This window comes from Rhamphochromis sp. 'chilingali' (genome assembly GCF_963969265.1).
Source record: "Rhamphochromis sp. 'chilingali' genome assembly, chromosome: 11".
Lineage (NCBI taxonomy): Eukaryota > Metazoa > Chordata > Actinopteri > Cichliformes > Cichlidae > Rhamphochromis > Rhamphochromis sp. 'chilingali'.
The window spans coordinates 36,030,492-36,174,670 of record NC_137938.1 but is presented as its reverse complement, the minus strand read 5'-3'; the positions used below and the strand labels follow the sequence as shown (position 1 = coordinate 36,174,670).

General features: G+C 40.4%; 6 protein-coding genes and 1 long non-coding RNA gene across 7 annotated transcripts in view; all 7 read right to left on the bottom strand.

Annotated features, from left to right (window-relative positions):
- Positions 1–13,847: 13,847 nt before the first annotated feature.
- On the bottom strand, positions 13,848–18,756 carry LOC308405672 (putative ferric-chelate reductase 1). The gene is made up of 5 exons (XM_080896374.1): positions 18,670–18,756; positions 18,007–18,065; positions 17,752–17,889; positions 16,169–16,200; positions 13,848–16,083 (listed from the first exon to the last, which is right to left on the bottom strand). Exons 1-5 carry the CDS (start codon positions 18,729–18,731, stop codon positions 15,994–15,996), a joined length of 381 nt encoding a protein of 126 aa, XP_080752500.1. The 5' UTR covers positions 18,732–18,756; the 3' UTR covers positions 13,848–15,993.
- Positions 18,757–34,272: 15,516 nt separating this feature from the next.
- On the bottom strand, positions 34,273–40,408 carry LOC308405255 (putative ferric-chelate reductase 1). The gene is made up of 8 exons (XM_080895760.1): positions 40,287–40,408; positions 39,481–39,596; positions 39,120–39,206; positions 37,495–37,586; positions 36,832–36,890; positions 36,317–36,454; positions 34,734–34,765; positions 34,273–34,648 (listed from the first exon to the last, which is right to left on the bottom strand). The coding sequence occupies exons 1-8, from the start codon at positions 40,375–40,377 to the stop codon at positions 34,559–34,561; spliced, it is 705 nt and encodes a 234-aa protein (XP_080751886.1). The 5' UTR covers positions 40,378–40,408; the 3' UTR covers positions 34,273–34,558.
- Positions 40,409–58,869: 18,461 nt separating this feature from the next.
- Positions 58,870–66,051, bottom strand: LOC308406062 (putative ferric-chelate reductase 1). The gene is made up of 9 exons (XM_080896864.1): positions 65,930–66,051; positions 65,124–65,239; positions 64,768–64,854; positions 63,129–63,234; positions 61,879–62,098; positions 61,168–61,247; positions 60,913–61,050; positions 59,331–59,362; positions 58,870–59,245 (listed from the first exon to the last, which is right to left on the bottom strand). The coding sequence occupies exons 1-9, from the start codon at positions 66,018–66,020 to the stop codon at positions 59,156–59,158; spliced, it is 960 nt and encodes a 319-aa protein (XP_080752990.1). The 5' UTR covers positions 66,021–66,051; the 3' UTR covers positions 58,870–59,155.
- A 12,122-nt stretch (positions 66,052–78,173) lies between these two features.
- LOC308406148 (putative ferric-chelate reductase 1) lies at positions 78,174–81,935 on the bottom strand. The gene is made up of 5 exons (XM_080897017.1): positions 81,849–81,935; positions 81,186–81,244; positions 80,671–80,808; positions 79,696–79,727; positions 78,174–79,610 (listed from the first exon to the last, which is right to left on the bottom strand). The coding sequence occupies exons 1-5, from the start codon at positions 81,908–81,910 to the stop codon at positions 79,521–79,523; spliced, it is 381 nt and encodes a 126-aa protein (XP_080753143.1). The 5' UTR covers positions 81,911–81,935; the 3' UTR covers positions 78,174–79,520.
- Positions 81,936–105,805: 23,870 nt separating this feature from the next.
- LOC308406147 (putative ferric-chelate reductase 1) lies at positions 105,806–112,991 on the bottom strand. The gene is made up of 8 exons (XM_080897016.1): positions 112,870–112,991; positions 112,064–112,179; positions 111,708–111,794; positions 110,083–110,174; positions 108,108–108,166; positions 107,853–107,990; positions 106,267–106,298; positions 105,806–106,181 (listed from the first exon to the last, which is right to left on the bottom strand). Exons 1-8 carry the CDS (start codon positions 112,958–112,960, stop codon positions 106,092–106,094), a joined length of 705 nt encoding a protein of 234 aa, XP_080753142.1. The 5' UTR covers positions 112,961–112,991; the 3' UTR covers positions 105,806–106,091.
- A 13,265-nt stretch (positions 112,992–126,256) lies between these two features.
- Positions 126,257–128,873, bottom strand: LOC308405965. Its single transcript, XR_013973424.1, has 4 exons — positions 128,815–128,873; positions 128,300–128,437; positions 126,718–126,749; positions 126,257–126,632 (listed from the first exon to the last, which is right to left on the bottom strand). It is a non-coding gene; the product is annotated as an uncharacterized lncRNA (long non-coding RNA).
- Positions 128,874–143,529: 14,656 nt separating this feature from the next.
- Positions 143,530–144,179, bottom strand: part of LOC308406146 (putative ferric-chelate reductase 1) — a 13,939-nt gene continuing 13,289 nt past the window's right edge. Inside the window, exons 14-15 of the mRNA XM_080897015.1 lie at positions 143,827–143,858; positions 143,530–143,741 (exon numbers count right to left, since the gene is read on the bottom strand). Coding sequence (XP_080753141.1) covers positions 143,652–143,741; positions 143,827–143,858 — 122 coding nt within the window. The 3' untranslated portion in view covers positions 143,530–143,651. The remainder of the gene's footprint in view (positions 143,742–143,826; positions 143,859–144,179) is intronic.

The window sequence follows — 144,179 nt, the reverse complement described above, 5'->3', positions numbered from 1 at the left end:
CTAAGCACAAGCAGAACATGATGGCTGGGGGGGAAACACACGTGACAGAAGGAATGGGTCACAAGGGAAAAACATGGAAACGAGACGGGAGAAAAGGACATTACTGAAATACATGAAGGGCCAGGGCTGGGACAGCCAACCAGTCACAGACAAAGAGCCACATCATACACCTGGGCACACATGAACATCACCCATCCCTTCCTCTGTCCTGCGTTCAGTTTAGGGTATCGAACTCAGGACCCTAGCCTCATCAGGCCGGGGTCTTTGTGTGGAGTCTGGATGTTCTCTCGAGCTTCCTCCCACAGTCTAGGGACATGCAGTTAGTGGGGGTCTTCTCGCCCCGTTCACATTCACACAGAGATGAATTGAAGATCACCTTGTGGTTAGTGCCTTCTATTCGATGTACAGACTGAATAATAACACCTTCTAATTAGTTCTGTCTCCTATTGGTGCTCTTCTACGAGTGATCAGTGCTTGATGGCTTACTAAGCTTAACTTTTTTCCACAACATTGATAACAAACACACACAGAACAACAACAACATATGTTATCTAAAAAAAACTTGATTGGACCAAAGTTTTGATGTTCATCCTACATGTTTATTGAGATTGTCTAATGTCTGCGACGGTATCTTCTCCCACGTCTGCGGACACCCGAGGCCTTGTGGGGTCTCTTGTGTCTGCGAACGGGGCGAGAAGACCTCGCATGTCTGCGTCTATACCTGCGTCGTGGCATTGTCCAAAACGGCGGTACCTGCTCCACGTCACGGGTTCTATTTATGGACTCACCTGGCAACTTTAGTGATGTCACTGCTGATGTTGTCACTGTTGGTGTGACCTCATGACTCATTCATGCCATCTGAACTGTGGTGTAATTATGAGGTCACAGGGGGACGTGAATTTATTCACAAAGTTGATAGAGAGTTTGGGTCATAACTCAAAGACGCAATGATGCAGTCAAATCATTTGGAATTAAATATCTCTGTCAGTGCGCCCCAGGGTGGCTGTGGCTACAATGTAGCTGCCATCACCAGTGTGTGAATGGGTGGATGATTGGATGTGTAAAGTGCTTTGGGGTCCTTAGGGACTAGTAAAGCGCTATGCAAATACAGGCCATTTACCATCTGTAAATTACAAGATTTAGAGTGTTCTGACATCACAGTCATCTTTCTGACATTGACATCCAGTCTCTCTGTTGTGATGTCAAAAATCAATGCCAGATTCATCTCTCTGTTGTGTGATGTCAAATATTAATGCCAGATTCGTCTCTCTGTTGTGATGTCAAATATTAATGCCAGATTCGTCTCTCTGTTGTGATGTCAGATATCAATGCCAGATTCGTCTCTCTGTTGTGATGTCAGATATCAATGCCAGATTCGTCTCTCTGTTGTGATGTCAGATATCAATGCCAGATTCGTCTCTCTGTTGTGATGTCAAATATTAATGCCAGATTCGTCTCTCTGTTGTGATGTCAGATATCAATGCCAGATTCGTCTCTCTGTTGTGATGTCAAATATTAATGCCAGATTCATCTCTCTGTTGTGATGTCAGATATCAATGCCAGATTCGTCTCTCTGTTGTGATGTCAAATATTAATGCCAAATTCGTCTCTCTGTTGTGATGTCAGATATTAATGCCAGATTCGTCTCTCTGTTGTGATGTCAAATATTAATGCCAGATTCGTCTCTCTGTTGTGATGTCAGATATCAATGCCAGATTCGTCTCTCTGTTGAACAGTATCCGGGTTTACACCAGCCCACCAGATTTCTTATTTGTGTTGCCCTGTAGTAATCCTGTAGGCAAGGGATGCCTAATCCTCCTTTATCTTTGGGAAGCTGAAGTGTTTTGAACTTAACTCTTGGCTTTTTACCCGCCCATATAAATCTTGAGAGGGTCCTATCCCACTCTACAAAGTATCTATCAGGGTTTTCTATAGAAACAGACTGGAATAAGTTTAATATCTTTGGGAGCATATTCATTTTTATCTTGTCCACTCTAGAAGAAATGCTTAGATAGACCATCTGCTAATATTTAGCATGATATCTTTTTTAAGTAGGGGGTAGTTGATTTCTTCCAAGCTAGTTATATCCATTGATAAGTTTATGCCCAGATATTTGATAGTTCTTTTGTCCCAGCTTAGTTTGTATTTGTTGAGCAGATTCTGGGGAGGGCTATAAAAGCTACTAAGAACTTGTGTTTTTTGTATATTCAATTTATATCCCGAGTATAGCCCATACTCCTTTAACACTGACATGAGCTCCATAAGTGATTCGGTAGGTTTTGATAAGTAAACCAAAATGTCATCTGCAACCAGAATCAGAATCAGAAACTTTATTGTCATTGTCACGAGAACAACGAAATGAAGAATGGTCCCCGATCATTGCATCATCCCTAGCAATATCAAAATATAAATAAAACAATAAAATTCAATAAATAAAATAGATAGAATACTTAAAATACTAATAAGATATAACAGTAAAACATTCACATACATTCCCACACACATGCTTCAGACCGTGCATAGATTAACACAAGAGTGGCGTGATGGACATTTTTTTGTAGTATTCAGATGTGTTATTGCAGTTGGATAACAGCTGTGTTTGAGTCTATTAGTCCTTGCTCTGATTGCCCTGTACCGTCTGCCTGAGGGCAACAGTTCGAACAGGGAGTGGCCAGGATGTGAGGTGTCTTTTATGATGTTTTGGGCCTTTTTAAAACAGTGGGCGTTGTGTAGAACTTCCAGTGTGGGGAGAGGGCAGCCAGTGATCTTTTGGGCGGTGTTAATGATCCCTTGGAGTGCTTTCCTCTGAGCCCCTGTGCAGCTAGTGTACCAGATGCATATGCAGTAAGTTAGAACACTCTCAATGGTGGCTCTGTAGAAGGACACCAGCAGTCTCTGTGTGATGTTATTCCTCCTGAGAATTCTCAGGAAGTACAGTCTCTGTTGGGCCTTTTTCAGCAGCTCGGAGGTGTTCACACTCCAGGAAAGGTTCTCCTCTATATTGACTCCCAGGAAGCGGAAGCTTGCCACCCTTTCTACACAGTCCCCATTTATGAATAGTGGTTGGATCTCTGCCTTTTTCCTTCTGAAGTCTATTATGAGTTCTTTGGTTTTTGAAGTGTTGAGGAGGAGGTTATTGGCCTTACACCATGACGTCAGCTGCTCCACCTCGTCTCTGTACATAGACTCGTCTCCCTTGGAAATGAGCCCCACCACTGTGGTGTCATCTGCAAATTTCACAAAGATGTTGCTGTGGTGGCGAGGAGTGCAGTCGTGTGTGTAGAGAGAGTAGAGCAGTGGACTGAGCACACAGCCCTGGGGTGAGCCAGTGCTGAGACTCAGGGCTGAGGATGTGTGATGGCCAACTCTGACTCTCTGTCTACGGCCCGAGAGGAAGCTATTGATCCACATGCAGGTGCTGTCTGGAAGCCCCAGGTCTTGTAGCTTGGCCACCAGTTTGTGTGGAAGGATGGTGTTAAAAGCTGAGCAGTAATCCACGAAGAGCATCCGCACATAGCTACCATGCTCTTCCAGGTGAGTTAATGCAGCATGGAGTGCTGTGGCTACAGCGTCTTCCGTGGATCGGTTTGCTCTGTAGGCAAACTGGTGTGGATCCAGGCTGCGGGGCAGGGCTGCTGTGATGTGTCTGCGGACCAGCTTCTCAAAGCATTTCATTACCACTGGGGTGAGTGCCACCGGTCTGTAGTCATTCAGGCCGGTGATGTGGGGCTTCTTAGGCAAGGGGACTATGGTGGAGGACTTCAGGCAGAGTGGGACAGTCGCCTGTGCGAGGGATTTGTTGAAAATCCTGGTGAAGATCCCAGCCAGCTGTCCTGCACAATCCCTCAATATTCGACCTGGCACACCATCAGGACCCGCCGCCTTCCTCGGGTTAACAGCCTGCAGCATGCGCCTCACCTCGTGCTCTTCCAGGGTGAGGGTGGTGCTGCTATGGGTGGCGTGTTGCTGCTGTGGCTCCAATGCCTCCGGTACCCTGGTCTCAAAGCGGGCAAAGAAGATATTCAGCTCCTCTGCCAGCTCCAGGTCACCGTCCGCAGCTCCGAGATTGATCTTATAGTTGGTTAGGTGCTGGATGCCTTGCCACACCTGCCGGCTGGTATTACTCTTCAAAAACAAGGCCAATTTCTGCTCACTTCCAGTGATATTAATCCCTTTTATGTTACCATTCTGCCTAATCCTTTCAGCCAATGGCTCTATAAAAATAGCAAATAAGAGTGGACTCAGTGGGCATCCTTGTCTTGTGGACCTTTCAAGCTTGAAAGCATCTGAAAGTTCACCGTTAATCTTTACTTTTGCAGTTGGGCTATTATACAAGGCCCTCAATATAGTGATGATGGACCCATTAAACCCATGGATTTTTTTTTAAAATATGAAAAAAATTTAACTTTTTCCTTCCGTCATACTTCAGAAATATAATAGATTAATTTTTTGAACATTTTAAAACATTTAAGTTTGCTCGTTGTATTTATAAGATCCTACATTGACGTGCTGCACAATCATTGGTCAGTCATGTTAAAATCCATTATCAGTGGAAAACAAACCTGATCCTCTACTAGAGGCGATTGTGCAATACCTTTTAGACATAACACTCAGCAAACAGTTATTATTAGTTAAAGTCAGTGAGATTTGGAGTGATACATGACACATGACGGAATAAGACACGCAGACTTAGCATGACGAGCCGACGAGGAACACGTACACTGTGAATACATACAGAAGGAAAAGGGGACAGGAGATAAGACATGGACATAACTAAGCACAAACAGAACATGATGGCTGGGGGGGAAACACACGTGACAGAAGGAATGGGTCACAAGGGAAAAACATGTAAACGAGACGGGAGAAAAGGACATTACTGAAATACATGAAGGGCCAGGGCTGGGACAGCCAACCAGTCACAGACAAAGAGCCACATCATACACCTGGGCGCACATGAACATCACCCATCCCTTCCTCTGTCCTGCGTTCAGTTTAGGGTATCGAACTCAGGACCCTAGCCTCATCAGGCCGGGGTCTTTGTGTGGAGTCTGGATGTTCTCTCGAGCTTCCTCCCACAGTCTAGGGACATGCAGTTAGTGGGGGTCTTCTCGCCCCGTTCACATTCACACAGAGATGAATTGAAGATCACCTTGTGGTTAGTGCCTTCTATTCGATGTACAGACTGAATAATAACACCTTCTAATTAGTTCTGTCTCCTATTGGTGCTCTTCTACGAGTGATCAGTGCTTGATGGCTTACTAAGCTTAACTTTTTTCCACAACATTGATAACAAACACACACAGAACAACAACAACATATGTTATCTAAAAAAAACTTGATTGGACCAAAGTTTTGATGTTCATCCTACATGTTTATTGAGATTGTCTAATGTCTGCGACGGTATCTTCTCCCACGTCTGCGGACACCCGAGGCCTTGTGGGGTCTCTTGTGTCTGCGAACGGGGCGAGAAGACCTCGCATGTCTGCGTCTATACCTGCGTCGTGGCATTGTCCAAAACGGCGGTACCTGCTCCACGTCACGGGTTCTATTTATGGACTCACCTGGCAACTTTAGTGATGTCACTGCTGATGTTGTCACTGTTGGTGTGACCTCATGACTCATTCATGCCATCTGAACTGTGGTGTAATTATGAGGTCACAGGGGGACGTGAATTTATTCACAAAGTTGATAGAGAGTTTGGGTCATAACTCAAAGACGCAATGATGCAGTCAAATCATTTGGAATTAAATATCTCTGTCAGTGCGCCCCAGGGTGGCTGTGGCTACAATGTAGCTGCCATCACCAGTGTGTGAATGGGTGGATGACTGGATGTGTAAAGTGCTTTGGGGTCCTTAGGGACTAGTAAAGCGCTATGCAAATACAGGCCATTTACCATCTGTAAATTACAAGATTTAGAGGGTTCTGACATCACAGTCATCTTTCTGACATTGACATCCAGTCTCTCTGTTGTGATGTCAAATGTCAATGCCAGATTCGTCTCTCTGTTGTGATATCAAATGTCAATGCCAGATTCGTCTCTCTGTTGTGATGTCAGATATCAATGCCAGATTCATCTCTCTGTTGTGATGTCAAATATCAATGCCAGATTCGTCTCTCTGTTGTGATGTCAGATATCAATGCCAGATTCGTCTCTCTGTTGTGATGTCAGATATCAATGCCAGATTCATCTCTCTGTTGTGATGTCAAATATCAATGCCAGATTCGTCTCTCTGTTGTGATGTCAAATATCAATGCCAGATTCGTCTCTCTGTTGTGATGTCAGATATCAATGCCAGATTCATCTCTCTGTTGTGATGTCAAATATTAATGCCAGATTCGTCTCTCTGTTGTGATGTCAGATATTAATGCCAGATTCTTCTCTCTGTTGTGATGTCAGATATCAATGCCAGATTCGTCTCTCTGTTGTGATGTCAGATATTAATGCCAGATTCGTCTCTCTGTTGTGATGTCAGATATCAATGCCAGATTCGTCTCTCTGTTGTGATGTCAGATATCAATGCCAGATTCGTCTCTCTGTTGTGATGTCAGATATTAATGCCAGATTCGTCTCTCTGTTGTGTCAGATATTAATGCCAGATTCGTCTCTCTGTTGTGATGTCAGATATCAATGCCAGATTCGTCTCTCTGTTGTGATGTCAGATATTAATGCCAGATTCGTCTCTCTGTTGTGATGTCAGATATTAATGCCAGATTCGTCTCTCTGTTGTGATGTCAAATATTAATGGCAGATTCGTCTCTCTGTTGTGATGTCAAATATTAATGCCAGATTCGTCTCTCTGTTGTGATGTCAGATATCAATGCCAGATTCGTCTCTCTGTTGTGATGTCAGATATTAATGCCAGATTCGTCTCTCTGTTGTGATGTCAGATATCAATGCCAGATTCGTCTCTCTGTTGTGATGTCAGATATTAATGCCAGATTCGTCTCTCTGTTGTGATGTCAGATATCAATGCCAGATTCGTCTCTCTGTTGTGATGTCAAATATTAATGCCAGATTCGTCTCTCTGTTGTGATGTCAGATATCAATGCCAGATTCGTCTCTCTGTTGAACAGTATCCGGGTTTACACCAGCCCACCAGATTTCTTATTTGTGTTGCCCTGTAGTAATCCTGTAGGCAAGGGATGCCTAATCCTCCTTTATCTTTGGGAAGCTGAAGTGTTTTGAACTTAACTCTTGGCTTTTTACCCGCCCATATAAATCTTGAGAGGGTCCTATCCCACTCTACAAAGTATCTATCAGGGTTTTCTATAGAAACAGACTGGAATAAGTTTAATATCTTTGGGAGCATATTCATTTTTATGATGTCCACTCTAGAAGAAATGCTTAGATAGACCATCTGCTAATATTTAGCATGATATCTTTTTTAAGTAGGGGGTAGTTGATTTCTTCCAAGCTAGTTATATCCATTGATAAGTTTATGCCCAGATATTTGATAGTTCTTTTGTCCCAGCTTAGTTTGTATTTGTTGAGCAGATTCTGGGGAGGGCTATAAAAGCTACTAAGAACTTGTGTTTTTTGTATATTCAATTTATATCCCGAGTATAGCCCATACTCCTTTAACACTGACATGAGCTCCATAAGTGATTCGGTAGGTTTTGATAAGTAAACCAAAATGTCATCTGCAAACAAGGCCAATTTCTGCTCACTTCCAGTGATATTAATCCCTTTTATGTTACCATTCTGCCTAATCCTTTCAGCCAATGGCTCTATAAAAATAGCAAATAAGAGTGGACTCAGTGGGCATCCTTGTCTTGTGGACCTTTCAAGCTTGAAAGCATCTGAAAGTTCACCGTTAATCTTTACTTTTTCAGTTGGGCTATTATACAAGGCCCTCAATATAGTGATGATGGACCCATTAAACCCATGGATTTTTTTTTAAAATATGAAAAAAATGTAACTTTTTCCTTCCGTCATACTTCAGAAATATAATACATTAATTTTTTGAACATTTTAAAACATTTAAGTTTGCTCGTTGTATTTATAAAATCCTACATTGACGTGCTCCACAATCATTGGTCAGTCATGTTAAAATCCATTATCAGTGGAAAACAAACCTGATCCTCTACTAGAGGCGATTGTGCAATACCTTTTAGACATAACACTCAGCAAACAGTTATTATTAGTTAAAGTCAGTGAGATTTGGAGTGATACATGACACATGACGGAATAAGACACGCAGACTTAGCATGACGAGCCGACGAGGAACACGTACACTGTGAATACATACAGAGGGAAAAGGGGACAGGAGATAAGACATGGACATAACTAAGCACAAACAGAACATGATGGCTGGGGGGGGAAACACACGTGACCAATAATAGTAGACCTGTGCTACATTTGTCCAGCTAGGCAACACATATTTCTGCATAAGAGATACATGAGACACCCTTTAAATAAGCAAATTTCATGTTTAAAACATGGAAATGCAGCCAAAATGGACCATACAATGGCCTCAGTGAACACATCAGCACATAAGTAGAGATAAGGAAACTCAATCACATTAGATATTAATATTACTATGAGTAAATTATATATATTATATATTCTGTTATATGGTTTAAAGAATACAATGTGATAATCACACAGGAGAACGCTGTTTCCAGTTATACAAATTTATTTTATTTCACTATTAAAGAAACCAATTATGTAAATAAAAGCTCACCACAAGAACATCTCCCAACCCAGTCTTACAAAGTTGCAGTTACAATAAAAAATGGGTAGGGAACATGAACTGTTGGTGAGCTAAAAAACAATCCTGGTGCTGATGCTTGTCATTGAACGTTTTGGACAGAGCTCTTGATTGAAATGCCTACCGTTGTGTGTAGGCATTTCGGTCCAGATGTTATGGAGTTCAGTTCAGCTAAGATGTATTTCTAAAGCACCGGATGGCAAAAATAGCCGCTTCTCGGCTGTTTATATTGTAAGGTAAAGACCATACAATATAAGAGAGAAAACCCCCCAACAATCAGATGATCCCCTGTGAGCAAACCCTTGATGACAGTGTCTGTGAAGGTTATCAGTCATCAAGGCCATAGTAGTCTAAGGAGCTTGGAAAGAAAAGCGCCTGGACTTCTTTAAGTTAAAGAAGTCCAGGCGCTTTTCTCCAAGCTCCTTAGACTTGGTGACGGTGGGAAAGAAAAACTCCCTTTTAACAGGAAGAAACTTTCGGCAGAACCAGGCTCAGTGAGGGGCGGCCATCTGCCTCGACCGGTTGGGGGGGGGGGGCACAGCTGTTATAACCCCTGACGCAGCATAGCTTCTAATTCTGAAAGATACGTAGATACCTTAAACCTGCACTCTATGCAGGACACCAAGCGATGACACGACTTGCAGTACTATAGGAGTCTATGCAGAAACAGTTTTCTCTCTTGAATCTCTGTAATTTTTTTGCTACTGAGTGTCTGGGTGCAGTCACTCATTTTGGGCCAATTAAATCAAATGAACTTCCATTGTCTAAGTTATAGCCCTATTGAACCTGCGTTAACCAGGTTTAATAGGGAGGGCCAAAGTCGTAGTTGTGCTAAATTTCCTCGAATTCTCCTCGGAGATTTTCGAGTAGCTTCCTTTGTTCTTGAAAGTTCTTTTCCATTTGTCTCATCGCTTCCCGTCCATTCCACATCTTTTTGGTAAGGTCACTAACCGTATTTTCTAAGGCCTTATTTTGTTGTTTGAGTATGTCAACTTGGACATCGTAGTTGTTTATCAGATTGTTATGTTCTTCCTGTGAAACTTTGGGAGTCTGAGCTTGGGTTTGCAACGCCATGTCTTCTGTTTTCAAGGCTTCCTGTGAATCATACAGATTTTTCTTGACCTCTTCAAGCTCTCTTTTCATTTCCTCAAATTCATGGCACAACAACTCCTTTTCTCTGTTGGTCACTTCAAAATCATGTTGGGAGTCTTTCTCAGTGGCTTTGGAGATCCGTGATTCTCCTTTCACACCCTCATCGTGTGGTTTCAGTTCTTTTTGAGAATCACCACTCCTTTTGGAAAGCTCCTGGAGGTCCTGTTCAAGAAGTTCGTTATGCCGCCTCAATATGTCAATTTCATGTGCAAAGCATTGGCGTTCCAGGGTCTGTCTGAGCTGTTCACTGTCCGTTGTTTTGTTTTCCTCATTCATGATCCTTTTTCTTTCTTCACTCTCTTGTAACTCTTTAAAGGCTGTGTTTGCCTGATGGAGCTCAGTTTTAACAGCCTGTATTTCCTGTTGCATGTCATCTTTTTCCTTTTCAAAGTCCCTTTTCAGCTCACACATGCGTTTTACCGTCACATCATTTTCCTCTCTTAAAGACTGGTTGTCCTTTTCCATGTCTCCCACTTTTATAACCAAGCCTGTCTTGCTGCTTTGCAACTCTCTGATTTCTGCTTCCATTTCCTGCATCACCTCTTTCTGTTGCTGGATCTCTTTGGTTTTGGAGCTGTTTAAATCCTTTAGAATTTGGTTCCAATATTCCAGCTCTTGAATTTTGAAGTGAATTGTTTCATTCTCTAGTTGCAGGTCTCTTTTCCTCTTGTTTTTAGAGAACCCACTTCGTTTGAAGAGAACTTCAATGTTTTTTTGGAGAATCTTGTTCTCATTTATGAGCTCTCTTTTTTGCTCCTTAAGGTCGGCGTTCTCGACTTTAAGGTCACGTATGGTAGAGTTTTGTTGTTTGAGAGTTTTATTCTCATTTTTCAGCTCTTTGATTTGCTGTTTAAGTTTTTCGTTCTCGGCTCTCATGTTGCATACAACAGGATTTGACAGACTCATATTTCAAATTGAAGTTGATGCTAAATCTCTGTACCAACTAAAAGATTTTTTAAAAATACCGTCAACTGTGTCAGAAACGCAAGTTTCCAGTAGTTTCCTGCCTAGTGAATTCTTCCACTCTCTTTGAAAGACTGACAAGAGTGAGAACCTCTCCCCTATTTATAGGTTTTCGTGTGCTGATGTCATAAAGAAGACCAGAGATCAAAGGGATTCTGGTGAAACGTCACTGTGTCTGGTCTGGGCAGTTCTGAATTGAATAATAACAAAATGACGGGGGGCGTGTCTGGTAGCCATGTGAAGACGTGTTGTACAGGGCTCCTCAATGGACTAACTTGTTTCATAATTCCATTGCTCCAAAACTAACGAACTTTTAACAACAGTACGATAACACGCCCGTGTGCTGCTCTGAGGCACTTTTTACATCTTCAAGGCTACGGTGTACGACATATGAGCAAAACTAGATCGGGGAAAGAGCAGGCCGCAAAAGCCTCGGACCTGTCACGGTTGTTAAAGAGTGGACTCAGGCGCGGAGCTCAGAAATAATGACAGTGCATTTATTTACAGTGCAGCAAGGTGACAACAGTTCAAATGTGCAACAATGGTGATAGTGCGTCCCTCCTTCCGTGTAAGCCCGTGCGTGGTAGTGAGTGCCCGTCTCTCCTCCAAGTGCTTCCTTAGTGTCCGTAAATCCTCCGTCAATCCCTGGGTGAACACACACACACACGACAGCAGAATGAGTACGAAGATCAGACAGCACTTCAATAACGTTAGCGACTCAAAAACACTACCAGGCTTAGTGCAATACTCCAGCGCTGTCTGTCGCTCAGCCACACCATTAAGTAGCCCTGCTACTAGTTGATTGGCAGCAGCTGGTGGATTGACTGCAGGTGCGGCAGCTCCGGGCGACAGCACTTCCGGGTCGGAGGTAGCCTGTTGCTAGGTTACCTCCTAGCACATCACAGCGGAGCCGGAGGGGAAGACAGGGCGATAGGAGAGACATTTTCACACTGTGGTATCGCAAGATATAAGTGGTTATATAAATATATGAGTATACATAATAGTTATTATTCATAGATACCTACATCCTAAGTTCCTGTTATTCTTCTGAAAGAAACAGAATGAATGTGTTGTTACAATGGTAATGCCAGGAGAGGCAGTATTAGTTCTGTGTTACATTAATGTGTAAGGAAGTGGAAGAAGTGTGTGTCCTGTAGGAGGCAGTAGAAAATGGATGCTCATGTTCTGTACATGCCCTGAAAGTAAGGTTCAGTAAACCAGTGCAACGATACTCCGGTGTAAGGCTCAGTTATTGTATTTTTATTTTTTGAAGATGCAACACACACGCACACAGATATACACACACTGGCAGGTCGACCGGTCAGGGCGCCGTCAGATCCTGACAGGACCATGCTGAGGACAGACCGGAGGCACCACCCCATGACATGAGTGAGATTATGAGAGCTATTGCTAGCTCTGAAAAGACGATATTGGACCGTATCGATTCAAGCACGAAAGATTTATTATTCCAGAGGTTGGGACATATTTTTTCTGCACCTGCATTTTGGTACCTGAATGCAGAGGCGGAGCCAGACATTTGAAACACCCGGGGCTTAGCCCTAAAGGGTAGTATGCATGTGGGATTTTTTTTTTTTGGGGGGGGTGGGGTTAGAAATGACTGAAAGATTAATAGGCTCTGTTTTGAGTTTTGTTCAAAAAAGAATGACTTCATATAGGGAAATATATATATCACACATGCAGGACACCTTAAACTAGTTTTTTAATTAAGCAGCAAGACAGAACGAAGTCGGGGCTGTATCAAGACACAGGGACTAAACCCCAATTCAACCAGACCCAGAACTGATCCAGAATTAAAACAGGACTACAACAGTTCAAAATCAGGACTACTGAGGACTTAACCAAGACAGAACCAGAATCAGAACTAGATGATAGTAGCACTAAAAATCATCATAGACCTGCACTACACTTATTTTTTTTAAATCTACCAAAGTACAATATTTAGATTGAGAAAAGTTTATATAATTATTTTGGCCTTGTTGTGCAAACAAGCCTGCAGAACTTAATAAATACAGAATTTGAAAAATAGCAAACCTAAAAAGAAACACTAGGTACGAGATACATGAGTACCTATGATACGGTGATACTTTTGGCAAACGACCATTTGACAAACATGTGTGTCTCACCTGCTCTTGTTCATCTGTTCTGTCCTCATTCTCCTCTCTCTCTGTTCCTCTCTCTCTCTCTTTGTGCTGACAATCATAAAATATACAGTTGAAACCAGATATTTACAAACTCTTCAGATCAAAACAAACACTTTTTTAATTGTAACATCAAATCAGACTAAATGTTTATTTTTTTAGATTGATAAATATAAAAAACATATTTGTTAACTTTAAGAGTAAAGAGAGAAACTATCTGTATTTCTTAATTGTAAATGGCACCAAAGTGTATTCAAACTGAGCCACACTTATGGAGCTCCACAGTTCTTTTCCTGGTGTTTTGGTTGACATCTCTTGATTTTCCCATGTCACAGAAACAGGCTGTGTTTTGCCTTATATGCATCCACAGCTGTGCCACCAGTTTACTCACATGGACTCTACTAACCTATCAGAAGCTTCTTCAGCTCAGAATGGAATCGTCTGGAGTTTTCTTATTAATTAACAAACTTAGTGTATATGTACTCCTAAATTTGATGAAAGTGATAATAAATAGACAGATCTCTCTCTCTTTATTCTGACATTTAACTAATTCAAAAGATATTTCAATATTTATCTAAAACAAAAGTTTACTCTAAATTGATGTTGTACAGTAAAAATGTTTTATGTTTTCTCCATAAAGTGTATGTAAATATCTGGTTACAAATGTAAATATCCTGCTGTGTACTGAAATCCCTCTTGTTTTGCATAGAAATATACTGAACAACATACAAAGCACAATATATAAAATAACAGAGCCAGCCATACTAAGGAGAGCTCTCCTTAGTATGGCTGGCTCTGTTTCTCCAACAGCGCACTAACAGGTAGCAGCTGCCCCACCCCCTCGCTCAGTCGCTTAGTGACTGAGCTCGGATCATACCAATATCAGGGGGGATTCACGCACAGTCGTAAATTCCCACAGTGTGCACTATGTGCTTCGAATATTGTGTGTACTTTTTGTTTTATACAGTTGTCAGCCAGGCATCTAACTATGAAAAAATTACACTCCAAAAGACCCCGGGCTTCTGACAAAACAACCCGGGCTTAAGCCCAGTAAGCCACCCCCACGCTCCGCCCCTGCCTGAATGGCAAGCTCGCAAAGTCATCTGCTCTTCGTTTTATAAGCTGGAATGTTAAAGGTATAAATAATCCGGTTAAACGCACAAGGGCTTTGACTCATTTAAAATCATTGAGATCCGATGTTGTATATCTGCAGGAAACACACCTCCGATCAAGTGAACAAATTCAACTAATTAAACTGTTTCTCTGCTTGTCTGCATTGCCACAAATTGTTCTATTTGGTGATGTATCATAGAACTGTACTATATAGTGTATGTAAGTTTCTGTGTTTGCTAGTAACTACCATCAACCTAAGGTCTCAGCTAATTTATCTTTGCAGAGATGTTCATTTGATTGTAACAGCAGTAGGAAAGAGCAGTAACAAGAGTAGGACAGCTAAGCTAATTATGGCTAAACATTTGGAATTTAGTGAAAGCAAAAATTGACCTTGCAAAGATGGATAGGTTTATTTAGAAAGTCAGCTATTTACATTTAGTGTTCGTCCCAAGTAGGAGATTTTGAATTGAGTCTAAATTGACCGCAAATTTACTTACATCAAAACTTACAAATTTACATCAAAACTTCTGAAGATGCAGGTCTCTGTGCAGCGGCTGAAGTCTGTGGTGTAGAGGGTGAAGAGGAAGGGGGAGAGGATGGTCCCTTATGGTGCTCCTGTGTTGCTGATTACCTTGTCAGACACACAATGTGGAAGACGCACATATTGTGGTCTTCCTGTCAGGTAATCAACAATCCAGGACACTAGAGAAGCATCCCCCTGCATCGCTGTTAGCTTATCACCAAGCACTGGAAAAGTAAAAAAAACATGAACCTCACAGTGCTCGCCGGCTGGTCCGGGTGGATGTAGACACGATTGAGCAGATAGATGATGGCGTCCTGTGAGACGGGGCTGGTAAGCAAATTGAATGGGATCCTGATGTGGTCTGACAATGGGTGAGATCTGGTCCAGGATGAGCCTTTCCAGGGTCTTCATGATGTGGGAGGTCAGTGTCACAGGCCTGTAATCCTGGGGGCCACTGGGACGTGGCGTCTTTGGTACAGGGACGAGGCTTGATGTCTTCCACAGCACTGGGACCCTCTTCAGACTCAGCATGAACAGTTTATGGAAGACTCCACAAAGCTGGGGGGCACAGGCCTTGAGGGGACTCACTCCATCTGGTCCAGCAGACTTGCCTGAGTGGAGTTTCTTCATTTGCATCTGAACCTGGTAAGCATTTAACACTACTACACTGACATACATAATTTTCAATTTAATGAAGTTAAAAATTTGTTGTCTTATTGTCAGTTGTTATTGACAGCAAGATTATTAGAAATATATGAAAAAATGTACATTAAATGGGAAGTTCAGGAGCTGAATCAATGACAGTTTTTTTTTTTCAAATGAAAGTGACAAAGGTGCAGATTCATACATAGATGCTGTCATATTAACAGATGTTAATGTGTGAAAAGGGCTTTAACCCTCCCATTATGATGTGGGTCGAGTTGACCTGATTTAAAAATGTAAAAGGAAAAATTGTTAAAAGTACTTTTTAATACAAAATTGCTGTTTGGCTTAAAAAATGTAACCAGCTTGTAAAATGAAACTGGTTTACCTGGCAGCCAGAGTGGAGGCTAAAGGCGACTGAAACTACTTCTTTCTTTGCAACTGTGAGACATATTATACACACACACACACACACACACACGACAGTAATGCTTGGCCCAGTGAAAATGAATGCTGATTGAAAGTACACCTTAATTATCAACTAAAAGCAAAAGAGAAAAAAAACATAAGTAATATTTTTTAAAGACATTACTGAGAAACTTTCCAGGATTCGCCAACTGATGCATCAGTGGGTCTGAATTTCCAGTGCAGTCTCTCATCAAGTATGTTAAAATTGATGATAAAATTCAACAAAACTACAGGGAAACACTCTGGAAGATTCTGCTGCTGCTCATTTTTCTCCAATTCCAACCAGAAGTGCCACCAAAAAGCAAAGGTTTCCCAGAAGGTACACAGCGATCAGGCAACTGTCACCTTTGACCTGACAAAAAAAGTAAAATTATATTAGAAATACTCCATCTTGTGGCAATCAGTGATTGCTTGCTTTTATATTTCTTTCAGCTTACCAATGCTGATTCCATTTGATCAGCAGTATCATCTGAAACCCAGAGCAAAGAACAGTGAAATATTGCAGGGCACATTAACTGAAGTGAACTAAAGCAGTCAGCTATGTTTTTAATCATTTTATTTATACAGGTTGAGTTATGATATTAGTTTTAAGCTTTAACAGAAGAAGAACAATTTGAAATCAATTTAAATAAAATTGAGTCGAGTTGAGTAGTTGTGGTGATTGAAAAAAAAACAAAAAAACAACAACTTTCAGAACGATAACAATGTGCTGGAAGCTCTATGTAAACATTTAGCATGTCAAGTTGCCATTGGTCATGGAAAGTGTGTGCGGCACGGGGGGGTAAAACATTTTTTAAAAATCACCAAACATTAACCAGTTTTTGTAGACACAAAGAGGTTGTGATCATATTTTTTTTAAATAATTTGTGTGACTGAGCCACACATTGAGCCACAGCATTGTCAAACTACACGTGTCCAAAATTGGATAGTCTCAGTTGAGACAATTCAATGCAAGTTCTCTCTGATAACATTAGGTTGGTGGTGCATGAGCTGAGCCTTCGTGTATAGTATTCCCAGAGTATTTTCATGCATTTAATAAATCGAAAGATAAAGATTCCTTTGTCGCTGTACTTCAGCACAGTTAAAGTGTAACAGCTTTTGTTCCAGCAGACTACCATTGAGACATTCTTACGCGTTTTCACTCATCAATTCATAAATACCAATATTGTCAGGGTCCTGGGACTGGGCGACCCAGGATCCCTGAGCAGTCATGTATTATATTATTATTATTATTATTGCTGTGTATTTTGGTGTTGCTCCCCCTTCCCTGTGCTTGTGTATATGTGTGTGTGGGTGGCTGAGCACTTGTTTATAGGCGGCGTCAGGCCTGGAGGGTGTGGCCCTGCAAGGGGACTGGCCACACCCGAAGCCACACACCTGCTGCTGATCAGGCCTCGTCGGGGGAGCTACTTAAGAGAGTCTTGGAGCTCCCACCGACGCGGGATCATTGCTTGGGACTCCACGTTAGTTACCCAGTTTAGGTTTTGGGCGTGTAGTGTATGCCTGCCATTGTTCAGTGTCCTGACTGCTGCCGCTATTGTTTCCCGCAGGAGGAGCGTGGAAGGCTTAAGGAGCAGCGAGCACCGGGAGTGCAGACACGGGAGCAGAGAGCACTTGGAGGACACGACACGGGAGTCTGGGGAGAAACACGGGGATTTATTGTTGTTTGATATCACCCTCTGTAAATAAACACTGTCTATACATAGAGCACCGCGCCTGGGTCCTCCTTCCCCACTCCTTCCACGGTGTGCCATGCCGTACCGTGACAAATATTTGATGCTGCTGTGTTATACACAGAAAATCTTGTGATACAGTGCTGTTTATTTTACCCATCCAACCACATTCTGAGGTGTACAGGGGTTATACTCTTCGCTCAGTCAGCTAAATGCTGCTGAACTGATCAGGTGGCTCTTCACCGTGCAAATGGACTGTTGGGTCTAGATTGGTTTTTGTCATTAAAGTGTATATGGGTAGTGATGATTTTTTCCTTCATCACTGAAATGCAAAAAAAAAGGCTTACCTCTGTGTTTAACTACCCAATCATGGACCTCCAAAATGATGATGAAGAGAACTTCCCAGGCAAAGAAGCCACCCATCACTTTCAATAGCCACCCATCATCACTGTCAATCCTGTCCAGGCCTGTAAATATGGCTGCCACTGTGTGACACAAAGAAGCAGGCATTTTAAGACGAGCAGCATGGGTGACAGTGTGTCTGCTATTGAAAATGTTAGCATATATGCAAGATGGTAGAATGAAGTAAAACACAAGCTTACCAGCTATAGATTTTATTACCACCGCATTTAAAAAATGTGTCCAGTTGAACAGATACCTCCTATCAAAGAAAAGAGAAGAACTATAAAATCATCAGCTTCTGAAGTTCTTGTCTAAGATTTCTCCTGCATCCAATTTATGAAAACAAGTATCATTACTGAACATACAATTTTACTAAATCTATATTTCACTTAAAAAATATTTCATTTACTGAGTCTGGCCTCCAAAGCTACAACCAGGCTATATTTATTAAAAGTACCATTATTACTAAGAGGAAGGAATAACTTTCACGAGTCATGTGCAAATTAGTTTCCTACTTGGTGTTTCAGTGTGAAAGTGTGCTCTGATAAAGCACATGCAGGCTACACTTTGCAAAAGTTTGAAATTTTAAAAACTTTTATGGCTGAAGTATGAATACAACTCTTAGGGTTATCAAATAACTTTATAACCTCACTTTGCCGCGTGAGCAGTGCATTTAGTCATTAAGCATGTACTGCCCCATTCCTTTGGTTTATCGTGTTTTCAAAATTTGTTAAATAATTGTAGAGAAAAAAAAAGTGAGGCCATTTTTAATTTTTTTTTTAATAATATTTGAACAGAGTATTCTTAAATGTGTATAGGCATGATATAGTATATTAATTAAACACACACAGATGGATACATACAGGTGATGTTGTGGTCCGCAGCGCAGCAAGGCCCCGATAGGCTGGATGAGTGAGAGGATCATAACCAGGCACCCCAACACTGGATGTGCTCCCTGGATACCAAACACATTAACAGTGCTAATCATGGGGCATAAATATCAGTCTGAGAGCTGAAACACACAACTAAAGAGTGCTTAATGAATATCAAGAGAAAAGAAAAAAAAAAACACTTTGAAGGGGTATATTAATCTTGCCTGTGGATGCAACTTGCAGACTGGAGGAGATAAGACATGGACATAACTAAGCACAAGCAGAACATGATGGCTGGGGGGGAAACACACGTGACAGAAGGAATGGGTCACAAGGGAAAAACATGGAAACGAGACGGGAGAAAAGGACATTACTGAAATACATGAAGGGCCAGGGCTGGGACAGCCAACCAGTCACAGACAAAGAGCCACATCATACACCTGGGCACACATGAACATCACCCATCCCTTCCTCTGTCCTGCGTTCAGTTTAGGGTATCGAACTCAGGACCCTAGCCTCATCAGGCCGGGGTCTTTGTGTGGAGTCTGGATGTTCTCTCGAGCTTCCTCCCACAGTCTAGGGACATGCAGTTAGTGGGGGTCTTCTCGCCCCGTTCACATTCACACAGAGATGAATTGAAGATCACCTTGTGGTTAGTGCCTTCTATTCGATGTACAGACTGAATAATAACACCTTCTAATTAGTTCTGTCTCCTATTGGTGCTCTTCTACGAGTGATCAGTGCTTGATGGCTTACTAAGCTTAACTTTTTTCCACAACATTGATAACAAACACACACAAAACAACAACAACATATGTTATCTAAAAAAAACTTGATTGGACCAAAGTTTTGATGTTCATCCTACATGTTTATTGAGATTGTCTAATGTCTGCGACGGTATCTTCTCCCACGTCTGCGGACACCCGAGGCCTTGTGGGGTCTCTTGTGTCTGCGAACGGGGCGAGAAGACCTCGCATGTCTGCGTCTATACCTGCGTCGTGGCATTGTCCAAAACGGCGGTACCTGCTCCACGTCACGGGTTCTATTTATGGACTCACCTGGCAACTTTAGTGATGTCACTGCTGATGTTGTCACTGTTGGTGTGACCTCATGACTCATTCATGCCATCTGAACTGTGGTGTAATTATGAGGTCACAGGGGGACGTGAATTTATTCACAAAGTTGATAGAGAGTTTGGGTCATAACTCAAAGACGCAATGATGCAGTCAAATCATTTGGAATTAAATATCTCTGTCAGTGCGCCCCAGGGTGGCTGTGGCTACAATGTAGCTGCCATCACCAGTGTGTGAATGGGTGGATGACTGGATGTGTAAAGTGCTTTGGGGTCCTTAGGGACTAGTAAAGCGCTATGCAAATACAGGCCATTTACCATCTGTAAATGCCAGATTCATCTCTCTGTTGTGATGTCAAATATCAATGCCAGATTCATCTCTCTGTTGTGATGTCAAATATTAATGCCACATTCGTCTCTCTGTTGTGATGTCAGATATCAATGCCAGATTCGTCTCTCTGTTGTGATGTCAAATATCAATGCCAGATTCGTCTCTCTGTTGTGATGTCAGATATCAATGCCAGATTCGTCTCTCTGTTGTGATGTCAAATATCAATGCCAGATTCGTCTCTCTGTTGTGATGTCAAATATCAATGCCAGATTCGTCTCTCTGTTGTGATGTCAAATATTAATGCCACATTCGTCTCTCTGTTGTGATGTCAGATATCAATGCCAGATTCGTCTCTCTGTTGTGATGTCAAATATTAATGCCAGATTCGTCTCTCTGTTGTGATGTCAAATATCAATGCCAGATTCGTCTCTCTGTTGTGATGTCAAATATCAATGCCAGATTCGTCTCTCTGTTGTGATGTCAGATATCAATGCCAGATTCGTCTCTCTGTTGTGATGTCAGATATCAATGCCAGATTCGTCTCTCTGTTGTGATGTCAAATATCAATGCCAGATTCGTCTCTCTGTTGTGATGTCAAATATCAATGCCAGATTCGTCTCTCTGTTGTGATGTCAAATATTAATGCCACATTCGTCTCTCTGTTGTGATGTCAGATATCAATGCCAGATTCGTCTCTCTGTTGTGATGTCAAATATTAATGCCAGATTCGTCTCTCTGTTGTGATGTCAAATATCAATGCCAGATTCGTCTCTCTGTTGTGATGTCAAATATCAATGCCAGATTCGTCTCTCTGTTGTGATGTCAAATATTAATGCCAGATTCGTCTCTCTGTTGTGATGTCAGATATTAATGCCAGATTCGTCTCTCTGTTGTGATGTCAAATATTAATGCCAGATTCGTCTCTCTGTTGTGATGTCAGATATCAATGCCAGATTCGTCTCTCTGTTGTGATGTCAAATATTAATGCCAGATTCGTCTCTCTGTTGTGATGTCAGATATCAATGCCAGATTCATCTCTCTGTTGTGATGTCAGATATTAATGCCAGATTCGTCTCTCTGTTGTGATGTCAAATATTAATGCCAGATTCGTCTCTCTGTTGTGATGTCAAATATCAATGCCAGATTCGTCTCTCTGTTGTGATGTCAAATATCAATGCCAGATTCATCTCTCTGTTGTGATGTCAGATATTAATGCCAGATTCGTCTCTCTGTTGTGATGTCAAATATCAATGCCAGATTCATCTCTCTGTTGTGATGTCAGATATTAATGCCAGATTCGTCTCTCTGTTGTGATGTCAAATATCAATGCCAGATTCATCTCTCTGTTGTGATGTCAAATATCAATGCCAAATTCGTCTCTCTGTTGTGATGTCAAATATCAATGCCAGATTCGTCTCTCTGTTGTGATGTGAGATATCAATGCCAGATTCGTCTCTCTGTTGTGATGTCAGATATTAATGCCAGATTCGTCTCTCTGTTGTGATGTCAAATATTAATGCCAGATTCGTCTCTCTGTTGTGATGTCAAATATCAATGCCAAATTCGTCTCTCTGTTGTGATGTCAAATATCAATGCCAGATTCGTCTCTCTGTTGTGATGTGAGATATCAATGCCAGATTCGTCTCTCTGTTGTGATGTCAGATATTAATGCCAGATTCGTCTCTCTGTTGTGATGTCAAATATTAATGCCAGATTCGTCTCTCTGTTGTGATGTCAAATATTAATGCCAGATTCGTCTCTCTGTTGTGATGTCAAATATCAATGCCAAATTCGTCTCTCTGTTGTGATGTGAGATATCAATGCCAAATTCGTCTCTCTGTTGTGATGTCAAATATCAATGCCAGATTCGTCTCTCTGTTGTGATGTCAAATATCAATGCCAGATTCGTCTCTCTGTTGTGATGTGAGATATCAATGCCAAATTCGTCTCTCTGTTGTGATGTCATATATTAATGCCAGATTCGTCTCTCTGTTGTGATGTCAAATATCAATGCCAGATTCGTCTCTCTGTTGTGATGTGAGATATCAATGCCAGATTCGTCTCTCTGTTGTGATGTCAAATATCAATGCCAGATTCGTCTCTCTGTAGTGATGTCAAATATTAATGCCAGATTCGTCTCTCTGTTGTGATGTCAAATATTAATGCCAGATTCGTCTCTCTGTTGTGATGTCAAATATCAATGCCAAATTCGTCTCTCTGTTGTGATGTGAGATATCAATGCCAGATTCGTCTCTCTGTTGTGATGTCAAATATTAATGAAAGATTCGTGTCTCTGTTGTGATGTCAAATATTAATGCCAGATTCGTCTCTCTGTTGTGATGTCAGATATCAATGCCAGATTCGTCTCTCTGTTGTGATGTCAGATATCAATGCCAGATTCGTCTCTCTGTTGTGATGTCAATATTAATGCCAGATTCGTCTCTCTGTTGTGATGTCAAATATCAATGAAAGATTCGTGTCTCTGTTGTGATGTCAAATATTAATGCCAGATTCGTCTCTCTGTTGTGATGTCAAATATTAATGCCAGATTCGTCTCTCTGTTGTGATGTCAAATATCAATGCCAGATTCGTCTCTCTGTTGTGATGTCAAATATTAATGCCAGATTCGTCTCTCTGTTGTGATGTCAAATATTAATGCCAGATTCGTCTCTCTGTTGTGATGTCAAATATTAATGCCAGATTCGTCTCTCTGTTGTGATGTCAAATATCAATGCCAGATTCGTCTCTCTGTTGTGATGTCAAATATTAATGCCAGATTCGTCTCTCTGTTGTGATGTCAAATATTAATGAAAGATTCGTGTCTCTGTTGTGATGTCAAATATTAATGCCAAATTCGTCTCTCTGTTGTGATGTCAAATATTAATGCCAGATTCGTCTCTCTGTTGTGATGTCAAATATTAATGCCAGATTCGTCTCTCTGTTGTGATGTCAAATATTAATGAAAGATTCGTGTCTCTGTTGTGATGTCAAATATTAATGCCAAATTCGTCTCTCTGTTGTGATGTCAAATATCAATGCCAAATTCATCTCTCTGTTGTGATGTCAAATATTAATGAAAGATTCGTCTCTCTGTTGTGATGTCAGATATTAATGCCAGATTCGTCTCTCTGTTGTGATGTCAAATATTAATGCCAGATTCGTCTCTCTGTTGTGATGTCAGATATTAATGCCAGATTCGTCTCTCTGTTGTGATGTCAGATATTAATGCCAGATTCGTCTCTCTGTTGAACAGTATCCGGGTTTACACCAGCCCACCAGATTTCTTATTTGTGTTGCCCTGTAGTAATCCTGTAGGCAAGGGATGCCTAATCCTCCTTTATCTTTGGGAAGCTGAAGTGTTTTGAACTTAACTCTTGGCTTCTTACCCGCCCATATAAATCTTGAGAGGGTCCTATCCCACTCTACAAAGTATCTATCAGGGTTTTCTATAGAAACAGACTGGAATAAGTTTAATATCTTTGGGAGCATATTCATTTTTATGATGTCCACTCTAGAAGAAATGCTTAGATAGACCATCTGCTAATATTTAGCATGATATCTTTTTTAAGTAGGGGGTAGTTGATTTCTTCCAAGCTAGTTATATCCATTGATAAGTTTATGCCCAGATATTTGATAGTTCTTTTGTCCCAGCTTAGTTTGTATTTGTTGAGCAGATTCTGGGGAGGGCTATAAAAGCTACTAAGAACTTGTGTTTTTTGTATATTCAATTTATATCCCGAGTATAGCCCATACTCCTTTAACACTGACATGAGCTCCATAAGTGATTCGGTAGGTTTTGATAAGTAAACCAAAATGTCATCTGCAAACAAGGCCAATTTCTGCTCACTTCCAGTGATATTAATCCCTTTTATGTTACCATTCTGCCTAATCCTTTCAGCCAATGGCTCTATAAAAATAGCAAATAAGAGTGGACTCAGTGGGCATCCTTGTCTTGTGGACCTTTCAAGCTTGAAAGCATCTGAAAGTTCACCGTTAATCTTTACTTTTGCAGTTGGGCTATTATACAAGGCCCTCAATATAGTGATGATGGACCCATTAAACCCATGGATTTTTTTTTAAAATATGAAAAAAATGTAACTTTTTCCTTCCTTCATACTTCAGAAATATAATATATTAATATTTTGAACATTTTAAAACATTAAAGTTTGCTCGTTGTATTTATAAGATCCTACATTGACGTGCTCCACAATCATTGGTCAGTCATGTTAAAATCCATTATCAGTGGAAAACAAACCTGATCCTCTACTAGAGGCAATTGTGCAATACCTTTTAGACATAACACTCAGCAAACAGTTATTATTAGTTAAAGTCAGTGAGATTTGGAGTGATACATGACACATGACGGAATAAGACACGCAGACTTAGCATGACGAGCCGACGAGGAACATGTACACTGTGAATACATACAGAGGGAAAAGGGGACAGGAGATAAGACATGGACATAACTAAGCACAAGCAGAACATGATGGCTGGGGGGGAAACACACGTGACAGAAGGAATGGGTCACAAGGGAAAAACATGTAAACGAGACGGGAGAAAAGGACATTACTGAAATACATGAAGGGCCAGGGCTGGGACAGCCAACCAGTCACAGACAAAGAGCCACATCATACACCTGGGCACACATGAACATCACCCATCCCTTCCTCTGTCCTGCGTTCAGTTTAGGGTATCGAACTCAGGACCCTAGCCTCATCAGGCCGGGGTCTTTGTGTGGAGTCTGGATGTTCTCTCGAGCTTCCTCCCACAGTCTAGGGACATGCAGTTAGTGGGGGTCTTCTCGCCCCGTTCACATTCACACAGAGATGAATTGAAGATCACCTTGTGGTTAGTGCCTTCTATTCGATGTACAGACTGAATAATAACACCTTCTAATTAGTTCTGTCTCCTATTGGTGCTCTTCTACGAGTGATCAGTGCTTGATGGCTTACTAAGCTTAACTTTTTTCCACAACATTGATAACAAACACACACAGAACAACAACAACATATGTTATCTAAAAAAAACTTGATTGGACCAAAGTTTTGATGTTCATCCTACATGTTTATTGAGATTGTCTAATGTCTGCGACGGTATCTTCTCCCACGTCTGCGGACACCCGAGGCCTTGTGGGGTCTCTTGTGTCTGCGAACGGGGCGAGAAGACCTCGCATGTCTGCGTCTATACCTGCGTCGTGGCATTGTCCAAAACGGCGGTACCTGCTCCACGTCACGGGTTCTATTTATGGACTCACCTGGCAACTTTAGTGATGTCACTGCTGATGTTGTCACTGTTGGTGTGACCTCATGACTCATTCATGCCATCTGAACTGTGGTGTAATTATGAGGTCACAGGGGGACGTGAATTTATTCACAAAGTTGATAGAGAGTTTGGGTCATAACTCAAAGACGCAATGATGCAGTCAAATCATTTGGAATTAAATATCTCTGTCAGTGCGCCCCAGGGTGGCTGTGGCTACAATGTAGCTGCCATCACCAGTGTGTGAATGGGTGGATGACTGGATGTGTAAAGTGCTTTGGGGTCCTTAGGGACTAGTAAAGCGCTATGCAAATACAGGCCATTTACCATCTGTAAATTACAAGATTTAGAGGGTTCTGACATCACAGTCATCTTTCTGACATTGACATCCAGTCTCTCTGTTGTGATATCAAATGTCAATGCCAGATTCGTCTCTCTGTTGTGATGTCAGATATCAATGCCAGATTCGTCTCTCTGTTGTGATGTCAGATATTAATGCCAGATTCGTCTCTCTGTTGTGATGTCAGATATCAATGCCAGATTCGTCTCTCTGTTGTGATGTCAAATATCAATGCCAGATTCGTCTCTCTGTTGTGATGTCAAATATCAATGCCAGATTCGTCTCTCTGTTGTGATGTCAGATATTAATGCCAGATTCGTCTCTCTGTTGTGATGTCAGATATTAATGCCAGATTCGTCTCTCTGTTGTGATGTCAAATATCAATGCCAGATTCGTCTCTCTGTTGTGATGTCAGATATTAATGCCAGATTCGTCTCTCTGTTGTGATGTCAGATATCAATGCCAGATTCGTCTCTCTGTTGTGATGTCAAATATCAATGCCAGATTCGTCTCTCTGTTGTGATGTCAGATATTAATGCCAGATTCATCTCTCTGTTGTGATGTCAGATATTAATGCCAGATTCGTCTCTCTGTTGTGATGTCAAATATCAATGCCAGATTCGTCTCTCTGTTGTGATGTCAGATATTAATGCCCGATTCGTCTCTCTGTTGTGATGTCAAATATCAATGCCAGATTCGTCTCTCTGTTGTGATGTCAGATATTAATGCCAGATTCGTCTCTCTGTTGTGATGTCAGATATTAATGCCAGATTCGTCTCTCTGTTGTGATGTCAGATATCAATGCCAGATTCGTCTCTCTGTTGTGATGTCAGATATCAATGCCAGATTCGTCTCTCTGTTGTGATGTCAGATATCAATGCCAGATTCGTCTCTCTGTTGTGATGTCAAATATCAATGCCCGATTCGTCTCTCTGTTGTGATGTCAGATATCAATGCCAGATTCGTCTCTCTGTTGTGATGTCAGATATTAATGCCAGAGTTGTCTCTCTGTTGTGATGTCAGATATCAATGCCAGATTCGTGTCTCTGTTGAACAGTATCCGGGTTTACACCAGCCCACCAGATTTCTTATTTGTGTTGCCCTGTAGTAATCCTGTAGGCAAGGGATGCTTAATCCTCCTTTATCTTTGGGAAGCTGAAGTGTTTTGAACTTAACTCTTGGCTTTTTACCCGCCCATATAAATCTTGAGAGGGTCCTATCCCACTCTACAAAGTATCTATCAGGGTTTTCTATAGAAACAGACTGGAATAAGTTTAATATCTTTGGGAGCATATTCATTTTTATGATGTCCACTCTAGAAGAAATGCTTAGATAGACCATCTGCTAATATTTAGCATGATATCTTTTTTAAGTAGGGGGTAGTTGATTTCTTCCAAGCTAGTTATATCCATTGATAAGTTTATGCCCAGATATTTGATAGTTCTTTTGTCCCAGCTTAGTTTGTATTTGTTGAGCAGATTCTGGGGAGGGCTATAAAAGCTACTAAGAACTTGTGTTTTTTGTATATTCAATTTATATCCCGAGTATAGCCCATACTCCTTTAACACTGACATGAGCTCCATAAGTGATTCGGTAGGTTTTGATAAGTAAACCAAAATGTCATCTGCAAACAAGGCCAATTTCTGCTCACTTCCAGTGATATTAATCCCTTTTATGTTACCATTCTGCCTAATCCTTTCAGCCAATGGCTCTATAAAAATAGCAAATAAGAGTGGACTCAGTGGGCATCCTTGTCTTGTGGACCTTTCAAGCTTGAAAGCATCTGAAAGTTCACCGTTAATCTTTACTTTTTCAGTTGGGCTATTATACAAGGCCCTCAATATAGTGATGATGGACCCATTAAACCCATGGATTTTTTTTTAAAATATGAAAAAAATTTAACTTTTTCCTTCCGTCATACTTCAGAAAAATAATACATTAATTTTTTGAACATTTTAAAACATTTAAGTTTGCTCGTTGTATTTATAAGATCCTACATTGACGTGCTCCACAATCATTGGTCAGTCATGTTAAAATCCATTATCAGTGGAAAACAAACCTGATCCTCTACTAGAGGCGATTGTGCAATACCTTTTAGACATAACACTCAGCAAACAGTTATTATTAGTTAAAGTCAGTGAGATTTGGAGTGATACATGACACATGACGGAATAAGACACGCAGACTTAGCATGACGAACCGACGAGGAACACGTACACTGTGAATACATACAGAGGGAAAAGGGGACAGGAGATAAGACATGGACATAACTAAGCACAAACAGAACATGATGGCTGGGGGGGAAAACACACGTGACCAATAATAGTAGACCTGTGCTACATTTGTCCAGCTAGGCAACACATATTTCTGCATAAGAGATACATGAGACACCCTTTAAATAAGCAAATTTCATGTTTAAAACATGGAAATGCAGCCAAAATGGACCATACAATGGCCTCAGTGAACACATCAGCACATAAGTAGAGATAAGGAAACTCAATCACATTAGATATTAATATTACTATGAGTAAATTATATATATTATATATTCTGTTATATGGTTTAAAGAATACAATGTGATAATCACACAGGAGAACGCTGTTTCCAGTTATACAAATTTATTTTATTTCACTATTAAAGAAACCAATTATGTAAATAAAAGCTCACCACAAGAACATCTCCCAACCCAGTCTTACAAAGTTGCAGTTACAATAAAAAATGGGTAGGGAACATGAACTGTTGGTGAGCTAAAAAACAATCCTGGTGCTGATGCTTGTCATTGAACGTTTTGGACAGAGCTCTTGATTGAAATGCCTACCGTTGTGTGTAGGCATTTCGGTCCAGATGTTATGGAGTTCAGTTCAGCTAAGATGTATTTCTAAAGCACCGGATGGCAAAAATAGCCGCTTCTCGGCTGTTTATATTGTAAGGTAAAGACCATACAATATAAGAGAGAAAACCCCCCAACAATCAGATGATCCCCTGTGAGCAAACCCTTGATGACAGTGTCTGTGAAGGTTATCAGTCATCAAGGCCATAGTAGTCTAAGGAGCTTGGAAAGAAAAGCGCCTGGACTTCTTTAAGTTAAAGAAGTCCAGGCGCTTTTCTCCAAGCTCCTTAGACTTGGTGACGGTGGGAAAGAAAAACTCCCTTTTAACAGGAAGAAACTTTCGGCAGAACCAGGCTCAGTGAGGGGCGGCCATCTGCCTCGACCGGTTGGGGGGGGGGCACAGCTGTTATAACCCCTGACGCAGCATAGCTTCTAATTCTGAAAGATACGTAGATACCTTAAACCTGCACTCTATGCAGGACACCAAGCGATGACACGACTTGCAGTACTATAGGAGTCTATGCAGAAACAGTTTTCTCTCTTGAATCTCTGTAATTTTTTTGCTACTGAGTGTCTGGGTGCAGTCACTCATTTTGGGCCAATTAAATCAAATGAACTTCCATTGTCTAAGTTATAGCCCTATTGAACCTGCGTTAACCAGCTTTAATAGGGAGGGCCAAAGTCGTAGTTGTGCTAAATTTCCTCGAATTCTCCTCGGAGATTTTCGAGTAGCTTCCTTTGTTCTTGAAAGTTCTTTTCCATTTGTCTCATCGCTTCCCGTCCATTCCACATCTTTTTGGTAAGGTCACTAACCGTATTTTCCAAGGCCTTATTTTGTTGTTTGAGTATGTCAACTTGGACATCGTAGTTGTTTATCAGATTGTTATGTTCTTCCTGTGAAACTTTGGGAGTCTGAGCTTGGGTTTGCAACGCCATGTCTTCTGTTTTCAAGGCTTCCTGTGAATCATACAGATTTTTCTTGACCTCTTCAAGCTCTCTTTTCATTTCCTCAAATTCATGGCACAACAACTCCTTTTCTCTGTTGGTCACTTCAAAATCATGTTCGGAGTCTTTCTCAGTGGCTTTGGAGATCCGTGATTCTCCTTTCACACCCTCATCGTGTGGTTTCAGTTCTTTTTGAGAATCACCACTCCTTTTGGAAAGCTCCTGGAGGTCCTGTTCAAGAAGTTCGTTATGCCGCCTCAATATGTCAATTTCATGTGCAAAGCATTGGCGTTCCAGGGTCTGTCTGAGCTGTTCACTGTCCGTTGTTTTGTTTTCCTCATTCATGATCCTTTTTCTTTCTTCACTCTCTTGTAACTCTTTAAAGGCTGTGTTTGCCTGATGGAGCTCAGTTTTAACAGCCTGTATTTCCTGTTGCATGTCATCTTTTTCCTTTTCAAAGTCCCTTTTCAGCTCACACATGCGTTTTACCGTCACATCATTTTCCTCTCTTAAAGACTGGTTGTCCTTTTCCATGTCTCCCACTTTTATAACCAAGCCTGTCTTGCTGCTTTGCAACTCTCTGATTTCTGCTTCCATTTCCTGCATCACCTCTTTCTGTTGCTGGATCTCTTTGGTTTTGGAGCTGTTTAAATCCTTTAGAATTTGGTTCCAATATTCCAGCTCTTGAATTTTGAAGTGAATTGTTTCATTCTCTAGTTGCAGGTCTCTTTTCCTCTTGTTTTTAGAGAACCCACTTCGTTTGAAGAGAACTTCAATGTTTTTTTGGAGAATCTTGTTCTCATTTATGAGCTCTCTTTTTTGCTCCTTAAGGTCGGCGTTCTCCACTTTAAGGTCACGTATGGTAGAGTTTTGTTGTTTGAGAGTTTTATTCTCATTTTTCAGCTCTTTGATTTGCTGTTTAAGTTTTTCGTTCTCGGCTCTCATGTTGCATACAACAGGATTTGACAGACTCATATTTCAAATTGAAGTTGATGCTAAATCTCTGTACCAACTAAAAGATTTTTTAAAAATACCGTCAACTGTGTCAGAAACGCAAGTTTCCAGTAGTTTCCTGCCTAGTGAATTCTTCCACTCTCTTTGAAAGACTGACAAGAGTGAGAACCTCTCCCCTATTTATAGGTTTTCGTGTGCTGATGTCATAAAGAAGACCAGAGATCAAAGGGATTCTGGTGAAACGTCACTGTGTCTGGTCTGGGCAGTTCTGAATTGAATAATAACAAAATGACGGGGGGCGTGTCTGGTAGCCATGTGAAGACGTGTTGTACAGGGCTCCTCAATGGACTAACTTGTTTCATAATTCCATTGCTCCAAAACTAACGAACTTTTAACAACAGTACGATAACACGCCCGTGTGCTGCTCTGAGGCACTTTTTACATCTTCAAGGCTACGGTGTACGAAATATGAGCAAAACTAGATCGGGGAAAGAGCAGGCCGCAAAAGCCTCGGACCTGTCACGGTTGTTAAAGAGTGGACTCAGGCGCGGAGCTCAGAAATAATGACAGTGCATTTATTTACAGTGCAGCAATGTGACAACAGCTCAAATGTGCAACAATGGTGATAGTGCGTCCCTCCTTCCGTGTAAGCCCGTGCGTGGTAGTGAGTAGGGGTGGGTTTTTATAATCGATTCATTGATTAAGATCGATTATGGCTTGGATAACGTAAAATCGATTAATTAAAATCCTGAATCGATTTTTTTAATATAAATTTATTTTGCCCGAAATGCCAGAATCTCTGGTGACATCTCACAAAATTTCAAGAACCACCAAACAGCTAAGACAGTAAATGAGAGCAGGAACACGGATTCTGCACAAAGACTTAAACACACAGCACGACCCGCGGATCAGAATCATTTAGATGTCGCCTTTCTCACCCGACGGCACGGACACGGTCGGGGCTGAAAGCCGACAGCTCACTGATTCTGATCTGTCGGCGGGTCCGCGCTTTGTGTTCACGCCCTTTATGCGCTGATTCTAAAGCTGTTAGTTTGATCTCTTTCCAAACAATATTGACCGAACCAGCAGCAAAAGAAGATTCACATAAACATCGTCATGAATTCACTCTGACTTTTACTGTTTTGCTTCCACCGCGATGCACAGCTCTCTCTCTCTGTCTCTCTGTCTCTCTCTCTCGCCCTCTCTCTCTCTCTGTCTCTCTCTCTGTCTCTCTCTCTCTCTGTCTCTCTCTCGCCCTCTCTCTCTCTCTCTGTGTACTTCAAGAACAGTTTCCCTTTCTTCATTATTCGCTTGCTTGTTATGCACAAGTCTACCGTTGTTTACAGCGCTGTCGGCCGCTGTTTTTTTCCCTTTTACATTCTTCCGAAAAGAAAACCTCATTTCTGCTGTTCAATACTGAACAAATTTAAACTTTTTAAAATTATTCAAAATGCAAAACGCTTAACCGTGTCTCTAATAAAACCTCTGTAACTTCAGAGGTAATGTTCATATGTTGATTAATGGTTTTCTTTCGTTTTTGATGTACTGCAGAATATTTTTATAAAATCCCAGGCCAGGAAAACCACCTTCATGTTTTTCTGTGTTTTATCTTCAGCTACTTTGACACAAAGGCATCTGCTGTGATGCTTACACCTTTGATAAAGTCTTGCGTGTGTCAGCTTCCTTTTTATTGATACAAAAATATGTAAATGTACTGATCTGAATTATAATATTTCTGACTGTCAAAATTTCCCAGATTTAAATCGAATCAAATCGAATTAAATCGAATCGTGGATCGAATCGATTCGGGACCTTGTGAATCGGAATTGAATCGATTCTAGAAATCAGTGACGATACCCAGCCCTAGTAGTGAGTGCCCGTCTCTCCTCCAAGTGCTTCCTTAGTGTCCGTAAATCCTCCGTCAATCCCTGGGTGAACACACACACACACACACACACACACACACACACACACACACACACACACACACACACACACACACACACACACACAGGCAGGTCGACCGGTCAGGGCGCCGTCAGATCCTGACAGGACCATGCTGAAGACAGACCGGAGGCACCACCCCATGACATGAGTGAGATTATGAGAGCTATTGCTAGCTCTGAAAAGACGATATTGGACCGTATCGATTCAAGCACGAAAGATTTATTATTCCAGAGGTTGGGACATATTTTTTCTGCACCTGCATTTTGGTACCTGAATGGCAAGCTCGCAAAGTCATCTGCTCTTCGTTTTATAAGCTGGAATGTTAAAGGTATAAATAATCCGGTTAAACGCACAAGGGCTTTGACTCATTTAAAATCATTGAGATCCGATGTTGTATATCTGCAGGAAACACACCTCCGATCAAGTGAACAAATTCAACTAATTAAACTGTTTCTCTGCTTGTCTGCATTGCCACAAATTGTTCTATTTGGTGATGTATCATAGAACTGTACTATATAGTGTATGTAAGTTTCTGTGTTTGCTAGTAACTACCATCAACCTAAGGTCTCAGCTAATTTATCTTTGCAGAGATGTTCATTTGATTGTAACAGCAGTAGGAAAGAGCAGTAACAAGAGTAGGACAGCTAAGCTAATTATGGCTAAACATTTGGAATTTAGTGAAAGCAAAAATTGACCTTGCAAAGATGGATAGGTTTATTTAGAAAGTCAGCTATTTACATTTAGTGTTCGTCCCAAGTAGGAGATTTTGAATTGAGTCTAAATTGACCGCAAATTTACTTACATCAAAACTTACAAATTTACATCAAAACTTCTGAAGATGCAGGTCTCTGTGCAGCGGCTGAAGTCTGTGGTGTAGAGGGTGAAGAGGAAGGGGGAGAGGATGGTCCCTTATGGTGCTCCTGTGTTGCTGATTACCTTGTCAGACACACAATGTGGAAGACGCACATATTGTGGTCTTCCTGTCAGGTAATCAACAATCCAGGACACTAGAGAAGCATCCCCCTGCATCGCTGTTAGCTTATCACCAAGCACTGGAAAAGTAAAAAAAAAACATGAACCTCACAGTGCTCGCCGGCTGGTCCGGGTGGATGTAGACACGATTGAGCAGATAGATGATGGCGTCCTGTGAGACGGGGCTGGTAAGCAAATTGAATGGGATCCTGATGTGGTCTGACAATGGGTGAGATCTGGTCCAGGATGAGCCTTTCCAGGGTCTTCATGATGTGGGAGGTCAGTGTCACAGGCCTGTAATCCTGGGGGCCACTGGGACGTGGCGTCTTTGGTACAGGGACGAGGCTTGATGTCTTCCACAGCACTGGGACCCTCTTCAGACTCAGCATGAACAGTTTATGGAAGACTCCACAAAGCTGGGGGGCACAGGCCTTGAGGGGACTCACTCCATCTGGTCCAGCAGACTTGCCTGAGTGGAGTTTCTTCATTTGCATCTGAACCTGGTAAGCATTTAACACTACTACACTGACATACATAATTTTCAATTTAATGAAGTTAAAAATTTGTTGTCTTATTGTCAGTTGTTATTGACAGCAAGATTATTAGAAATATATGAAAAAATGTACATTAAATGGGAAGTTCAGGAGCTGAATCAATGACAGTTTTTTTTTTTCAAATGAAAGTGACAAAGGTGCAGATTCATACATAGATGCTGTCATATTAACAGATGTTAATGTGTGAAAAGGGCTTTAACCCTCCCATTATGATGTGGGTCGAGTTGACCTGATTTAAAAATGTAAAAGGAAAAATTGTTAAAAGTACTTTTTAATACAAAATTGCTGTTTGGCTTAAAAAATGTAACCAGCTTGTAAAATGAAACTGGTTTACCTGGCAGCCAGAGTGGAGGCTAAAGGCGACTGAAACTACTTCTTTCTTTGCAACTGTGAGACATATTATACACACACACACACACACACACACGACAGTAATGCTTGGCCCAGTGAAATTGAATGCTGATTGAAAGTACACCTTAATTATCAACTAAAAGCAAAAGAGAAAAAAAACATAAGTAATATTTTTTAAAGACATTACTGAGAAACTTTCCAGGATTCGCCAACTGATGCATCAGTGGGTCTGAATTTCCAGTGCAGTCTCTCATCAAGTATGTTAAAATTGATGATAAAATTCAACAAAACTACAGGGAAACACTCTGGAAGATTCTGCTGCTGCTCATTTTTCTCCAATTCCAACCAGAAGTGCCACCAAAAAGCAAAGGTTTCCCAGAAGGTACACAGCGATCAGGCAACTGTCACCTTTGACCTGACAAAAAAAGTAAAATTATATTAGAAATACTCCATCTTGTGGCAATCAGTGATTGCTTGCTTTTATATTTCTTTCAGCTTACCAATGCTGATTCCATTTGATCAGCAGTATCATCTGAAACCCAGAGCAAAGAACAGTGAAATATTGCAGGGCACATTAACTGAAGTGAACTAAAGCAGTCAGCTATGTTTTTAATCATTTTATTTATACAGGTTGAGTTCTGATATTAGTTTTAAGCTTTAACAGAAGAAGAACAATTTGAAATCAATTTAAATAAAATTGAGTCGAGTTGAGTAGTTGTGGTGATTGAAAAAAAAACAAAAAAACAACAACTTTCAGAACGATAACAATGTGCTGGAAGCTCTATGTAAACATTTAGCATGTCAAGTTGCCATTGGTCATGGAAAGTGTGTGCGGCACGGGGGGGTAAAACATTTTTTAAAAATCACCAAACATTAACCAGTTTTTGTAGACACAAAGAGGTTGTGATCATATTTTTTTTTAATAATTTGTGTGACTGAGCCACACATTGAGCCACAGCATTGTCAAACTACACGTGTCCAAAATTGGATAGTCTCAGTTGAGACAATTCAATGCAAGTTCTCTCTGATAACATTAGGTTGGTGGTGCATGAGCTGAGCCTTCGTGTATAGTATTCCCAGAGTATTTTCATGCATTTAATAAATCGAAAGATAAAGATTCCTTTGTCGCTGTACTTCAGCACAGTTAAAGTGTAACAGCTTTTGTTCCAGCAGACTACCATTGAGACATTCTTACGCGTTTTCACTCATCAATTCATAAATACCAATATTGTCAGGGTCCTGGGACTGGGCGACCCAGGATCCCTGAGCAGTCATGTATTATATTATTATTATTATTATTGCTGTGTATTTTGGTGTTGCTCCCCCTTCCCTGTGCTTGTGTATATGTGTGTGTGGGTGGCTGAGCACTTGTTTATAGGCGGCGTCAGGCCTGGAGGGTGTGGCCCTGCAAGGGGACTGGCCACACCCGAAGCCACACACCTGCTGCTGATCAGGCCTCGTCGGGGGAGCTACTTAAGAGAGTCTTGGAGCTCCCACCGACGCGGGATCATTGCTTGGGACTCCACGTTAGTTACCCAGTTTAGGTTTTGGTCGTGTAGTGTATGCCTGCCATTGTTCAGTGTCCTGACTGCTGCCGCTATTGTTTCCCGCAGGAGGAGCGTGGAAGGCTTAAGGAGCAGCGAGCACCGGGAGTGCAGACACGGGAGCAGAGAGCACTTGGAGGACACGACACGGGAGTCTGGGGAGAAACACGGGGATTTATTGTTGTTTGATATCACCCTCTGTAAATAAACACTGTCTATACGTAGAGCACCGCGCCTGGGTCCTCCTTCCCCACTCCTTCCACGGTGTGCCATGCCGTACCGTGACAAATATTTGATGCTGCTGTGTTATACACAGAAAATCTTGTGATACAGTGCTGTTTATTTTACCCATCCAACCACATTCTGAGGTGTACAGGGGTTATACTCTTCGCTCAGTCAGCTAAATGCTGCTGAACTGATCAGGTGGCTCTTCACCGTGCAAATGGACTGTTGGGTCTAGATTGGTTTTTGTCATTAAAGTGTATATGGGTAGTGATGATTTTTTCCTTCATCACTGAAATGCAAAAAAAAAGGCTTACCTCTGTGTTTAACTACCCAATCATGGACCTCCAAAATGATGATGAAGAGAACTTCCCAGGCAAAGAAGCCACCCATCACTTTCAATAGCCACCCATCATCACTGTCAATCCTGTCCAGGCCTGTAAATATGGCTGCCACTGTGTGACACAAAGAAGCAGGCATTTTAAGACGAGCAGCATGGGTGACAGTGTGTCTGCTATTGAAAATGTTAGCATATCCTGTACATAGCTTGTACTCACTACAGCCTGTACATACTTGTAGTTATAGAATATTCACAACATACTTCATACCGTGTACATTATAACATAATAGACCCATTTCTGTAATATACTTACATATCTATATTATTGCTAATATATATTGTAATATATCTATATCACTAAGCACTTCTGGATGGATGCAAACTGCATTTCGTTGCCCTGTACCTGTGCATGTGCAATGACAATAAAGTTGAATTCTATTCTATTCTATTCATATATGCAAGATGGTAGAATGAAGTAAAACACAAGCTTACCAGCTATAGATTTTATTACCACCGCATTTAAAAAATGTGTCCAGTTGAACAGATACCTCCTATCAAAGAAAAGAGAAGAACTATAAAATCATCAGCTTCTGAAGTTCTTGTCTAAGATTTCTCCTGCATCCAATTTATGAAAACAAGTATCATTACTGAACATACAATTTTACTAAATCTATATTTCACTTAAAAAATATTTCATTTACTGAGTCTGGCCTCCAAAGCTACAACCAGGCTATATTTATTAAAAGTACCATTATTACTAAGAGGAAGGAATAACTTTCACGAGTCATGTGCAAATTAGTTTCCTACTTGGTGTTTCAGTGTGAAAGTGTGCTCTGATAAAGCACATGCAGGCTACACTTTGCAAAAGTTTGAAATTTTAAAAACTTTTATGGCTGAAGTATGAATACAACTCTTAGGGTTATCAAATAACTTTATAACCTCACTTTGCCGAGTGAGCAGTGCATTTAGTCATTAAGCATGTACTGCCCCATTCCTTTGGTTTATCGTGTTTTCAAAATTTGTTAAATAATTGTAGAGAAAAAAAAAGTGAGGCCATTTTTAATTTTTTTTTAAATAATATTTGAACAGAGTATTCTTAAATGTGTATAGGCATGATATAGTATATTAATTAAACACACACAGATGGATACATACAGGTGATGTTGTGGTCCGCAGCGCAGCAAGGCCCCGATAGGCTGGATGAGTGAGAGGATCATAACCAGGCACCCCAACACTGGATGTGCTCCCTGGATACCAAACACATTAACAGTGCTAATCATGGGGCATAAATATCAGTCTGAGAGCTGAAACACACAACTAAAGAGTGCTTAATGAATATCAAGAGAAAAGAAAAAAAAACACTTTGAAGGGGTATATTAATCTTGCCTGTGGATGCAACTTGCAGACTGGAGGAGCTGAGGATTGATCTATGGACCTTCTGTTTGATAGATGACTTGCTCTACTACCCAAGTGAAGGTAAAGCCTCCACAAATAACCCCAGAGTGAAAAGTACGAGTACCTTTGAGAGTACCATGAGAACTTAATCATTTCTAGATGTACCTCCCATGAGGGGCACTTCTGCTCCACTTGCCTTTTGTCTTAATGACTTGCAATATTGGCTTATAAATATGCACCAACTTTTTGTCATCTCCATAGTTTGCATTTTGTCCTTTAGGTTTTACATGGTGTCGCTATTCTCTTCTACAATCACATCACAACCAAAAGCTGGAGATGATCGTCCTCCTTCAGTCTGGTTTTGCCAGAGGGTCCTACTGTTACACGGGAGTTGTTTCTGCACACCAAAGCCAAGGGTTGGAGGGGTCCATACCTGGTTGGTATGGTTATCGCATTCATATTAAGTTGAATTATATTAAACTCCCTTGGCTCATCCTTCTAATGTAAAGCACCATGAGATGACTGTTTTATAAAAAACTAAAGTGAAACTAACTGGATGCAGCCCACAGATTCCATTTATCCCTCAAATTATTTCTTGAACCTGTTCATATGTGGATTGGTTGTCAAAAGGCATAATGTTTCTGCATCACTACTACAACTGGTGGAAGCAAGCTTTTGGTGATAGTGGGAAGGAAATATTCCCTTCTTTTCTGTTAGAAACCTCCAGCAGAACCAGGCTCAGGTGATGCAGCCATCTGCTGCAACTGGTTGGAGGTGATGGGGAGACACGACAGGCAAAATGTTATGGACGAGAGCCAGAGAGTAACTAAGGATTAAATGCAAAGTGGTGTATAAACACACTCTTTGCACTTTCTAAGCAACAGGTCTTGCATAGGTGTTTGGACTATTTAAAAAAATGAATGGCTGATCATTTTCTTCAAACAGAAAACAAAGTCCTTGTTTGTGCCTAATGTAATTAAAACTCTTGATGTCCACGCAATATCAACTAAATCTTCAATGAGGAACGTTTGGAGTTCTTTTTAACTTAACTATTTTGATTGTGAAGCACTTTGCAGAAATGATCTTGAAAAGTGCTATATAAATACATTTGTACTTAAATATAGGGTTTAAAAACTGGGATTAAATGAAATCTAAATGTTGCAACATAATTTGGAGGGTATTTGCATTCATATAAACAACAATTTGTATTCAACAATTACCCCCAATTCTGTGTGAACAACACATAAAATTTAGTTGGAATAAATAAGAAAATAAATATTATTACAGAGAAACACGGTTTTATCATTTGATTGTCGCTGTAATGAATAGTACAAAACCATAACTTAACTAAGATTCTTAGAATCTAGCAGAGTCAGTGTACTAACCCCAGACCAGTCCTGAGAATGAACGAACACAAGGATGAAAGCAATGATTGTGGCTGCTACCGTCAGACACATTGCTCCAACATGGACCTGGAGGAACACAAAGAATACAGCATGATACTGTGGCAGCTAAACCAATACATTTGTCCAGATAACATTAGGCTTGGACCAAGCTGTCTTACAAGTCTATTATATCTTGGATTGGATTGGATATCTGAAATTACTTATGAAGTTAATATTTTTAGTCATGAAATTTATTCTGGAAACACACCAAGTTTAAGTTATTTTCAAGCCTAGTTTAGTTTACAAAAACTTTGGTTCCACATTGAAAAGATAATACATGGTTTTGTCTATGATGTCTCACCATAAACCAGAGATCTTTGTCGCACATTTTTTTTCCCTTGGCCATTTTTTTTAGATATCGGGCAACCATCATGCCGAGTGATCCTGTGGTCATCCAGGCAATCAGCATGAGTGATCCTGAAACACAGTTAAATATTGAAATTCTCTCCACTTCTCTTTGTTTTAGGAGTTAAGATGAATTTCTTCCCCTGGAGTAAACATGTGGTCTGTCAACTGACTAAAAATTTAGAGCAGAAACATTTGACAGTAGTCGTCAAATTCTGGATTTAAACTAATGAGTCAACAGAGCAAAGGTAATATAGACAGTGAGCAGCCAAACAGCAACCTTGGGCCAAGAAACTGAGTCCATTGCCATAATTACAGGTATACCATTAGCAGAAAAGCGGCACAGAAATGTTTTTCACATCTTCAAAATTCTATTAGTTTTCAAACATCTGAAGATTGTTATAAATTATTGTTTTGCATATCCTTGTCTCATGAAAAAGGACAGTTATTGTTAAGAGACCACCCATCTAATGTGTCCAACCTCATCCACTGTTTTGGTTCCTTGTTTGTGTAACTTGTGTCTGTGAAACATGTGCAGTTCAATTTAAAGGACTGCAAGTCTACTCAGTATTATAGATTAAACACTTTAATCGTGCTAAAAGTACAAATGAAATGACCTTCCTGGTAGCATTTATCTTCCAAGGACTTTCAAATCATTTAGCTGTGAACAGCTTAGCAAAAAATGACAAAGGACTTTGCTGAGATTATTTTGGACTAAAAAACATTTTTATTTTACACGTATCACTTTGTGCAAGGTCTTACCATGAGCTTTGATGATATCAGGAACATCATCTTTGCCAACAACAAGGGGATTATTAATATTGATCCTTTTATTGCTGGTGAAGGTACCCATATGGATTCTTATTGATCCTGTAGGAAAGATATATCAAAGTTTACAGACACTTGTATATGTGTATGCATGTGTGAGTGTCACACAGGATAACATTTAACCATACCAACATTTAAATTTGTGATGTCAAATATCATTGCCAGATTCGTCTCTCTGTTGTGATGTCAGATATCAATGCCAGATTCATCTCTCTGTTGTGATGTCAGATATTAATGCCAGATTCGTGTCTCTGTTGAACAGTATCCGGGTTTACACCAGCCCACCAGATTTCTTATTTGTGTTGCCCTGTAGTAATCCTGTAGGCAAGGGATGCCTAATCCTCCTTTATCTTTGGGAAGCTGAAGTGTTTTGAACTTAACTCTTGGCTTTTTACCCGCCCATATAAATCTTGAGAGGGTCCTATCCCACTCTACAAAGTATCTATCAGGGTTTTCTATAGAAACAGACTGGAATAAGTTTAATATCTTTGGGAGCATATTCATTTTTATGATGTCCACTCTAGAAGAAATGCTTAGATAGACCATCTGCTAATATTTAGCATGATATCTTTTTTAAGTAGGGGGTAGTTGATTTCTTCCAAGCTAGTTATATCCATTGATAAGTTTATGCCCAGATATTTGATAGTTCTTTTGTCCCAGCTTAGTTTGTATTTGTTGAGCAGATTCTGGGGAGGGCTATAAAAGCTACTAAGAACTTGTGTTTTTTGTATATTCAATTTATATCCCGAGTATAGCCCATACTCCTTTAACACTGACATGAGCTCCATAAGTGATTCGGTAGGTTTTGATAAGTAAACCAAAATGTCATCTGCAAACAAGGCCAATTTCTGCTTACTTCCAGTGATATTAATCCCTTTTATGTTACCATTCTGCCTAATCCTTTCAGCCAATGGCTCTATAAAAATAGCAAATAAGAGTGGACTCAGTGGGCATCCTTGTCTTGTGGACCTTTCAAGCTTGAAAGCATCTGAAAGTTCACCGTTAATCTTTACTTTTGCAGTTGGGCTATTATACAAGGCCCTCAATATAGTGATGATGGACCCATTAAACCCATGGATTTTTTTTTAAAATATGAAAAAAATGTAACTTTTTCCTTCCGTCATACTTCAGAAATATAATATATTAATATTTTGAACATTTTAAAACATTTAAGTTTGCTCGTTGTATTTATAAGATCCTACATTGACGTGCTCCACAATCATTGGTCAGTCATGTTAAAATCCATTATCAGTGGAAAACAAACCTGATCCTCTACTAGAGGCGATTGTGCAATACCTTTTAGACATAACACTCAGCAAACAGTTATTATTAGTTAAAGTCAGTGAGATTTGGAGTGATACATGACACATGACGGAATAAGACACGCAGACTTAGCATGACGAGCCGACGAGGAACACGTACACTGTGAATACATACAGAGGGAAAAGGGGACAGGAGATAAGACATGGACATAACTAAACACAAACAGAACATGATGGCTGGGGGGGAAACACACGTGACAGAAGGAATGGGTCACAAGGGAAAAACATGTAAACGAGACGGGAGAAAAGGACATTACTGAAATACATGAAGGGCCAGGGCTGGGACAGCCAACCAGTCACAGACAAAGAGCCACATCATACACCTGGGCACACATGAACATCACCCATCCCTTCCTCTGTCCTGCGTTCAGTTTAGGGTATCGAACTCAGGACCCTAGCCTCATCAGGCCGGGGTCTTTGTGTGGAGTCTGGATGTTCTCTCGAGCTTCCTCCCACAGTCTAGGGACATGCAGTTAGTGGGGGTCTTCTCGCCCCGTTCACATTCACACAGAGATGAATTGAGGATCACCTTGTGGTTAGTGCCTTCTATTCGATGTACAGACTGAATAATAACACCTTCTAATTAGTTCTGTCTCCTATTGGTGCTCTTCTACGAGTGATCAGTGCTTGATGGCTTACTAAGCTTAACTTTTTTCCACAACATTGATAACAAACACACACAGAACAACAACAACATATGTTATCTAAAAAAAACTTGATTGGACCAAAGTTTTGATGTTCATCCTACATGTTTATTGAGATTGTCTAATGTCTGCGACGGTATCTTCTCCCACGCCTGCGGACACCCGAGGCCTTGTGGGGTCTCTTGTGTCTGCGAACGGGGCGAGAAGACTTCGCATGTCTGCGTCTATACCTGCGTCGTGGCATTGTCCAAAACGGCGGTACCTGCTCCACGTCACGGGTTCTATTTATGGACTCACCTGGCAACTTTAGTGATGTCACTGCTGATGTTGTCACTGTTGGTGTGACCTCATGACTCATTCATGCCATCTGAACTGTGGTGTAATTATGAGGTCACAGGGGGACGTGAATTTATTCACAAAGTTGATAGAGAGTTTGGGTCATAACTCAAAGACGCAATGATGCAGTCAAATCATTTGGAATTAAATATCTCTGTCAGTGCGCCCCAGGGTGGCTGTGGCTACAATGTAGCTGCCATCACCAGTGTGTGAATGGGTGGATGACTGGATGTGTAAAGTGCTTTGGGGTCCTTAGGGACTAGTAAAGCGCTATGCAAATACAGGCCATTTACCATCTGTAAATTACAAGATTTAGAGGGTTCTGACATCACAGTCATCTTTCTGACATTGACATCCAGTCTCTCTGTTGTGATGTCAAATATCAATGCCAGATTCGTCTCTCTGTTGTGATGTCAGATATCAATGCCAGATTCGTGTCTCTGTTGTGATGTCAGATATCAATGCCAGATTCGTGTCTCTGTTGTGATGTCAGATATCAATGCCAGATTCGTCTCTCTGTTGTGATGTCAGATATCAATGCCAGATTCGTCTCTCTGTTGTGATGTCAGATATCAATGCCAGATTCGTCTCTCTGTTGTGATGTCAAATATCAATGCCAGATTCGTCTCTCTGTTGTGATGTCAGATATCAATGCCAAATTCGTCTCTCTGTTGTGATGTCAGATATTAATGCCAGATTCGTCTCTCTGTTGTGATGTCAGATATTAATGCCAGATTCGTCTCTCTGTTGTGATGTCAGATATCAATGCCAGATTCGTCTCTCTGTTGTGATGTCAAATATCAATGCCAGATTCGTCTCTCTGTTGTGATGTCAGATATCAATGCCAGATTCGTCTCTCTGTTGTGATGTCAGATATTAATGCCAGATTCGTCTCTCTGTTGTGATGTCAGATATCAATGCCAGATTCGTCTCTCTGTTGTGATGTCAAATATCAATGCCAGATTCGTCTCTCTGTTGTGATGTCAGATATTAATGCCAGATTCGTCTCTCTGTTGTGATGTCAGATATTAATGCCAGATTCGTCTCTCTGTTGTGATGTCAGATATTAATGCCAGATTCGTCTCTCTGTTGTGATGTCAGATATTAATGCCAGATTCGTCTCTCTGTTGTGATGTCAGATATCAATGCCAGATTCGTCTCTCTGTTGTGATGTCAAATATCAATGCCAGATTCGTCTCTCTGTTGTGATGTCAGATATCAATGCCAAATTCGTCTCTCTGTTGTGATGTCAGATATTAATGCCAGATTCGTCTCTCTGTTGTGATGTCAAATATCAATGCCAGATTCGTCTCTCTGTTGTGATGTCAGATATCAATGCCAAATTCGTCTCTCTGTTGTGATGTCAGATATTAATGCCAGATTCGTGTCTCTGTTGTGATGTCAAATATTAATGCCAAATTCGTCTCTCTGTTGTGATGTCAAATATCAATGCCAGATTCGTCTCTCTGTTGTGATGTCAGATATTAATGCCAGATTCGTCTCTCTGTTGTGATGTCAGATATCAATGCCAGATTCGTCTCTCTGTTGTGATGTCAGATATCAATGCCAGATTCGTCTCTCTGTTGTGATGTCAGATATCAATGCCAGATTCTTCTCTCTGTTGTGATGTCAGATATCAATGCCAGATTCGTCTCTCTGTTGTGATGTCAGATATCAATGCCAAATTCGTCTCTCTGTTGTGATGTCAAATATTAATGCCAGATTCGTCTCTCTGTTGTGATGTCAGATATCAATGCCAAATTCGTCTCTCTGTTGTGATGTCAAATATTAATGCCAGATTCGCCTCTCTGTTGTGATGTCAGATATTAATGCCAGATTCGTCTCTCTGTTGTGATGTCAAATATCAATGCCAAATTCGTCTCTCTGTTGTGATGTCAAATATTAATGCCAGATTCGTCTCTCTGTTGTGATGTCAAATATCAATGCCAAATTCGTCTCTCTGTTGTGATGTCAAATATTAATGCCAGATTCGTCTCTCTGTTGTGATGTCAGATATCAATGCCAGATTCGTCTCTCTGTTGTGATGTCAAATATTAATGCCAGATTCGTCTCTCTGTTGTGATGTCAGATATCAATGCCAGATTCGTCTCTCTGTTGTGATGTCAAATATTAATGCCAGATTCGTCTCTCTGTTGTGATGTCAGATATCAATGCCAGATTCGTCTCTCTGTTGTGATGTCAGATATCAATGCCAGATTCGTGTCTCTGTTGTGATGTCAGATATTAATGCCAGATTCGTCTCTCTGTTGTGATGTCAGATATCAATGCCAGATTCGTGTCTCTGTTGTGATGTCAGATATTAATGCCAGATTCGTCTCTCTGTTGTGATGTCAGATATCAATGCCAGATTCGTCTCTCTGTTGTGATGTCAAATATCAATGCCAGATTCATCTCTCTGTTGTGATGTCAGATATTAATGCCAGATTCGTCTCTCTGTTGTGATGTCAAATATTAATGCCAGATTCGTCTCTCTGTTGTGATGTCAAATATCAATGCCAGATTCGTCTCTCTGTTGTGATGTCAGATATCAATGCCAGATTCGTCTCTCTGTTGTGATGTCAGATATCAATGCCAGATTCGTCTCTCTGTTGTGATGTCAGATATTAATGCCAGATTCGTCTCTCTGTTGTGATGTCAAATATTAATGCCAGATTCGTCTCTCTGTTGTGATGTCAGATATTAATGCCAAATTCGTCTCTCTGTTGTGATGTCAGATATTAATGCCAAATTCGTCTCTCTGTTGTGATGTCAAATATCAATGCCAGATTCGTCTCTCTGTTGAACAGTATCCGGGTTTACACCAGCCCACCAGATTTCTTATTTGTGTTGCCCTGTAGTAATCCTGTAGGCAAGGGATGCCTAATCCTCCTTTATCTTTGGGAAGCTGAAGTGTTTTGAACTTAACTCTTGGCTTTTTACCCGCCCATATAAATCTTGAGAGGGTCCTATCCCACTCTACAAAGTATCTATCAGGGTTTTCTATAGAAACAGACTGGAATAAGTACAATATCTTTGGGAGCATATTCATTTTTATGATGTCCACTCTAGAAGAAATGCTTAGATAGACCATCTGCTAATATTTAGCATGATATCTTTTTTAAGTAGGGGGTAATTGATTTCTTCCAAGCTAGTTATATCCATTGATAAGTTTATGCCCAGATATTTGATAGTTCTTTTGTCCCAGCTTAGTTTGTATTTGTTGAGCAGATTCTGGGGAGGGCTATAAAAGCTACTAAGAACTTGTGTTTTTTGTATATTCAATTTATATCCCGAGTATAGCCCATACTCCTTTAACACTGACATGAGCTCCATAAGTGATTCATTCGTCTCTCTGTTGTGATGTCAGATATTAATGCCAGATTCGTCTCTCTGTTGTGATGTCAGATATCAATGCCAGATTCGTCTCTCTGTTGTGATGTCAGATATCAATGCCAGATTCGTCTCTCTGTTGTGATGTCAAATATTAATGCCAGATTCGTCTCTCTGTTGTGATGTCAGATATTAATGCCAGATTCGTCTCTCTGTTGTGATGTCAGATATCAATGCCAGATTCGTCTCTCTGTTGTGATGTCAGATATTAATGCCAGATTCGTCTCTCTGTTGTGATGTCAGATATTAATGCCAGATTCGTCTCTCTGTTGTGATGTCAGATATCAATGCCAGATTCGTCTCTCTGTTGTGATGTCAGATATCAATGCCAGATTCGTCTCTCTGTTGTGATGTCAGATATCAATGCCAGATTCGTCTCTCTGTTGTGATGTCAGAAATTAATGCCAGATTCGTCTCTCTGTTGTGATGTCAGATATCAATGCCAGATTCGTCTCTCTGTTGTGATGTCAAATATTAATGCCAGATTCGTCTCTCTGTTGTGATGTCAAATATTAATGCCAGATTCGTCTCTCTGTTGTGATGTCAAATATTAATGCCAGATTCGTCTCTCTGTTGTGATGTCAAATATTAATGCCAGATTCGTCTCTCTGTTGTGATGTCAGATATCAATGCCAGATTGTCTCTCTGTTGTGATGTCAAATATTAATGCCAGATTCGTCTCTCTGTTGTGATGTCAAATATTAATGCCAGATTCGTGTCTCTGTTGTGATGTCAAATATTAATGCCAGATTCGTCTCTCTGTTGTGATGTCAGATATCAATGCCAGATTGTCTCTCTGTTGTGATGTCAAATATTAATGCCAGATTCGTCTCTCTGTTGTGATGTCAGATATCAATGCCAGATTGTCTCTCTGTTGTGATGTCAAATATTAATGCCAGATTCGTCTCTTTGTTGTGATGTCAGATATTAATGCCAGATTCGTCTCTTTGTTGTGATGTCAGATATTAATGCCAGATTCGTCTCTCTGTTGTGATGTCAGATATCAATGCCAGATTGTCTCTCTGTTGTGATGTCAAATATTAATGCCAGATTCGTCTCTCTGTTGTGATGTCAGATATCAATGCCAGATTGTCTCTCTGTTGTGATGTCAAATATTAATGCCAGATTCGTCTCTCTGTTGTGATGTCAGATATTAATGCCAGATTCATCTCTCTGTTGTGATGTCAGATATCAATGCCAGATTCGTCTCTCTGTTGTGATGTCAGATATCAATGCCAGATTCGTCTCTCTGTTGTGATGTCAGATATCAATGCCAAATTCGTCTCTCTTTTGTGATGTCAGATATTAATGCCAGATTCATCTCTCTGTTGTGATCTCAAATATCAATGCCAGATTCGTCTCTCTGTTGTGATGTCAGATATCAATGCCAGATTCGTCTCTCTGTTGTGATGTCAGATATCAATGCCAGATTCGTCTCTCTGTTGTGATGTCAGATATCAATGCCAAATTCGTCTCTCTTTTGTGATGTCAGATATTAATGCCAGATTCATCTCTCTGTTGTGATCTCAAATATCAATGCCAGATTCGTCTCTCTGTTGTGATGTCAGATATCAATGCCAGATTCGTCTCTCTGTTGTGATGTCAGATATCAATGCCAGATTCGTCTCTCTGTTGTGATGTCAAATATTAATGCCAAATTCGTCTCTCTGTTGTGATGTCAGAAATTAATGCCAGATTCGTCTCTCTGTTGTGATGTCAGATATCAATGCCAGATTCGTCTCTCTGTTGTGATGTCAGATATCAATGCCAGATTCGTCTCTCTGTTGTGATGTCAGATATCAATGCCAGATTCGTCTCTCTGTTGTGATGTCAAATATTAATGCCAGATTCGTCTCTCTGTTGTGATGTCAGAAATTAATGCCAGATTCGTCTCTCTGTTGTGATGTCAGATATCAATGCCAGATTCGTCTCTCTGTTGTGATGTCAGATATCAATGCCAAATTCGTCTCTCTGTTGTGATGTCAGATATTAATGCCAAATTCGTCTCTCTGTTGTGATGTCAAATATTAATGCCAGATTCGCTTCTCTGTTGTGATGTCAGATATTAATGCCAGATTCGTCTCTCTGTTGTGATGTCAGATATTAATGCCAGATTCGTCTCTCTGTTGTGATGTCAAATATCAATGCCAAATTCGTCTCTCTGTTGTGATGTCAAATATTAATGCCAGATTCGTGTCTCTGTTGAACAGTATCCGGGTTTACACCAGCCCACCAGATTTCTTATTTGTGTTGCCCTGTAGTAATCCTGTAGGCAAGGGATGCCTAATCCTCCTTTATCTTTGGGAAGCTGAAGTGTTTTGAACTTAAATCTTGGCTTTTTACCCGCCCATATAAATCTTGAGAGGGTCCTATCCCACTCTACAAAGTATCTATCAGGGTTTTCTATAGAAACAGACTGGAATAAGTACAATATCTTTGGGAGCATATTCATTTTTATGATGTCCACTCTAGAAGAAATGCTTAGATAGACCATCTGCTAATATTTAGCATGATATCTTTTTTAAGTAGGGGGTAGTTGATTTCTTCCAAGCTAGTTATATCCATTGATAAGTTTATGCCCAGATATTTGATAGTTCTTTTGTCCCAGCTTAGTTTGTATTTGTTGAGCAGATTCTGGGGAGGGCTATAAAAGCTACTAAGAACTTGTGTTTTTTGTATATTCAATTTATATCCCGAGTATAGCCCATACTCCTTTAACACTGACATGAGCTCCATAAGTGATTCGGTAGGTTTTGATAAGTAAACCAAAATGTCATCTGCAAACAAGGCCAATTTCTGCTCACTTCCAGTGATATTAATCCCTTTTATGTTACCATTCTGCCTAATCCTTTCAGCCAATGGCTCTATAAAAATAGCAAATAAGAGTGGACTCAGTGGGCATCCTTGTCTTGTGGACCTTTCAAGCTTGAAAGCATCTGAAAGTTCACGGTTAATCTTTACTTTTGCAGTTGGGCTATTATACAAGGCCCTCAATATAGTGATGATGGACCCATTAAACCCATGGATTTTTTTTTAAAATATGAAAAAAAATTTAACTTTTTCCTTCCGTCATACTTCAGAAATATAATACATTAATTTTTTGAACATTTTAAAACATTTAAGTTTGCTCGTTGTATTTATAAGATCCTACATTGACGTGCTCCACAATCATTGGTCAGTCATGTTAAAATCCATTATCAGTGGAAAACAAACCTGATCCTCTACTAGAGGCGATTGTGCAATACCTTTTAGACATAACACTCAGCAAACAGTTATTATTAGTTAAAGTCAGTGAGATTTGGAGTGATACATGACACATGACGGAATAAGACACGCAGACTTAGCATGACGAGCCGACGAGGAACACGTACACTGTGAATACATACAGAGGGAAAAGGGGACAGGAGATAAGACATGGACATAACTAAGCACAAACAGAACATGATGGCTGGGGGGGAAACACACGTGACAGAAGGAATGGGTCACAAGGGAAAAACATGTAAACGAGACGGGAGAAAAGGACATTACTGAAATACATGAAGGGCCAGGGCTGGGACAGCCAACCAGTCACAGACAAAGAGCCACATCATACACCTGGGCGCACATGAACATCACCCATCCCTTCCTCTGTCCTGCGTTCAGTTTAGGGTATCGAACTCAGGACCCTAGCCTCATCAGGCCGGGGTCTTTGTGTGGAGTCTGGATGTTCTCTCGAGCTTCCTCCCACAGTCTAGGGACATGCAGTTAGTGGGGGTCTTCTCGCCCCGTTCACATTCACACAGAGATGAATTGAAGATCACCTTGTGGTTAGTGCCTTCTATTCGATGTACAGACTGAATAATAACACCTTCTAATTAGTTCTGTCTCCTATTGGTGCTCTTCTACGAGTGATCAGTGCTTGATGGCTTACTAAGCTTAACTTTTTTCCACAACATTGATAACAAACACACACAGAACAACAACAACATATGTTATCTAAAAAAAACTTGATTGGACCAAAGTTTTGATGTTCATCCTACATGTTTATTGAGATTGTCTAATGTCTGCGACGGTATCTTCTCCCACGTCTGCGGACACCCGAGGCCTTGTGGGGTCTCTTGTGTCTGCGAACGGGGCGAGAAGACCTCGCATGTCTGCGTCTATACCTGCGTCGTGGCATTGTCCAAAACGGCGGTACCTGCTCCACGTCACGGGTTCTATTTATGGACTCACCTGGCAACTTTAGTGATGTCACTGCTGATGTTGTCACTGTTGGTGTGACCTCATGACTCATTCATGCCATCTGAACTGTGGTGTAATTATGAGGTCACAGGGGGACGTGAATTTATTCACAAAGTTGATAGAGAGTTTGGGTCATAACTCAAAGACGCAATGATGCAGTCAAATCATTTGGAATTAAATATCTCTGTCAGTGCGCCCCAGGGTGGCTGTGGCTACAATGTAGCTGCCATCACCAGTGTGTGAATGGGTGGATGACTGGATGTGTAAAGTGCTTTGGGGTCCTTAGGGACTAGTAAAGCGCTATGCAAATACAGGCCATTTACCATCTGTAAATTACAAGATTTAGAGGGTTCTGACATCACAGTCATCTTTCTGACATTGACATCCAGTCTCTCTGTTGTGATATCAAATGTCAATGCCAGATTCGTCTCTCTGTTGTGATGTCAGATATTAATGCCAGATTCGTCTCTCTGTTGTGATGTCAGATATCAATGCCAGATTCGTCTCTCTGTTGTGATGTCAGATATTAATGCCAGATTCGTCTCTCTGTTGTGATGTCAGATATTAATGCCAGATTCGTCTCTCTGTTGTGATGTCAGATATCAATGCCAGATTCGTCTCTCTGTTGTGATATCAAATGTCAATGCCAGATTCGTCTCTCTGTTGTGATGTCAGATATTAATGCCAGATTCGTCTCTCTGTTGTGATGTCAGATATCAATGCCAGATTCGTCTCTCTGTTGTGATGTCAGATATTAATGCCAGATTCGTCTCTCTGTTGTGATGTCAAATATTAATGCCAGATTCGTCTCTCTGTTGTGATGTCAGATATCAATGCCAGATTCGTCTCTCTGTTGTGATGTCAGATATTAATGCCAGATTCGTCTCTCTGTTGTGATGTCAGATATCAATGCCAGATTCGTCTCTCTGTTGTGATGTCAGATATTAATGCCAGATTCGTCTCTCTGTTGTGATGTCAGATATCAATGCCAGATTCGTCTCTCTGTTGTGATGTCAGATATTAATGCCAGATTCGTCTCTCTGTTGTGATGTCAGATATCAATGCCAGATTCGTCTCTCTGTTGTGATGTCAGATATTAATGCCAGAGTTGTCTCTCTGTTGTGATGTCAGATATTAATGCAGGATTCGTCTCTCTGTTGTGATGTCAGATATTAATGCCAGATTCGTCTCTCTGTTGTGATGTCAAATATCAATGCCAGATTCGTCTCTCTGTTGTGATGTCAAATATTAATGCCAGATTCGTCTCTCTGTTGTGATGTCAAATATCAATGCCAGATTCGTCTCTCTGTTGTGATGTCAAATATTAATGCCAGATTCGTCTCTCTGTTGTGATGTCAGATATCAATGCCAGATTCGTCTCTCTGTTGTGATGTCAGATATTAATGCCAGATTCGTGTCTCTGTTGTGATGTCAGATATTAATGCCAGATTCGTCTCTCTGTTGTGATGTCAGATATCAATGCCAGATTCGTCTCTCTGTTGTGATGTCAAATATTAATGCCAGATTCGTCTCTCTGTTGTGATGTCAGATATCAATGCCAGATTCGTCTCTCTGTTGTGATGTCAGATATTAATGCCAGATTCGTGTCTCTGTTGTGATGTCAGATATTAATGCCAGATTCGTCTCTCTGTTGTGATATCAGATATCAATGCCAGATTCGTCTCTCTGTTGTGATGTCAAATATTAATGCCAGATTCGTCTCTCTGTTGTGATGTCAAATATCAATGCCAGATTCGTCTCTCTGTTGTGATGTCAAATATTAATGCCAGATTCGTCTCTCTGTTGTGATGTCAAATATCAATGCCAGATTCGTCTCTCTGTTGTGATGTCAGATATTAATGCAGGATTCGTCTCTCTGTTGTGATGTCAGATATTAATGCCAGATTCGTCTCTCTGTTGTGATGTCAAATATCAATGCCAGATTCGTCTCTCTGTTGTGATGTCAAATATTAATGCCAGATTCGTCTCTCTGTTGTGATGTCAAATATCAATGCCAGATTCGTCTCTCTGTTGTGATGTCAGATATTAATGCCAGATTCGTGTCTCTGTTGTGATGTCAGATATTAATGCCAGATTCGTCTCTCTGTTGTGATGTCAGATATCAATGCCAGATTCGTCTCTCTGTTGTGATGTCAGATATTAATGCCAGATTCGTGTCTCTGTTGTGATGTCAGATATTAATGCCAGATTCGTCTCTCTGTTGTGATGTCAAATATTAATGCCAGATTCGTCTCTCTGTTGTGATGTCAGATATCAATGCCAGATTCGTGTCTCTGTTGAACAGTATCCGGGTTTACACCAGCCCACCAGATTTCTTATTTGTGTTGCCCTGTAGTAATCCTGTAGGCAAGGGATGCCTAATCCTCCTTTATCTTTGGGAAGCTGAAGTGTTTTGAACTTAACTCTTGGCTTTTTACCCGCCCATATAAATCTTGAGAGGGTCCTATCCCACTCTACAAAGTATCTATCAGGGTTTTCTATAGAAACAGACTGGAATAAGTTTAATATCTTTGGGAGCATATTCATTTTTATGATGTCCACTCTAGAAGAAATGCTTAGATAGACCATCTGCTAATATTTAGCATGATATCTTTTTTAAGTAGGGGGTAGTTGATTTCTTCCAAGCTAGTTATATCCATTGATAAGTTTATGCCCAGATATTTGATAGTTCTTTTGTCCCAGCTTAGTTTGTATTTGTTGAGCAGATTCTGGGGAGGGCTATAAAAGCTACTAAGAACTTGTGTTTTTTGTATATTCAATTTATATCCCGAGTATAGCCCATACTCCTTTAACACTGACATGAGCTCCATAAGTGATTCGGTAGGTTTTGATAAGTAAACCAAAATTTCATCTGCAAACAAGGCCAATTTCTGCTCACTTCCAGTGATATTAATCCCTTTTATGTTACCATTCTGCCTAATCCTTTCAGCCAATGGCTCTATAAAAATAGCAAATAAGAGTGGACTCAGTGGGCATCCTTGTCTTGTGGACCTTTCAAGCTTGAAAGCATCTGAAAGTTCACCGTTAATCTTTACTTTTTCAGTTGGGCTATTATACAAGGCCCTCAATATAGTGATGATGGACCCATTAAACCCATGGATTTTTTTTTAAAATATGAAAAAAATGTAACTTTTTCCTTCCGTCATACTTCAGAAATATAATACATTAATTTTTTGAACATTTTAAAACATTTAAGTTTGCTCGTTGTATTTATAAGATCCTACATTGACGTGCTCCACAATCATTGGTCAGTCATGTTAAAATCCATTATCAGTGGAAAACAAACCTGATCCTCTACTAGAGGCGATTGTGCAATACCTTTTAGACACAACACTCAGCAAACAGTTATTATTAGTTAAAGTCAGTGAGATTTGGAGTGATACATGACACATGACGGAATAAGACACGCAGACTTAGCATGACGAACCGACGAGGAACACGTACACTGTGAATACATACAGAGGGAAAAGGGGACAGGAGATAAGACATGGACATAACTAAGCACAAACAGAACATGATGGCTGGGGGGGAAAACACACGTGACCAATAATAGTAGACCTGTGCTACATTTGTCCAGCTAGGCAACACATATTTCTGCATAAGAGATACATGAGACACCCTTTAAATAAGCAAATTTCATGTTTAAAACATGGAAATGCAGCCAAAATGGACCATACAATGGCCTCAGTGAACACATCAGCACATAAGTAGAGATAAGGAAACTCAATCACATTAGATATTAATATTACTATGAGTAAATTATATATATTATATATTCTGTTATATGGTTTAAAGAATACAATGTGATAATCACACAGGAGAACGCTGTTTCCAGTTATACAAATTTATTTTATTTCACTATTAAAGAAACCAATTATGTAAATAAAAGCTCACCACAAGAACATCTCCCAACCCAGTCTTACAAAGTTGCAGTTACAATAAAAAATGGGTAGGGAACATGAACTGTTGGTGAGCTAAAAAACAATCCTGGTGCTGATGCTTGTCATTGAACGTTTTGGACAGAGCTCTTGATTGAAATGCCTACCGTTGTGTGTAGGCATTTCGGTCCAGATGTTATGGAGTTCAGTTCAGCTAAGATGTATTTCTAAAGCACCGGATCGCAAAAATAGCCGCTTCTCGGCTGTTTATATTGTAAGGTAAAGACCATACAATATAAGAGAGAAAACCCCCCAACAATCAGATGATCCCCTGTGAGCAAACCCTTGATGACAGTGTCTGTGAAGGTTATCAGTCATCAAGGCCATAGTAGTCTAAGGAGCTTGGAAAGAAAAGCGCCTGGACTTCTTTAAGTTAAAGAAGTCCAGGCGCTTTTCTCCAAGCTCCTTAGACTTGGTGACGGTGGGAAAGAAAAACTCCCTTTTAACAGGAAGAAACTTTCGGCAGAACCAGGCTCAGTGAGGGGCGGCCATCTGCCTCGACCGGTTGGGGGGGGGGCACAGCTGTTATAACCCCTGACGCAGCATAGCTTCTAATTCTGAAAGATACGTAGATACCTTAAACCTGCACTCTATGCAGGACACCAAGCGATGACACGACTTGCAGTACTATAGGAGTCTATGCAGAAACAGTTTTCTCTCTTGAATCTCTGTAATTTTTTTGCTACTGAGTGTCTGGGTGCAGTCACTCATTTTGGGCCAATTAAATCAAATGAACTTCCATTGTCTAAGTTATAGCCCTATTGAACCTGCGTTAACCAGGTTTAATAGGGAGGGCCAAAGTCGTAGTTGTGCTAAATTTCCTCGAATTCTCCTCGGAGATTTTCGAGTAGCTTCCTTTGTTCTTGAAAGTTCTTTTCCATTTGTCTCATCGCTTCCCGTCCATTCCACATCTTTTTGGTAAGGTCACTAACCGTATTTTCCAAGGCCTTATTTTGTTGTTTGAGTATGTCAACTTGGACATCGTAGTTGTTTATCAGATTGTTATGTTCTTCCTGTGAAACTTTGGGAGTCTGAGCTTGGGTTTGCAACGCCATGTCTTCTGTTTTCAAGGCTTCCTGTGAATCATACAGATTTTTCTTGACCTCTTCAAGCTCTCTTTTCATTTCCTCAAATTCATGGCACAACAACTCCTTTTCTCTGTTGGTCACTTCAAAATCATGTTCGGAGTCTTTCTCAGTGGCTTTGGAGATCCGTGATTCTCCTTTCACACCCTCATCGTGTGGTTTCAGTTCTTTTTGAGAATCACCACTCCTTTTGGAAAGCTCCTGGAGGTCCTGTTCAAGAAGTTCGTTATGCCGCCTCAATATGTCAATTTCATGTGCAAAGCATTGGCGTTCCAGGGTCTGTCTGAGCTGTTCACTGTCCGTTGTTTTGTTTTCCTCATTCATGATCCTTTTTCTTTCTTCACTCTCTTGTAACTCTTTAAAGGCTGTGTTTGCCTGATGGAGCTCAGTTTTAACAGCCTGTATTTCCTGTTGCATGTCATCTTTTTCCTTTTCAAAGTCCCTTTTCAGCTCACACATGCGTTTTACCGTCACATCATTTTCCTCTCTTAAAGACTGGTTGTCCTTTTCCATGTCTCCCACTTTTATAACCAAGCCTGTCTTGCTGCTTTGCAACTCTCTGATTTCTGCTTCCATTTCCTGCATCACCTCTTTCTGTTGCTGGATCTCTTTGGTTTTGGAGCTGTTTAAATCCTTTAGAATTTGGTTCCAATATTCCAGCTCTTGAATTTTGAAGTGAATTGTTTCATTCTCTAGTTGCAGGTCTCTTTTCCTCTTGTTTTTAGAGAACCCACTTCGTTTGAAGAGAACTTCAATGTTTTTTTGGAGAATCTTGTTCTCATTTATGAGCTCTCTTTTTTGCTCCTTAAGGTCGGCGTTCTCGACTTTAAGGTCACGTATGGTAGAGTTTTGTTGTTTGAGAGTTTTATTCTCATTTTTCAGCTCTTTGATTTGCTGTTTAAGTTTTTCGTTCTCGGCTCTCATGTTGCATACAACAGGATTTGACAGACTCATATTTCAAATTGAAGTTGATGCTAAATCTCTGTACCAACTAAAAGATTTTTTAAAAATACCGTCAACTGTGTCAGAAACGCAAGTTTCCAGTAGTTTCCTGCCTAGTGAATTCTTCCACTCTCTTTGAAAGACTGACAAGAGTGAGAACCTCTCCCCTATTTATAGGTTTTCGTGTGCTGATGTCATAAAGAAGACCAGAGATCAAAGGGATTCTGGTGAAACGTCACTGTGTCTGGTCTGGGCAGTTCTGAATTGAATAATAACAAAATGACGGGGGGCGTGTCTGGTAGCCATGTGAAGACGTGTTGTACAGGGCTCCTCAATGGACTAACTTGTTTCATAATTCCATTGCTCCAAAACTAACGAACTTTTAACAACAGTACGATAACACGCCCGTGTGCTGCTCTGAGGCACTTTTTACATCTTCAAGGCTACGGTGTACGACATATGAGCAAAACTAGATCGGGGAAAGAGCAGGCCGCAAAAGCCTCGGACCTGTCACGGTTGTTAAAGAGTGGACTCAGGCGCGGAGCTCAGAAATAATGACAGTGCATTTATTTACAGTGCAGCAATGTGACAACAGCTCAAATGTGCAACAATGGTGATAGTGCGTCCCTCCTTCCGTGTAAGCCCGTGCGTGGTAGTGAGTGAGTGCCCGTCTCTCCTCCAAGTGCTTCCTTAGTGTCCGTAAATCCTCCGTCAATCCCTGGGTGAACACACACACACACACACACACACACACACACACACACACAGGCAGGTCGACCGGTCAGGGCGCCGTCAGATCCTGACAGGACCATGCTGAGGACAGACCGGAGGCACCACCCCTTGACATGAGTGAGATTATGAGAGCTATTGCTAGCTCTGAAAAGACGATATTGGACCGTATCGATTCAAGCACGAAAGATTTATTATTCCAGAGGTTGGGACATATTTTTTCTGCACCTGCATTTTGGTACCTGAATGGCAAGCTCGCAAAGTCATCTGCTCTTCGTTTTATAAGCTGGAATGTTAAAGGTATAAATAATCCGGTTAAACGCACAAGGGCTTTGACTCATTTAAAATCATTGAGATCCGATGTTGTATATCTGCAGGAAACACACCTCCGATCAAGTGAACAAATTCAACGAATTAAACTGTTTCTCTGCTTGTCTGCATTGCCACAAATTGTTCTATTTGGTGATGTATCATAGAACTGTACTATATAGTGTATGTACGTTTCTGTGTTTGCTAGTAACTACCATCAACCTAAGGTCTCAGCTAATTTATCTTTGCAGAGATGTTCATTTGATTGTAACAGCAGTAGGAAAGAGCAGTAACAAGAGTAGGACAGCTAAGCTAATTATGGCTAAACATTTGGAATTTAGTGAAAGCAAAAATTGACCTTGCAAAGATGGATAGGTTTATTTAGAAAGTCAGCTATTTACATTTAGTGTTCGTCCCAAGTAGGAGATTTTGAATTGAGTCTAAATTGACCGCAAATTTACTTACATCAAAACTTACAAATTTACATCAAAACTTCTGAAGATGCAGGTCTCTGTGCAGCAGCTGAAGTCTGTGGTGTAGAGGGTGAAGAGGAAGGGGGAGAGGATGGTCCCTTATGGTGCTCCTGTGTTGCTGATTACCTTGTCAGACACACAATGTGGAAGACGCACATATTGTGGTCTTCCTGTCAGGTAATCAACAATCCAGGACACTAGAGAAGCATCCCCCTGCATCGCTGTTAGCTTATCACCAAGCACTGGAAAAGTAAAAAAAAAAACATGAACCTCACAGTGCTCGCCGGCTGGTCCGGGTGGATGTAGACACGATTGAGCAGATAGATGATGGCGTCCTGTGAGACGGGGCTGGTAAGCAAATTGAATGGGATCCTGATGTGGTCTGACAATGGGTGAGATCTGGTCCAGGATGAGCCTTTCCAGGGTCTTCATGATGTGGGAGGTCAGTGTCACAGGCCTGTAATCCTGGGGGCCACTGGGACGTGGCGTCTTTGGTACAGGGACGAGGCTTGATGTCTTCCACAGCACTGGGACCCTCTTCAGACTCAGCATGAACAGTTTATGGAAGACTCCACAAAGCTGGGGGGCACAGGCCTTGAGGGGACTCACTCCATCTGGTCCAGCAGACTTGCCTGAGTGGAGTTTCTTCATTTGCATCTGAACCTGGTAAGCATTTAACACTACTACACTGACATACATAATTTTCAATTTAATGAAGTTAAAAATTTGTTGTCTTATTGTCAGTTGTTATTGACAGCAAGATTATTAGAAATATATGAAAAAATGTACATTAAATGGGAAGTTCAGGAGCTGAATCAATGACAGTTTTTTTTTTTCAAATGAAAGTGACAAAGGTGCAGATTCATACATAGATGCTGTCATATTAACAGATGTTAATGTGTGAAAAGGGCTTTAACCCTCCCATTATGATGTGGGTCGAGTTGACCTGATTTAAAAATGTAAAAGGAAAAATTGTTAAAAGTACTTTTTAATACAAAATTGCTGTTTGGCTTAAAAAATGTAACCAGCTTGTAAAATGAAACTGGTTTACCTGGCAGCCAGAGTGGAGGCTAAAGGCGACTGAAACTACTTCTTTCTTTGCAACTGTGAGACATATTATACACACACACACACACACACACACGACAGTAATGCTTGGCCCAGTGAAATTGAATGCTGATTGAAAGTACACCTTAATTATCAACTAAAAGCAAAAGAGAAAAAAAACATAAGTAATATTTTTTAAAGACATTACTGAGAAACTTTCCAGGATTCGCCAACTGATGCATCAGTGGGTCTGAATTTCCAGTGCAGTCTCTCATCAAGTATGTTAAAATTGATGATAAAATTCAACAAAACTACAGGGAAACACTCTGGAAGATTCTGCTGCTGCTCATTTTTCTCCAATTCCAACCAGAAGTGCCACCAAAAAGCAAAGGTTTCCCAGAAGGTACACAGCGATCAGGCAACTGTCACCTTTGACCTGACAAAAAAAGTAAAATTATATTAGAAATACTCCATCTTGTGGCAATCAGTGATTGCTTGCTTTTATATTTCTTTCAGCTTACCAATGCTGATTCCATTTGATCAGCAGTATCATCTGAAACCCAGAGCAAAGAACAGTGAAATATTGCAGGGCACATTAACTGAAGTGAACTAAAGCAGTCAGCTATGTTTTTAATCATTTTATTTATACAGGTTGAGTTATGATATTAGTTTTAAGCTTTAACAGAAGAAGAACAATTTGAAATCAATTTAAATAAAATTGAGTCGAGTTGAGTAGTTGTGGTGATTGAAAAAAAACAAAAAAACAACAACTTTCAGAACGATAACAATGTGCTGGAAGCTCTATGTAAACATTTAGCATGTCAAGTTGCCATTGGTCATGGAAAGTGTGTGCGGCACGGGGGGGTAAAACATTTTTTAAAAATCACCAAACATTAACCAGTTTTTGTAGACACAAAGAGGTTGTGATCATATTTTTTTTTAATAATTTGTGTGACTGAGCCACACATTGAGCCACAGCATTGTCAAACTACACGTGTCCAAAATTGGATAGTCTCAGTTGAGACAATTCAATGCAAGTTCTCTCTGATAACATTAGGTTGGTGGTGCATGAGCTGAGCCTTCGTGTATAGTATTCCCAGAGTATTTTCATGCATTTAATAAATCGAAAGATAAAGATTCCTTTGTCGCTGTACTTCAGCACAGTTAAAGTGTAACAGCTTTTGTTCCAGCAGACTACCATTGAGACATTCTTACGCGTTTTCACTCATCAATTCATAAATACCAATATTGTCAGGGTCCTGGGACTGGGCGACCCAGGATCCCTGAGCAGTCATGTATTATATTATTATTATTATTATTGCTGTGTATTTTGGTGTTGCTCCCCCTTCCCTGTGCTTGTGTATATGTGTGTGTGGGTGGCTGAGCACTTGTTTATAGGCGGCGTCAGGCCTGGAGGGTGTGGCCCTGCAAGGGGACTGGCCACACCCGAAGCCACACACCTGCTGCTGATCAGGCCTCGTCGGGGGAGCTACTTAAGAGAGTCTTGGAGCTCCCACCGACGCGGGATCATTGCTTGGGACTCCACGTTAGTTACCCAGTTTAGGTTTTGGTCGTGTAGTGTATGCCTGCCATTGTTCAGTGTCCTGACTGCTGCCGCTATTGTTTCCCGCAGGAGGAGCGTGGAAGGCTTAAGGAGCAGCGAGCACCGGGAGTGCAGACACGGGAGCAGAGAGCACTTGGAGGACACGACACGGGAGTCTGGGGAGAAACACGGGGATTTATTGTTGTTTGATATCACCCTCTGTAAATAAACACTGTCTATACGTAGAGCACCGCGCCTGGGTCCTCCTTCCCCACTCCTTCCACGGTGTGCCATGCCGTACCGTGACAAATATTTGATGCTGCTGTGTTATACACAGAAAATCTTGTGATACAGTGCTGTTTATTTTACCCATCCAACCACATTCTGAGGTGTACAGGGGTTATACTCTTCGCTCAGTCAGCTAAATGCTGCTGAACTGATCAGGTGGCTCTTCACCGTGCAAATGGACTGTTGGGTCTAGATTGGTTTTTGTCATTAAAGTGTATATGGGTAGTGATGATTTTTTCCTTCATCACTGAAATGCAAAAAAAAAGGCTTACCTCTGTGTTTAACTACCCAATCATGGACCTCCAAAATGATGATGAAGAGAACTTCCCAGGCAAAGAAGCCACCCATCACTTTCAATAGCCACCCATCATCACTGTCAATCCTGTCCAGGCCTGTAAATATGGCTGCCACTGTGTGACACAAAGAAGCAGGCATTTTAAGACGAGCAGCATGGGTGACAGTGTGTCTGCTATTGAAAATGTTAGCATATATGCAAGATGGTAGAATGAAGTAAAACACAAGCTTACCAGCTATAGATTTTATTACCACCGCATTTAAAAAATGTGTCCAGTTGAACAGATACCTCCTATCAAAGAAAAGAGAAGAACTATAAAATCATCAGCTTCTGAAGTTCTTGTCTAAGATTTCTCCTGCATCCAATTTATGAAAACAAGTATCATTACTGAACATACAATTTTACTAAATCTATATTTCACTTAAAAAATATTTCATTTACTGAGTCTGGCCTCCAAAGCTACAACCAGGCTATATTTATTAAAAGTACCATTATTACTAAGAGGAAGGAATAACTTTCACGAGTCATGTGCAAATTAGTTTCCTACTTGGTGTTTCAGTGTGAAAGTGTGCTCTGATAAAGCACATGCAGGCTACACTTTGCAAAAGTTTGAAATTTTTTTTTTTTTAACTTTTTATTTTATTTATTTGAACAACTCACCTGTCCATTACGCATACAGTTTCTTCAGAATAACAGAATACAAAGAGAGTCACAAACTCAAGACAGTGAAATTAGAAAGAAAAAGAAACAAACAAATATATATGTATAAAAATATAGATACATATAGAATAATAATTAGAAAAATAAGATAAAGGAAAACAAAAGAAAAAAAAGGAAACATGCCTGTGGTGTCAAACATTTCCATCGTTCATTTCACTTTTTTTTTTCTTCTTGTATGCTCATCTTCATTCAGTTCAGTCTGTTTTTTCCCCTTCCGTTGTACGTCAACCATTTTCCCCAGTCCTTCAAAAAGCGTTCTTCCTTTAATTTCAGTTTATATGTAAGGTTCTCCATCTCCATAATGTCCTCCACAATTGCTACCCACTGCTGCTTTCCTGGTGTTTCTGTCTTAAGCCAGTTTTTGGTGATGGCCTTCTTTGCTGCCAAAAGGAGAATCTTAGCCAGGTAACGATCCTTTACATCTACAGTACCTTCCAAGTACCCTAGATACAAAACAAGGCAGGTTCTAGGAATAATATAACCTAATATATCACAGAGAGCCGAGTGAATTTTAACCCAGAAAGTGTGAATTTTTCTGCACTTCCAGAAAATGTGTGTATGGTCTGGTTCATCCCATCCACACAGCCTCCAACATTGTTGTTGTGTATTGGTTTGTTTATTTTTAATCTTAGGTGTAATAAAATAGCGAATTTGATTTTTCCAGATGAATTCTCTCCACCTCAATGAGTGAGTTGTATTCTTATGTTCTTTCCATGTTTCATACCACACCCTCTCAGTGATTTCTTCACTCAGCTCTCTTTCCCATTTTACTTTAACATATACAGTTGATTCCTGTCTTGATTCCATCAAACATTTGTATAGGGTAGACACTGTTTTTGGAATAACACTTTTATATGCCAGTATATTTATTTTTATAATAGGATGGATTTTGTCTTCCTCTATTTTTATGTTTTTATTAAAGTAATCTCTCACCTGTAAGTATCTGAAAAAATCCTTGTTATTTAAGTTGTATTCCCGTTTTAATTCTTCAAAACTTTTAATTTCTCCTTTTTTGATTAATAAACAAATTGCTGTGATTCCCTTTTCATTCCAATTTTTAAAACCAAGATCCAATTTTCCTGGTCTAAATTCTTCATCGAAGGCTATCCATTTTAGCAAACCAAGCTCTTTGCCAATCCTGAACTCCCTTACTGTATCATACCATACATTTAATGTAAAGGATATTATCGGGTTCAAAAGTTTGAAATTTTAAAAACTTTTATGGCTGAAGTATGAATACAACTCTTAGGGTTATCAAATAACTTTATAACCTCACTTTGCCGAGTGAGCAGTGCATTTAGTCATTAAGCATGTACTGCCCCATTCCTTTGGTTTATCGTGTTTTCAAAATTTGTTAAATAATTGTAGAGAAAAAAAAAGTGAGGCCATTTTTAATTTTTTTTTAAATAATATTTGAACAGAGTATTCTTAAATGTGTATAGGCATGATATAGTATATTAATTAAACACACACAGATGGATACATGCAGGTGATGTTGTGGTCCGCAGCGCAGCAAGGCCCCGATAGGCTGGATGAGTGAGAGGATCATAACCAGGCACCCCAACACTGGATGTGCTCCCTGGATACCAAACACATTAACAGTGCTAATCATGGGGCATAAATATCAGTCTGAGAGCTGAAACACACAACTAAAGAGTGCTTAATGAATATCAAGAGAAAAGAAAAAAAAACACTTTGAAGGGGTATATTAATCTTGCCTGTGGATGCAACTTGCAGACTGGAGGAGCTGAGGATTGATCTATGGACCTTCTGTTTGATAGATGACTTGCTCTACTACCCAAGTGAAGGTAAAGCCTCCACAAATAACCCCAGAGTGAAAAGTACGAGTACCTTTGAGAGTACCATGAGAACTTAATCATTTCTAGATGTACCTCCCATGAGGGGCACTTCTGCTCCACTTGCCTTTTGTCTTAATGACTTGCAATATTGGCTTATAAATATGCACCAACTTTTTGTCATCTCCATAGTTTGCATTTTGTCCTTTAGGTTTTACATGGTGTCGCTATTCTCTTCTACAATCACATCACAACCAAAAGCTGGAGATGATCGTCCTCCTTCAGTCTGGTTTTGCCAGAGGGTCCTACTGTTACACGGGAGTTGTTTCTGCACACCAAAGCCAAGGGTTGGAGGGGTCCATACCTGGTTGGTATGGTTATCGCATTCATATTAAGTTGAATTATATTAAACTCCCTTGGCTCATCCTTCTAATGTAAAGCACCATGAGATGACTGTTTTATAAAAAACTAAAGTGAAACTAACTGGATGCAGCCCACAGATTCCATTTATCCCTCAAATTATTTCTTGAACCTGTTCATATGTGGATTGGTTGTCAAAAGGCATAATGTTTCTGCATCACTACTACAACTGGTGGAAGCAAGCTTTTGGTGATAGTGGGAAGGAAATATTCCCTTCTTTTCTGTTAGAAACCTCCAGCAGAACCAGGCTCAGGTGATGCAGCCATCTGCTGCAACTGGTTGGAGGTGATGGGGAGACACGACAGGCAAAATGTTATGGACGAGAGCCAGAGAGTAACTAAGGATTAAATGCAAAGTGGTGTATAAACACACTCTTTGCACTTTCTAAGCAACAGGTCTTGCATAGGTGTTTGGACTATTTAAAAAAATGAATGGCTGATCATTTTCTTCAAACAGAAAACAAAGTCCTTGTTTGTGCCTAATGTAATTAAAACTCTTGATGTCCACGCAATATCAACTAAATCTTCAATGAGGAACGTTTGGAGTTCTTTTTAACTTAACTATTTTGATTGTGAAGCACTTTGCAGAAATGATCTTGAAAAGTGCTATATAAATACATTTGTACTTAAATATAGGGTTTAAAAACTGGGATTAAATGAAATCTAAATGTTGCAACATAATTTGGAGGGTATTTGCATTCATATAATCAACAATTTGTATTCAACAATTACCCCCAATTCTGTGTGAACAACACATAAAATTTAGTTGGAATAAATAAGAAAATAAATATTATTACAGAGAAACACGGTTTTATCATTTGATTGTCGCTGTAATGAATAGTACAAAACCATAACTTAACTAAGATTCTTAGAATCTAGCAGAGTCAGTGTACTAACCCCAGACCAGTCCTGAGAATGAACGAACACAAGGATGAAAGCAATGATTGTGGCTGCTACCGTCAGACACATTGCTCCAACATGGACCTGGAGGAACACAAAGAATACAGCATGATACTGTGGCAGCTAAACCAATACATTTGTCCAGATAACATTAGGCTTGGACCAAGCTGTCTTACAAGTCTATTATATCTTGGATTGGATATCTGAAATTACTTATGAAGTTAATATTTTTAGTCATGAAATTTATTCTGGAAACACACCAAGTTTAAGTTATTTTCAAGCCTAGTTTAGTTTACAAAAACTTTGGTTCCACATTGAAAAGATAATACATGGTTTTGTCTATGATGTCTCACCATAAACCAGAGATCTTTGTCGCACATTTTTTTTCCCTTGGCCATTTTTTTTAGATATCGGGCAACCATCATGCCGAGTGATCCTGTGGTCATCCAGGCAATCAGCATGAGTGATCCTGAAACACAGTTAAATATTGAAATTCTCTCCACTTCTCTTTGTTTTAGGAGTTAAGATGAATTTCTTCCCCTGGAGTAAACATGTGGTCTGTCAACTGACTAAAAATTTAGAGCAGAAACATTTGACAGTAGTCGTCAAATTCTGGATTTAAACTAATGAGTCAACAGAGCAAAGGTAATATAGACAGTGAGCAGCCAAACAGCAACCTTGGGCCAAGAAACTGAGTCCATTGCCATAATTACAGGTATACCATTAGCAGAAAAGCGGCACAGAAATGTTTTTCACATCTTCAAAATTCTATTAGTTTTCAAACATCTGAAGATTGTTATAAATTATTGTTTTGCATATCCTTATCTCATGAAAAAGGACAGTTATTGTTAAGAGACCACCCATCTAATGTGTCCAACCTCATCCACTGTTTTGGTTCCTTGTTTGTGTAACTTGTGTCTGTGAAACATGTGCAGTTCAATTTAAAGGACTGCAAGTCTACTCAGTATTATAGATTAAACACTTTAATCGTGCTAAAAGTACAAATGAAATGACGTTCCTGGTAGCATTTATCTTCCAAGGACTTTCAAATCATTTAGCTGTGAACAGCTTAGCAAAAAATGACAGAGGACTTTGCTGAGATTATTTTGGACTAAAAAACATTTTTATTTTACACGTATCACTTTGTGCAAGGTCTTACCATGAGCTTTGATGATATCAGGAACATCATCTTTGCCAACAACAAGGGGATTATTAATATTGATCCTTTTATTGCTGGTGAAGGTACCCATATGGATTCTTATTGATCCTGTAGGAAAGATATATCAAAGTTTACAGACACTTGTATATGTGTATGCATGTGTGAGTGTCACACAGGATAACATTTAACCATACCAACATTTAAATTTGTGATGTCAAATATCATTGCCAGATTCGTCTCTCTGTTGTGATGTCAGATATCAATGCCAGATTCGTCTCTCTGTTGTGATGTCAGATATTAATGCCAGATTCATCTCTCTGTTGTGATGTCAGATATTAATGCCAGATTCGTCTCTCTGTTGAACAGTATCCGGGTTTACACCAGCCCACCAGATTTCTTATTTGTGTTGCCCTGTAGTAATCCTGTAGGCAAGGGATGCCTAATCCTCCTTTATCTTTGGGAAGCTGAAGTGTTTTGAACTTAACTCTTGGCTTTTTACCCGCCCATATAAATCTTGAGAGGGTCCTATCCCACTCTACAAAGTATCTATCAGGGTTTTCTATAGAAACAGACTGGAATAAGTACAATATCTTTGGGAGCATATTCATTTTTATGATGTCCACTCTAGAAGAAATGCTTAGATAGACCATCTGCTAATATTTAGCATGATATCTTTTTTAAGTAGGGGGTAGTTGATTTCTTCCAAGCTAGTTATATCCATTGATAAGTTTATGCCCAGATATTTGATAGTTCTTTTGTCCCAGCTTAGTTTGTATTTGTTGAGCAGATTCTGGGGAGGGCTATAAAAGCTACTAAGAACTTGTGTTTTTTGTATATTCAATTTATATCCCGAGTATAGCCCATACTCCTTTAACACTGACATGAGCTCCATAAGTGATTCGGTAGGTTTTGATAAGTAAACCAAAATGTCATCTGCAAACAGAATCAGAATCAGAAACTTTATTGTCATTGTCATGAGAACAACGAAATGAAGAATGGTCCCCGATCATTGCATCATCCCTAGCAATATCAAAATATAAATAAAACAATAAAATTCAATAAATAAAATAGATAGAATACTTAAAATACTAATAAGATATAACAGTAAAACATTCACATACATTCCCACACACATGCTTCAGACCGTGCATAGATTAACACAAGAGTGGCGTGATGGACATTTTTTTGTAGTATTCAGATGTGTTATTGCAGTTGGATAACAGCTGTGTTTGAGTCTATTAGTCCTTGCTCTGATTGCCCTGTACCGTCTGCCTGAGGGCAACAGTTCGAACAGGGAGTGGCCAGGATGTGAGGTGTCTTTTATGATGTTTTGGGCCTTTTTAAAACAGTGGGCGTTGTGTAGAACTTCCAGTGTGGGGAGAGGGCAGCCAGTGATCTTTTGGGCAGTGTTAATGATCCCTTGGAGTGCTTTCCTCTGAGCCCCTGTGCAGCTAGTGTACCAGATGCATATGCAGTAAGTTAGAACACTCTCAATGGTGGCTCTGTAGAAGGACACCAGCAGTCTCTGTGTGATGTTATTCCTCCTGAGAATTCTCAGGAAGTACAGTCTCTGTTGGGCCTTTTTCAGCAGCTCGGAGGTGTTCACACTCCAGGAAAGGTTCTCCTCTATATTGACTCCCAGGAAGCGGAAGCTTGCCACCCTTTCTACACAGTCCCCATTTATGAATAGTGGTTGGATCTCTGCCTTTTTCCTTCTGAAGTCTATTATGAGTTCTTTGGTTTTTGAAGTGTTGAGGAGGAGGTTATTGGCCTTACACCATGACGTCAGCTGCTCCACCTCGTCTCTGTACGTAGACTCGTCTCCCTTGGAAATGAGCCCCACCACTGTGGTGTCATCTGCAAATTTCACAAAGATGTTGCTGTGGTGGCGAGGAGTGCAGTCGTGTGTGTAGAGAGAGTAGAGCAGTGGACTGAGCACACAGCCCTGGGGTGAGCCAGTGCTGAGACTCAGGGCTGAGGATGTGTGATGGCCAACTCTGACTCTCTGTCTACGGCCCGAGAGGAAGCTATTGATCCACATGCAGGTGCTGTCTGGAAGCCCCAGGTCTTGTAGCTTGGCCACCAGTTTGTGTGGAAGGATGGTGTTAAAAGCTGAGCAGTAATCCACGAAGAGCATCCGCACATAGCTACCATGCTCTTCCAGGTGAGTTAATGCAGCATGGAGTGCTGTGGCTACAGCGTCTTCCGTGGATCGGTTTGCTCTGTAGGCAAACTGGTGTGGATCCAGGCTGCGGGGCAGGGCTGCTGTGATGTGTCTGCGGACCAGCTTCTCAAAGCATTTCATTACCACTGGGGTGAGTGCCACCGGTCTGTAGTCATTCAGGCCGGTGATGTGGGGCTTCTTAGGCAAGGGGACTATGGTGGAGGACTTCAGGCAGAGTGGGACAGTCGCCTGTGCGAGGGATTTGTTGAAAATCCTGGTGAAGATCCCAGCCAGCTGTCCTGCACAATCCCTCAATATTCGACCTGGCACACCATCAGGACCCGCCGCCTTCCTCGGGTTAACAGCCTGCAGCATGCGCCTCACCTCGTGCTCTTCCAGGGTGAGGGTGGTGCTGCTATGGGTGGCGTGTTGCTGCTGTGGCTCCAATACCTCCGGTACCCTGGTCTCAAAGCGGGCAAAGAAGATATTCAGCTCCTCTGCCAGCTCCAGGTCACCGTCCGCAGCTCCGAGATTGATCTTATAGTTGGTTAGGTGCTGGATGCCTTGCCACACCTGCCGGCTGGTATTACTCTTCAAAAACAAGGCCAATTTCTGCTCACTTCCAGTGATATTAATCCCTTTTATGTTACCATTCTGCCTAATCCTTTCAGCCAATGGCTCTATAAAAATAGCAAATAAGAGTGGACTCAGTGGGCATCCTTGTCTTGTGGACCTTTCAAGCTTGAAAGCATCTGAAAGTTCACCGTTAATCTTTACTTTTGCAGTTGGGCTATTATACAAGGCCCTCAATATAGTGATGATGGACCCATTAAACCCATGGATTTTTTTTTTAAATATGAAAAAAAATTTAACTTTTTCCTTCCGTCATACTTCAGAAATATAATACATTAATTTTTTGAACATTTTAAAACATTTAAGTTTGCTCGTTGTATTTATAAGATCCTACATTGACGTGCTCCACAATCATTGGTCAGTCATGTTAAAATCCATTATCAGTGGAAAACAAACCTGATCCTCTACTAGAGGCGATTGTGCAATACCTTTTAGACATAACACTCAGCAAACAGTTATTATTAGTTAAAGTCAGTGAGATTTGGAGTGATACATGACACATGATGGAATAAGACACGCAGACTTAGCATGACGAGCCGACGAGGAACACGTACACTGTGAATACATACAGAGGGAAAAGGGGACAGGAGATAAGACATGGACATAACTAAGCACAAACAGAACATGATGGCTGGGGGGGAAACACACGTGACAGAAGGAATGGGTCACAAGGGAAAAACATGTAAACGAGACGGGAGAAAAGGACATTACTGAAATACATGAAGGGCCAGGGCTGGGACAGCCAACCAGTCACAGACAAAGAGCCACATCATACACCTGGGCACACATGAACATCACCCATCCCTTCCTCTGTCCTGCGTTCAGTTTAGGGTATCGAACTCAGGACCCTAGCCTCATCAGGCCGGGGTCTTTGTGTGGAGTCTGGATGTTCTCTCAAGCTTCCTCCCACAGTCTAGGGACATGCAGTTAGTGGGGGTCTTCTCGCCCCGTTCACATTCACACAGAGATGAATTGAAGATCACCTTGTGGTTAGTGCCTTCTATTCGATGTACAGACTGAATAATAACACCTTCTAATTAGTTCTGTCTCCTATTGGTGCTCTTCTACGAGTGATCAGTGCTTGATGGCTTACTAAGCTTAACTTTTTTCCACAACATTGATAACAAACACACACAGAACAACAACAACATATGTTATCTAAAAAAAACTTGATTGGACCAAAGTTTTGATGTTCATCCTACATGTTTATTGAGATTGTCTAATGTCTGCGACGGTATCTTCTCCCACGTCTGCGGACACCCGAGGCCTTGTGGGGTCTCTTGTGTCTGCGAACGGGGCGAGAAGACCTCGCATGTCTGCGTCTATACCTGCGTCGTGGCATTGTCCAAAACGGCGGTACCTGCTCCACGTCACGGGTTCTATTTATGGACTCACCTGGCAACTTTAGTGATGTCACTGCTGATGTTGTCACTGTTGGTGTGACCTCATGACTCATTCATGCCATCTGAACTGTGGTGTAATTATGAGGTCACAGGGGGACGTGAATTTATTCACAAAGTTGATAGAGAGTTTGGGTCATAACTCAAAGACGCAATGATGCAGTCAAATCATTTGGAATTAAATATCTCTGTCAGTGCGCCCCAGGGTGGCTGTGGCTACAATGTAGCTGCCATCACCAGTGTGTGAATGGGTGGATGACTGGATGTGTAAAGTGCTTCGGGGTCCTTAGGGACTAGTAAAGCGCTATGCAAACACAGGCCATTTACCATGTGTAAATTACAAGATTTAGAGGGTTCTGACATCACAGTCATCTTTCTGACATTGACATCCAGTCTCTCTGTTGTGATATCAAATGTCAATGCCAGATTCGTCTCTCTGTTGTGATGTCAGATATTAATGCCAGATTCGTCTCTCTGTTGTGATGTCAGATATTAATGCCAGATTCGTCTCTCTGTTGTGATGTCAGATATCAATGCCAGATTCGTCTCTCTGTTGTGATGTCAAATATCAATGCCAAATTCGTCTCTCTGTTGTGATGTCAAATATCAATGCCAAATTCGTCTCTCTGTTGTGATGTCAGATATCAATGCCAGATTCGTCTCTCTGTTGTGATGTCAAATATCAATGCCAGATTCGTCTCTCTGTTGTGATGTCAGATATTAATGCCAGATTCGTCTCTCTGTTGTGATGTCAAATATCAATGCCAGATTCGTCTCTCTGTTGTGATGTCAAATATCAATGCCAGATTCGTCTCTCTGTTGTGATGTCAGATATCAATGCCAGATTCGTCTCTCTGTTGTGATGTCAGATATCAATGCCAGATTCGTCTCTCTGTTGTGATGTCAAATATCAATGCCAGATTCGTCTCTCTGTTGTGATGTCAGATATCAATGCCAGATTCGTCTCTCTGTTGTGATGTCAGATATCAATGCCAGATTCGTCTCTCTGTTGTGATGTCAGATATCAATGCCAGATTCGTCTCTCTGTTGTGATGTCAGATATCAATGCCAGATTCGTCTCTCTGTTGTGATGTCAGATATCAATGCCAGATTCGTCTCTCTGTTGTGATGTCAGATATCAATGCCAGATTCGTCTCTCTGTTGTGATGTCAGATATCAATGCCAGATTCGTCTCTCTGTTGTGATGTCAGATATTAATGCCAGATTCGTCTCTCTGTTGTGATGTCAGATATCAATGCCAGATTCGTCTCTCTGTTGTGATGTCAGATATCAATGCCAGATTCGTCTCTCTGTTGTGATGTCAGATATCAATGCCAGATTCGTCTCTCTGTTGTGATGTCAAATATTAATGCCAGATTTGTCTCCCTGTTGTGATGTCAGATATTAATGCCAGATTCGTCTCTCTGTTGTGATGTCAAATATTAATGCCAGATTCGTCTCTCTGTTGTGATGTCAGATATTAATGCCAGATTCGTCTCTCTGTTGTGATGTCAGATATCAATGCCAGATTCGTCTCTCTGTTGTGATGTCAGATATCAATGCCAGATTCGTCTCTCTGTTGTGATGTCAGATATCAATGCCAGATTCGTCTCTCTGTTGAACAGTATCCGGGTTTACACCAGCCCACCAGATTTCTTATTTGTGTTGCCCTGTAGTAATCCTGTAGGCAAGGGATGCCTAATCCTCCTTTATCTTTGGGAAGCTGAAGTGTTTTGAACTTAACTCTTGGCTTTTTACCCGCCCATATAAATCTTGAGAGGGTCCTATCCCACTCTACAAAGTATCTATCAGGGTTTTCTATAGAAACAGACTGGAATAAGTTTAATATCTTTGGGAGCATATTCATTTTTATGATGTCCACTCTAGAAGAAATGCTTAGATAGACCATCTGCTAATATTTAGCATGATATCTTTTTTAAGTAGGGGGTAGTTGATTTCTTCCAAGCTAGTTATATCCATTGATAAGTTTATGCCCAGATATTTGATAGTTCTTTTGTCCCAGCTTAGTTTGTATTTGTTGAGCAGATTCTGGGGAGGGCTATAAAAGCTACTAAGAACTTGTGTTTTTTGTATATTCAATTTATATCCCGAGTATAGCCCATACTCCTTTAACACTGACATGAGCTCCATAAGTGATTCGGTAGGTTTTGATAAGTAAACCAAAATGTCATCTGCAAACAAGGCCAATTTCTGCTCACTTCCAGTGATATTAATCCCTTTTATGTTACCATTCTGCCTAATCCTTTCAGCCAATGGCTCTATAAAAATAGCAAATAAGAGTGGACTCAGTGGGCATCCTTGTCTTGTGGACCTTTCAAGCTTGAAAGCATCTGAAAGTTCACCGTTAATCTTTACTTTTTCAGTTGGGCTATTATACAAGGCCCTCAATATAGTGATGATGGACCCATTAAACCCATGGATTTTTTTTTAAAATATGAAAAAAATTTAACTTTTTCCTTCCGTCATACTTCAGAAATATAATACATTAATTTTTTGAACATTTTAAAACATTTAAGTTTGCTCGTTGTATTTATAAGATCCTACATTGACGTGCTCCACAATCATTGGTCAGTCATGTTAAAATCCATTATCAGTGGAAAACAAACCTGATCCTCTACTAGAGGCGATTGTGCAATACCTTTTAGACATAACACTCAGCAAACAGTTATTATTAGTTAAAGTCAGTGAGATTTGGAGTGATACATGACACATGACGGAATAAGACACGCAGACTTAGCATGACGAGCCGACGAGGAACACGTACACTGTGAATACATACAGAGGGAAAAGGGGACAGGAGATAAGACATGGACATAACTAAGCACAAACAGAACATGATGGCTGGGGGGGAAACACACGTGACCAATAATAGTAGACCTGTGCTACATTTGTCCAGCTAGGCAACACATATTTCTGCATAAGAGATACATGAGACACCCTTTAAATAAGCAAATTTCATGTTTAAAACATGGAAATGCAGCCAAAATGGACCATACAATGGCCTCAGTGAACACATCAGCACATAAGTAGAGATAAGGAAACTCAATCACATTAGATATTAATATTACTATGAGTAAATTATATATATTATATATTCTGTTATATGGTTTAAAGAATACAATGTGATAATCACACAGGAGAACGCTGTTTCCAGTTATACAAATTTATTTTATTTCACTATTAAAGAAACCAATTATGTAAATAAAAGCTCACCACAAGAACATCTCCCAACCCAGTCTTACAAAGTTGCAGTTACAATAAAAAATGGGTAGGGAACATGAACTGTTGGTGAGCTAAAAAACAATCCTGGTGCTGATGCTTGTCATTGAACGTTTTGGACAGAGCTCTTGATTGAAATGCCTACCGTTGTGTGTAGGCATTTCGGTCCAGATGTTATGGAGTTCAGTTCAGCTAAGATGTATTTCTAAAGCACCGGATCGCAAAAATAGCCGCTTCTCGGCTGTTTATATTGTAAGGTAAAGACCATACAATATAAGAGAGAAAACCCCCCAACAATCAGATGATCCCCTGTGAGCAAACCCTTGATGACAGTGTCTGTGAAGGTTATCAGTCATCAAGGCCATAGTAGTCTAAGGAGCTTGGAAAGAAAAGCGCCTGGACTTCTTTAAGTTAAAGAAGTCCAGGCGCTTTTCTCCAAGCTCCTTAGACTTGGTGACGGTGGGAAAGAAAAACTCCCTTTTAACAGGAAGAAACTTTCGGCAGAACCAGGCTCAGTGAGGGGCGGCCATCTGCCTCGACCGGTTGGGGGGGGGGGCACAGCTGTTATAACCCCTGACGCAGCATAGCTTCTAATTCTGAAAGATACGTAGATACCTTAAACCTGCACTCTATGCAGGACACCAAGCGATGACACGACTTGCAGTACTATAGGAGTCTATGCAGAAACAGTTTTCTCTCTTGAATCTCTGTAATTTTTTTGCTACTGAGTGTCTGGGTGCAGTCACTCATTTTGGGCCAATTAAATCAAATGAACTTCCATTGTCTAAGTTATAGCCCTATTGAACCTGCGTTAACCAGGTTTAATAGGGAGGGCCAAAGTCGTAGTTGTGCTAAATTTCCTCGAATTCTCCTCGGAGATTTTCGAGTAGCTTCCTTTGTTCTTGAAAGTTCTTTTCCATTTGTCTCATCGCTTCCCGTCCATTCCACATCTTTTTGGTAAGGTCACTAACCGTATTTTCTAAGGCCTTATTTTGTTGTTTGAGTATGTCAACTTGGACATCGTAGTTGTTTATCAGATTGTTATGTTCTTCCTGTGAAACTTTGGGAGTCTGAGCTTGGGTTTGCAACGCCATGTCTTCTGTTTTCAAGGCTTCCTGTGAATCATACTGATTTTTCTTGACCTCTTCAAGCTCTCTTTTCATTTCCTCAAATTCATGGCACAACAACTCCTTTTCTCTGTTGGTCACTTCAAAATCATGTTCGGAGTCTTTCTCAGTGGCTTTGGAGATCCGTGATTCTCCTTTCACACCCTCATCGTGTGGTTTCAGTTCTTTTTGAGAATCACCACTCCTTTTGGAAAGCTCCTGGAGGTCCTGTTCAAGAAGTTCGTTATGCCGCCTCAATATGTCAATTTCATGTGCAAAGCATTGGCGTTCCAGGGTCTGTCTGAGCTGTTCACTGTCCGTTGTTTTGTTTTCCTCATTCATGATCCTTTTTCTTTCTTCACTCTCTTGTAACTCTTTAAAGGCTGTGTTTGCCTGATGGAGCTCAGTTTTAACAGCCTGTATTTCCTGTTGCATGTCATCTTTTTCCTTTTCAAAGTCCCTTTTCAGCTCACACATGCGTTTTACCATCACATCATTTTCCTCTCTTAAAGACTGGTTGTCCTTTTCCATGTCTCCCACTTTTATAACCAAGCCTGTCTTGCTGCTTTGCAACTCTCTGATTTCTGCCTCCATTTCCTGCATCACCTCTTTCTGTTGCTGGATCTCTTTGGTTTTGGAGCTGTTTAAATCCTTTAGAATTTGGTTCCAATATTCCAGCTCTTGAATTTTGAAGTGAATTGTTTCATTCTCTAGTTGCAGGTCTCTTTTCCTCTTGTTTTTAGAGAACCCACTTCGTTTGAAGAGAACTTCAATGTTTTTTTGGAGAATCTTGTTCTCATTTATGAGCTCTCTTTTTTGCTCCTTAAGGTCGGCGTTCTCGACTTTAAGGTCACGTATGGTAGAGTTTTGTTGTTTGAGAGTTTTATTCTCATTTTTCAGCTCTTTGATTTGCTGTTTAAGTTTTTCGTTCTCGGCTCTCATGTTGCATACAACAGGATTTGACAGACTCATATTTCAAATTGAAGTTGATGCTAAATCTCTGTACCAACTAAAAGATTTTTTAAAAATACCGTCAACTGTGTCAGAAACGCAAGTTTCGAGTAGTTTAAGTGTTTTCCTGCCTAGTGAATTCTTCCACTCTCTTTGAAAGACTGACAAGAGTGAGAACCTCTCCCCTATTTATAGGTTTTCGTGTGCTGATGTCATAAAGAAGACCAGAGATCAAAGGGATTCTGGTGAAACGTCACTGTGTCTGGTCTGGGCAGTTCTGAATTGAATAATAACAAAATGACGGGGGGCGTGTCTGGTAGCCATGTGAAGACGTGTTGTACAGGGCTCCTCAATGGACTAACTTGTTTCATAATTCCATTGCTCCAAAACTAACGAACTTTTAACAACAGTACGATAACACGCCCGTGTGCTGCTCTGAGGCACTTTTTTACATCTTCAAGGCTACGGTGTACGAAATATGAGCAAAACTAGATCGGGGAAAGAGCAGGCCGCAAAAGCCTCGGACCTGTCACGGTTGTTAAAGAGTGGACTCAGGCGCGGAGCTCAGAAATAATGACAGTGCATTTATTTACAGTGCAGCAAGGTGACAACAGCTCAAATGTGCAACAATGGTGATAGTGCGTCCCTCCTTCCGTGTAAGCCCGTGCGTGGTAGTGAGTAGGGGTGGGTTTTTATAATCGATTCATTGATTAAGATCGATTATGGCTTGGATAACGTAAAATCGATTAATTAAAATCCTGAATCGATTTTTTTAATATAAATTTATTTTGCCCGAAATGCCAGAATCTCTGGTGACATCTCACAAAATTTCAAGAACCACCAAACAGCTAAGACAGTAAATGAGAGCAGGAACACGGATTCTGCACAAAGACTTAAACACACAGCACGACCCGCGGATCAGAATCATTTAGATGTCGCCTTTCTCACCCGACGGCACGGACACGGTCGGGGCTGAAAGCCGACAGCTCACTGATTCTGATCTGTCGGCGGGTCCGCGCTTTGTGTTCACGCCCTTTATGCGCTGATTCTAAAGCTGTTAGTTTGATCTCTTTCCAAACAATATTGACCGAACCAGCAGCAAAAGAAGATTCACATAAACATCGTCATGAATTCACTCTGACTTTTACTGTTTTGCTTCCACCGCGATGCACAGCTCTCTCTCTCTGTCTCTCTCTCTCGCCCTCTCTCTCTCTCTGTCTCTCTCTCTGTCTCTCTCTCGCCCTCTCTCTCTCTCTCTGTGTACTTCAAGAACAGTTTCCCTTTCTTCATTATTCGCTTGCTTGTTATGCACAAGTCTACCGTTGTTTACAGCGCTGTCGGCCGCTGTTTTTTTCCCTTTTACATTCTTCCGAAAAGAAAACCTCATTTCTGCTGTTCAATACTGAACAAATTTAAACTTTTTAAAATTATTCAAAATGCAAAACGCTTAACCGTGTCTCTAATAAAACCTCTGTAACTTCAGAGGTAATGTTCATATGTTGATTAATGGTTTTCTTTCGTTTTTGATGTACTGCAGAATATTTTTATAAAATCCCAGGCCAGGAAAACCACCTTCATGTTTTTCTGTGTTTTATCTTCAGCTACTTTGACACAAAGGCATCTGCTGTGATGCTTACACCTTTGATAAAGTCTTGCGTGTGTCAGCTTCCTTTTTATTGATACAAAAATATGTAAATGTACTGATCTGAATTATAATATTTCCGACTGTCAAAATTTCCCAGATTTAAATCGAATCGAATCGAATTAAATCGAATCGTGGATCGAATCGATTCGGGACCTTGTGAATCGGAATTGAATCGATTCTAGAAATCAGTGACGATACCCAGCCCTAGTAGTGAGTGCCCGTCTCTCCTCCAAGTGCTTCCTTAGTGTCCGTAAATCCTCCGTCAATCCCTGGGTGAACACACACACACACACACACACACACACACACTGGCAGGTCGACCGGTCAGGGCGCCGTCAGATCCTGACAGGACCATGCTGAGGACAGACCGGAGGCACCACCCCATGACATGAGTGAGATTATGAGAGCTATTGCTAGCTCTGAAAAGAGGATATTGGACCGTATCGATTCAAGCACGAAAGATTTATTATTCCAGAGGTTGGGACATATTTTTTCTGCACCTGCATTTTGGTACCTGAATGGCAAGCTCGCAAAGTCATCTGCTCTTCGTTTTATAAGCTGGAATGTTAAAGGTATAAATAATCCGGTTAAACGCACAAGGGCTTTTACTCATTTAAAATCATTGAGATCCGATGTTGTATATCTGCAGGAAACACACCTCCGATCAAGTGAACAAATTCAACGAATTAAACTGTTTCTCTGCTTGTCTGCATTGCCACAAATTGTTCTATTTGGTGATGTATCATAGAACTGTACTATATAGTGTATGTAAGTTTCTGTGTTTGCTAGTAACTACCATCAACCTAAGGTCTCAGCTAATTTATCTTTGCAGAGATGTTCATTTGATTGTAACAGCAGTAGGAAAGAGCAGTAACAAGAGTAGGACAGCTAAGCTAATTATGGCTAAACATTTGGAATTTAGTGAAAGCAAAAATTGACCTTGCAAAGATGGATAGGTTTATTTAGAAAGTCAGCTATTTACATTTAGTGTTCGTCCCAAGTAGGAGATTTTGAATTGAGTCTAAATTGACCGCAAATTTATTTACATCAAAACTTCTGAAGATGCAGGTCTCTGTGCAGCAGCTGAAGTCTGTGGTGTAGAGGGTGAAGAGGAAGGGGGAGAGGATGGTCCCTTATGGTGCTCCTGTGTTGCTGATTACCTTGTCAGACACACAATGTGGAAGACGCACATATTGTGGTCTTCCTGTCAGGTAATCAACAATCCAGGACACTAGAGAAGCATCCCCCTGCATCGCTGTTAGCTTATCACCAAGCACTGGAAAAGTAAAAAAAACATGAACCTCACAGTGCTCGCCGGCTGGTCCGGGTGGATGTAGACACGATTGAGCAGATAGATGATGGCGTCCTGTGAGACGGGGCTGGTAAGCAAATTGAATGGGATCCTGATGTGGTCTGACAATGGGTGAGATCTGGTCCAGGATGAGCCTTTCCAGGGTCTTCATGATGTGGGAGGTCAGTGTCACAGGCCTGTAATCCTGGGGGCCACTGGGACGTGGCGTCTTTGGTACAGGGACGAGGCTTGATGTCTTCCACAGCACTGGGACCCTCTTCAGACTCAGCATGAACAGTTTATGGAAGACTCCACAAAGCTGGGGGGCACAGGCCTTGAGGGGACTCACTCCATCTGGTCCAGCAGACTTGCCTGAGTGGAGTTTCTTCATTTGCATCTGAACCTGGTAAGCATTTAACACTACTACACTGACATACATAATTTTCAATTTAATGAAGTTAAAAATTTGTTGTCTTATTGTCAGTTGTTATTGACAGCAAGATTATTAGAAATATATGAAAAAATGTACATTAAATGGGAAGTTCAGGAGCTGAATCAATGACAGTTTTTTTTTTTCAAATGAAAGTGACAAAGGTGCAGATTCATACATAGATGCTGTCATATTAACAGATGTTAATGTGTGAAAAGGGCTTTAACCCTCCCATTATGATGTGGGTCGAGTTGACCTGATTTAAAAATGTAAAAGGAAAAATTGTTAAAAGTACTTTTTAATACAAAATTGCTGTTTGGCTTAAAAAATGTAACCAGCTTGTAAAATGAAACTGGTTTACCTGGCAGCCAGAGTGGAGGCTAAAGGCGACTGAAACTACTTCTTTCTTTGCAACTGTGAGACATATTATACACACACACACACACACACACACACACACACACACACACACACACACACACGACAGTAATGCTTGGCCCAGTGAAATTGAATGCTGATTGAAAGTACACCTTAATTATCAACTAAAAGCAAAAGAGAAAAAAAACATAAGTAATATTTTTTAAAGACATTACTGAGAAACTTTCCAGGATTCGCCAACTGATGGATCAGTGGGTCTGAATTTCCAGTGCAGTCTCTCATCAAGTATGTTAAAATTGATGATAAAATTCAACAAAACTACAGGGAAACACTCTGGAAGATTCTGCTGCTGCTCATTTTTCTCCAATTCCAACCAGAAGTGCCACCAAAAAGCAAAGGTTTCCCAGAAGGTACACAGCGATCAGGCAACTGTCACCTTTGACCTGACAAAAAAAGTAAAATTATATTAGAAATACTCCATCTTGTGGCAATCAGTGATTGCTTGCTTTTATATTTCTTTCAGCTTACCAATGCTGATTCCATTTGATCAGCAGTATCATCTGAAACCCAGAGCAAAGAACAGTGAAATATTGCAGGGCACATTAACTGAAGTGAACTAAAGCAGTCAGCTATGTTTTTAATCATTTTATTTATACAGGTTGAGTTATGATATTAGTTTTAAGCTTTAACAGAAGAAGAACAATTTGAAATCAATTTAAATAAAATTGAGTCGAGTTGAGTAGTTGTGGTGATTGAAAAAAAACAAAAAAACAACAACTTTCAGAACGATAACAATGTGCTGGAAGCTCTATGTAAACATTTAGCATGTCAAGTTGCCATTGGTCATGGAAAGTGTGTGCGGCACGGGGGGGTAAAACATTTTTAAAAAATCACCAAACATTAACCAGTTTTTGTAGACACAAAGAGGTTGTGATCATATTTTTTTTTAATAATTTGTGTGACTGAGCCACACATTGAGCCACAGCATTGTCAAACTACACGTGTCCAAAATTGGATAGTCTCAGTTGAGACATTTCAATGCAAGTTCTCTCTGATAACATTAGGTTGGTGGTGCATGAGCTGAGCCTTCGTGTATAGTATTCCCAGAGTATTTTCATGCATTTAATAAATCGAAAGATAAAGATTCCTTTGTCGCTGTACTTCAGCACAGTTAAAGTGTAACAGCTTTTGTTCCAGCAGACTACCATTGAGACATTCTTACGCGTTTTCACTCATCAATTCATAAATACCAATATTTGATGCTGCTGTGTTATACACAGAAAATCTTGTGATACAGTGCTGTTTATTTTACCCATCCAACCACATTCTGAGGTGTACAGGGGTTATACTCTTCGCTCAGTCAGCTAAATGCTGCTGAACTGATCAGGTGGCTCTTCACCGTGCAAATGGACTGTTGGGTCTAGATTGGTTTTTGTCATTAAAGTGTATATGGGTAGTGATGATTTTTTCCTTCATCACTGAAATGCAAAAAAAAAGGCTTACCTCTGTGTTTAACTACCCAATCATGGACCTCCAAAATGATGATGAAGAGAACTTCCCAGGCAAAGAAGCCACCCATCACTTTCAATAGCCACCCATCATCACTGTCAATCCTGTCCAGGCCTGTAAATATGGCTGCCACTGTGTGACACAAAGAAGCAGGCATTTTAAGACGAGCAGCATGGGTGACAGTGTGTCTGCTATTGAAAATGTTAGCATATCCTGTACATAGCTTGTACTCACTACAGCCTGTACATACTTGTAGTTATAGAATATTCACAACATACTTCATACCGTGTACATTATAACATAATAGACCCATTTCTGTAATATACTTACATATCTATATTATTGCTAATATATATTGTAATATATCTATATCACTAAGCACTTCTGGATGGATGCAAACTGCATTTCGTTGCCCTGTACCTGTGCATGTGCAATGACAATAAAGTTGAATTCTATTCTATTCTATTCATATATGCAAGATGGTAGAATGAAGTAAAACACAAGCTTACCAGCTATAGATTTTATTACCACCGCATTTAAAAAATGTGTCCAGTTGAACAGATACCTCCTATCAAAGAAAAGAGAAGAACTATAAAATCATCAGCTTCTGAAGTTCTTGTCTAAGATTTCTCCTGCATCCAATTTATGAAAACAAGTATCATTACTGAACATACAATTTTACTAAATCTATATTTCACTTAAAAAATATTTCATTTACTGAGTCTGGCCTCCAAAGCTACAACCAGGCTATATTTATTAAAAGTACCATTATTACTAAGAGGAAGGAATAACTTTCACGAGTCATGTGCAAATTAGTTTCCTACTTGGTGTTTCAGTGTGAAAGTGTGCTCTGATAAAGCACATGCAGGCTACACTTTGCAAAAGTTTGAAATTTTAAAAACTTTTATGGCTGAAGTATGAATACAACTCTTAGGGTTATCAAATAACTTTATAACCTCACTTTGCCGAGTGAGCAGTGCATTTAGTCATTAAGCATGTACTGCCCCATTCCTTTGGTTTATCGTGTTTTCAAAATTTGTTAAATAATTGTAGAGAAAAAAAAAGTGAGGCCATTTTTAATTTTTTTTTAAATAATATTTGAACAGAGTATTCTTAAATGTGTATAGGCATGATATAGTATATTAATTAAACACACACAGATGGATACATACAGGTGATGTTGTGGTCCGCAGCGCAGCAAGGCCCCGATAGGCTGGATGAGTGAGAGGATCATAACCAGGCACCCCAACACTGGATGTGCTCCCTGGATACCAAACACATTAACAGTGCTAATCATGGGGCATAAATATCAGTCTGAGAGCTGAAACACACAACTAAAGAGTGCTTAATGAATATCAAGAGAAAAGAAAAAAAAACACTTTGAAGGGGTATATTAATCTTGCCTGTGGATGCAACTTGCAGACTGGAGGAGATAAGACATGGACATAACTAAGCACAAGCAGAACATGATGGCTGGGGGGGAAACACACGTGACAGAAGGAATGGGTCACAAGGGAAAAACATGGAAACGAGACGGGAGAAAAGGACATTACTGAAATACATGAAGGGCCAGGGCTGGGACAGCCAACCAGTCACAGACAAAGAGCCACATCATACACCTGGGCACACATGAACATCACCCATCCCTTCCTCTGTCCTGCGTTCAGTTTAGGGTATCGAACTCAGGACCCTAGCCTCATCAGGCCGGGGTCTTTGTGTGGAGTCTGGATGTTCTCTCGAGCTTCCTCCCACAGTCTAGGGACATGCAGTTAGTGGGGGTCTTCTCGCCCCGTTCACATTCACACAGAGATGAATTGAAGATCACCTTGTGGTTAGTGCCTTCTATTCGATGTACAGACTGAATAATAACACCTTCTAATTAGTTCTATCTCCTATTGGTGCTCTTCTACGAGTAATCAGTGCTTGATGGCTTACTAAGCTTAACTTTTTTCCACAACATTGATAACAAACACACACAGAACAACAACAACATATGTTATCTAAAAAAAACTTGATTGGACCAAAGTTTTGATGTTCATCCTACATGTTTATTGAGATTGTCTAATGTCTGCGACGGTATCTTCTCCCACGTCTGCGGACACCCGAGGCCTTGTGGGGTCTCTTGTGTCTGCGAACGGGGCGAGAAGACCTCGCATGTCTGCGTCTATACCTGCGTCGTGGCATTGTCCAAAACGGCGGTACCTGCTCCACGTCACGGGTTCTATTTATGGACTCACCTGGCAACTTTAGTGATGTCACTGCTGATGTTGTCACTGTTGGTGTGACCTCATGACTCATTCATGCCATCTGAACTGTGGTGTAATTATGAGGTCACAGGGGGACGTGAATTTATTCACAAAGTTGATAGAGAGTTTGGGTCATAACTCAAAGACGCAATGATGCAGTCAAATCATTTGGAATTAAATATCTCTGTCAGTGCGCCCCAGGGTGGCTGTGGCTACAATGTAGCTGCCATCACCAGTGTGTGAATGGGTGGATGACTGGATGTGTAAAGTGCTTTGGGGTCCTTAGGGACTAGTAAAGCGCTATGCAAATACAGGCCATTTACCATCTGTAAATTACAAGATTTAGAGGGTTCTGACATCACAGTCATCTTTCTGACATTGACATCCAGTCTCTCTGTTGTGATGTCAAATATCAATGCCAGATTCGTCTCTCTGTTGTGATGTCAGATATCAATGCCAGATTCGTCTCTCTGTTGTGATGTCAGATATCAATGCCAGATTCGTCTCTCTGTTGTGATGTCAGATATCAATGCCAGATTCGTCTCTCTGTTGTGATGTCAGATATTAATGCCAGATTCGTCTCTCTGTTGTTATGTCAAATATTAATGCCAGATTCGTCTCTCTGTTGTGATGTCAGATATCAATGCCAGATTCGTCTCTCTGTTGTGATGTCAGATATCAATGCCAGATTCGTCTCTCTGTTGTGATGTCAGATATTAATGCCAGATTCGTCTCTCTGTTGTTATGTCAAATATTAATGCCAAATTCGTCTCTCTGTTGTGATGTCAAATATTAATGCCAGATTCGTCTCTCTGTTGTGATGTCAAATATTAATGCCAAATTCGTCTCTCTGTTGTGATGTCAGATATTAATGCCAGATTCGTCTCTCTGTTGTGATGTCAAATATTAATGCCAAATTCGTCTCTCTGTTGTGATGTCAAATATTAATGCCAAATTCGTCTCTCTGTTGTGATGTCAGATATCAATGCCAAATTCGTCTCTCTGTTGTGATGTCAGATATTAATGCCAGATTCGTCTCTCTGTTGTGATGTCAAATATCAATGCCAAATTCGTCTCTCTGTTGTGATGTCAGATATCAATGCCAAATTCTTCTCTCTGTTGTGATGTCAGATATCAATGCCAAATTCGTCTCTCTGTTGTGATGTCAGATATTAATGCCAGATTCGTCTCTCTGTTGTGATGTCAAATATCAATGCCAGATTCGTCTCTCTGTTGTGATGTCAGATATCAATGCCAGATTCGTCTCTCTGTTGTGATGTCAGATATTAATGCCAAATTCGTCTCTCTGTTGTGATGTCAGATATTAATGCCAAATTCGTCTCTCTGTTGTGATGTCAGATATTAATGCCAGATTCGTCTCTCTGTTGTGATGTCAGATATTAATGCCAAATTCGTCTCTCTGTTGTGATGTCAGATATTAATGCCAGATTCGTCTCTCTGTTGTGATGTCAAATATCAATGCCAGATTCGTGTCTCTGTTGTGATGTCAAATATCAATGCCAGATTCATCTCTCTGTTGTGATGTCAGATATCAATGCCAAATTCGTCTCTCTGTTGTGATGTCAGATATTAATGCCAGATTCGTCTCTCTGTTGTGATGTCAAATATCAATGCCAAATTCGTCTCTCTGTTGTGATGTCAGATATCAATGCCAAATTCGTCTCTCTGTTGTGATGTCAGATATTAATGCCAGATTCGTCTCTCTGTTGTGATGTCAAATATCAATGCCAAATTCTTCTCTCTGTTGTGATGTCAGATATCAATGCCAAATTCGTCTCTCTGTTGTGATGTCAGATATTAATGCCAGATTCGTCTCTCTGTTGTGATGTCAGATATTAATGCCAGATTCGTCTCTCTGTTGTGATGTCAAATATCAATGCCAGATTCGTCTCTCTGTTGTGATGTCAGATATCAATGCCAGATTCGTCTCTCTGTTGTGATGTCAGATATTAATGCCAAATTCGTCTCTCTGTTGTGATGTCAGATATTAATGCCAAATTCGTCTCTCTGTTGTGATGTCAGATATTAATGCCAAATTCGTCTCTCTGTTGTGATGTCAGATATTAATGCCAAATTCGTCTCTCTGTTGTGATGTCAGATATTAATGCCAGATTCGTCTCTCTGTTGTGATGTCAGATATTAATGCCAAATTCGTCTCTCTGTTGTGATGTCAGATATTAATGCCAGATTCGTCTCTCTGTTGTGATGTCAAATATCAATGCCAGATTCGTGTCTCTGTTGTGATGTCAAATATCAATGCCAGATTCATCTCTCTGTTGTGATGTCAAATATCAATGCCAGATTCATCTCTCTGTTGTGATGTCAGATATTAATGCCAGATTCGTCTCTCTGTTGTGATGTCAAATATCAATGCCAGATTCATCTCTCTGTTGTGATGTCAAATATCAATGCCAGATTCATCTCTCTGTTGTGATGTCAAATATCAATGCCAGATTCGTGTCTCTGTTGTGATGTCAAATATCAATGCCAGATTCATCTCTCTGTTGTGATGTCAAATATCAATGCCAGATTCATCTCTCTGTTGTGATGTCAGATATTAATGCCAGATTCGTCTCTCTGTTGTGATGTCAAATATCAATGCCAGATTCGTCTCTCTGTTGTGATGTCAAATATCAATGCCAGATTCGTCTCTCTGTTGTGATGTCAAATATTAATGCCAGATTCGTCTCTCTGTTGTGATGTCAGATATCAATGCCAGATTCGTCTCTCTGTTGTGATGTCAAATAATAATGCCAGATTCGTCTCTCTGTTGTGATGTCAAATATTAATGCCAAATTCGTCTCTCTGTTGTGATGTCAAATATCAATGCCAAATTCGTCTCTCTGTTGTGATGTCAAATATCAATGCCAAATTCTTCTCTCTGTTGTGATGTCAAATATCAATGCCAAATTCGTCTCTCTGTTGTGATGTCAGATATTAATGCCAAATTCGTCTCTCTGTTGTGATGTCAAATATTAATGCCAAATTCGTCTCTCTGTTGTGATGTCAAATATTAATGCCAAATTCGTCTCTCTGTTGTGATGTCAGATATTAATGCCAAATTCGTCTCTCTGTTGTGATGTCAAATATTAATGCCAAATTCGTCTCTCTGTTGTGATGTCAAATATTAATGCCAGATTCGTGTCTCTGTTGTGATGTCAGATATCAATGCCAAATTCGTCTCTCTGTTGTGATGTCAAATATTAATGCCAAATTCGTCTCTCTGTTGTGATGTCAAATATTAATGCCAAATTCTTCTCTCTGTTGTGATGTCAAATATCAATGCCAAATTCGTCTCTCTGTTGTGATGTCAAATATTAATGCCAGATTCGTGTCTCTGTTGTGATGTCAGATATCAATGCCAAATTCGTCTCTCTGTTGTGATGTCAAATATCAATGCCAAATTCTTCTCTCTGTTGTGATGTCAAATATCAATGCCAAATTCGTCTCTCTGTTGTGATGTCAGATATTAATGCCAAATTCGTCTCTCTGTTGTGATGTCAAATATTAATGCCAGATTCGTCTCTCTGTTGTGATGTCAGATATCAATGCCAGATTCGTCTCTCTGTTGTGATGTCAAATATTAATGCCAGATTCGTCTCTCTGTTGTGATGTCAAATATCAATGCCAGATTCGTCTCTCTGTTGTGATGTCAAATATTAATGCCAGATTCGTCTCTCTGTTGTGATGTCAAATATTAATGCCAGATTCGTCTCTCTGTTGTGATGTCAAATATTAATGCCAGATTCGTCTCTCTGTTGTGATGTCAGATATTAATGCCAAATTCGTCTCTCTGTTGTGATGTCAAATATTAATGCCAGATTCGTCTCTCTGTTGTGATGTCAGATATCAATGCCAGATTCGTCTCTCTGTTGTGATGTCAAATATTAATGCCAGATTCGTCTCTCTGTTGTGATGTCAAATATCAATGCCAGATTCGTCTCTCTGTTGTGATGTCAAATATTAATGCCAGATTCGTCTCTCTGTTGTGATGTCAAATATCAATGCCAGATTCGTCTCTCTGTTGTGATGTCAAATATTAATGCCAGATTCGTCTCTCTGTTGTGATGTCAAATATTAATGCCAGATTCGTCTCTCTGTTGTGATGTCAGATATCAATGCCAGATTCGTCTCTCTGTTGTGATGTCAAATAATAATGCCAGATTCGTCTCTCTGTTGTGATGTCAAATATCAATGCCAAATTCGTCTCTCTGTTGTGATGTCAGATATTAATGCCAAATTCGTCTCTCTGTTGTGATGTCAGATATCAATGCCAAATTCTTCTCTCTGTTGTGATGTCAAATATCAATGCCAAATTCGTCTCTCTGTTGTGATGTCAAATATCAATGCCAAATTCTTCTCTCTGTTGTGATGTCAAATATCAATGCCAAATTCGTCTCTCTGTTGTGATGTCAGATATTAATGCCAAATTCGTCTCTCTGTTGTGATGTCAAATATTAATGCCAAATTCGTCTCTCTGTTGTGATGTCAAATATTAATGCCAGATTCGTGTCTCTGTTGTGATGTCAGATATCAATGCCAAATTCGTCTCTCTGTTGTGATGTCAAATATTAATGCCAAATTCGTCTCTCTGTTGTGATGTCAAATATTAATGCCAGATTCGTCTCTCTGTTGTGATGTCAAATATCAATGCCAAATTCTTCTCTCTGTTGTGATGTCAAATATCAATGCCAAATTCGTCTCTCTGTTGTGATGTCAGATATTAATGCCAAATTCGTCTCTCTGTTGTGATGTCAGATATCAATGCCAAATTCTTCTCTCTGTTGTGATGTCAAATATCAATGCCAGATTCGTCTCTCTGTTGTGATGTCAAATATCAATGCCAAATTCGTCTCTCTGTTGTGATGTCAAATATTAATGCCAAATTCGTCTCTCTGTTGTGATGTCAGATATTAATGCCAAATTCGTCTCTCTGTTGTGATGTCAAATATCAATGCCAGATTCGTCTCTCTGTTGTGATGTCAGATATTAATGCCAAATTCGTCTCTCTGTTGTGATGTCAAATATCAATGCCAGATTCATCTCTCTGTTGTGATGTCAAATATCAATGCCAGATTCGTGTCTCTGTTGTGATGTCAAATATCAATGCCAGATTCATCTCTCTGTTGTGATGTCAAATATTAATGCCAGATTCGTCTCTCTGTTGTGATGTCAAATAATAATGCCAGATTCGTCTCTCTGTTGTGATGTCAAATATCAATGCCAGATTCGTCTCTCTGTTGTGATGTCAAATATTAATGCCAAATTCGTCTCTCTGTTGTGATGTCAAATATCAATGCCAAATTCGTCTCTCTGTTGTGATGTCAAATATTAATGCCAGATTCATCTCTCTGTTGTGATGTCAGATATTAATGCCAAATTCGTCTCTCTGTTGTGATGTCAGATATTAATGCCAAATTCGTCTCTCTGTTGTGATGTCAGATATTAATGCCAGATTCGTCTCTCTGTTGTGATGTCAGATATTAATGCCAAATTCGTCTCTCTGTTGTGATGTCAGATATTAATGCCAGATTCGTCTCTCTGTTGTGATGTCAAATATCAATGCCAGATTCGTGTCTCTGTTGTGATGTCAAATATCAATGCCAGATTCATCTCTCTGTTGTGATGTCAAATATCAATGCCAGATTCATCTCTCTGTTGTGATGTCAGATATTAATGCCAGATTCGTCTCTCTGTTGTGATGTCAAATATCAATGCCAGATTCATCTCTCTGTTGTGATGTCAAATATCAATGCCAGATTCATCTCTCTGTTGTGATGTCAAATATCAATGCCAGATTCGTGTCTCTGTTGTGATGTCAAATATCAATGCCAGATTCATCTCTCTGTTGTGATGTCAAATATCAATGCCAGATTCATCTCTCTGTTGTGATGTCAGATATTAATGCCAGATTCGTCTCTCTGTTGTGATGTCAAATATCAATGCCAGATTCATCTCTCTGTTGTGATGTCAGATATTAATGCCAGATTCGTCTCTCTGTTGTGATGTCAAATATCAATGCCAGATTCGTCTCTCTGTTGTGATGTCAAATATCAATGCCAGATTCGTCTCTCTGTTGTGATGTCAAATATTAATGCCAGATTCGTCTCTCTGTTGTGATGTCAGATATCAATGCCAGATTCGTCTCTCTGTTGTGATGTCAAATAATAATGCCAGATTCGTCTCTCTGTTGTGATGTCAAATATTAATGCCAAATTCGTCTCTCTGTTGTGATGTCAAATATCAATGCCAAATTCGTCTCTCTGTTGTGATGTCAAATATCAATGCCAAATTCTTCTCTCTGTTGTGATGTCAAATATCAATGCCAAATTCGTCTCTCTGTTGTGATGTCAGATATTAATGCCAAATTCGTCTCTCTGTTGTGATGTCAAATATTAATGCCAAATTCGTCTCTCTGTTGTGATGTCAAATATTAATGCCAAATTCGTCTCTCTGTTGTGATGTCAGATATTAATGCCAAATTCGTCTCTCTGTTGTGATGTCAAATATTAATGCCAAATTCGTCTCTCTGTTGTGATGTCAAATATTAATGCCAGATTCGTGTCTCTGTTGTGATGTCAGATATCAATGCCAAATTCGTCTCTCTGTTGTGATGTCAAATATTAATGCCAAATTCGTCTCTCTGTTGTGATGTCAAATATTAATGCCAAATTCTTCTCTCTGTTGTGATGTCAAATATCAATGCCAAATTCGTCTCTCTGTTGTGATGTCAAATATTAATGCCAGATTCGTGTCTCTGTTGTGATGTCAGATATCAATGCCAAATTCGTCTCTCTGTTGTGATGTCAAATATCAATGCCAAATTCTTCTCTCTGTTGTGATGTCAAATATCAATGCCAAATTCGTCTCTCTGTTGTGATGTCAGATATTAATGCCAAATTCGTCTCTCTGTTGTGATGTCAAATATTAATGCCAGATTCGTCTCTCTGTTGTGATGTCAGATATCAATGCCAGATTCGTCTCTCTGTTGTGATGTCAAATATTAATGCCAGATTCGTCTCTCTGTTGTGATGTCAAATATCAATGCCAGATTCGTCTCTCTGTTGTGATGTCAAATATTAATGCCAGATTCGTCTCTCTGTTGTGATGTCAAATATTAATGCCAGATTCGTCTCTCTGTTGTGATGTCAAATATTAATGCCAGATTCGTCTCTCTGTTGTGATGTCAGATATTAATGCCAAATTCGTCTCTCTGTTGTGATGTCAAATATTAATGCCAGATTCGTCTCTCTGTTGTGATGTCAGATATCAATGCCAGATTCGTCTCTCTGTTGTGATGTCAAATATTAATGCCAGATTCGTCTCTCTGTTGTGATGTCAAATATCAATGCCAGATTCGTCTCTCTGTTGTGATGTCAAATATTAATGCCAGATTCGTCTCTCTGTTGTGATGTCAAATATCAATGCCAGATTCGTCTCTCTGTTGTGATGTCAAATATTAATGCCAGATTCGTCTCTCTGTTGTGATGTCAAATATTAATGCCAGATTCGTCTCTCTGTTGTGATGTCAGATATCAATGCCAGATTCGTCTCTCTGTTGTGATGTCAAATAATAATGCCAGATTCGTCTCTCTGTTGTGATGTCAAATATCAATGCCAAATTCGTCTCTCTGTTGTGATGTCAGATATTAATGCCAAATTCGTCTCTCTGTTGTGATGTCAGATATCAATGCCAAATTCTTCTCTCTGTTGTGATGTCAAATATCAATGCCAAATTCGTCTCTCTGTTGTGATGTCAAATATCAATGCCAAATTCTTCTCTCTGTTGTGATGTCAAATATCAATGCCAAATTCGTCTCTCTGTTGTGATGTCAGATATTAATGCCAAATTCGTCTCTCTGTTGTGATGTCAAATATTAATGCCAAATTCGTCTCTCTGTTGTGATGTCAAATATTAATGCCAGATTCGTGTCTCTGTTGTGATGTCAGATATCAATGCCAAATTCGTCTCTCTGTTGTGATGTCAAATATTAATGCCAAATTCGTCTCTCTGTTGTGATGTCAAATATTAATGCCAGATTCGTCTCTCTGTTGTGATGTCAAATATCAATGCCAAATTCTTCTCTCTGTTGTGATGTCAAATATCAATGCCAAATTCGTCTCTCTGTTGTGATGTCAGATATTAATGCCAAATTCGTCTCTCTGTTGTGATGTCAGATATCAATGCCAAATTCTTCTCTCTGTTGTGATGTCAAATATCAATGCCAGATTCGTCTCTCTGTTGTGATGTCAAATATCAATGCCAAATTCGTCTCTCTGTTGTGATGTCAAATATTAATGCCAAATTCGTCTCTCTGTTGTGATGTCAGATATTAATGCCAAATTCGTCTCTCTGTTGTGATGTCAAATATCAATGCCAGATTCGTCTCTCTGTTGTGATGTCAGATATTAATGCCAAATTCGTCTCTCTGTTGTGATGTCAAATATCAATGCCAGATTCATCTCTCTGTTGTGATGTCAAATATCAATGCCAGATTCGTGTCTCTGTTGTGATGTCAAATATCAATGCCAGATTCATCTCTCTGTTGTGATGTCAAATATTAATGCCAGATTCGTCTCTCTGTTGTGATGTCAAATATTAATGCCAAATTCGTCTCTCTGTTGTGATGTCAGATATTAATGCCAAATTCGTCTCTCTGTTGTGATGTCAAATATCAATGCCAGATTCGTCTCTCTGTTGTGATGTCAAATAATAATGCCAGATTCGTCTCTCTGTTGTGATGTCAAATATCAATGCCAGATTCGTCTCTCTGTTGTGATGTCAAATATTAATGCCAAATTCGTCTCTCTGTTGTGATGTCAAATATCAATGCCAAATTCGTCTCTCTGTTGTGATGTCAGATATTAATGCCAAATTCGTCTCTCTGTTGTGATGTCAAATATTAATGCCAAATTCGTCTCTCTGTTGTGATGTCAAATATTAATGCCAGATTCGTGTCTCTGTTGTGATGTCAGATATCAATGCCAAATTCGTCTCTCTGTTGTGATGTCAAATATTAATGCCAAATTCGTCTCTCTGTTGTGATGTCAAATATTAATGCCAGATTCGTCTCTCTGTTGTGATGTCAAATATCAATGCCAAATTCTTCTCTCTGTTGTGATGTCAAATATCAATGCCAAATTCGTCTCTCTGTTGTGATGTCAGATATTAATGCCAAATTCGTCTCTCTGTTGTGATGTCAAATATCAATGCCAAATTCGTCTCTCTGTTGTGATGTCAAATATTAATGCCAGATTCGTCTCTCTGTTGTGATGTCAAATATCAATGCCAAATTCGTCTCTCTGTTGTGATGTCAAATATTAATGCCAGATTCGTCTCTCTGTTGTGATGTCAAATATCAATGCCAAATTCGTCTCTCTGTTGTGATGTCAGATATTATTGCCAGATTCGTCTCTCTGTTGTGATGTCAGATATTATTGCCAGATTCGTCTCTCTGTTGTGATGTCAAATATCAATGCCAAATTCGTCTCTCTGTTGTGATGTCAAATATTAATGCCAAATTCGTCTCTCTGTTGTGATGTCAAATATCAATGCCAAATTCGTCTCTCTGTTGTGATGTCAAATATCAATGCCAAATTCGTCTCTCTGTTGTGATGTCAAATATCAATGCCAAATTCGTCTCTCTGTTGTGATGTCAAATATTAATGCCAGATTCGTCTCTCTGTTGTGATGTCAAATATCAATGCCAAATTCGTCTCTCTGTTGTGATGTCAAATATCAATGCCAAATTCGTCTCTCTGTTGTGATGTCAAATATCAATGCCAAATTCGTCTCTCTGTTGTGATGTCAGATATTAATGCCAGATTCGTCTCTCTGTTGTGATGTCAGATATCAATGCCAGATTCGTCTCTCTGTTGTGATGTCAGATATTAATGCCAGATTCGTCTCTCTGTTGTGATGTCAAATATCAATGCCAGATTCGTCTCTCTGTTGTGATGTCAAATATTAATGCCAGATTCGTCTCTCTGTTGTGATGTCAGATATCAATGAAAGATTCGTGTCTCTGTTGTGATGTCAGATATTAATGCCAGATTCGTCTCTCTGTTGTGATGTCAAATATTAATGCCAGATTCGTCTCTCTGTTGTGATGTCAAATATCAATGCCATATTCGTCTCTCTGTTGTGATGTCAAATATCAATGCCAGATTCGTCTCTCTGTTGTGATGTCAAATATTAATGCCAGATTCGTCTCTCTGTTGTGATGTCAGATATCAATGAAAGATTCGTGTCTCTGTTGTGATGTCAAATATTAATGCCAGATTCGTCTCTCTGTTGTGATGTCAGATATCAATGAAAGATTCGTGTCTCTGTTGTGATGTCAAATATCAATGCCAGATTCGTGTCTCTGTTGTGATGTCAAATATTAATGCCAGATTCGTGTCTCTGTTGTGATGTCAAATATTAATGCCAGATTCGTGTCTCTGTTGTGATGTCAAATATTAATGCCAGATTCGTGTCTCTGTTGTGATGTCAAATATCAATGCCAAATTCGTCTCTCTGTTGTGATGTCAAATATCAATGCCAAATTCGTCTCTCTGTTGTGATGTCAGATATTAATGCCAGATTCGTCTCTCTGTTGTGATGTCAAATATTAATGCCAGATTCGTGTCTCTGTTGTGATGTCAAATATTAATGCCAGATTCGTGTCTCTGTTGTGATGTCAAATATTAATGCCAGATTCGTGTCTCTGTTGTGATGTCAAATATCAATGCCAAATTCGTCTCTCTGTTGTGATGTCAGATATCAATGCCAGATTCGTCTCTCTGTTGAACAGTATCCGGGTTTACACCAGCCCACCAGATTTCTTATTTGTGTTGCCCTGTAGTAATCCTGTAGGCAAGGGATGCCTAATCCTCCTTTATCTTTGGGAAGCTGAAGTGTTTTGAACTTAACTCTTGGCTTTTTACCCGCCCATATAAATCTTGAGAGGGTCCTATCCCACTCTACAAAGTATCTATCAGGGTTTTCTATAGAAACAGACTGGAATAAGTTTAATATCTTTGGGAGCATATTCATTTTTATGATGTCCACTCTAGAAGAAATGCTTAGATAGACCATCTGCTAATATTTAGCATGATATCTTTTTTAAGTAGGGGGTAGTTGATTTCTTCCAAGCTAGTTATATCCATTGATAAGTTTATGCCCAGATATTTGATAGTTCTTTTGTCCCAGCTTAGTTTGTATTTGTTGAGCAGATTCTGGGGAGGGCTATAAAAGCTACTAAGAACTTGTGTTTTTTGTATATTCAATTTATATCCCGAGTATAGCCCATACTCCTTTAACACTGACATGAGCTCCATAAGTGATTCGGTAGGTTTTGATAAGTAAACCAAAATGTCATCTGCAAACAGAATCAGAATCAGAAACTTTATTGTCATTGTCACGAGAACAACGAAATGAAGAATGGTCCCCGATCATTGCATCATCCCTAGCAATATCAAAATATAAATAAAACAATAAAATTCAATAAATAAAATAGATAGAATACTTAAAATACTAATAAGATATAACAGTAAAACATTCACATACATTCTCACACACATGCTTCAGACCGTGCATAGATTAACACAAGAGTGGCGTGATGGACATTTTTTTGTAGTATTCAGATGTGTTATTGCAGTTGGATAACAGCTGTGTTTGAGTCTATTAGTCCTTGCTCTGATTGCCCTGTACCGTCTGCCTGAGGGCAACAGTTCGAACAGGGAGTGGCCAGGATGTGAGGTGTCTTTTATGATGTTTTGGGCCTTTTTAAAACAGTGGGCGTTGTGTAGAACTTCCAGTGTGGGGAGAGGGCAGCCAGTGATCTTTTGGGCGGTGTTAATGATCCCTTGGAGTGCTTTCCTCTGAGCCCCTGTGCAGCTAGTGTACCAGATGCATATGCAGTAAGTTAGAACACTCTCAATGGTGGCTCTGTAGAAGGACACCAGCAGTCTCTGTGTGATGTTATTCCTCCTGAGAATTCTCAGGAAGTACAGTCTCTGTTGGGCCTTTTTCAGCAGCTCGGAGGTGTTCACACTCCAGGAAAGGTTCTCCTCTATATTGACTCCCAGGAAGCGGAAGCTTGCCACCCTTTCTACACAGTCCCCATTTATGAATAGTGGTTGGATCTCTGCCTTTTTCCTTCTGAAGTCTATTATGAGTTCTTTGGTTTTTGAAGTGTTGAGGAGGAGGTTATTGGCCTTACACCATGACGTCAGCTGCTCCACCTCGTCTCTGTACGTAGACTCGTCTCCCTTGGAAATGAGCCCCACCACTGTGGTGTCATCTGCAAATTTCACAAAGATGTTGCTGTGGTGGCGAGGAGTGCAGTCGTGTGTGTAGAGAGAGTAGAGCAGTGGACTGAGCACACAGCCCTGGGGTGAGCCAGTGCTGAGACTCAGGGCTGAGGATGTGTGATGGCCAACTCTGACTCTCTGTCTACGGCCCGAGAGGAAGCTATTGATCCACATGCAGGTGCTGTCTGGAAGCCCCAGGTCTTGTAGCTTGGCCACCAGTTTGTGTGGAAGGATGGTGTTAAAAGCTGAGCAGTAATCCACGAAGAGCATCCGCACATAGCTACCATGCTCTTCCAGGTGAGTTAATGCAGCATGGAGTGCTGTGGCTACAGCGTCTTCCGTGGATCGGTTTGCTCTGTAGGCAAACTGGTGTGGATCCAGGCTGCGGGGCAGGGCTGCTGTGATGTGTCTGCGGACCAGCTTCTCAAAGCATTTCATTACCACTGGGGTGAGTGCCACCGGTCTGTAGTCATTCAGGCCGGTGATGTGGGGCTTCTTAGGCAAGGGGACTATGGTGGAGGACTTCAGGCAGAGTGGGACAGTCGCCTGTGCGAGGGATTTGTTGAAGATCCTGGTGAAGATCCCAGCCAGCTGTCCTGCACAATCCCTCAATATTCGACCTGGCACACCATCAGGACCCGCCGCCTTCCTCGGGTTAACAGCCTGCAGCATGCGCCTCACCTCGTGCTCTTCCAGGGTGAGGGTGGTGCTGCTATGGGTGGCGTGTTGCTGCTGTGGCTCCAATACCTCCGGTACCCTGGTCTCAAAGCGGGCAAAGAAGATATTCAGCTCCTCTGCCAGCTCCAGGTCACCGTCCGCAGCTCCGAGATTGATCTTATAGTTGGTTAGGTGCTGGATGCCTTGCCACACCTGCCGGCTGGTATTACTCTTCAAAAACAAGGCCAATTTCTGCTCACTTCCAGTGATATTAATCCCTTTTATGTTACCATTCTGCCTAATCCTTTCAGCCAATGGCTCTATAAAAATAGCAAATAAGAGTGGACTCAGTGGGCATCCTTGTCTTGTGGACCTTTCAAGCTTGAAAGCATCTGAAAGTTCACCGTTAATCTTTACTTTTGCAGTTGGGCTATTATACAAGGCCCTCAATATAGTGATGATGGACCCATTAAACCCATGGATTTTTTTTTAAAATATGAAAAAAAATTTAACTTTTTCCTTCCGTCATACTTCAGAAATATAATACATTAATTTTTTGAACATTTTAAAACATTTAAGTTTGCTCGTTGTATTTATAAGATCCTACATTGACGTGCTCCACAATCATTGGTCAGTCATGTTAAAATCCATTATCAGTGGAAAACAAACCTGATCCTCTACTAGAGGCGATTGTGCAATACCTTTTAGACATAACACTCAGCAAACAGTTATTATTAGTTAAAGTCAGTGAGATTTGGAGTGATACATGACACATGACGGAATAAGACACGCAGACTTAGCATGACGAGCCGACGAGGAACATGTACACTGTGAATACATACAGAGGGAAAAGGGGACAGGAGATAAGACATGGACATAACTAAGCACAAACAGAACATGATGGCTGGGGGGGAAACACACGTGACAGAAGGAATGGGTCACAAGGGAAAAACATGTAAACGAGACGGGAGAAAAGGACATTACTGAAATACATGAAGGGCCAGGGCTGGGACAGCCAACCAGTCACAGACAAAGAGCCACATCATACACCTGGGCGCACATGAACATCACCCATCCCTTCCTCTGTCCTGCGTTCAGTTTAGGGTATCGAACTCAGGACCCTAGCCTCATCAGGCCGGGGTCTTTGTGTGGAGTCTGGATGTTCTCTCGAGCTTCCTCCCACAGTCTAGGGACATGCAGTTAGTGGGGGTCTTCTCGCCCCGTTCACATTCACACAGAGATGAATTGAAGATCACCTTGTGGTTAGTGCCTTCTATTCGATGTACAGACTGAATAATAACACCTTCTAATTAGTTCTGTCTCCTATTGGTGCTCTTCTACGAGTGATCAGTGCTTGATGGCTTACTAAGCTTAACTTTTTTCCACAACATTGATAACAAACACACACAGAACAACAACAACATATGTTATCTAAAAAAAACTTGATTGGACCAAAGTTTTGATGTTCATCCTACATGTTTATTGAGATTGTCTAATGTCTGCGACGGTATCTTCTCCCACGTCTGCGGACACCCGAGGCCTTGTGGGGTCTCTTGTGTCTGCGAACGGGGCGAGAAGACCTCGCATGTCTGCGTCTATACCTGCGTCGTGGCATTGTCCAAAACGGCGGTACCTGCTCCACGTCACGGGTTCTATTTATGGACTCACCTGGCAACTTTAGTGATGTCACTGCTGATGTTGTCACTGTTGGTGTGACCTCATGACTCATTCATGCCATCTGAACTGTGGTGTAATTATGAGGTCACAGGGGGACGTGAATTTATTCACAAAGTTGATAGAGAGTTTGGGTCATAACTCAAAGACGCAATGATGCAGTCAAATCATTTGGAATTAAATATCTCTGTCAGTGCGCCCCAGGGTGGCTGTGGCTACAATGTAGCTGCCATCACCAGTGTGTGAATGGGTGGATGACTGGATGTGTAAAGTGCTTTGGGGTCCTTAGGGACTAGTAAAGCGCTATGCAAATACAGGCCATTTACCATCTGTAAATTACAAGATTTAGAGGGTTCTGACATCACAGTCATCTTTCTGACATTGACATCCAGTCTCTCTGTTGTGATATCAAATGTCAATGCCAGATTCGTCTCTCTGTTGTGATGTCAGATATTAATGCCAGATTCGTCTCTCTGTTGTGATGTCAGATATCAATGCCAGATTCGTCTCTCTGTTGTGATGTCAAATATTAATGCCAGATTCGTCTCTCTGTTGTGATGTCAGATATTAATGCCAGATTCGTCTCTCTGTTGTGATGTCAGATATCAATGCCAGATTCGTCTCTCTGTTGTGATGTCAGATATTAATGCCAGATTCGTCTCTCTGTTGTGATGTCAGATATCAATGCCAGATTCGTCTCTCTGTTGTGATGTCAGATATTAATGCCAGATTCGTCTCTCTGTTGTGATGTCAGATATTAATGCCAGAGTTGTCTCTCTGTTGTGATGTCAGATATCAATGCCAGATTCGTCTCTCTGTTGTGATGTCAGATATTAATGCCAGAGTTGTCTCTCTGTTGTGATGTCAGATATTAATGCCAGATTCGTCTCTCTGTTGTGATGTCAAATATCAATGCCAGATTCGTCTCTCTGTTGTGATGTCAAATATTAATGCCAGATTCGTCTCTCTGTTGTGATGTCAAATATCAATGCCAGATTCGTCTCTCTGTTGTGATGTCAGATATCAATGCCAGATTCGTGTCTCTGTTGTGATGTCAGATATTAATGCCAGATTCGTCTCTCTGTTGTGATGTCAGATATTAATGCCAGATTCGTCTCTCTGTTGTGATGTCAGATATCAATGCCAGATTCGTGTCTCTGTTGTGATGTCAGATATTAATGCCAGATTCGTCTCTCTGTTGTGATGTCAAATATCAATGCCAGATTCGTCTCTCTGTTGTGATGTCAGATATTAATGCAGGATTCGTCTCTCTGTTGTGATGTCAGATATTAATGCCAGATTCGTCTCTCTGTTGTGATGTCAAATATCAATGCCAGATTCGTCTCTCTGTTGTGATGTCAAATATTAATGCCAGATTCGTCTCTCTGTTGTGATGTCAAATATCAATGCCAGATTCGTGTCTCTGTTGTGATGTCAGATATTAATGCCAGATTCGTGTCTCTGTTGTGATGTCAGATATTAATGCCAGATTCGTCTCTCTGTTGTGATGTCAGATATCAATGCCAGATTCGTCTCTCTGTTGTGATGTCAGATATTAATGCCAGATTCGTGTCTCTGTTGTGATGTCAGATATTAATGCCAGATTCGTCTCTCTGTTGTGATATCAGATATCAATGCCAGATTCGTCTCTCTGTTGTGATGTCAAATATTAATGCCAGATTCGTCTCTCTGTTGTGATGTCAAATATCAATGCCAGATTCGTCTCTCTGTTGTGATGTCAAATATTAATGCCAGATTCGTCTCTCTGTTGTGATGTCAGATATCAATGCCAGATTCGTCTCTCTGTTGTGATGTCAGATATCAATGCCAGATTCGTCTCTCTGTTGTGATGTCAAATATTAATGCCAGATTCGTCTCTCTGTTGTGATGTCAGATATCAATGCCAGATTCGTGTCTCTGTTGAACAGTATCCGGGTTTACACCAGCCCACCAGATTTCTTATTTGTGTTGCCCTGTAGTAATCCTGTAGGCAAGGGATGCCTAATCCTCCTTTATCTTTGGGAAGCTGAAGTGTTTTGAACTTAACTCTTGGCTTTTTACCCGCCCATATAAATCTTGAGAGGGTCCTATCCCACTCTACAAAGTATCTATCAGGGTTTTCTATAGAAACAGACTGGAATAAGTTTAATATCTTTGGGAGCATATTCATTTTTATGATGTCCACTCTAGAAGAAATGCTTAGATAGACCATCTGCTAATATTTAGCATGATATCTTTTTTAAGTAGGGGGTAGTTGATTTCTTCCAAGCTAGTTATATCCATTGATAAGTTTATGCCCAGATATTTGATAGTTCTTTTGTCCCAGCTTAGTTTGTATTTGTTGAGCAGATTCTGGGGAGGGCTATAAAAGCTACTAAGAACTTGTGTTTTTTGTATATTCAATTTATATCCCGAGTATAGCCCATACTCCTTTAACACTGACATGAGCTCCATAAGTGATTCGGTAGGTTTTGATAAGTAAACCAAAATTTCATCTGCAAACAAGGCCAATTTCTGCTCACTTCCAGTGATATTAATCCCTTTTATGTTACCATTCTGCCTAATCCTTTCAGCCAATGGCTCTATAAAAATAGCAAATAAGAGTGGACTCAGTGGGCATCCTTGTCTTGTGGACCTTTCAAGCTTGAAAGCATCTGAAAGTTCACCGTTAATCTTTACTTTTTCAGTTGGGCTATTATACAAGGCCCTCAATATAGTGATGATGGACCCATTAAACCCATGGATTTTTTTTTAAAATATGAAAAAAATGTAACTTTTTCCTTCCGTCATACTTCAGAAATATAATACATTAATTTTTTGAACATTTTAAAACATTTAAGTTTGCTCGTTGTATTTATAAGATCCTACATTGACGTGCTCCACAATCATTGGTCAGTCATGTTAAAATCCATTATCAGTGGAAAACAAACCTGATCCTCTACTAGAGGCGATTGTGCAATACCTTTTAGACACAACACTCAGCAAACAGTTATTATTAGTTAAAGTCAGTGAGATTTGGAGTGATACATGACACATGACGGAATAAGACACGCAGACTTAGCATGACGAACCGACGAGGAACACGTACACTGTGAATACATACAGAGGGAAAAGGGGACAGGAGATAAGACATGGACATAACTAAGCACAAACAGAACATGATGGCTGGGGGGGAAAACACACGTGACCAATAATAGTAGACCTGTGCTACATTTGTCCAGCTAGGCAACACATATTTCTGCATAAGAGATACATGAGACACCCTTTAAATAAGCAAATTTCATGTTTAAAACATGGAAATGCAGCCAAAATGGACCATACAATGGCCTCAGTGAACACATCAGCACATAAGTAGAGATAAGGAAACTCAATCACATTAGATATTAATATTACTATGAGTAAATTATATATATTATATATTCTGTTATATGGTTTAAAGAATACAATGTGATAATCACACAGGAGAACGCTGTTTCCAGTTATACAAATTTATTTTATTTCACTATTAAAGAAACCAATTATGTAAATAAAAGCTCACCACAAGAACATCTCCCAACCCAGTCTTACAAAGTTGCAGTTACAATAAAAAATGGGTAGGGAACATGAACTGTTGGTGAGCTAAAAAACAATCCTGGTGCTGATGCTTGTCATTGAACGTTTTGGACAGAGCTCTTGATTGAAATGCCTACCGTTGTGTGTAGGCATTTCGGTCCAGATGTTATGGAGTTCAGTTCAGCTAAGATGTATTTCTAAAGCACCGGATCGCAAAAATAGCCGCTTCTCGGCTGTTTATATTGTAAGGTAAAGACCATACAATATAAGAGAGAAAACCCCCCAACAATCAGATGATCCCCTGTGAGCAAACCCTTGATGACAGTGTCTGTGAAGGTTATCAGTCATCAAGGCCATAGTAGTCTAAGGAGCTTGGAAAGAAAAGCGCCTGGACTTCTTTAAGTTAAAGAAGTCCAGGCGCTTTTCTCCAAGCTCCTTAGACTTGGTGACGGTGGGAAAGAAAAACTCCCTTTTAACAGGAAGAAACTTTCGGCAGAACCAGGCTCAGTGAGGGGCGGCCATCTGCCTCGACCGGTTGGGGGGGGGGCACAGCTGTTATAACCCCTGACGCAGCATAGCTTCTAATTCTGAAAGATACGTAGATACCTTAAACCTGCACTCTATGCAGGACACCAAGCGATGACACGACTTGCAGTACTATAGGAGTCTATGCAGAAACAGTTTTCTCTCTTGAATCTCTGTAATTTTTTTGCTACTGAGTGTCTGGGTGCAGTCACTCATTTTGGGCCAATTAAATCAAATGAACTTCCATTGTCTAAGTTATAGCCCTATTGAACCTGCGTTAACCAGGTTTAATAGGGAGGGCCAAAGTCGTAGTTGTGCTAAATTTCCTCGAATTCTCCTCGGAGATTTTCGAGTAGCTTCCTTTGTTCTTGAAAGTTCTTTTCCATTTGTCTCATCGCTTCCCGTCCATTCCACATCTTTTTGGTAAGGTCACTAACCGTATTTTCCAAGGCCTTATTTTGTTGTTTGAGTATGTCAACTTGGACATCGTAGTTGTTTATCAGATTGTTATGTTCTTCCTGTGAAACTTTGGGAGTCTGAGCTTGGGTTTGCAACGCCATGTCTTCTGTTTTCAAGGCTTCCTGTGAATCATACAGATTTTTCTTGACCTCTTCAAGCTCTCTTTTCATTTCCTCAAATTCATGGCACAACAACTCCTTTTCTCTGTTGGTCACTTCAAAATCATGTTCGGAGTCTTTCTCAGTGGCTTTGGAGATCCGTGATTCTCCTTTCACACCCTCATCGTGTGGTTTCAGTTCTTTTTGAGAATCACCACTCCTTTTGGAAAGCTCCTGGAGGTCCTGTTCAAGAAGTTCGTTATGCCGCCTCAATATGTCAATTTCATGTGCAAAGCATTGGCGTTCCAGGGTCTGTCTGAGCTGTTCACTGTCCGTTGTTTTGTTTTCCTCATTCATGATCCTTTTTCTTTCTTCACTCTCTTGTAACTCTTTAAAGGCTGTGTTTGCCTGATGGAGCTCAGTTTTAACAGCCTGTATTTCCTGTTGCATGTCATCTTTTTCCTTTTCAAAGTCCCTTTTCAGCTCACACATGCGTTTTACCGTCACATCATTTTCCTCTCTTAAAGACTGGTTGTCCTTTTCCATGTCTCCCACTTTTATAACCAAGCCTGTCTTGCTGCTTTGCAACTCTCTGATTTCTGCTTCCATTTCCTGCATCACCTCTTTCTGTTGCTGGATCTCTTTGGTTTTGGAGCTGTTTAAATCCTTTAGAATTTGGTTCCAATATTCCAGCTCTTGAATTTTGAAGTGAATTGTTTCATTCTCTAGTTGCAGGTCTCTTTTCCTCTTGTTTTTAGAGAACCCACTTCGTTTGAAGAGAACTTCAATGTTTTTTTGGAGAATCTTGTTCTCATTTATGAGCTCTCTTTTTTGCTCCTTAAGGTCGGCGTTCTCGACTTTAAGGTCACGTATGGTAGAGTTTTGTTGTTTGAGAGTTTTATTCTCATTTTTCAGCTCTTTGATTTGCTGTTTAAGTTTTTCGTTCTCGGCTCTCATGTTGCATACAACAGGATTTGACAGACTCATATTTCAAATTGAAGTTGATGCTAAATCTCTGTACCAACTAAAAGATTTTTTAAAAATACCGTCAACTGTGTCAGAAACGCAAGTTTCCAGTAGTTTCCTGCCTAGTGAATTCTTCCACTCTCTTTGAAAGACTGACAAGAGTGAGAACCTCTCCCCTATTTATAGGTTTTCGTGTGCTGATGTCATAAAGAAGACCAGAGATCAAAGGGATTCTGGTGAAACGTCACTGTGTCTGGTCTGGGCAGTTCTGAATTGAATAATAACAAAATGACGGGGGGCGTGTCTGGTAGCCATGTGAAGACGTGTTGTACAGGGCTCCTCAATGGACTAACTTGTTTCATAATTCCATTGCTCCAAAACTAACGAACTTTTAACAACAGTACGATAACACGCCCGTGTGCTGCTCTGAGGCACTTTTTACATCTTCAAGGCTACGGTGTACGACATATGAGCAAAACTAGATCGGGGAAAGAGCAGGCCGCAAAAGCCTCGGACCTGTCACGGTTGTTAAAGAGTGGACTCAGGCGCGGAGCTCAGAAATAATGACAGTGCATTTATTTACAGTGCAGCAATGTGACAACAGCTCAAATGTGCAACAATGGTGATAGTGCGTCCCTCCTTCCGTGTAAGCCCGTGCGTGGTAGTGAGTGAGTGCCCGTCTCTCCTCCAAGTGCTTCCTTAGTGTCCGTAAATCCTCCGTCAATCCCTGGGTGAACACACACACACACACACACACACACACACACACACACACACACACACACAGGCAGGTCGACCGGTCAGGGCGCCGTCAGATCCTGACAGGACCATGCTGAAGACAGACCGGAGGCACCACCCCTTGACATGAGTGAGATTATGAGAGCTATTGCTAGCTCTGAAAAGACGATATTGGACCGTATCGATTCAAGCACGAAAGATTTATTATTCCAGAGGTTGGGACATATTTTTTCTGCACCTGCATTTTGGTACCTGAATGGCAAGCTCGCAAAGTCATCTGCTCTTCGTTTTATAAGCTGGAATGTTAAAGGTATAAATAATCCGGTTAAACGCACAAGGGCTTTTACTCATTTAAAATCATTGAGATCCGATGTTGTATATCTGCAGGAAACACACCTCCGATCAAGTGAACAAATTCAACGAATTAAACTGTTTCTCTGCTTGTCTGCATTGCCACAAATTGTTCTATTTGGTGATGTATCATAGAACTGTACTATATAGTGTATGTACGTTTCTGTGTTTGCTAGTAACTACCATCAACCTAAGGTCTCAGCTAATTTATCTTTGCAGAGATGTTCATTTGATTGTAACAGCAGTAGGAAAGAGCAGTAACAAGAGTAGGACAGCTAAGCTAATTATGGCTAAACATTTGGAATTTAGTGAAAGCAAAAATTGACCTTGCAAAGATGGATAGGTTTATTTAGAAAGTCAGCTATTTACATTTAGTGTTCGTCCCAAGTAGGAGATTTTGAATTGAGTCTAAATTGACCGCAAATTTACTTACATCAAAACTTACAAATTTACATCAAAACTTCTGAAGATGCAGGTCTCTGTGCAGCGGCTGAAGTCTGTGGTGTAGAGGGTGAAGAGGAAGGGGGAGAGGATGGTCCCTTATGGTGCTCCTGTGTTGCTGATTACCTTGTCAGACACACAATGTGGAAGACGCACATATTGTGGTCTTCCTGTCAGGTAATCAACAATCCAGGACACTAGAGAAGCATCCCCCTGCATCGCTGTTAGCTTATCACCAAGCACTGGAAAAGTAAAAAAAACATGAACCTCACAGTGCTCGCCGGCTGGTCCGGGTGGATGTAGACACGATTGAGCAGATAGATGATGGCGTCCTGTGAGACGGGGCTGGTAAGCAAATTGAATGGGATCCTGATGTGGTCTGACAATGGGTGAGATCTGGTCCAGGATGAGCCTTTCCAGGGTCTTCATGATGTGGGAGGTCAGTGTCACAGGCCTGTAATCCTGGGGGCCACTGGGACGTGGCGTCTTTGGTACAGGGACGAGGCTTGATGTCTTCCACAGCACTGGGACCCTCTTCAGACTCAGCATGAACAGTTTATGGAAGACTCCACAAAGCTGGGGGGCACAGGCCTTGAGGGGACTCACTCCATCTGGTCCAGCAGACTTGCCTGAGTGGAGTTTCTTCATTTGCATCTGAACCTGGTAAGCATTTAACACTACTACACTGACATACATAATTTTCAATTTAATGAAGTTAAAAATTTGTTGTCTTATTGTCAGTTGTTATTGACAGCAAGATTATTAGAAATATATGAAAAAATGTACATTAAATGGGAAGTTCAGGAGCTGAATCAATGACAGTTTTTTTTTTTCAAATGAAAGTGACAAAGGTGCAGATTCATACATAGATGCTGTCATATTAACAGATGTTAATGTGTGAAAAGGGCTTTAACCCTCCCATTATGATGTGGGTCGAGTTGACCTGATTTAAAAATGTAAAAGGAAAAATTGTTAAAAGTACTTTTTAATACAAAATTGCTGTTTGGCTTAAAAAATGTAACCAGCTTGTAAAATGAAACTGGTTTACCTGGCAGCCAGAGTGGAGGCTAAAGGCGACTGAAACTACTTCTTTCTTTGCAACTGTGAGACATATTATACACACACACACACACACACACACGACAGTAATGCTTGGCCCAGTGAAATTGAATGCTGATTGAAAGTACACCTTAATTATCAACTAAAAGCAAAAGAGAAAAAAAACATAAGTAATATTTTTTAAAGACATTACTGAGAAACTTTCCAGGATTCGCCAACTGATGCATCAGTGGGTCTGAATTTCCAGTGCAGTCTCTCATCAAGTATGTTAAAATTGATGATAAAATTCAACAAAACTACAGGGAAACACTCTGGAAGATTCTGCTGCTGCTCATTTTTCTCCAATTCCAACCAGAAGTGCCACCAAAAAGCAAAGGTTTCCCAGAAGGTACACAGCGATCAGGCAACTGTCACCTTTGACCTGACAAAAAAAGTAAAATTATATTAGAAATACTCCATCTTGTGGCAATCAGTGATTGCTTGCTTTTATATTTCTTTCAGCTTACCAATGCTGATTCCATTTGATCAGCAGTATCATCTGAAACCCAGAGCAAAGAACAGTGAAATATTGCAGGGCACATTAACTGAAGTGAACTAAAGCAGTCAGCTATGTTTTTAATCATTTTATTTATACAGGTTGAGTTCTGATATTAGTTTTAAGCTTTAACAGAAGAAGAACAATTTGAAATCAATTTAAATAAAATTGAGTCGAGTTGAGTAGTTGTGGTGATTGAAAAAAAACAAAAAAACAACAACTTTCAGAACGATAACAATGTGCTGGAAGCTCTATGTAAACATTTAGCATGTCAAGTTGCCATTGGTCATGGAAAGTGTGTGCGGCACGGGGGGGTAAAACATTTTTTAAAAATCACCAAACATTAACCAGTTTTTGTAGACACAAAGAGGTTGTGATCATATTTTTTTTTAATAATTTGTGTGACTGAGCCACACATTGAGCCACAGCATTGTCAAACTACACGTGTCCAAAATTGGATAGTCTCAGTTGAGACAATTCAATGCAAGTTCTCTCTGATAACATTAGGTTGGTGGTGCATGAGCTGAGCCTTCGTGTATAGTATTCCCAGAGTATTTTCATGCATTTAATAAATCGAAAGATAAAGATTCCTTTGTCGCTGTACTTCAGCACAGTTAAAGTGTAACAGCTTTTGTTCCAGCAGACTACCATTGAGACATTCTTACGCGTTTTCACTCATCAATTCATAAATACCAATATTGTCAGGGTCCTGGGACTGGGCGACCCAGGATCCCTGAGCAGTCATGTATTATATTATTATTATTATTATTATTGCTGTGTATTTTGGTGTTGCTCCCCCTTCCCTGTGCTTGTGTATATGTGTGTGTGGGTGGCTGAGCACTTGTTTATAGGCGGCGTCAGGCCTGGAGGGTGTGGCCCTGCAAGGGGACTGGCCACACCCGAAGCCACACACCTGCTGCTGATCAGGCCTCGTCGGGGGAGCTACTTAAGAGAGTCTTGGAGCTCCCACCGACGCGGGGATCATTGCTTGGGACTCCACGTTAGTTACCCAGTTTAGGTTTTGGTCGTGTAGTGTATGCCTGCCATTGTTCAGTGTCCTGACTGCTGCCGCTATTGTTTCCCGCAGGAGGAGCGTGGAAGGCTTAAGGAGCAGCGAGCACCGGGAGTGCAGACACGGGAGCAGAGAGCACTTGGAGGACACGACACGGGAGTCTGGGGAGAAACACGGGGATTTATTGTTGTTTGATATCACCCTCTGTAAATAAACACTGTCTATACGTAGAGCACCGCGCCTGGGTCCTCCTTCCCCACTCCTTCCACGGTGTGCCATGCCGTACCGTGACAAATATTTGATGCTGCTGTGTTATACACAGAAAATCTTGTGATACAGTGCTGTTTATTTTACCCATCCAACCACATTCTGAGGTGTACAGGGGTTATACTCTTCGCTCAGTCAGCTAAATGCTGCTGAACTGATCAGGTGGCTCTTCACCGTGCAAATGGACTGTTGGGTCTAGATTGGTTTTTGTCATTAAAGTGTATATGGGTAGTGATGATTTTTTCCTTCATCACTGAAATGCAAAAAAAAAGGCTTACCTCTGTGTTTAACTACCCAATCATGGACCTCCAAAATGATGATGAAGAGAACTTCCCAGGCAAAGAAGCCACCCATCACTTTCAATAGCCACCCATCATCACTGTCAATCCTGTCCAGGCCTGTAAATATGGCTGCCACTGTGTGACACAAAGAAGCAGGCATTTTAAGACGAGCAGCATGGGTGACAGTGTGTCTGCTATTGAAAATGTTAGCATATATGCAAGATGGTAGAATGAAGTAAAACACAAGCTTACCAGCTATAGATTTTATTACCACCGCATTTAAAAAATGTGTCCAGTTGAACAGATACCTCCTATCAAAGAAAAGAGAAGAACTATAAAATCATCAGCTTCTGAAGTTCTTGTCTAAGATTTCTCCTGCATCCAATTTATGAAAACAAGTATCATTACTGAACATACAATTTTACTAAATCTATATTTCACTTAAAAAATATTTCATTTACTGAGTCTGGCCTCCAAAGCTACAACCAGGCTATATTTATTAAAAGTACCATTATTACTAAGAGGAAGGAATAACTTTCACGAGTCATGTGCAAATTAGTTTCCTACTTGGTGTTTCAGTGTGAAAGTGTGCTCTGATAAAGCACATGCAGGCTACACTTTGCAAAAGTTTGAAATTTTTTTTTTTTTAACTTTTTATTTTATTTATTTGAACAACTCACCTGTCCATTACGCATACAGTTTCTTCAGAATAACAGAATACAAAGAGAGTCACAAACTCAAGACAGTGAAATTAGAAAGAAAAAGAAACAAACAAATATATATGTATAAAAATATAGATACATATAGAATAATAATTAGAAAAATAAGATAAAGGAAAACAAAAGAAAAAAAAGGAAACATGCCTGTGGTGTCAAACATTTCCATCGTTCATTTCACTTTTTTTTTTCTTCTTGTATGCTCATCTTCATTCAGTTCAGTCTGTTTTTTCCCCTTCCGTTGTACGTCAACCATTTTCCCCAGTCCTTCAAAAAGCGTTCTTCCTTTAATTTCAGTTTATATGTAAGGTTCTCCATCTCCATAATGTCCTCCACAATTGCTACCCACTGCTGCTTTCCTGGTGTTTCTGTCTTAAGCCAGTTTTTGGTGATGGCCTTCTTTGCTGCCAAAAGGAGAATCTTAGCCAGGTAACGATCCTTTACATCTACAGTACCTTCCAAGTACCCTAGATACAAAACAAGGCAGGTTCTAGGAATAATATAACCTAATATATCACAGAGAGCCGAGTGAATTTTAACCCAGAAAGTGTGAATTTTTCTGCACTTCCAGAAAATGTGTGTATGGTCTGGTTCATCCCATCCACACAGCCTCCAACATTGTTGTTGTGTATTGGTTTGTTTATTTTTAATCTTAGGTGTAATAAAATAGCGAATTTGATTTTTCCAGATGAATTCTCTCCACCTCAATGAGTGAGTTGTATTCTTATGTTCTTTCCATGTTTCATACCACACCCTCTCAGTGATTTCTTCACTCAGCTCTCTTTCCCATTTTACTTTAACATATACAGTTGATTCCTGTCTTGATTCCATCAAACATTTGTATAGGGTAGACACTGTTTTTGGAATAACACTTTTATATGCCAGTATATTTATTTTTATAATAGGATGGATTTTGTCTTCCTCTATTTTTATGTTTTTATTAAAGTAATCTCTCACCTGTAAGTATCTGAAAAAATCCTTGTTATTTAAGTTGTATTCCCGTTTTAATTCTTCAAAACTTTTAATTTCTCCTTTTTTGATTAATAAACAAATTGCTGTGATTCCCTTTTCATTCCAATTTTTAAAACCAAGATCCAATTTTCCTGGTCTAAATTCTTCATCGAAGGCTATCCATTTTAGCAAACCAAGCTCTTTGCCAATCCTGAACTCCCTTACTGTATCATACCATACATTTAATGTAAAGGATATTATCGGGTTCAAAAGTTTGAAATTTTAAAAACTTTTATGGCTGAAGTATGAATACAACTCTTAGGGTTATCAAATAACTTTATAACCTCACTTTGCCGAGTGAGCAGTGCATTTAGTCATTAAGCATGTACTGCCCCATTCCTTTGGTTTATCGTGTTTTCAAAATTTGTTAAATAATTGTAGAGAAAAAAAAAGTGAGGCCATTTTTAATTTTTTTTTAAATAATATTTGAACAGAGTATTCTTAAATGTGTATAGGCATGATATAGTATATTAATTAAACACACACAGATGGATACATACAGGTGATGTTGTGGTCCGCAGCGCAGCAAGGCCCCGATAGGCTGGATGAGTGAGAGGATCATAACCAGGCACCCCAACACTGGATGTGCTCCCTGGATACCAAACACATTAACAGTGCTAATCATGGGGCATAAATATCAGTCTGAGAGCTGAAACACACAACTAAAGAGTGCTTAATGAATATCAAGAGAAAAGAAAAAAAAACACTTTGAAGGGGTATATTAATCTTGCCTGTGGATGCAACTTGCAGACTGGAGGAGCTGAGGATTGATCTATGGACCTTCTGTTTGATAGATGACTTGCTCTACTACCCAAGTGAAGGTAAAGCCTCCACAAATAACCCCAGAGTGAAAAGTACGAGTACCTTTGAGAGTACCATGAGAACTTAATCATTTCTAGATGTACCTCCCATGAGGGGCACTTCTGCTCCACTTGCCTTTTGTCTTAATGACTTGCAATATTGGCTTATAAATATGCACCAACTTTTTGTCATCTCCATAGTTTGCATTTTGTCCTTTAGGTTTTACATGGTGTCGCTATTCTCTTCTACAATCACATCACAACCAAAAGCTGGAGATGATCGTCCTCCTTCAGTCTGGTTTTGCCAGAGGGTCCTACTGTTACACGGGAGTTGTTTCTGCACACCAAAGCCAAGGGTTGGAGGGGTCCATACCTGGTTGGTATGGTTATCGCATTCATATTAAGTTGAATTATATTAAACTCCCTTGGCTCATCCTTCTAATGTAAAGCACCATGAGATGACTGTTTTATAAAAAACTAAAGTGAAACTAACTGGATGCAGCCCACAGATTCCATTTATCCCTCAAATTATTTCTTGAACCTGTTCATATGTGGATTGGTTGTCAAAAGGCATAATGTTTCTGCATCACTACTACAACTGGTGGAAGCAAGCTTTTGGTGATAGTGGGAAGGAAATATTCCCTTCTTTTCTGTTAGAAACCTCCAGCAGAACCAGGCTCAGGTGATGCAGCCATCTGCTGCAACTGGTTGGAGGTGATGGGGAGACACGACAGGCAAAATGTTATGGACGAGAGCCAGAGAGTAACTAAGGATTAAATGCAAAGTGGTGTATAAACACACTCTTTGCACTTTCTAAGCAACAGGTCTTGCATAGGTGTTTGGACTATTTAAAAAAATGAATGGCTGATCATTTTCTTCAAACAGAAAACAAAGTCCTTGTTTGTGCCTAATGTAATTAAAACTCTTGATGTCCACGCAATATCAACTAAATCTTCAATGAGGAACGTTTGGAGTTCTTTTTAACTTAACTATTTTGATTGTGAAGCACTTTGCAGAAATGATCTTGAAAAGTGCTATATAAATACATTTGTACTTAAATATAGGGTTTAAAAACTGGGATTAAATGAAATCTAAATGTTGCAACATAATTTGGAGGGTATTTGCATTCATATAAACAACAATTTGTATTCAACAATTACCCCCAATTCTGTGTGAACAACACATAAAATTTAGTTGGAATAAATAAGAAAATAAATATTATTACAGAGAAACACGGTTTTATCATTTGATTGTCGCTGTAATGAATAGTACAAAACCATAACTTAACTAAGATTCTTAGAATCTAGCAGAGTCAGTGTACTAACCCCAGACCAGTCCTGAGAATGAACGAACACAAGGATGAAAGCAATGATTGTGGCTGCTACCGTCAGACACATTGCTCCAACATGGACCTGGAGGAACACAAAGAATACAGCATGATACTGTGGCAGCTAAACCAATACATTTGTCCAGATAACATTAGGCTTGGACCAAGCTGTCTTACAAGTCTATTATATCTTGGATTGGATATCTGAAATTACTTATGAAGTTAATATTTTTAGTCATGAAATTTATTCTGGAAACACACCAAGTTTAAGTTATTTTCAAGCCTAGTTTAGTTTACAAAAACTTTGGTTCCACATTGAAAAGATAATACATGGTTTTGTCTATGATGTCTCACCATAAACCAGAGATCTTTGTCGCACATTTTTTTTCCCTTGGCCATTTTTTTTAGATATCGGGCAACCATCATGCCGAGTGATCCTGTGGTCATCCAGGCAATCAGCATGAGTGATCCTGAAACACAGTTAAATATTGAAATTCTCTCCACTTCTCTTTGTTTTAGGAGTTAAGATGAATTTCTTCCCCTGGAGTAAACATGTGGTCTGTCAACTGACTAAAAATTTAGAGCAGAAACATTTGACAGTAGTCGTCAAATTCTGGATTTAAACTAATGAGTCAACAGAGCAAAGGTAATATAGACAGTGAGCAGCCAAACAGCAACCTTGGGCCAAGAAACTGAGTCCATTGCCATAATTACAGGTATACCATTAGCAGAAAAGCGGCACAGAAATGTTTTTCACATCTTCAAAATTCTATTAGTTTTCAAACATCTGAAGATTGTTATAAATTATTGTTTTGCATATCCTTATCTCATGAAAAAGGACAGTTATTGTTAAGAGACCACCCATCTAATGTGTCCAACCTCATCCACTGTTTTGGTTCCTTGTTTGTGTAACTTGTGTCTGTGAAACATGTGCAGTTCAATTTAAAGGACTGCAAGTCTACTCAGTATTATAGATTAAACACTTTAATCGTGCTAAAAGTACAAATGAAATGACCTTCCTGGTAGCATTTATCTTCCAAGGACTTTCAAATCATTTAGCTGTGAACAGCTTAGCAAAAAATGACAGAGGACTTTGCTGAGATTATTTTGGACTAAAAAACATTTTTATTTTACACGTATCACTTTGTGCAAGGTCTTACCATGAGCTTTGATGATATCAGGAACATCATCTTTGCCAACAACAAGGGGATTATTAATATTGATCCTTTTATTGCTGGTGAAGGTACCCATATGGATTCTTATTGATCCTGTAGGAAAGATATATCAAAGTTTACAGACACTTGTATATGTGTATGCATGTGTGAGTGTCACACAGGATAACATTTAACCATACCAACATTTAAATTTGTGATGTCAAATATCATTGCCAGATTCGTCTCTCTGTTGTGATGTCAGATATCAATGCCAGATTCGTCTCTCTGTTGTGATGTCAGATATTAATGCCAGATTCATCTCTCTGTTGTGATGTCAGATATTAATGCCAGATTCGTCTCTCTGTTGAACAGTATCCGGGTTTACACCAGCCCACCAGATTTCTTATTTGTGTTGCCCTGTAGTAATCCTGTAGGCAAGGGATGCCTAATCCTCCTTTATCTTTGGGAAGCTGAAGTGTTTTGAACTTAACTCTTGGCTTTTTACCCGCCCATATAAATCTTGAGAGGGTCCTATCCCACTCTACAAAGTATCTATCAGGGTTTTCTATAGAAACAGACTGGAATAAGTACAATATCTTTGGGAGCATATTCATTTTTATGATGTCCACTCTAGAAGAAATGCTTAGATAGACCATCTGCTAATATTTAGCATGATATCTTTTTTAAGTAGGGGGTAGTTGATTTCTTCCAAGCTAGTTATATCCATTGATAAGTTTATGCCCAGATATTTGATAGTTCTTTTGTCCCAGCTTAGTTTGTATTTGTTGAGCAGATTCTGGGGAGGGCTATAAAAGCTACTAAGAACTTGTGTTTTTTGTATATTCAATTTATATCCCGAGTATAGCCCATACTCCTTTAACACTGACATGAGCTCCATAAGTGATTCGGTAGGTTTTGATAAGTAAACCAAAATGTCATCTGCAAACAGAATCAGAATCAGAAACTTTATTGTCATTGTCATGAGAACAACGAAATGAAGAATGGTCCCCGATCATTGCATCATCCCTAGCAATATCAAAATATAAATAAAACAATAAAATTCAATAAATAAAATAGATAGAATACTTAAAATACTAATAAGATATAACAGTAAAACATTCACATACATTCCCACACACATGCTTCAGACCGTGCATAGATTAACACAAGAGTGGCGTGATGGACATTTTTTTGTAGTATTCAGATGTGTTATTGCAGTTGGATAACAGCTGTGTTTGAGTCTATTAGTCCTTGCTCTGATTGCCCTGTACCGTCTGCCTGAGGGCAACAGTTCGAACAGGGAGTGGCCAGGATGTGAGGTGTCTTTTATGATGTTTTGGGCCTTTTTAAAACAGTGGGCGTTGTGTAGAACTTCCAGTGTGGGGAGAGGGCAGCCAGTGATCTTTTGGGCAGTGTTAATGATCCCTTGGAGTGCTTTCCTCTGAGCCCCTGTGCAGCTAGTGTACCAGATGCATATGCAGTAAGTTAGAACACTCTCAATGGTGGCTCTGTAGAAGGACACCAGCAGTCTCTGTGTGATGTTATTCCTCCTGAGAATTCTCAGGAAGTACAGTCTCTGTTGGGCCTTTTTCAGCAGCTCGGAGGTGTTCACACTCCAGGAAAGGTTCTCCTCTATATTGACTCCCAGGAAGCGGAAGCTTGCCACCCTTTCTACACAGTCCCCATTTATGAATAGTGGTTGGATCTCTGCCTTTTTCCTTCTGAAGTCTATTATGAGTTCTTTGGTTTTTGAAGTGTTGAGGAGGAGGTTATTGGCCTTACACCATGACGTCAGCTGCTCCACCTCGTCTCTGTACGTAGACTCGTCTCCCTTGGAAATGAGCCCCACCACTGTGGTGTCATCTGCAAATTTCACAAAGATGTTGCTGTGGTGGCGAGGAGTGCAGTCGTGTGTGTAGAGAGAGTAGAGCAGTGGACTGAGCACACAGCCCTGGGGTGAGCCAGTGCTGAGACTCAGGGCTGAGGATGTGTGATGGCCAACTCTGACTCTCTGTCTACGGCCCGAGAGGAAGCTATTGATCCACATGCAGGTGCTGTCTGGAAGCCCCAGGTCTTGTAGCTTGGCCACCAGTTTGTGTGGAAGGATGGTGTTAAAAGCTGAGCAGTAATCCACGAAGAGCATCCGCACATAGCTACCATGCTCTTCCAGGTGAGTTAATGCAGCATGGAGTGCTGTGGCTACAGCGTCTTCCGTGGATCGGTTTGCTCTGTAGGCAAACTGGTGTGGATCCAGGCTGCGGGGCAGGGCTGCTGTGATGTGTCTGCGGACCAGCTTCTCAAAGCATTTCATTACCACTGGGGTGAGTGCCACCGGTCTGTAGTCATTCAGGCCGGTGATGTGGGGCTTCTTAGGCAAGGGGACTATGGTGGAGGACTTCAGGCAGAGTGGGACAGTCGCCTGTGCGAGGGATTTGTTGAAAATCCTGGTGAAGATCCCAGCCAGCTGTCCTGCACAATCCCTCAATATTCGACCTGGCACACCATCAGGACCCGCCGCCTTCCTCGGGTTAACAGCCTGCAGCATGCGCCTCACCTCGTGCTCTTCCAGGGTGAGGGTGGTGCTGCTATGGGTGGCGTGTTGCTGCTGTGGCTCCAATACCTCCGGTACCCTGGTCTCAAAGCGGGCAAAGAAGATATTCAGCTCCTCTGCCAGCTCCAGGTCACCGTCCGCAGCTCCGAGATTGATCTTATAGTTGGTTAGGTGCTGGATGCCTTGCCACACCTGCCGGCTGGTATTACTCTTCAAAAACAAGGCCAATTTCTGCTCACTTCCAGTGATATTAATCCCTTTTATGTTACCATTCTGCCTAATCCTTTCAGCCAATGGCTCTATAAAAATAGCAAATAAGAGTGGACTCAGTGGGCATCCTTGTCTTGTGGACCTTTCAAGCTTGAAAGCATCTGAAAGTTCACCGTTAATCTTTACTTTTGCAGTTGGGCTATTATACAAGGCCCTCAATATAGTGATGATGGACCCATTAAACCCATGGATTTTTTTTTTAAATATGAAAAAAAATTTAACTTTTTCCTTCCGTCATACTTCAGAAATATAATACATTAATTTTTTGAACATTTTAAAACATTTAAGTTTGCTCGTTGTATTTATAAGATCCTACATTGACGTGCTCCACAATCATTGGTCAGTCATGTTAAAATCCATTATCAGTGGAAAACAAACCTGATCCTCTACTAGAGGCGATTGTGCAATACCTTTTAGACATAACACTCAGCAAACAGTTATTATTAGTTAAAGTCAGTGAGATTTGGAGTGATACATGACACATGATGGAATAAGACACGCAGACTTAGCATGACGAGCCGACGAGGAACACGTACACTGTGAATACATACAGAGGGAAAAGGGGACAGGAGATAAGACATGGACATAACTAAGCACAAACAGAACATGATGGCTGGGGGGGAAACACACGTGACAGAAGGAATGGGTCACAAGGGAAAAACATGTAAACGAGACGGGAGAAAAGGACATTACTGAAATACATGAAGGGCCAGGGCTGGGACAGCCAACCAGTCACAGACAAAGAGCCACATCATACACCTGGGCGCACATGAACATCACCCATCCCTTCCTCTGTCCTGCGTTCAGTTTAGGGTATCGAACTCAGGACCCTAGCCTCATCAGGCCGGGGTCTTTGTGTGGAGTCTGGATGTTCTCTCAAGCTTCCTCCCACAGTCTAGGGACATGCAGTTAGTGGGGGTCTTCTCGCCCCGTTCACATTCACACAGAGATGAATTGAAGATCACCTTGTGGTTAGTGCCTTCTATTCGATGTACAGACTGAATAATAACACCTTCTAATTAGTTCTGTCTCCTATTGGTGCTCTTCTACGAGTGATCAGTGCTTGATGGCTTACTAAGCTTAACTTTTTTCCACAACATTGATAACAAACACACACAGAACAACAACAACATATGTTATCTAAAAAAAACTTGATTGGACCAAAGTTTTGATGTTCATCCTACATGTTTATTGAGATTGTCTAATGTCTGCGACGGTATCTTCTCCCACGTCTGCGGACACCCGAGGCCTTGTGGGGTCTCTTGTGTCTGCGAACGGGGCGAGAAGACCTCGCATGTCTGCGTCTATACCTGCGTCGTGGCATTGTCCAAAACGGCGGTACCTGCTCCACGTCACAGGTTCTATTTATGGACTCACCTGGCAACTTTAGTGATGTCACTGCTGATGTTGTCACTGTTGGTGTGACCTCATGACTCATTCATGCCATCTGAACTGTGGTGTAATTATGAGGTCACAGGGGGACGTGAATTTATTCACAAAGTTGATAGAGAGTTTGGGTCATAACTCAAAGACGCAATGATGCAGTCAAATCATTTGGAATTAAATATCTCTGTCAGTGCGCCCCAGGGTGGCTGTGGCTACAATGTAGCTGCCATCACCAGTGTGTGAATGGGTGGATGACTGGATGTGTAAAGTGCTTCGGGGTCCTTAGGGACTAGTAAAGCGCTATGCAAACACAGGCCATTTACCATCTGTAAATTACAAGATTTAGAGGGTTCTGACATCACAGTCATCTTTCTGACATTGACATCCAGTCTCTCTGTTGTGATATCAAATGTCAATGCCAGATTCGTCTCTCTGTTGTGATGTCAGATATTAATGCCAGATTCGTCTCTCTGTTGTGATGTCAGATATTAATGCCAGATTCGTCTCTCTGTTGTGATGTCAGATATCAATGCCAGATTCGTCTCTCTGTTGTGATGTCAGATATCAATGCCAGATTCGTCTCTCTGTTGTGATGTCAAATATCAATGCCAGATTCGTCTCTCTGTTGTGATGTCAGATATTAATGCCAGATTCGTCTCTCTGTTGTGATGTCAAATATCAATGCCAGATTCGTCTCTCTGTTGTGATGTCAGATATTAATGCCAGATTCGTCTCTCTGTTGTGATGTCAGATATTAATGCCAGATTCGTCTCTCTGTTGTGATGTCAAATATCAATGCCAGATTCGTCTCTCTGTTGTGATGTCAGATATCAATGCCAGATTCGTCTCTCTGTTGTGATGTCAGATATCAATGCCAGATTCGTCTCTCTGTTGTGATGTCAGATATCAATGCCAGATTCGTCTCTCTGTTGTGATGTCAGATATCAATGCCAGATTCGTCTCTCTGTTGTGATGTCAGATATTAATTCCAGATTCGTCTCTCTGTTGTGATGTCAGATATCAATGCCAGATTCGTCTCTCTGTTGTGATGTCAGATATCAATGCCAGATTCGTCTCTCTGTTGTGATGTCAGATATCAATGCCAGATTCGTCTCTCTGTTGTGATGTCAGATATCAATGCCAGATTCGTCTCTCTGTTGTGATGTCAGATATCAATGCCAGATTCGTCTCTCTGTTGTGATGTCAGATATCAATGCCAGATTCGTCTCTCTGTTGTGATGTCAGATATCAATGCCAGATTCGTCTCTCTGTTGTGATGTCAGATATCAATGCCAGATTCGTCTCTCTGTTGTGATGTCAGATATCAATGCCAGATTCGTCTCTCTGTTGTGATGTCAGATATCAATGCCAGATTCGTCTCTCTGTTGTGATGTCAGATATCAATGCCAGATTCGTCTCTCTGTTGTGATGTCAGATATCAATGCCAGATTCGTCTCCCTGTTGTGATGTCAGATATTAATGCCAGATTCGTCTCTCTGTTGTGATGTCAAATATTAATGCCAGATTCGTCTCTCTGTTGTGATGTCAGATATTAATGCCAGATTCGTCTCTCTGTTGTGATGTCAGATATCAATGCCAGATTCGTCTCTCTGTTGTGATGTCAGATATCAATGCCAGATTCGTCTCTCTGTTGTGATGTCAGATATCAATGCCAGATTCGTCTCTCTGTTGAACAGTATCCGGGTTTACACCAGCCCACCAGATTTCTTATTTGTGTTGCCCTGTAGTAATCCTGTAGGCAAGGGATGCCTAATCCTCCTTTATCTTTGGGAAGCTGAAGTGTTTTGAACTTAACTCTTGGCTTTTTACCCGCCCATATAAATCTTGAGAGGGTCCTATCCCACTCTACAAAGTATCTATCAGGGTTTTCTATAGAAACAGACTGGAATAAGTTTAATATCTTTGGGAGCATATTCATTTTTATGATGTCCACTCTAGAAGAAATGCTTAGATAGACCATCTGCTAATATTTAGCATGATATCTTTTTTAAGTAGGGGGTAGTTGATTTCTTCCAAGCTAGTTATATCCATTGATAAGTTTATGCCCAGATATTTGATAGTTCTTTTGTCCCAGCTTAGTTTGTATTTGTTGAGCAGATTCTGGGGAGGGCTATAAAAGCTACTAAGAACTTGTGTTTTTTGTATATTCAATTTATATCCCGAGTATAGCCCATACTCCTTTAACACTGACATGAGCTCCATAAGTGATTCGGTAGGTTTTGATAAGTAAACCAAAATGTCATCTGCAAACAAGGCCAATTTCTGCTCACTTCCAGTGATATTAATCCCTTTTATGTTACCATTCTGCCTAATCCTTTCAGCCAATGGCTCTATAAAAATAGCAAATAAGAGTGGACTCAGTGGGCATCCTTGTCTTGTGGACCTTTCAAGCTTGAAAGCATCTGAAAGTTCACCGTTAATCTTTACTTTTTCAGTTGGGCTATTATACAAGGCCCTCAATATAGTGATGATGGACCCATTAAACCCATGGATTTTTTTTTAAAATATGAAAAAAATGTAACTTTTTCCTTCCGTCATACTTCAGAAATATAATACATTAATTTTTTGAACATTTTAAAACATTTAAGTTTGCTCGTTGTATTTATAAGATCCTACATTGACGTGCTCCACAATCATTGGTCAGTCATGTTAAAATCCATTATCAGTGGAAAACAAACCTGATCCTCTACTAGAGGCGATTGTGCAATACCTTTTAGACATAACACTCAGCAAACAGTTATTATTAGTTAAAGTCAGTGAGATTTGGAGTGATACATGACACATGACGGAATAAGACACGCAGACTTAGCATGACGAGCCGACGAGGAACACGTACACTGTGAATACATACAGAGGGAAAAGGGGACAGGAGATAAGACATGGACATAACTAAGCACAAACAGAACATGATGGCTGGGGGGGAAAACACACGTGACCAATAATAGTAGACCTGTGCTACATTTGTCCAGCTAGGCAACACATATTTCTGCATAAGAGATACATGAGACACCCTTTAAATAAGCAAATTTCATGTTTAAAACATGGAAATGCAGCCAAAATGGACCATACAATGGCCTCAGTGAACACATCAGCACATAAGTAGAGATAAGGAAACTCAATCACATTAGATATTAATATTACTATGAGTAAATTATATATATTATATATTCTGTTATATGGTTTAAAGAATACAATGTGATAATCACACAGGAGAACGCTGTTTCCAGTTATACAAATTTATTTTATTTCACTATTAAAGAAACCAATTATGTAAATAAAAGCTCACCACAAGAACATCTCCCAACCCAGTCTTACAAAGTTGCAGTTACAATAAAAAATGGGTAGGGAACATGAACTGTTGGTGAGCTAAAAAACAATCCTGGTGCTGATGCTTGTCATTGAACGTTTTGGACAGAGCTCTTGATTGAAATGCCTACCGTTGTGTGTAGGCATTTCGGTCCAGATGTTATGGAGTTCAGTTCAGCTAAGATGTATTTCTAAAGCACCGGATCGCAAAAATAGCCGCTTCTCGGCTGTTTATATTGTAAGGTAAAGACCATACAATATAAGAGAGAAAACCCCCCAACAATCAGATGATCCCCTGTGAGCAAACCCTTGATGACAGTGTCTGTGAAGGTTATCAGTCATCAAGGCCATAGTAGTCTAAGGAGCTTGGAAAGAAAAGCGCCTGGACTTCTTTAAGTTAAAGAAGTCCAGGCGCTTTTCTCCAAGCTCCTTAGACTTGGTGACGGTGGGAAAGAAAAACTCCCTTTTAACAGGAAGAAACTTTCGGCAGAACCAGGCTCAGTGAGGGGCGGCCATCTGCCTCGACCGGTTGGGGGGGGGGGCACAGCTGTTATAACCCCTGACGCAGCATAGCTTCTAATTCTGAAAGATACGTAGATACCTTAAACCTGCACTCTATGCAGGACACCAAGCGATGACACGACTTGCAGTACTATAGGAGTCTATGCAGAAACAGTTTTCTCTCTTGAATCTCTGTAATTTTTTTGCTACTGAGTGTCTGGGTGCAGTCACTCATTTTGGGCCAATTAAATCAAATGAACTTCCATTGTCTAAGTTATAGCCCTATTGAACCTGCGTTAACCAGGTTTAATAGGGAGGGCCAAAGTCGTAGTTGTGCTAAATTTCCTCGAATTCTCCTCGGAGATTTTCGAGTAGCTTCCTTTGTTCTTGAAAGTTCTTTTCCATTTGTCTCATCGCTTCCCGTCCATTCCACATCTTTTTGGTAAGGTCACTAACCGTATTTTCTAAGGCCTTATTTTGTTGTTTGAGTATGTCAACTTGGACATCGTAGTTGTTTATCAGATTGTTATGTTCTTCCTGTGAAACTTTGGGAGTCTGAGCTTGGGTTTGCAACGCCATGTCTTCTGTTTTCAAGGCTTCCTGTGAATCATACTGATTTTTCTTGACCTCTTCAAGCTCTCTTTTCATTTCCTCAAATTCATGGCACAACAACTCCTTTTCTCTGTTGGTCACTTCAAAATCATGTTCGGAGTCTTTCTCAGTGGCTTTGGAGATCCGTGATTCTCCTTTCACACCCTCATCGTGTGGTTTCAGTTCTTTTTGAGAATCACCACTCCTTTTGGAAAGCTCCTGGAGGTCCTGTTCAAGAAGTTCGTTATGCCGCCTCAATATGTCAATTTCATGTGCAAAGCATTGGCGTTCCAGGGTCTGTCTGAGCTGTTCACTGTCCGTTGTTTTGTTTTCCTCATTCATGATCCTTTTTCTTTCTTCACTCTCTTGTAACTCTTTAAAGGCTGTGTTTGCCTGATGGAGCTCAGTTTTAACAGCCTGTATTTCCTGTTGCATGTCATCTTTTTCCTTTTCAAAGTCCCTTTTCAGCTCACACATGCGTTTTACCATCACATCATTTTCCTCTCTTAAAGACTGGTTGTCCTTTTCCATGTCTCCCACTTTTATAACCAAGCCTGTCTTGCTGCTTTGCAACTCTCTGATTTCTGCCTCCATTTCCTGCATCACCTCTTTCTGTTGCTGGATCTCTTTGGTTTTGGAGCTGTTTAAATCCTTTAGAATTTGGTTCCAATATTCCAGCTCTTGAATTTTGAAGTGAATTGTTTCATTCTCTAGTTGCAGGTCTCTTTTCCTCTTGTTTTTAGAGAACCCACTTCGTTTGAAGAGAACTTCAATGTTTTTTTGGAGAATCTTGTTCTCATTTATGAGCTCTCTTTTTTGCTCCTTAAGGTCGGCGTTCTCGACTTTAAGGTCACGTATGGTAGAGTTTTGTTGTTTGAGAGTTTTATTCTCATTTTTCAGCTCTTTGATTTGCTGTTTAAGTTTTTCGTTCTCGGCTCTCATGTTGCATACAACAGGATTTGACAGACTCATATTTCAAATTGAAGTTGATGCTAAATCTCTGTACCAACTAAAAGATTTTTTAAAAATACGGTCAACTGTGTCAGAAACGCAAGTTTCCAGTAGTTTAAGTGTTTTCCTGCCTAGTGAATTCTTCCACTCTCTTTGAAAGACTGACAAGAGTGAGAACCTCTCCCCTATTTATAGGTTTTCGTGTGCTGATGTCATAAAGAAGACCAGAGATCAAAGGGATTCTGGTGAAACGTCACTGTGTCTGGTCTGGGCAGTTCTGAATTGAATAATAACAAAATGACGGGGGGCGTGTCTGGTAGCCATGTGAAGACGTGTTGTACAGGGCTCCTCAATGGACTAACTTGTTTCATAATTCCATTGCTCCAAAACTAACGAACTTTTAACAACAGTACGATAACACGCCCGTGTGCTGCTCTGAGGCACTTTTTACATCTTCAAGGCTACGGTGTACGAAATATGAGCAAAACTAGATCGGGGAAAGAGCAGGCCGCAAAAGCCTCGGACCTGTCACGGTTGTTAAAGAGTGGACTCAGGCGCGGAGCTCAGAAATAATGACAGTGCATTTATTTACAGTGCAGCAATGTGACAACAGCTCAAATGTGCAACAATGGTGATAGTGCGTCCCTCCTTCCGTGTAAGCCCGTGCGTGGTAGTGAGTAGGGGTGGGTTTTTATAATCGATTCATTGATTAAGATCGATTATGGCTTGGATAACGTAAAATCGATTAATTAAAATCCTGAATCGATTTTTTTAATATAAATTTATTTTGCCCGAAATGCCAGAATCTCTGGTGACATCTCACAAAATTTCAAGAACCACCAAACAGCTAAGACAGTAAATGAGAGCAGGAACACGGATTCTGCACAAAGACTTAAACACACAGCACGACCCGCGGATCAGAATCATTTAGATGTCGCCTTTCTCACCCGACGGCACGGACACGGTCGGGGCTGAAAGCCGACAGCTCACTGATTCTGATCTGTCGGCGGGTCCGCGCTTTGTGTTCACGCCCTTTATGCGCTGATTCTAAAGCTGTTAGTTTGATCTCTTTCCAAACAATATTGACCGAACCAGCAGCAAAAGAAGATTCACATAAACATCGTCATGAATTCACTCTGACTTTTACTGTTTTGCTTCCACCGCGATGCACAGCTCTCTCTCTCTGTCTCTCTGTCTCTCTCTCTCGCCCTCTCTCTCTCTCTGTCTCTCTGTCTCTGTCTCTCTCTCGCCCTCTCTCTCTCTCTCTGTGTACTTCAAGAACAGTTTCCCTTTCTTCATTATTCGCTTGCTTGTTATGCACAAGTCTACCGTTGTTTACAGCGCTGTCGGCCGCTGTTTTTTTCCCTTTTACATTCTTCCGAAAAGAAAACCTCATTTCTGCTGTTCAATACTGAACAAATTTAAACTTTTTAAAATTATTCAAAATGCAAAACGCTTAACCGTGTCTCTAATAAAACCTCTGTAACTTCAGAGGTAATGTTCATATGTTGATTAATGGTTTTCTTTCGTTTTTGATGTACTGCAGAATATTTTTATAAAATCCCAGGCCAGGAAAACCACCTTCATGTTTTTCTGTGTTTTATCTTCAGCTACTTTGACACAAAGGCATCTGCTGTGATGCTTACACCTTTGATAAAGTCTTGCGTGTGTCAGCTTCCTTTTTATTGATACAAAAATATGTAAATGTACTGATCTGAATTATAATATTTCTGACTGTCAAAATTTCCCAGATTTAAATCGAATCGAATCGAATTAAATCGAATCGTGGATCGAATCGATTCGGGACCTTGTGAATCGGAATTGAATCGATTCTAGAAATCAGTGACGATACCCAGCCCTAGTAGTGAGTGCCCGTCTCTCCTCCAAGTGCTTCCTTAGTGTCCGTAAATCCTCCGTCAATCCCTGGGTGAACACACACACACACACACACACACACACACACACACAGGCAGGTCGACCGGTCAGGGCGCCGTCAGATCCTGACAGGACCATGCTGAAGACAGACCGGAGGCACCACCCCATGACATGAGTGAGATTATGAGAGCTATTGCTAGCTCTGAAAAGACGATATTGGACCGTATCGATTCAAGCACGAAAGATTTATTATTCCAGAGGTTGGGACATATTTTTTCTGCACCTGCATTTTGGTACCTGAATGGCAAGCTCGCAAAGTCATCTGCTCTTCGTTTTATAAGCTGGAATGTTAAAGGTATAAATAATCCGGTTAAACGCACAAGGGCTTTGACTCATTTAAAATCATTGAGATCCGATGTTGTATATCTGCAGGAAACACACCTCCGATCAAGTGAACAAATTCAACGAATTAAACTGTTTCTCTGCTTGTCTGCATTGCCACAAATTGTTCTATTTGGTGATGTATCATAGAACTGTACTATATAGTGTATGTAAGTTTCTGTGTTTGCTAGTAACTACCATCAACCTAAGGTCTCAGCTAATTTATCTTTGCAGAGATGTTCATTTGATTGTAACAGCAGTAGGAAAGAGCAGTAACAAGAGTAGGACAGCTAAGCTAATTATGGCTAAACATTTGGAATTTAGTGAAAGCAAAAATTGACCTTGCAAAGATGGATAGGTTTATTTAGAAAGTCAGCTATTTACATTTAGTGTTCGTCCCAAGTAGGAGATTTTGAATTGAGTCTAAATTGACCGCAAATTTACTTACATCAAAACTTACAAATTTACATCAAAACTTCTGAAGATGCAGGTCTCTGTGCAGCGGCTGAAGTCTGTGGTGTAGAGGGTGAAGAGGAAGGGGGAGAGGATGGTCCCTTATGGTGCTCCTGTGTTGCTGATTACCTTGTCAGACACACAATGTGGAAGACGCACATATTGTGGTCTTCCTGTCAGGTAATCAACAATCCAGGAAACTAGAGAAGCATCCCCCTGCATCGCTGTGAGCTTATCACCAAGCACTGGAAAAGTAAAAAAAACATGAACCTCACAGTGCTCGCCGGCTGGTCCGGGTGGATGTAGACACGATTGAGCAGATAGATGATGGCGTCCTGTGAGATGGGGCTGGTAAGCAAATTGAATGGGATCCTGATGTGGTCTGACAATGGGTGAGATCTGGTCCAGGATGAGCCTTTCCAGGGTCTTCATGATGTGGGAGGTCAGTGTCACAGGCCTGTAATCCTGGGGGCCACTGGGACGTGGCGTCTTTGGTACAGGGACGAGGCTTGATGTCTTCCACAGCACTGGGACCCTCTTCAGACTCAGCATGAACAGTTTATGGAAGACTCCACAAAGCTGGGGGGCACAGGCCTTGAGGGGACTCACTCCATCTGGTCCAGCAGACTTGCCTGAGTGGAGTTTCTTCATTTGCATCTGAACCTGGTAAGCATTTAACACTACTACACTGACATACATAATTTTCAATTTAATGAAGTTAAAAATTTGTTGTCTTATTGTCAGTTGTTATTGACAGCAAGATTATTAGAAATATATGAAAAAATGTACATTAAATGGGAAGTTCAGGAGCTGAATCAATGACAGTTTTTTTTTTTCAAATGAAAGTGACAAAGGTGCAGATTCATACATAGATGCTGTCATATTAACAGATGTTAATGTGTGAAAAGGGCTTTAACCCTCCCATTATGATGTGGGTCGAGTTGACCTGATTTAAAAATGTAAAAGGAAAAATTGTTAAAAGTACTTTTTAATACAAAATTGCTGTTTGGCTTAAAAAATGTAACCAGCTTGTAAAATGAAACTGGTTTACCTGGCAGCCAGAGTGGAGGCTAAAGGCGACTGAAACTACTTCTTTCTTTGCAACTGTGAGACATATTATACACACACACACACACACACACACGACAGTAATGCTTGGCCCAGTGAAATTGAATGCTGATTGAAAGTACACCTTAATTATCAACTAAAAGCAAAAGAGAAAAAAAACATAAGTAATATTTTTTAAAGACATTACTGAGAAACTTTCCAGGATTCGCCAACTGATGCATCAGTGGGTCTGAATTTCCAGTGCAGTCTCTCATCAAGTATGTTAAAATTGATGATAAAATTCAACAAAACTACAGGGAAACACTCTGGAAGATTCTGCTGCTGCTCATTTTTCTCCAATTCCAACCAGAAGTGCCACCAAAAAGCAAAGGTTTCCCAGAAGGTACACAGCGATCAGGCAACTGTCACCTTTGACCTGACAAAAAAAGTAAAATTATATTAGAAATACTCCATCTTGTGGCAATCAGTGATTGCTTGCTTTTATATTTCTTTCAGCTTACCAATGCTGATTCCATTTGATCAGCAGTATCATCTGAAACCCAGAGCAAAGAACAGTGAAATATTGCAGGGCACATTAACTGAAGTGAACTAAAGCAGTCAGCTATGTTTTTAATCATTTTATTTATACAGGTTGAGTTATGATATTAGTTTTAAGCTTTAACAGAAGAAGAACAATTTGAAATCAATTTAAATAAAATTGAGTCGAGTTGAGTAGTTGTGGTGATTGAAAAAAAAACAAAAAAACAACAACTTTCAGAACGATAACAATGTGCTGGAAGCTCTATGTAAACATTTAGCATGTCAAGTTGCCATTGGTCATGGAAAGTGTGTGCGGCACGGGGGGGTAAAACATTTTTTAAAAATCACCAAACATTAACCAGTTTTTGTAGACACAAAGAGGTTGTGATCATATTTTTTTTTAATAATTTGTGTGACTGAGCCACACATTGAGCCACAGCATTGTCAAACTACACGTGTCCAAAATTGGATAGTCTCAGTTGAGACAATTCAATGCAAGTTCTCTCTGATAACATTAGGTTGGTGGTGCATGAGCTGAGCCTTCGTGTATAGTATTCCCAGAGTATTTTCATGCATTTAATAAATCGAAAGATAAAGATTCCTTTGTCGCTGTACTTCAGCACAGTTAAAGTGTAACAGCTTTTGTTCCAGCAGACTACCATTGAGACATTCTTACGCGCTTTCACTCATCAATTCATAAATACCAATATTGTCAGGGTCCTGGGACTGGGCGACCCAGGATCCCTGAGCAGTCATGTATTATATTATTATTATTATTATTGCTGTGTATTTTGGTGTTGCTCCCCCTTCCCTGTGCTTGTGTATATGTGTGTGTGGGTGGCTGAGCACTTGTTTATAGGCGGCGTCAGGCCTGGAGGGTGTGGCCCTGCAAGGGGACTGGCCACACCCGAAGCCACACACCTGCTGCTGATCAGGCCTCGTCGGGGGAGCTACTTAAGAGAGTCTTGGAGCTCCCACCGACGCGGGATCATTGCTTGGGACTCCACGTTAGTTACCCAGTTTAGGTTTTGGTCGTGTAGTGTATGCCTGCCATTGTTCAGTGTCCTGACTGCTGCCGCTATTGTTTCCCGCAGGAGGAGCGTGGAAGGCTTAAGGAGCAGCGAGCACCGGGAGTGCAGACACGGGAGCAGAGAGCACTTGGAGGACACGACACGGGAGTCTGGGGAGAAACACGGGGATTTATTGTTGTTTGATATCACCCTCTGTAAATAAACACTGTCTATACGTAGAGCACCGCGCCTGGGTCCTCCTTCCCCACTCCTTCCACGGTGTGCCATGCCGTACCGTGACAAATATTTGATGCTGCTGTGTTATACACAGAAAATCTTGTGATACAGTGCTGTTTATTTTACCCATCCAACCACATTCTGAGGTGTACAGGGGTTATACTCTTCGCTCAGTCAGCTAAATGCTGCTGAACTGATCAGGTGGCTCTTCACCGTGCAAATGGACTGTTGGGTCTAGATTGGTTTTTGTCATTAAAGTGTATATGGGTAGTGATGATTTTTTCCTTCATCACTGAAATGCAAAAAAAAGGCTTACCTCTGTGTTTAACTACCCAATCATGGACCTCCAAAATGATGATGAAGAGAACTTCCCAGGCAAAGAAGCCACCCATCACTTTCAATAGCCACCCATCATCACTGTCAATCCTGTCCAGGCCTGTAAATATGGCTGCCACTGTGTGACACAAAGAAGCAGGCATTTTAAGACGAGCAGCATGGGTGACAGTGTGTCTGCTATTGAAAATGTTAGCATATCCTGTACATAGCTTGTACTCACTACAGCCTGTACATACTTGTAGTTATAGAATATTCACAACATACTTCATACCGTGTACATTATAACATAATAGACCCATTTCTGTAATATACTTACATATCTATATTATTGCTAATATATATTGTAATATATCTATATCACTAAGCACTTCTGGATGGATGCAAACTGCATTTCGTTGCCCTGTACCTGTGCATGTGCAATGACAATAAAGTTGAATTCTATTCTATTCTATTCATATATGCAAGATGGTAGAATGAAGTAAAACACAAGCTTACCAGCTATAGATTTTATTACCACCGCATTTAAAAAATGTGTCCAGTTGAACAGATACCTCCTATCAAAGAAAAGAGAAGAACTATAAAATCATCAGCTTCTGAAGTTCTTGTCTAAGATTTCTCCTGCATCCAATTTATGAAAACAAGTATCATTACTGAACATAGATTTTACTAAATCTATATTTCACTTAAAAAATATTTCATTTACTGAGTCTGGCCTCCAAAGCTACAACCAGGCTATATTTATTAAAAGTACCATTATTACTAAGAGGAAGGAATAACTTTCACGAGTCATGTGCAAATTAGTTTCCTACTTGGTGTTTCAGTGTGAAAGTGTGCTCTGATAAAGCACATGCAGGCTACACTTTGCAAAAGTTTGAAATTTTAAAAACTTTTATGGCTGAAGTATGAATACAACTCTTAGGGTTATCAAATAACTTTATAACCTCACTTTGCCGCGTGAGCAGTGCATTTAGTCATTAAGCATGTACTGCCCCATTCCTTTGGTTTATCGTGTTTTCAAAATTTGTTAAATAATTGTAGAGAAAAAAAAAGTGAGGCCATTTTTAATTTTTTTTTAAATAATATTTGAACAGAGTATTCTTAAATGTGTATAGGCATGATATAGTATATTAATTAAACACACACAGATGGATACATACAGGTGATGTTGTGGTCCGCAGCGCAGCAAGGCCCCGATGGGCTGGATGAGTGAAAGGATCATAACCAGGCACCCCAACACTGGATGTGCTCCCTGGATACCAAACACATTAACAGTGCTAATCATGGGGCATAAATATCAGTCTGAGAGCTGAAACACACAACTAAAGAGTGCTTAATGAATATCAAGAGAAAAGAAAAAAAAACACTTTGAAGGGGTATATTAATCTTGCCTGTGGATGCAACTTGCAGACTGGAGGAGATAAGACATGGACATAACTAAGCACAAGCAGAACATGATGGCTGGGGGGGAAACACACGTGACAGAAGGAATGGGTCACAAGGGAAAAACATGGAAACGAGACGGGAGAAAAGGACATTACTGAAATACATGAAGGGCCAGGGCTGGGACAGCCAACCAGTCACAGACAAAGAGCCACATCATACACCTGGGCACACATGAACATCACCCATCCCTTCCTCTGTCCTGCGTTCAGTTTAGGGTATCGAACTCAGGACCCTAGCCTCATCAGGCCGGGGTCTTTGTGTGGAGTCTGGATGTTCTCTCGAGCTTCCTCCCACAGTCTAGGGACATGCAGTTAGTGGGGGTCTTCTCGCCCCGTTCACATTCACACAGAGATGAATTGAAGATCACCTTGTGGTTAGTGCCTTCTATTCGATGTACAGACTGAATAATAACACCTTCTAATTAGTTCTGTCTCCTATTGGTGCTCTTCTACGAGTGATCAGTGCTTGATGGCTTACTAAGCTTAACTTTTTTCCACAACATTGATAACAAACACACACAGAACAACAACAACATATGTTATCTAAAAAAAACTTGATTGGACCAAAGTTTTGATGTTCATCCTACATGTTTATTGAGATTGTCTAATGTCTGCGACGGTATCTTCTCCCACGTCTGCGGACACCCGAGGCCTTGTGGGGTCTCTTGTGTCTGCGAACGGGGCGAGAAGACCTCGCATGTCTGCGTCTATACCTGCGTCGTGGCATTGTCCAAAACGGCGGTACCTGCTCCACGTCACGGGTTCTATTTATGGACTCACCTGGCAACTTTAGTGATGTCACTGCTGATGTTGTCACTGTTGGTGTGACCTCATGACTCATTCATGCCATCTGAACTGTGGTGTAATTATGAGGTCACAGGGGGACGTGAATTTATTCACAAAGTTGATAGAGAGTTTGGGTCATAACTCAAAGACGCAATGATGCAGTCAAATCATTTGGAATTAAATATCTCTGTCAGTGCGCCCCAGGGTGGCTGTGGCTACAATGTAGCTGCCATCACCAGTGTGTGAATGGGTGGATGACTGGATGTGTAAAGTGCTTTGGGGTCCTTAGGGACTAGTAAAGCGCTATGCAAATACAGGCCATTTACCATCTGTAAATTACAAGATTTAGAGGGTTCTGACATCACAGTCATCTTTCTGACATTGACATCCAGTCTCTCTGTTGTGATGTCAAATATTAATGCCAGATTCGTCTCTCTGTTGTGATGTCAAATATTAATGCCAGATTCATCTCTCTGTTGTGATGTCAAATATCAATGCCAGATTCGTCTCTCTGTTGTGATGTCAGATATCAATGCCAGATTCGTCTCTCTGTTGTGATGTCAGATATCAATGCCAGATTCGTCTCTCTGTTGTGATGTCAGATATCAATGCCAAATTCGTCTCTCTGTTGTGATGTCAAATATCAATGCCAGATTCGTCTCTCTGTTGTGATGTCAAATATTAATGCCAGATTCGTCTCTCTGTTGTGATGTCAAATATTAATGCCAGATTCGTCTCTCTGTTGTGATGTCAAATATTAATGCCAGATTCGTCTCTCTGTTGTGATGTCAAATATTAATGCCAAATTCGTCTCTCTGTTGTGATGTCAAATATTAATGCCAGATTCGTCTCTCTGTTGTGATGTCAAATATTAATGCCAGATTCGTCTCTCTGTTGTGATGTCAAATATTAATGCCAGATTCATCTCTCTGTTGTGATGTCAAATATCATTGCCAGATTCGTCTCTCTGTTGTGATGTCAGATATTAATGCCAGATTCGTCTCTCTGTTGTGATGTCAAATATCATTGCCAGATTCGTCTCTCTGTTGTGATGTCAGATATTAATGCCAGATTCATCTCTCTGTTGTGATGTCAAATATCATTGCCAGATTCGTCTCTCTGTTGTGATGTCAGATATTAATGCCAGATTCGTCTCTCTGTTGTGATGTCAGATATTAATGCCAGATTCGTCTTTCTGTTGTGATGTCAGATATCAATGCCAGATTCGTCTCTCTGTTGTGATGTCAGATATTAATGCCAGATTCGTGTCTCTGTTGTGATGTCAGATATCAATGCCAGATTCGTCTCTCTGTTGTGATGTCAAATGTCAATGCCAGATTCGTCTCTCTGTTGTGATGTCAAATATTAATGCCAGATTCGTCTCTCTGTTGTGATGTCAGATATTAATGCCAGATTCGTCTCTCTGTTGTGATGTCAAATATTAATGCCAGATTCGTCTCTCTGTTGTGATGTCAAATGTCAATGCCAGATTCGTCTCTCTGTTGTGATGTCAGATATTAATGCCAGATTCGTCTCTCTGTTGTGATGTCAGATATCAATGCCAGATTCGTCTCTCTGTTGTGATGTCAGATAATAATGCCAGATTCGTCTCTCTGTTGTGATGTCAGATATCAATGCCAGATTCGTCTCTCTGTTGTGATGTCAGATATTAATGCCAGATTCGTCTCTCTGTTGTGATGTCAGATATTAATGCCAGATTCGTCTCTCTGTTGTGATGTCAGATATCAATGCCAGATTCGTCTCTCTGTTGTGATGTCAGATAATAATGCCAGATTCGTCTCTCTGTTGTGATGTCAGATATCAATGCCAGATTCGTCTTTCTGTTGTGATGTCAGATATTAATGCCAGATTCGTGTCTCTGTTGTGATGTCAGATATCAATGCCAGATTCGTCTCTCTGTTGTGATGTCAGATAATAATGCCAGATTCGTCTCTCTGTTGTGATGTCAGATATCAATGCCAGATTCGTCTCTCTGTTGTGATGTCAGATATTAATGCCAGATTCGTCTCTCTGTTGTGATGTCAGATAATAATGCCAGATTCGTCTCTCTGTTGTGATGTCAGATATCAATGCCAGATTCGTGTCTCTGTTGTGATGTCAGATATTAATGCCAGATTCGTCTCTCTGTTGTGATGTCAGATATTAATGCCAGATTCGTGTCTCTGTTGTGATGTCAGATATCAATGCCAGATTCTTCTCTCTGTTGTGATGTCAGATATTAATGCCAGATTCGTCTCTCTGTTGTGATGTCAAATATTAATGCCAGATTCGTCTCTCTGTTGTGATGTCAGATATCAATGCCAGATTCGTCTCTCTGTTGAACAGTATCCGGGTTTACACCAGCCCACCAGATTTCTTATTTGTGTTGCCCTGTAGTAATCCTGTAGGCAAGGGATGCCTAATCCTCCTTTATCTTTGGGAAGCTGAAGTGTTTTGAACTTAACTCTTGGCTTTTTACCCGCCCATATAAATCTTGAGAGGGTCCTATCCCACTCTACAAAGTATCTATCAGGGTTTTCTATAGAAACAGACTGGAATAAGTACAATATCTTTGGGAGCATATTCATTTTTATGATGTCCACTCTAGAAGAAATGCTTAGATAGACCATCTGCTAATATTTAGCATGATATCTTTTTTAAGTAGGGGGTAGTTGATTTCTTCCAAGCTAGTTATATCCATTGATAAGTTTATGCCCAGATATTTGATAGTTCTTTTGTCCCAGCTTAGTTTGTATTTGTTGAGCAGATTCTGGGGAGGGCTATAAAAGCTACTAAGAACTTGTGTTTTTTGTATATTCAATTTATATCCCGAGTATAGCCCATACTCCTTTAACACTGACATGAGCTCCATAAGTGATTCATTCGTCTCTCTGTTGTGATGTCAAATATTAATGCCAGATTCGTCTCTCTGTTGTGATGTCAAATATTAATGCCAGATTCGTCTCTCTGTTGTGATGTCAAATATTAATGCCAGATTCGTCTCTCTGTTGTGATGTCAAATATTAATGCCAGATTCGTCTCTCTGTTGTGATGTCAGATATTAATGCCAGATTCGTCTCTCTGTTGTGATGTCAGATATTAATGCCAGATTCGTCTCTCTGTTGTGATGTCAGATATCAATGCCAGATTCGTCTCTCTGTTGTGATGTCAGAAATTAATGCCAGATTCGTCTCTCTGTTGTGATGTCAGATATCAATGCCAGATTCGTCTCTCTGTTGTGATGTCAAATATTAATGCCAGATTCGTCTCTCTGTTGTGATGTCAAATATTAATGCCAGATTCGTCTCTCTGTTGTGATGTCAGATATCAATGCCAGATTCGTCTCTCTGTTGTGATGTCAAATATTAATGCCAGATTCGTCTCTCTGTTGTGATGTCAAATATCAATGCCAGATTCGTCTCTCTGTTGTGATGTCAGATATCAATGCCAGATTGTCTCTCTGTTGTGATGTCAAATATCAATGCCAGATTCGTCTCTCTGTTGTGATGTCAGATATCAATGCCAGATTCGTCTCTCTGTTCTGATGTCAAATATCAATGCCAGATTCGTCTCTCTGTTGTGATGTCAGATATCAATGCCAGATTGTCTCTCTGTTCTGATGTCAAATATTAATGCCAAATTCGTCTCTCTGTTGTGATGTCAGATATCAATGCCAGATTCGTCTCTCTGTTCTGATGTCAAATATTAATGCCAAATTCGTCTCTCTGTTGTGATGTCAGATATTAATGCCAGATTCGTCTCTCTGTTGTGATGTCAGATATCAAAGCCAGATTCATCTCTCTGTTGTGATGTCAAAAAACATGTAAACAAGACGGGAGAAAAGGACATTACTGAAATACATGAAGGGCCAGGGCTGGGACAGCCAACCAGTCACAGACAAAGAGCCACATCATACACCTGGGCACACATGAACATCACCCATCCCTTCCTCTGTCCTGCGTTCAGTTTAGGGTATCGAACTCAGGACCCTAGCCTCATCAGGCCGGGGTCTTTGTGTGGAGTCTGGATGTTCTCTCGAGCTTCCTCCCACAGTCTAGGGACATGCAGTTAGTGGGGGTCTTCTCGCCCCGTTCACATTCACACAGAGATGAATTGAAGATCACCTTGTGGTTAGTGCCTTCTATTCGATGTACAGACTGAATAATAACACCTTCTAATTAGTTCTGTCTCCTATTGGTGCTCTTCTACGAGTGATCAGTGCTTGATGGCTTACTAAGCTTAACTTTTTTCCACAACATTGATAACAAACACACACAGAACAACAACAACATATGTTATCTAAAAAAAACTTGATTGGACCAAAGTTTTGATGTTCATCCTACATGTTTATTGAGATTGTCTAATGTCTGCGACGGTATCTTCTCCCACGTCTGCGGACACCCGAGGCCTTGTGGGGTCTCTTGTGTCTGCGAACGGGGCGAGAAGACCTCGCATGTCTGCGTCTATACCTGCGTCGTGGCATTGTCCAAAACGGCGGTACCTGCTCCACGTCACGGGTTCTATTTATGGACTCACCTGGCAACTTTAGTGATGTCACTGCTGATGTTGTCACTGTTGGTGTGACCTCATGACTCATTCATGCCATCTGAACTGTGGTGTAATTATGAGGTCACAGGGGGACGTGAATTTATTCACAAAGTTGATAGAGAGTTTGGGTCATAACTCAAAGACGCAATGATGCAGTCAAATCATTTGGAATTAAATATCTCTGTCAGTGCGCCCCAGGGTGGCTGTGGCTACAATGTAGCTGCCATCACCAGTGTGTGAATGGGTGGATGACTGGATGTGTAAAGTGCTTTGGGGTCCTTAGGGACTAGTAAAGCGCTATGCAAATACAGGCCATTTACCATCTGTAAATTACAAGATTTAGAGGGTTCTGACATCACAGTCATCTTTCTGACATTGACATCCAGTCTCTCTGTTGTGATGTCAGATATCAATGCCAGATTCATCTCTCTGTTGTGATGTCAAATATCAATGCCAAATTCGTCTCTCTGTTGTGATGTCAAATATCAATGCCAAATTCGTCTCTCTGTTGTGATGTCAGATATTAATGCCAGATTCGTCTCTCTGTTGTGATGTCAGATATTAATGCCAAATTCGTCTCTCTGTTGTGATGTCAGATATTAATGCCAGATTCGTCTCTCTGTTGTGATGTCAAATATCAATGCCAGATTCGTCTCTCTGTTGTGATGTCAGATATTAATGCCAAATTCGTCTCTCTGTTGTGATGTCAGATATCAATGCCAGATTCGTCTCTCTGTTGTGATGTCAAATATTAATGCCAGATTCATCTCTCTGTTGAACAGTATCCGGGTTTACACCAGCCCACCAGATTTCTTATTTGTGTTGCCCTGTAGTAATCCTGTAGGCAAGGGATGCTTAATCCTCCTTTATCTTTGGGAAGCTGAAGTGTTTTGAACTTAACTCTTGGCTTTTTACCCGCCCATATAAATCTTGAGAGGGTCCTATCCCACTCTACAAAGTATCTATCAGGGTTTTCTATAGAAACAGACTGGAATAAGTTTAATATCTTTGGGAGCATATTCATTTTTATGATGTCCACTCTAGAAGAAATGCTTAGCTAGACCATCTGCTAATATTTAGCATGATATCTTTTTTAAGTAGGGGGTAGTTGATTTCTTCCAAGCTAGTTATATCCATTGATAAGTTTATGCCCAGATATTTGATAGTTCTTTTGTCCCAGCTTAGTTTGTATTTGTTGAGCAGATTCTGGGGAGGGCTATAAAAGCTACTAAGAACTTGTGTTTTTTGTATATTCAATTTATATCCCGAGTATAGCCCATACTCCTTTAACACTGACATGAGCTCCATAAGTGATTCGGTAGGTTTTGATAAGTAAACCAAAATGTCATCTGCAAACAAGGCCAATTTCTGCTCACTTCCAGTGATATTAATCCCTTTTATGTTACCATTCTGCCTAATCCTTTCAGCCAATGGCTCTATAAAAATAGCAAATAAGAGTGGACTCAGTGGGCATCCTTGTCTTGTGGACCTTTCAAGCTTGAAAGCATCTGAAAGTTCACCGTTAATCTTTACTTTTTCAGTTGGGCTATTATACAAGGCCCTCAATATAGTGATGATGGACCCATTAAACCCATGGATTTTTTTTTAAAATATGAAAAAAATTTAACTTTTTCCTTCCGTCATACTTCAGAAAAATAATACATTAATTTTTTGAACATTTTAAAACATTTAAGTTTGCTCGTTGTATTTATAAGATCCTACATTGACGTGCTCCACAATCATTGGTCAGTCATGTTAAAATCCATTATCAGTGGAAAACAAACCTGATCCTCTACTAGAGGCGATTGTGCAATACCTTTTAGACATAACACTCAGCAAACAGTTATTATTAGTTAAAGTCAGTGAGATTTGGAGTGATACATGACACATGACGGAATAAGACACGCAGACTTAGCATGACGAACCGACGAGGAACACGTACACTGTGAATACATACAGAGGGAAAAGGGGACAGGAGATAAGACATGGACATAACTAAGCACAAACAGAACATGATGGCTGGGGGGGAAAACACACGTGACCAATAATAGTAGACCTGTGCTACATTTGTCCAGCTAGGCAACACATATTTCTGCATAAGAGATACATGAGACACCCTTTAAATAAGCAAATTTCATGTTTAAAACATGGAAATGCAGCCAAAATGGACCATACAATGGCCTCAGTGAACACATCAGCACATAAGTAGAGATAAGGAAACTCAATCACATTAGATATTAATATTACTATGAGTAAATTATATATATTATATATTCTGTTATATGGTTTAAAGAATACAATGTGATAATCACACAGGAGAACGCTGTTTCCAGTTATACAAATTTATTTTATTTCACTATTAAAGAAACCAATTATGTAAATAAAAGCTCACCACAAGAACATCTCCCAACCCAGTCTTACAAAGTTGCAGTTACAATAAAAAATGGGTAGGGAACATGAACTGTTGGTGAGCTAAAAAACAATCCTGGTGCTGATGCTTGTCATTGAACGTTTTGGACAGAGCTCTTGATTGAAATGCCTACCGTTGTGTGTAGGCATTTCGGTCCAGATGTTATGGAGTTCAGTTCAGCTAAGATGTATTTCTAAAGCACCGGATGGCAAAAATAGCCGCTTCTCGGCTGTTTATATTGTAAGGTAAAGACCATACAATATAAGAGAGAAAACCCCCCAACAATCAGATGATCCCCTGTGAGCAAACCCTTGATGACAGTGTCTGTGAAGGTTATCAGTCATCAAGGCCATAGTAGTCTAAGGAGCTTGGAAAGAAAAGCGCCTGGACTTCTTTAAGTTAAAGAAGTCCAGGCGCTTTTCTCCAAGCTCCTTAGACTTGGTGACGGTGGGAAAGAAAAACTCCCTTTTAACAGGAAGAAACTTTCGGCAGAACCAGGCTCAGTGAGGGGCGGCCATCTGCCTCGACCGGTTGGGGGGGGGGCACAGCTGTTATAACCCCTGACGCAGCATAGCTTCTAATTCTGAAAGATACGTAGATACCTTAAACCTGCACTCTATGCAGGACACCAAGCGATGACACGACTTGCAGTACTATAGGAGTCTATGCAGAAACAGTTTTCTCTCTTGAATCTCTGTAATTTTTTTGCTACTGAGTGTCTGGGTGCAGTCACTCATTTTGGGCCAATTAAATCAAATGAACTTCCATTGTCTAAGTTATAGCCCTATTGAACCTGCGTTAACCAGGTTTAATAGGGAGGGCCAAAGTCGTAGTTGTGCTAAATTTCCTCGAATTCTCCTCGGAGATTTTCGAGTAGCTTCCTTTGTTCTTGAAAGTTCTTTTCCATTTGTCTCATCGCTTCCCGTCCATTCCACATCTTTTTGGTAAGGTCACTAACCGTATTTTCCAAGGCCTTATTTTGTTGTTTGAGTATGTCAACTTGGACATCGTAGTTGTTTATCAGATTGTTATGTTCTTCCTGTGAAACTTTGGGAGTCTGAGCTTGGGTTTGCAACGCCATGTCTTCTGTTTTCAAGGCTTCCTGTGAATCATACAGATTTTTCTTGACCTCTTCAAGCTCTCTTTTCATTTCCTCAAATTCATGGCACAACAACTCCTTTTCTCTGTTGGTCACTTCAAAATCATGTTGGGAGTCTTTCTCAGTGGCTTTGGAGATCCGTGATTCTCCTTTCACACCCTCATCGTGTGGTTTCAGTTCTTTTTGAGAATCACCACTCCTTTTGGAAAGCTCCTGGAGGTCCTGTTCAAGAAGTTCGTTATGCCGCCTCAATATGTCAATTTCATGTGCAAAGCATTGGCGTTCCAGGGTCTGTCTGAGCTGTTCACTGTCCGTTGTTTTGTTTTCCTCATTCATGATCCTTTTTCTTTCTTCACTCTCTTGTAACTCTTTAAAGGCTGTGTTTGCCTGATGGAGCTCAGTTTTAACAGCCTGTATTTCCTGTTGCATGTCATCTTTTTCCTTTTCAAAGTCCCTTTTCAGCTCACACATGCGTTTTACCGTCACATCATTTTCCTCTCTTAAAGACTGGTTGTCCTTTTCCATGTCTCCCACTTTTATAACCAAGCCTGTCTTGCTGCTTTGCAACTCTCTGATTTCTGCTTCCATTTCCTGCATCACCTCTTTCTGTTGCTGGATCTCTTTGGTTTTGGAGCTGTTTAAATCCTTTAGAATTTGGTTCCAATATTCCAGCTCTTGAATTTTGAAGTGAATTGTTTCATTCTCTAGTTGCAGGTCTCTTTTCCTCTTGTTTTTAGAGAACCCACTTCGTTTGAAGAGAACTTCAATGTTTTTTTGGAGAATCTTGTTCTCATTTATGAGCTCTCTTTTTTGCTCCTTAAGGTCGGCGTTCTCGACTTTAAGGTCACGTATGGTAGAGTTTTGTTGTTTGAGAGTTTTATTCTCATTTTTCAGCTCTTTGATTTGCTGTTTAAGTTTTTCGTTCTCGGCTCTCATGTTGCATACAACAGGATTTGACAGACTCATATTTCAAATTGAAGTTGATGCTAAATCTCTGTACCAACTAAAAGATTTTTTAAAAATACGGTCAACTGTGTCAGAAACGCAAGTTTCCAGTAGTTTAAGTGTTTTCCTGCCTAGTGAATTCTTCCACTCTCTTTGAAAGACTGACAAGAGTGAGAACCTCTCCCCTATTTATAGGTTTTCGTGTGCTGATGTCATAAAGAAGACCAGAGATCAAAGGGATTCTGGTGAAACGTCACTGTGTCTGGTCTGGGCAGTTCTGAATTGAATAATAACAAAATGACGGGGGGCGTGTCTGGTAGCCATGTGAAGACGTGTTGTACAGGGCTCCTCAATGGACTAACTTGTTTCATAATTCCATTGCTCCAAAACTAACGAACTTTTAACAACAGTACGATAACACGCCCGTGTGCTGCTCTGAGGCACTTTTTACATCTTCAAGGCTACGGTGTACGAAATATGAGCAAAACTAGATCGGGGAAAGAGCAGGCCGCAAAAGCCTCGGACCTGTCACGGTTGTTAAAGAGTGGACTCAGGCGCGGAGCTCAGAAATAATGACAGTGCATTTATTTACAGTGCAGCAATGTGACAACAGCTCAAATGTGCAACAATGGTGATAGTGCGTCCCTCCTTCCGTGTAAGCCCGTGCGTGGTAGTGAGTAGGGGTGGGTTTTTATAATCGATTCATTGATTAAGATCGATTATGGCTTGGATAACGTAAAATCGATTAATTAAAATCCTGAATCGATTTTTTTAATATAAATTTATTTTGCCCGAAATGCCAGAATCTCTGGTGACATCTCACAAAATTTCAAGAACCACCAAACAGCTAAGACAGTAAATGAGAGCAGGAACACGGATTCTGCACAAAGACTTAAACACACAGCACGACCCGCGGATCAGAATCATTTAGATGTCGCCTTTCTCACCCGACGGCACGGACACGGTCGGGGCTGAAAGCCGACAGCTCACTGATTCTGATCTGTCGGCGGGTCCGCGCTTTGTGTTCACGCCCTTTATGCGCTGATTCTAAAGCTGTTAGTTTGATCTCTTTCCAAACAATATTGACCGAACCAGCAGCAAAAGAAGATTCACATAAACATCGTCATGAATTCACTCTGACTTTTACTGTTTTGCTTCCACCGCGATGCACAGCTCTCTCTCTCTGTCTCTCTGTCTCTCTCTCTCGCCCTCTCTCTCTCTCTGTCTCTCTCTCTGTCTCTCTCTCGCCCTCTCTCTCTCTCTCTGTGTACTTCAAGAACAGTTTCCCTTTCTTCATTATTCGCTTGCTTGTTATGCACAAGTCTACCGTTGTTTACAGCGCTGTCGGCCGCTGTTTTTCTTCCCTTTTACATTCTTCCGAAAAGAAAACCTCATTTCTGCTGTTCAATACTGAACAAATTTAAACTTTTTAAAATTATTCAAAATGCAAAACGCTTAACCGTGTCTCTAATAAAACCTCTGTAACTTCAGAGGTAATGTTCATATGTTGATTAATGGTTTTCTTTCGTTTTTGATGTACTGCAGAATATTTTTATAAAATCCCAGGCCAGGAAAACCACCTTCATGTTTTTCTGTGTTTTATCTTCAGCTACTTTGACACAAAGGCATCTGCTGTGATGCTTACACCTTTGATAAAGTCTTGCGTGTGTCAGCTTCCTTTTTATTGATACAAAAATATGTAAATGTACTGATCTGAATTATAATATTTCTGACTGTCAAAATTTCCCAGATTTAAATCGAATCGAATCGAATTAAATCGAATCGTGGATCGAATCGATTCGGGACCTTGTGAATCGGAATTGAATCGATTCTAGAAATCAGTGACGATACCCAGCCCTAGTAGTGAGTGCCCGTCTCTCCTCCAAGTGCTTCCTTAGTGTCCGTAAATCCTCCGTCAATCCCTGGGTGAACACACACACACACACACACACACACACACACACACACTGGCAGGTCGACCGGTCAGGGCGCCGTCAGATCCTGACAGGACCATGCTGAGGACAGACCGGAGGCACCACCCCATGACATGAGTGAGATTATGAGAGCTATTGCTAGCTCTGAAAAGAGGATATTGGACCGTATCGATTCAAGCACGAAAGATTTATTATTCCAGAGGTTGGGACATATTTTTTCTGCACCTGCATTTTGGTACCTGAATGGCAAGCTCGCAAAGTCATCTGCTCTTCGTTTTATAAGCTGGAATGTTAAAGGTATAAATAATCCGGTTAAACGCACAAGGGCTTTTACTCATTTAAAATCATTGAGATCCGATGTTGTATATCTGCAGGAAACACACCTCCGATCAAGTGAACAAATTCAACGAATTAAACTGTTTCTCTGCTTGTCTGCATTGCCACAAATTGTTCTATTTGGTGATGTATCATAGAACTGTACTATATAGTGTATGTAAGTTTCTGTGTTTGCTAGTAACTACCATCAACCTAAGGTCTCAGCTAATTTATCTTTGCAGAGATGTTCATTTGATTGTAACAGCAGTAGGAAAGAGCAGTAACAAGAGTAGGACAGCTAAGCTAATTATGGCTAAACATTTGGAATTTAGTGAAAGCAAAAATTGACCTTGCAAAGATGGATAGGTTTATTTAGAAAGTCAGCTATTTACATTTAGTGTTCGTCCCAAGTAGGAGATTTTGAATTGAGTCTAAATTGACCGCAAATTTACTTACATCAAAACTTACAAATTTACATCAAAACTTCTGAAGATGCAGGTCTCTGTGCAGCAGCTGAAGTCTGTGGTGTAGAGGGTGAAGAGGAAGGGGGAGAGGATGGTCCCTTATGGTGCTCCTGTGTTGCTGATTACCTTGTCAGACACACAATGTGGAAGACGCACATATTGTGGTCTTCCTGTCAGGTAATCAACAATCCAGGACACTAGAGAAGCATCCCCCTGCATCGCTGTTAGCTTATCACCAAGCACTGGAAAAGTAAAAAAAACATGAACCTCACAGTGCTCGCCGGCTGGTCCGGGTGGATGTAGACACGATTGAGCAGATAGATGATGGCGTCCTGTGAGATGGGGCTGGTAAGCAAATTGAATGGGATCCTGATGTGGTCTGACAATGGGTGAGATCTGGTCCAGGATGAGCCTTTCCAGGGTCTTCATGATGTGGGAGGTCAGTGTCACAGGCCTGTAATCCTGGGGGCCACTGGGACGTGGCGTCTTTGGTACAGGGACGAGGCTTGATGTCTTCCACAGCACTGGGACCCTCTTCAGACTCAGCATGAACAGTTTATGGAAGACTCCACAAAGCTGGGGGGCACAGGCCTTGAGGGGACTCACTCCATCTGGTCCAGCAGACTTGCCTGAGTGGAGTTTCTTCATTTGCATCTGAACCTGGTAAGCATTTAACACTACTACACTGACATACATAATTTTCAATTTAATGAAGTTAAAAATTTGTTGTCTTATTGTCAGTTGTTATTGACAGCAAGATTATTAGAAATATATGAAAAAATGTACATTAAATGGGAAGTTCAGGAGCTGAATCAATGACAGTTTTTTTTTTCAAATGAAAGTGACAAAGGTGCAGATTCATACATAGATGCTGTCATATTAACAGATGTTAATGTGTGAAAAGGGCTTTAACCCTCCCATTATGATGTGGGTCGAGTTGACCTGATTTAAAAATGTAAAAGGAAAAATTGTTAAAAGTACTTTTTAATACAAAATTGCTGTTTGGCTTAAAAAATGTAACCAGCTTGTAAAATGAAACTGGTTTACCTGGCAGCCAGAGTGGAGGCTAAAGGCGACTGAAACTACTTCTTTCTTTGCAACTGTGAGACATATTATACACACACACACACACACACACACGACAGTAATGCTTGGCCCAGTGAAATTGAATGCTGATTGAAAGTACACCTTAATTATCAACTAAAAGCAAAAGAGAAAAAAAACACAAGTAATATTTTTTAAAGACATTACTGAGAAACTTTCCAGGATTCGCCAACTGATGCATCAGTGGGTCTGAATTTCCAGTGCAGTCTCTCATCAAGTATGTTAAAATTGATGATAAAATTCAACAAAACTACAGGGAAACACTCTGGAAGATTCTGCTGCTGCTCATTTTTCTCCAATTCCAACCAGAAGTGCCACCAAAAAGCAAAGGTTTCCCAGAAGGTACACAGCGATCAGGCAACTGTCACCTTTGACCTGACAAAAAAAGTAAAATTATATTAGAAATACTCCATCTTGTGGCAATCAGTGATTGCTTGCTTTTATATTTCTTTCAGCTTACCAATGCTGATTCCATTTGATCAGCAGTATCATCTGAAACCCAGAGCAAAGAACAGTGAAATATTGCAGGGCACATTAACTGAAGTGAACTAAAGCAGTCAGCTATGTTTTTAATCATTTTATTTATACAGGTTGAGTTATGATATTAGTTTTAAGCTTTAACAGAAGAAGAACAATTTGAAATCAATTTAAATAAAATTGAGTCGAGTTGAGTAGTTGTGGTGATTGAAAAAAAACAAAAAAACAACAACTTTCAGAACGATAACAATGTGCTGGAAGCTCTATGTAAACATTTAGCATGTCAAGTTGCCATTGGTCATGGAAAGTGTGTGTGGCACGGGGGGGTAAAACATT

Bases quoted from the DNA above. Each gene is read 5' to 3' on its own strand.
- LOC308406147 (XM_080897016.1), bottom strand. From the start codon at position 112,960: ATGGGTACCTTCACCAGCAATAAAAGGATCAATATTAATAATCCCCTT. The intron at 110,175-111,707 runs GTTAGTACACTG...TTTGGTATCCAG, and splicing joins ATTCTCAGGACTGGTCTGGG to GGAGCACATCCAGTGTTGGG. The intron at 106,182-106,266 runs GTAAGCTGAAAG...TTTTTTTGTCAG, and splicing joins ATCAAATGGAATCAGCATTG to GTCAAAGGTGACAGTTGCCT.
- LOC308406062 (XM_080896864.1), bottom strand. From the start codon at position 66,020: ATGGGTACCTTCACCAGCAATAAAAGGATCAATATTAATAATCCCCTT. The intron at 65,240-65,929 runs GTAAGACCTTGC...ACTGTGTTTCAG, and splicing joins TGATATCATCAAAGCTCATG to GATCACTCATGCTGATTGCC. The intron at 59,363-60,912 runs GTAAGCCTTTTT...TCTGGGTTTCAG, and splicing joins TTGGGTAGTTAAACACAGAG to ATGATACTGCTGATCAAATG.
- LOC308406148 (XM_080897017.1), bottom strand. From the start codon at position 81,910: ATGATCCTCTCACTCATCCAGCCTATCGGGGCCTTGCTGCGCTGCGGA. The intron at 79,728-80,670 runs GTAAGCCTTTTT...TCTGGGTTTCAG, and splicing joins TTGGGTAGTTAAACACAGAG to ATGATACTGCTGATCAAATG. The intron at 79,611-79,695 runs GTAAGCTGAAAG...TTTTTTTGTCAG, and splicing joins ATCAAATGGAATCAGCATTG to GTCAAAGGTGACAGTTGCCT.
- LOC308405672 (XM_080896374.1), bottom strand. From the start codon at position 18,731: ATGATCCTCTCACTCATCCAGCCTATCGGGGCCTTGCTGCGCTGCGGA. The intron at 18,066-18,669 runs GTATGTATCCAT...TTTCTTTGATAG, and splicing joins TGCGGACCACAACATCACCT to GAGGTATCTGTTCAACTGGA. The intron at 17,890-18,006 runs GTAAGCTTGTGT...TGTGTCACACAG, and splicing joins GGTAATAAAATCTATAGCTG to TGGCAGCCATATTTACAGGC.
- LOC308405255 (XM_080895760.1), bottom strand. From the start codon at position 40,377: ATGGGTACCTTCACCAGCAATAAAAGGATCAATATTAATAATCCCCTT. The intron at 36,455-36,831 runs GTAAGCTTGTGT...TGTGTCACACAG, and splicing joins GGTAATAAAATCTATAGCTG to TGGCAGCCATATTTACAGGC. The intron at 34,766-36,316 runs GTAAGCCTTTTT...TCTGGGTTTCAG, and splicing joins TTGGGTAGTTAAACACAGAG to ATGATACTGCTGATCAAATG.